Source organism: Enhydra lutris, unplaced genomic scaffold, assembly GCF_002288905.1.
Source record: "Enhydra lutris kenyoni isolate GAN:26980312 unplaced genomic scaffold, ASM228890v2 scaffoldscaffold35, whole genome shotgun sequence".
Lineage (NCBI taxonomy): Eukaryota > Metazoa > Chordata > Mammalia > Carnivora > Mustelidae > Enhydra > Enhydra lutris.
In genome coordinates, this window is record NW_019154119.1 from 2,637,863 (window position 1) to 2,782,041 (window position 144,179).

Genomic DNA, 144,179 nt, shown 5'->3' on the forward strand with positions numbered 1-144,179 from the left:
TGGGTTAAGCCTCTGCCTTCCCCTCAGGTCATGATCTCGGGGTCCTGAAATCCAGCCCCTACTCGGGCTCTCTGCTCAGCGGAGAACCCGCTTCCCCCTCTCTGCCTGCTGCTCCGCCTACTTGTGATCTTTCTCTGTCAAATAAATAAAAATCTTAATTAAAAAAAAATCCTACAGGATGGGATCTTCAGACTGACGGGCTCTAGGAAGTTTCTTGTGACCCAATGAAGGCATGCAGTTCTCAGAAATGGTCACAAGGTGGCCCAGTGACTCTATATTTAATTTATAGATTTCCCCCAGCTACCGGGCCAACCCGGAAGAGTTAAAAGTGTTCGATCTTGGTTAATCCAGTAGAGGGGAACAAGCAACGTAGGTATTTATGCTGAACTGAGGCTCGGAGTGCTTTCTAGCCCCGCTTCTAGAGAAAAGGGAATTGAGAGTCACAGGAGTCAACCCATCTGTCCTGTATCCGGAACAGGCCCTAGGCTTGAATTTTAAAATTCTTATTCTTTTAAAAATCATATTCATATTCAAAGTTGCCTTCAAATTGTAATGCACATGCGCGTGCATGAAGGCGGCAGGGGCACCAGGAGGCCAGTGCAGCTCCGGCTCAGGGAGTGGAGTGAAAGAAACAGAAGGGAAGTCGCCGCGGCACTTACCGCGTGTCCCGGACGCTTTCCGCTTGGGCAGCAGCGCACTTAGCGCCGTGGAGACACAAAGGGCACGAGACGGGGTCCCTGCCCTCCAGAGTGTACACCCTGGGAAGGACACGAGCCTGCAGAAGACAACTAATGGCAACCAAGGAAGTCGGCAGTTACGCCCGGTGGAGACGTCGGTCAAAAGTGCTCTCGGCGGTGGGGAGAAGCGGGAATCCTTCCCTGCAGGGGAGCGGAATGCCCTTGCTGGGGTGCCTGGGGCTGGCCTTGGAGTGACAGTCGGACTCAGCCCTCCTCAAACTGGGACATGCGCACTAAGCATCGCCTGGGGCTTGGGTTTAAAGGCAGGTTCTGATTCAGGAGGGCGGTGCGTGGGTGCCGAGACTCTGCATTTCCTACAAGCTCCCAGGTGACCCCGCTGTGGCTTATCGGAACCAGCGCAAGGGTGTAGGCACTGGTTCATCAACAAAAAACCGCTCACACTCCAGTCTCACCCCACACTGCGTTAATCGGGCTGGGAGCAACCTTGGCGTTGGTATTTTTAAAGCGCTTCCCAGGTGATTCTGAGGCACGGTAAGGTTCGAACATCACCGACGTGGGGAACATGTGTCACCCCACCGAGAGTCAGAGCCCACCCCGCGCTATGGAAGCTGCACGCAAGACTCTTTCCCCCACCTCTGGGGCACGGGCATGCGCTCTGGGCGTCACCAACCAACTGAACCATCTTAGACGTCGCAGCAAAAGCTACTGAAAGAAGCTGGGGCTGCGCGGTTCCGACCTTGGCGAGGAATTTGGCATTGGTGGCGGCCATACTGTTCTCAGAGGCGGCAGTGACCATTGCTGGGTCACTTTGTCCAGCCGCAGAGGCCGTCCGGCCTCAGTGGACCAATTCTGCTAAGCCTGATTTTGAATAGTGGTCTTGGCCGCACAGCCTCTGAAACTCGTCCTTTGGCCCTAGAGGTCGTGAGCTACCCAATGTAATATGAAACCCACACAGAGTCCTTTATGATTAAAGATAATACACCCTGCAAAACCCCTAACACCAATGTGCAGATGAATGGTTAATAAGGTAAACCCCCTTGTAAACGTCCATGCCAGATTTTGCTATCCCTGAATATCCCTCCATGTGCCCTTTACCAATTTTTAAAAGATTTATTTATTTATTTATTTATTTATTTATTTATTTATTTATTTATTTATTTAGGGGGAGGAAGGGCAGAGAGAGCAAGAGACATAATTTTTTTTTTTTTTTAAGATTTTATTTATTTGTCAGAGCATGAGCAGAGCAAAGCGGTAGGCAGAGGGAGAAGCAGGTTCCCGGCTGAGCAAGAAGCCCCATGCCGGACTAGATCCCAGAACCCTGAGATCATAACCAGAGCCAAAGGCAGGATCCCGAGAGACAAAATCTTGAAGCAGACTCCATGCTGAGCCTGGAGCCAGACGCAGGGCTTGATCCCATGACCTCAGCAGAAAGGAAGAGCGGGACACTTACCCAACTGAGCCACCCAGGAGCCCAATCCCCTACCATTTATAACTCCTCCCTCCCTAAGAATATCCCTTTTATGACTTTTAATCATTTCCTTAATTTTCTTTATATTCTCTGTAGTTCCCTAAATAGTTTAGCCTTTTGTCAGTCTTTGATTCATTTATAATCTCTCACTCTCCCTCCACTGAAATTTAATTGGAGACTGGCTCAGTTGTCCTGTCACATTTACCAGGCTGGAGTTTGCTGACTGATGTAGTTCATGATGTTCCTCTGTCCTCAGATTTCCTATAAATTGGTAGTTGGATCTAGACCAAAACTTTGATCTGACTGATGTTTGAGATTTTTTTTTTGGCATGGCCTCGTTGTGGGGAGTATTGTGTCAGCGGTCAGAGGTCCGTAGATGTTTGGCTGTCTCCATTTTGTTGGATCTCCCTTTGTGATGTTAGTCATTGACCACTCCTAAACCCATTACTTCATTAGCAACTACAAAACAGCAATATTCTATCATTTCTTCTTTCTTTGGTGGGATACTTCTACAGACACACTGCACCTTGTTTACTATTTACTGGGAAGAAAAACTTTCTCTATCCTCCTAGGTGCCGTGTGTTCGGAAGCTTGCAAATTAGATTGACAAAAGACAGATTAGTGAGAGAAAAGCAGATTTTTATCCACTATGTACTACGCGGTCACAGAAGATTGCGTGTCTTCTAATTTAGGGCTTATATGCCTTCTTAGGGAAGAGCAGAGAAGCACTTCTTACACGAGGAAAGGAAGAAAGGGCACTTACATGACTTTTTGGCAGGATAAATGGACCTTTAGGAGGACGGGAGGTAAAAGAGGCCTGTGACGCTGTGTTTGGGTGCGGTACAAATCTCTCCAAGAGCTCAGAGTTGCTCCTCAGGGACAAGTGAGTTCATTCAGGAAGCTAAGTTTTTTTTGTTTTTTTTGTTTTAATTTTATTTATTTATCTGACAGAGATCACAAGCAGGCAGAGAGGCAGGCAGAGAGAGAGGAGGAAGCAGGCTCCCCGCTAAGCAGAGAGCCCGATGCGGGGCTCGATCCCAGGACCCCGAGATCATGACCTGAGCTGAAGGCAGAGGCTCAACCCACTGAGCCACCCAGGCGCCCCCAGGAAGCTAAGCTCTTAAGCAGATAGGAGATTTCAGAAATTCAGAAACCTTCAGTTCCAAATCATTTTTATGCCCCAGTGGCTTCTTCTGGTCCCCTCTACTCTTCAGTCAACCAGTGACCAGGAAGCTGAGGTAAGTTCTGGATTCTTTTACTTACCAGGGAGGGTGTGGTGGGGAAGAGAGCTGTTGCCCAAGCTACTTCCAACAGTGACCAACGAGGAGCGTGTGCGCCTGCACGTGCACATTCCATCATTACGGAACCATAGGTTTATAAACGTCTGACGTGTTCCAGGTGTCCGCTCTCTGGCTGGAGTGGGTCTCTTCAAGTTGGCTCCCAAGCCCTACTGACACATCCTTAGATTTCCAGAACTTCTCTGTCTGATGTGACATACATGGACTCTGACATTTCTTCACGAAGCTCTGGTTTCTTTTAGTGGGAAAGGGGAACTTCTTAGGGCTCGGATTGTTGCAGTCTTCTGAGTTCCTAGTAAACCCCTGCACTCACTTGCTGTTGGATTGTGCAAACCCCTGTATCAGCCACTGCTCTAATATTGGCTTGCAGCGTTTTCGAGGACTTGCTGGTTATTTTGGTGTTCTTCCAACCAGCAGATGCCCCGTTTCTTCCCTAGGCTTTCTTCTTCACAGACATTATGAGGCAGCTCCTGTTTCTGTCAGAAGTTTGCCCCAACCTGCTTGTGTTTGTGGAGTTTGTGGGGTACCTTATCAAGTGCTTTTGCTGTATACTGTTCATGGGTTTTCCCATCCTACTTGCTGTGTTTTTATGGAGGGATTTGTGGAAAATAAAGAATCAGGTCACTGCCACCACCTTCGTATAAAAATGCAACTTTAGGGGCGCCTGGGTGGCTCAGTGGGTTAGGGCCTCTGCCTTCGGCTCAGGTCGTGATCCCAGGGTCCTGGGATCGGGTCCCGCATCGGGCTCTCTGCTCAGCAGGGAGCCTGCTTCCCCTTCTCTCTCTACCTGCCTCTCTGCCTACTTGCGATCTCTGTCTGCCAAATAAATAAATAAATAAAATCTTTAAAAAATTAAAAAAATAAAATAAAAATGCAACTTTAACCTCCTTCTAAGAAATGTCCTTTACTGTTTAAATAAGGCCACGTTGGTTTTTACCATTTGCAGCTAAGAACTGCACAGAGGGGTATTAAGACAAGGGATGGTAGAGGCAATTTGTTGCCTGAACTGTTTTGAGGCCTACAAATAGCTAAGTCAATCTGTGTGGCACTTTGGGTGACAGTTAAGGCTATACCACGGATTGGGGCCTGGAGAAGGTCCCCAACTGTTGCACCAGGTCAACTCACTGTTTTATTTCCCTAGAAGCTTGGATGGTGACAAACCATGATCAAAGCATGACACATCCTTGCTGTAGGCAACGGGGCCACTGGACATTCTCAAGCAGGACAGTGGAGTGTTCAGAAGATGAACCTTCTGTTGTGTCCAAGAGGGACAAGGGGTATGAGGGGGACAGCAACACTAGGTGGTGAGTTAGGAAAGTAATGCTGTGGTCTACAAGAGAGGACCAAGTATCAAAATGAGAGCGGTGGGGGGGCGCCTGGGTGGCTCAGTGGGTTGAGCCGCTGCCTTCGGCTCGGGTCCTGATCCCAGGGTCCTGGGATCGAGTCCCGCGTCGGGCTCTCTGCTCGGCGGGGAGCCTGCTTCCCTTCCTCTCTCTCTGCCTGCCTCTCTGCCTACTTGTGATCTCAGTCTGTCAAATAAATAAATAAAATCTTAAAAAAAAAAAAAAAAAAAATGAGAGCGGTGGGAACATCAAGGGCAAGGCAGGCGATAATGGAGGAAAACTGAACAGTACTAGGTGACCACGAAGGAAACAGTCATCATCGGTTGAGGTCTCAAAGTTGGGTGATTAGAAACAAGAATAGTAATTATCACCTCCCACATGAGTGACCTGGAGTTGAAACTAGAAAAGTGATCCCTGGGGCGCCTGGGTGGCTCAGTGGGTTAAAGCCTCTGCCTTCAGCTCAGGTCATGATCCCAGGGTCCTGGGATCAAGCCCCACATCGGGCTCTCTGCTCAGCAGGGAGCCTGCTTCCTCCTCTCTCTCTGCCTGCCTCTCTGCCTACTTATAATCTCTGTCTAATACATAAATGAAATCTTTAAAAAAAAAAAAAAAAGTGATCCCTATCCTAGGAATTTATTTTTCACATCATTCTCTTCAAACATTTATTTCCAAGGTAACACATAAGGGGCCTGTGTTGATGAAGACGAATGGGATGTGTGGGAGGCACCAAAGAGAAGAGCATAGCCTGGAGGCCTTCAGACTGAACTGGGTTATCCCTGAGCGCGGGGCTGGGGCAAGTCAGTCCCTTGCTCTCCCCGCAGTCCACTGTGGCATCCGCCTTCAAAACTTACCAGACCCGTGGCTTCTGTAATTGCCGACATGACACTTAGGAGGCTTTGATGGAATATTCCAAGCACTTCAGAAGGGGCCCAGGTGCACAGCCTCTCCGCTGAGTCCGATCATTTTCAAAGCGATATCCATTCTGCCCGGGCACATCTGAACTCAAGTAAATGGACCTTTTCCACTTACCTCTAAAACCCTGCGCTTCAAGCACTCACAGGAGAGCTCAATCCTGGACTGACTACGCTCTAGCGCCAGTCAAATGATGAGCTGTGATCATTTCAGAATCAAATGATAATGGTAATTACCCTTTCTTGAAGAAGCAAATAAACTCTATACCAAGTCATCTCACCAGAAAGCTACAAGTCTACACTTCACTACTTCAGCTCCCTGCAGAAATGCCACCATGGACTTTTAATGTACTTTTGTTTTACGGAAATTCACAAAAATGATAGAGCAAAAGGACAAGCAAATTTATGCATTTTATGAACTTGCATTGGAGACATCTTCACTTTGGAGGCCAATAAACCTTAATGGTAGAAATTTCTGAATTTCATGCTAGAGATTTTTTCTTAGCAACCACTCTCTTGAAGATGCAACAGGACTATACTATACCTCTCTTTATTTCAGTGCTGGAAACCCCAGACCCAAATTCAGTGTCCCGGAAAAGCCTGAAGCCCTTGATCCCCCTAGAGGACTCTTAATCTTGTTCCAAGTTATACTCTGCTAGTCATTTATTACAAACGATCTCAAATCCACCTAAGAATTTGGCATAAAATCTATCTGCCTTCTTTCCCCTCCCCTGTATTTTGAGTTCTTCTACCATTACTCATGGTAGCGATTAATTAACAACACAGGTGCCCCTTAAAGTCTAGTCTTAGAAAGCCAATTAAGAGAAATGTAAAAAGCAACTGTTTACTTTCAGCCCAAAGATGGTTTGGAGTAGGAGGAAACATAAAATTGGCAGGGTGGTAGGGGTGGAATATGGACTTAAACTAAAAACAGTAGTTAACTGGTGTAAGTACTTTCAAGGGCATGACTCTGTTAGAAGGGGCCAAGGTCAGGCTCAATGGTTACATTAACTAGGTAAGACTACACTCTAGAATTCTGTTAGCGCTGGCACAGAGCCCATATTACCTTCATTAAAATATTTTTAACCAAACCTTAAGACCCTATTCTGAGAAGCTGTGATAAGGTGAAGGTAAAAACAATGAGCACTGGCTTCAGGCTTGGTTTCAAAATCTAACTCCAGCACCAATGGGATGTGCAACCTTAGCCAAAGTACTTAATCTGAACCTGTTTATTTTGTAAATAAATGGTATTTTATACACCGTCTCACCAGGTCAAAGGGTACATAACCCAAAGAACATAGAAAAGTGTCACAAGTAACTGGTGGGCTCCCTAGTAAGCAAAAAGTATTCTTTCCCTTCCACATACTTGAACTTAAACCCTGCATTGCCCTCTGCCATCATTTTAGCCTGGTCCTATTAAAATCTCAATTAACCTACTAACTTCCTATGTGATCTCCAGAACCTTCCAGTCCTTCCTTTTCCAACACATCTAGAACTGGTTTCCTCACACACACTGCTCTCACCACTCTGGAGGGCTCAACAGGATTCCCCCATTGCCCAGCATCGTTCAGCTGGACTTCTGGTTTCTCACATAAGCAAAGCCGGTTTCACATTTACGAGTGGTCCCTTCTTACCTTACCCATTAGCATTAGCCAACCTATTTACCTAAGAACCAGTTCATGTCCCCTATTCCCTCAAAAAGCCAACCCAACTACTCCCATCAACTGAACTTGCTCTTAACTATTAATACAGTACTTAAAATCCGAATCACATCTAGTTGATTGTTTTTAAAAGAGTAAGCTCTCCGCCCAATGCAGGGCTTACACTCAGGATCCTGGATCAAGAGCTGCATGTTCTACTGGCCCAGCCAGCCAGGCGCCCCTCGTTGGCTCTTACATAGCCTTAGCTGATGACTGGTTTTGCTTTCTAAACTAGATCGCAGATTTAAGGGCAGAGACCATGTTCTATTTTCCTATACTAGCCTCAGAATGAGAATCATGGGCCTCACCCTAGACACACAAAACAGTAAAAGTTGGGAGAGTGAATGGGGAAGCAGTAAAAGCACTCCAGGGGATTCCTATCAACACTGCAGGATGAGAAAACTTCCACACATTCTCCTTCCCGCAGAGATAATCTTGTCAACAAATATTTATCTCTAGGGGCACCTGGGTGGCTCAGTCATTAAGCATCTGCCTTCAGCTCAGGTCATGATCCCAGAGTCCAGGACTGAGCCCCACAGCAAGCTCCCTGCTCAGCAGGAAGCCTGCTTCTCCCTCGCTCACTCCCCCTGCTTGTGTTCCCTCTCAAATAAATAAAGCTTTAAAAAATTTTTTATCTCTATTGACCAATAATGCCCTAATATGGGATTAAGCTTTTCTTTATATAAAACAAAGCTGTTTTATTATAAAACTTTATATACGAAGTTTCTTTATATAAAACAAAGCTGTCGGGGCAAATGGGTGGCTCAGTAGGTTAAGCCTCTGCCTTAGGCTCAGGTCATGATCCAGGGGGGTCCTGGGATCGAGCCCCAAATCGGGCTCCCTGCTCGGGGGGGGGGGGGGGGGGGGGGGGTTCCCCCTCTGCCCCCCTTTCCCCCCCCTTTTCCCCCTCCCGCAAAAAAAAAAGATCTTAAAAAAAAAAAAGGACAAAAAACCAAACAAACCTGGAAATACTTTTTTCAGGTAAGCAGATGGTCACTGCTAAAACAAGCATTCACCTCCGGGCTGGGAGCCTTCCATGGTGCCCCAGGGTCATCAGCTGTGTTCAGAGCAGCTGGCCTTTGGCACATTCTAGCGTTGTTGGCTGGGGAATGACTGACTGGTGTCTCTTTTGACACCAGGATGACTCTGCTTAGATTTCCATTTTTTATATAGTTTCTTACCAAAGATAGTTCTTGACACTGCTTTCTGTTTCCCCTAGGCTGAGAAAGTTATTTCCCTTCTATTTCTGCTCCTCTAATATCCAGCTTGCTATTTTGCATTGTCTTCAGAGGTGATCCTCCATCTTCAACCTCATAAATAAATGAAAACCAAGCCACACAGTTGGAAATCAAGTTTTGTTTTTATATGAACAGAAGTAGACCATCTAGAAATATTTCAGTTTATTTAAATTGTTAAGTAGAATATGAAACCGAATTTGTAGCTAGTACCAGAGAATGGACTTAACTGTTTGGTGTTTAATGAGAACAGCTTCTACACAGGATCCCAAGAGACTTACAGAAAAAGGGGCAAAGCCCTAATATTAAGCAAATAAAACTCATGTTTCAAACAGGTTATACAAAAATTGATTTATACTCCATTTCCCTTTTTTTTTTTGATATTTAGAAAGTGCAGATTTAACAAAAGGTAGCCATATCCTTTCTATGTACAATGCCGATTATAATTATGCAAACAAAACTGTCAGTCTTTTTTTTTTTACCCAAAAATCCCAGTGTTTAGCTCTCAAACCTTAAGTCACTGAATTGAATAAGGATTAAAGAGGGTTAAAAATAAAAAAGCTATTGCCACATTCCAGACAGAGGAAAGCAACACGTACATTAAAATTAATCTAACAATAGTAGGTTTAACCTATAACTTTTCAAGAAGCTTAACATCATTTCATTATTATTTTTAGTGGAAAATTAGGGATTATTTGGCAATGCTGCTTTTACTAGTAAACAATGATAAAGTCAAGTGAAGGAAAAACCTAAGAACAACAACCAGTGAGGCATATAAAATTGTTTTCAGGGCACTATCTGAAAAATTCATGGATGTTTACAGCAGATACGTCCCTATGCTGTTGACGTGAGCCAAGAGGGCATTAAAATGCTATCCACGACACACAGAGACTTTTCAATGGAAGCTGCTGTCCTAAACTCAGCCTCTGCTAGAAATGAATCATGCTATTCACAATTATTTCAACAAAGGTATCATCTTAGGACGCTAGCGGCGTAGCAAACTGAACTTGCCCTATCCCGATGACAAGCCATGAAGCAAAACTAGGAAAATGAAGTGAACAAAGGACAGGGTGAGAGACAGCTGGAGATCTTATCTGTACATGAAAAGCCTTTTGTCGTCCTTTTCCCAAATCCATGGTAATACACATTTTCCAAAGGGATGTGAAGACAGGACTTAAAATTAATAATATTCTCAAGTATTTCTAATCTTAAGGTAAAGACAACTTAACACTGAAAAAGTGTTCTTCAAAGGCCAAATCTCAGTCTATTTGGCAAACATGTTAATAAATTTCACTCCTCCTTCCCACCATTTAAAACAAAACCAAAACCAAAACCAACCAAACCTTTACTGGGCTACCAAACTGCTAGAGGAGTTGCCAGAATGGAGACTACTCAAATTTCGGTTACGAGATTTATTCTAGGAAAGTGAACAGGCTATACACCTAATTAGAAAGACAAACCACAACACCCTCCAAACACTAGTGCATGCAATTAACTCTTCCATTTCATAAACTCAGTGGATAGAAAGGGAACAAAGAGGGAAGGAGAAGAGCATGAAGTAAAAGAGCGAATGGAGGAATCTGGGGCCGAAGTTTTAGGGGAGAGAGAAAATGAGGGGAAGACATTTGATAGTAGTAGGCAGTTAGAATTTATCTTTCAGTTTACTTAGCGAGTTAAGTCAGTACTTTATGTTAAACTTGAAAAACCTACTAGTTTGCCCCTTTCATTTTTAAATAACTCATACCATTGGGTGATGGGGGAGGGAGAAGCAAAGAAAGCAGCATGCAGGCAGACAGACACAAGGAAAAAGTGGCCCAAGAGAAGAACCGGTGGCAGGAATAGTTTTAAATATCAAGGCCACTTAAAATTAAGACTCAGCAAACCAAAGCTATCATTTCTGCATTACCCTTTGTCCTCAAGTAACTACTTTGAAAATTACAGCCAAGCAAACCACAAACATTTTAATGGTTTATGTCTGGATGATATGTATGTCTCCTGCACATGCTTCCACCAAAACAAACAAACTAACAAACAAACAAAGGAAAAACCAAAGAAATTCCTTTCCACATAAGGCACAGGACAAAATTAATCCCATTTACATATTCAAGGCGAAAATGAGTGTTTTCCTGGCTTTTGTTTCTTTTGCTATCACATGTCTATAGATTATAGGGACTCAAGCACATTATCCAGGACAGAAAATTCCACTGTTGTACAAAATAAAATTGTTAATTCTAACTTTTATTCTTATACAATTTGCAGAATAGAGTTGAAATGATTGCTATAGGTTTTAATGTTGATAAGAAGAACTGGACTATAATACAACTGAAATGCAGTGGTGAGCTGAGCAAGTACATTTAAAAATGAAGTCACAGACATGATTTTTCTATACATTTTCTTGTTTGAAGAAAATTATAAAGTCAGCAAGCAGTCACGGATGAAAGAACAAATGAAACAGGGGGACTGGAGAGTTAAGATGAGGAACAAAAATATCTGTTTAGAGTTAAAAATGGACAGAGTGGTTTATTTTGCAGCAAGAGGAGAAAACAGGGTGGTGGATGGCAACTGACGGGAGGACGCTCAGCAACATTTGCTCTTCCAGCCTGTCACGCCGCCTCCACTGCTGATATCTACATTTTCACTGTTGGGCTCTTTTACAGGGGTCTGGAACAAACAAACAAGGAAAGCAACCCATGAAAAACACTGCTATGGAGAAATCAAGATTCAGCAGAAATATTCTCATAAAGGTAACAAAAAGTAACTCCAGTCACACAGGTAGGTTCTCTCTCCCATGCAAAGTAAAGATCTGGAAGCTTTGTTTTCCATCTACATTTTGCCTGCTGACTCCAAGCTGTGAAATGTCTAGAGGCCTCTAGGCATCCCTTGAATAAAGCTTCCAGTATCTTTTCTGCTCTCCCTCGCACAGAGATTTGCTGTCTCTTAGCCCTGACCCCCAGGGGTCTAGTATCTAGTACTTAAAAAGCTTTATCAAAAGGTATCTGTATAAAACCCATGTTGGGTCAAGTCTAACCCCAGAGAAGTGAAACAGCCCTTTCTGTCTAGTTACTTGCCTTCTGAGACTGAAGTTTGTAATGCTCTGCCACAGATTTAAAAAGGCAAGCTCAACAGTGATATGCCAACGGTAAGTGGAAGAAAAAGGGTAGGGCGGAATGCAAATTGTATAATTCATGGTAAAAATGGATATAGAAAAAAAATCAAAAGGAAAGACACCAAATGTTAACAGCAGAAAACCCTTAGATGGTGGGTTTACGAGTGATTTTATTTTTTTCTATGAACAATCCTGTATTTCCCCAGTAACCTAAATATTACTTTTAAAATCAAAAGAATATACTACTTTCAATGGATAGCCCATACGGTATATAGGAAGGGAACTTTTTTTTAAGAAACCGCTTACATTCAGTGAAGTATACAAATCTTAATTGTGCTTGATGGATTTTGAGTATATAAAGTGAAACTATCAGATCAAAATATAGAACATAATACCCCCAGAGGCTCCCCTGTGTCCCTTTCCAGCCAGTACTACCCTCCTAAAGGTAAACAGTACTCTCGTTTTGGTCACCAGGGATTAGTTTTTTTTTTCTGTTCTTGACCTTCAAATACATGGAACCATGTTTTATGTATTCTTTTATGTTTTATTCCCTTTACTCAGTATCAATATGTGAAATTTATCCAGGCTGTTCTGTTAACAGTGGGTCACCAAAAATGAAATTTTAAAAGCTAAGATGTAACTGGGAATGTATTTTCTCAATGAAACAAGATAAAGTTAAGGTAAACCAGGGGGAACAACTTAAAATATTTTAGAAAGTCATGTAGCTCAAGGGAAGTCCTACTTAACTCATATGGAAGTGAAATTTCAACTTGCACTTTGAGCTCACCTACCTACCCGCACTGCCTTATGGGATTCTTTTCCTTACTGCATGTTAAAGCTACAAGTTTTGCATTAAAAAAACTTTGGGTTTTCCTGAGCAACCAACTTTATTCCTACTGCAGATCTTGAGAAAAATGATAGAAGAGAAAGAGCCCTTCAGCATCTATCCCACAGCAAAAGAATATGGTTACACAGGAAACAGTCCTCCTCTGGTAACTTCCAGGTGTGGGTCAGTTAAAAGTACATGGATGCTGGGGGGAAAAAAATGGGTACTAGTACTCAGGGAGGTCACTATATTCCTTCACTTAACACCTCACTCACTGTCTATCCTTTTACAATTTAACTTAGATCCTTGAAAGAGACTCTCTGAAAAAAGGAATTCTCCCATGCAAAGTAAAACATTTTAAAGCCAAAGTATTAATCAAGTTTATTTCAATAGAAATATAAGCCATTCCTAGCTAAGAATAAGAAAAGGGCCAATAACTTAAAAAGTAAGCAAAGGAATAAAACAAGTTTATAGAAAAGAAAATATAAAAGTGGTTCTTAAAACTATCTTTAAAAATGCTCACCATACTCCCAAAAGAGCTGTAAATTAAATCTACTTTTTTTTTTTTTAACCTGTCAGGTTGGGAAAGATCTGAAAGTCTTAGAATCAATTACGTGGCCAGAGTGTGAGGAAACAGACATTCTCATCCACTGCTAGTAGGAATGTAAATGGGTAAAACCCTCATACCAGCATGTGGCAAGATGTATCAGAATAAAAATGTACATACATGCTCTTTGGCCACTTCTAGGAATCTGTCCTTCATATATTTGCACATAATCCTATGCTTGTAAAATGATTTAAATGTAAGATTATTCACTGCAGTGCAATTTATGAGATCATAAGGCTAAAAATCACCTGCATGTTCCTCACTGAGAAAAACTGTTTAATTATGACACATCTACTTGTAGGAGTAGCATTCAATTATTTAAAAAGTGGAATTATTTTACTTTACAGAGTACAGCAAGTTGCCTTATCTGTTTTTAAAGAAGTTGGTGGGGGGAAAAAGTTGGTGGGAATAAAAATATATATTAATACTTACTCATATATTAAAAATTAAGAGGTTAGTTAATTACACTGGTTACCTGTGGGGGATGAATGAGGAGCTGGGGGAATGTGGTGGGAAACTTCTCTGCACTGGTACTCTCTTTATTTTAAAGGTTTGAACCATGAGAATGAATTACCTATTCAAATAATTAAGTTAAAAATGTTCTGAATTGCTTTCATTCTAATGTTTAATTTTCTTTTACTAAGTCAGGAGAGAAATCATGGCACAGGAAGCTGCTGGTCAGGAAGCACTCCTGTATTTCCCATTGTTTGAGGTTTAACTTCTAATTTTACCACATCAAAAAGTATATGTATGTGTATTGAGAAAAAAATGGGACCCCACATTGGGGCATGCCTACACGGGGAAGACACAGACCAGACTGAGATCTTTATCAGTGAATGCATACTTTTTAACCTTTAATATGGTAACAAGGAAGATCTGTCATATTTGGAAGCAGATTTTAAGACTATATAAGCATCTTTTTTTTTAAATGCCAAGATTAGTGAGAAAAATCAAGGGATACAGTGTGGACAGAAAAAAAATCAAGAACAATGGAGAAAACAAAAAACTCCAGAAAGAGAAAGAACACAAGAGACAAGGGGATTTCAACAAGTGTTGTGGTAAATTCTGTGAGTACTGGAATAATGTTTCACTGTAACCTACCAAACTCTGAAATACAAAGTATCCCATTAATTAAAAGAGCATTTTTCTATTCCTGTTACTCCCTTCATTTAATTAAAAATATGAACGTTTTTCCTTGTCCATCTAGTACTTACTTTTCTATGCTTCTATTTTTATTTTTCACAGGAATATTTTCAAATATAAAAATGTATATAAAAATATAAAAATTCCTCAAGAAATTCCAAGGGGTTTTACCTTTACATACTGTGAAGAATATTTTAAAATTTTTAAGTTTTTTTCTTTTTTAACTAAAAAGATACGTTAAGTTTTCTAAACAAAACTATATAAATGTCAGAGTCATTGAGTAATTCTATTCTATGTCTCCTTCTCCTTACCTCCGTCACCCACTTGGAATACTCACTATTTACATTTGATATAGATCCTTCCAGATCTTTATCTGCTGAACATAACCAAACGTGTGTGCGCGTGTTAATACATGTGTGTTTGTATCATACATAACTAAAGAAAACAAGATCAGATACACGTATTACATCCTAACTTGCTTTTTATTACTCAATATATTATAGATACCAGGATGCTGGCAGATGTGGAAGGGCACAACTTTTGTAGTCACTGTGAATAGCAGTATAAATGATGACTTTTTTCTGGTTTGAACACACACTTATAGTTAACGGATAACCACATTTCACTATAAAAAATGAAGTTGTTTGATTTCTCTGAAATGTCACTAGATTTATATTTGAGATACCATCTCTATTACAGCATATATTTTACAGATATATGTATTTTTTAATTTGGGGACTGGTTTTTGAAAAAATACTGTTATTTCAATTATAAAAATAGAAAGGTTGCCAGAAGCAAATAATTTTCTCCTATACAATAACTGCTTCTCCATTAGGAGTTGTGTCAGATTTTTTCTGTTTTTATGTGTATTTAAAGATACCACAGACTGGACAACTCAGGATTTAGAACCAAATCTGGATATTATATCTACTCATTTGAAGAAAACTACAAAAATCAATTCCCAATTTTGCTACAAGCGACTCATATTGGTAGGTATGGGGATTCCCAAGTTAAATTCAGAAAACTAACCCTGAAGTAAAATGAATTTCCTGGGACCATATTTCAGCAATTTTTAAAATATCAAAAATTGAAATGGTTGGCTAAATGAAAAATAGGGATGGATTTATTGCATTTATTCACTATATAATATAGACAGGTTCTTTACTGGCATATCTGAGAAATGACTGTATAGATAGAAGAAAGTGATTCTGTAGCAGTAACTATTATCTTAAATTTTAAGAAATCATCTATGGAAATACAAAGAATGTATGAGAGAAGTGAGTCCAAAAGTAAACAGAAGAGCCACAAGAGCACAGACCCGACAAAAAGCTGAAAAAAAGGAGAATGAAACTGGGGACCTGACAGTCAGTGTGGGAGCTCAGGACAGTGTTACCACTGACCAGATGTTACAGATTTCTAATGGCTCACTGCTTCCCCAAGTCCCTACTCCACTTTAGGAGGGTTAGATACTGGTGATAAGTAAACATTTAGGAACAATACCACCCAAATCTAATTTTTATATGTTAATCCAGTACTTCAAAAAAGAATTGTGACACTGGGCACCTTGGATCTTACCTTTCGAAGGATATCTTCAGCTAATGTGAGGAAAGCCTTTTCGATGTTTATATTTGCTTTTGCACTAGTCTCAAAAAATCTAATACCATGCTCCCTTGCAATCTAAAACAGAAGCAAAATGTCATCATAAAATTATCAAGCACAGGGTGCCAACTGTTGACTTTAGCATCCTGGAGGAAATAATATTATTCTAAAGGCAGCAGTCCCTACTAGGTTATATAAAGCAAAGTACTTCAATGGGCCACAATTCAAATGGTCAAGTTCTTTCAAAAATAAATAAGCAAACAAAAATAATAATAAAAGAATCCTCTCCTCACTTCAGGAGTTTACATCAAATACTCTAAGTGAGGTACTTAAAGTCTTAAGTTACAAAATTGGGGATCACTGATTTGTTATTTTTCCTCTTTGTAGTTTAAATACAGCTAAAGATACTACTACCGAAGGCTTGATTCTCCCACACCTGTCAGATAGGCACTGAAAAAATTCACTCACATGATAACTTGTTTCCCGCAGCACTTATAAAACAATGTGAAGAGCTCAGCACATTCATTACCACCACTAACAATCAAATGTCATGCCATCTTCACAAAGAAAGGACAGTGTATTAGTTTCATTCATAGCTTTTACCTGTTCTCCTTTTCCTTTAGGTACAACTCTTTTATCATCCATATCACATTTGTTTCCTAGTAACATTCTTTCCACATCTTCATTGGCATGCTACAATGGAAGGAAGATTTAATTGACATTTTATCACGACTTATAGCTTAATATTCTCTAAAAATGACTTTATTATTCTCAATTTTCAGTGTTATTTTTATAATCTGGAAGTTTTATACCATCACCCTGAAATCACCCCATGCAAAAAGCCTATACAAACTTGCAAATTACTTAGAAAAAGAAACACGATTCCTAATACATAACACTGTCAAATATTATCTTACCCCAACAAGAGGCTGTCTAGTTTCTAGATATTCTCATCAAAACTGAAGATACGGGCAAAAGACCTGAAGTGGCAATCTCTTAGGCATAATCTAAATCCAAGCTGGATCATGATTTCAGATCATGAGTATCACCCTGCAGAAGCCGGAATCAAAAATTCTACAGAGCTCAAAACAAAACAAAACAAAAACCTCTACAGAGCTCTTAAAATCTCAAGAGGCTATACTGCTAGGGCACAGGAAGATCCCATGCAGAAAAATCAATTAAAAATAAATGTTTGCCCCACTGAAATCCTAACATCATCATTTGTGCAAATAGAAAAATCCATCCCTAAAATTCATTTATAGCCTTGAGGGACCCTGAACAGCAAAAATGATCTTGAAAAAGAAGTACAAAGTTAGAAGATTCATACTTATTTCCTGATTTCAAAATTTACTACAAAGCTGCAATAATCAAAACAGTGTGCTACTGGCATAAAGATATATACGTGAATACATCGGATACAGAGCCAAGAAATTATCCCTCGCATGTATGATCAAATGATTTTCAACAAGAGGGCCAAGTCCATTCAATGGAGGAAAGAATAGTCTTTTCAAAAAATGGGTGCTGGGGGGGGGGGGTGGCTGGGTGGCTCAGTGGGTTAAGCGGCTGCCTTTGGCTCAGGTCATGATCCCAGGGTCCTGGGATCCAGCCTCGCATCGGGCTCCCAGCGCAGTGGAGAGCCTGCTTCTCCCTCTCCCTTTGCTTACTGCTCTACTTGCACTCTCTCTATATCAAACTGTCAAATAAATAAGTAAAAATCTTTAAAAAGATAAATAAATAAAAGTTGTGTTGGGCATACCAGATTTTAACATGGGAAAGAATGAAGTTGGACTCTTAACTTACTACCATATACAAAAATGAACTCAAAATGGATCAAAGGCCTACATATAAGACTTAAAACTAAAAAAACTCAGAAAATATAGGAGAAAAATTTTATGACATCGGATTTGGCAACGGTATCTTGGATATGATACCAAAAGTACAGGCAACAAAAGAAAAAAAGGCAAATTATACTTCATCAAAATTAAAAAACTTTTATGTGTCAAAGGTCACTATCAGAGTGAAAAGACAACCAATCCCTGGAATAAGAAAAATACCCGCAAATCATCCATCTTTGGCCAAACACTCCCTTCCCTGAATGTCTCTAAGCCAAGGTAGTTAAGTTCTCTAGAGAACAAAGTATTTTGAGATTTGTCTTAAATTTGAATCGATTACATTCTTTCCACTAGCCCTATCCTTTTCTGAGTATCTTTTACTCACTCATTTCTTCAGATCTCAGCTTAAAAGTCATTCCTCATATCAAAGCCTGTTTGACTATTCTGGGTCCCATGCCTGCACCTCCATATGAATTTTAAGATCAGCCTGTCAATTTCTCCCAGCCACCAACCTCCCATGCCCCAAGCCAGCAGCTGGGATTTTAATAGGATTACACTGAAACTGCAGATCACTTTGGCTAATGCTGCCATTTTAAGAATATGAAAACTTCAATTAATAAACATGGGGTGTCTTTTCAATTACATGGATCTTTAATTTCTTTTGACATTTTGTGGTTATCAGTATGTAAGTTTTGAATGTCTCTGGCTAAATTTTTCATAACTAGTTTTTCTTCTTTTTGATGCTACTATAAATGGAACTATATATATACATAAAATTTTTTTTTAAAGATTTTGTTTATCTGACAGAGAGACAGCAAGAGAGGGAACACAAGCAGGGGGAGTGGGAGAGGGAGAAGCAGGCTTCCCGCTGAGCAAGGAGCCTGATGCAGGGTTCGATCCCAGGATACTGGGATCATGACTTGAGCTGAAGGCAGCTGCTTAACGACCGAGCCGCCAAGGCGCCCCTGGAACTTTTTCTTAATTTCATTTATTGATTATTTGCTGCTAGTGTATAGAAATACAAGTGATTTCTGTGTATTTATCTTGTATCCTCCAAGTTTACTAAACTTGTTCATCAGTTCTAACAGTTTTATTTTTTCGTGTATGTTCCCTAGGATTTTATCTCTCTCTCTTTTTTTTCTTAAGATTTTATTTCTTTGACGGGGTGCCTGGGTGGCTTAGTCAGTTTAGCATCTGTCTTCAGCTCAGGTCACGAACCCAGAGTCCTGGGATCAAGCCCGGGATTGGGGTCCCTACTCAGTGGGGAATGTGCTTCTCCTTCTCTCTCTATATGCTACTCCCCCTACTTGTGCTAATAAATAAGATCTTAAAAGAAAGATTTTATTGAGGGGTGGGGCAAAGAGCACAAGCAGGGGGTGGGGCAGGGGAAAGCAGGCTCCCTCCAAGCTGGAAGCCGCCCAATGTGGGGCCTGATCCCAGGACCCTATGATCATGACCTAAACCATAGGCAGGTGTTTAATCGACCGAGCCACCCAGGAACCACTCCTTAGGATTTTCTTTATACAAAATCTCACTACTTACAAATATAGTTTTCCCTCCCAATCTGGGTTTCCCCCTTTTCTTTGCCTAAATGCCCTGGCTAGAACTTCCACTACAATTCTGAACAGTAATGGCATACTTCTCATTTTCTTGATCACAGAGACAGGTATGCTGTTAGCTGTAGAATTTTCACAGATGTCCTTTGCTAGGCTAAGGATGTTCTATTTCTAGTTTGCTGAGTGTTTTTACCATGAAAGGGTGTTGGGTTTGTCAAAATTTTTTCTGTGTCTGATGGCAAGATCATATAGTTTCTGTCTTTTATCAAGATGGTGTATTACACAGGGTGCCTGGGCGGCTCAGTTGGTTAAGTGTCTGCCTTCAGCTCAGGTCACGATCCCAGCGTCCTGGGATGGAGCCCCAAGTCGGGCTCCCTGCTCAGCAGGGAGTCTGCTTCTCCCTCTTCCTCTGCCTGCTTGTGCTTATGTACACACTCTCTGTCAAATTAATAAATAAAATCTTCAATTAAAAAAAAACCATGTAGGGCGCCTGGGTGGCTCAGTGGGTTAAAGCCTCTGCCTTCGGCTCAGGTCATGATCCCAGGGTTCTGGGATCGAGCCCCACATCTGGCTCTCTGCTCAGCAGGGAGCCTGCTTCCTCCTCTCTCTCTGCCTGCCTCTCTGCCTACTTGTGATCTCTATCTGTCAAATAAATAAATAAAACCTTTTAAAAAAAAAATGTATTACAGGGATGCCTGGGTGCCTCAGTTGGTTAAGTGTCTGCCTTTCACTCTGGTTGTGATCTCGGCAGCCTGGGATCCAGCCCCGACTCAAGCTCCCCGCCCAGCAAGGAGTCTGCTTCTCCCTTTCCCCCTGCCCCTCCCCACTTGGGTCATTCTCCCTCTCTCAAATAAATAAATAAAATCTTAAAAAAAAAAAAAAAATTAAAAGATGGTGTATTACATCGATTAATTTCTTATATTGAACTACCCGTGCATTCTTAGGTAAATTCCTCTTGATCAACAATATACAATCCTTTTAAAATGTTGCTGGATTAATTTGGCTTTTTTTTCAGTTTTGTTCAAGCTTTAACTTCTAAAACAAAGTGAAAATTAGGCAACACCAATCTCTTGTATGTCAGAAAAACATATTTTCTTTTTTTTTTTTTTTTAAGATTTTATTTATTTATTTGACAGATCACAAGTAGGCAGAGAGGCAGGCAGAGAGGCGTGGGGGAAGCAGGCTCCCCGCTGAGAAAAGAGCCAGACTCGGGGCTTGATCCCAGGACCGAGATCATGACCTGAGCCGAAGGCAGATGCTTAACCCACTGAGCCACCCAGGCACCCCACATATTTTCTTTTTAGTGGCTGAGTTTTATGTATCTTAATTCTCATGTTGGGAAACTAAAGCCACCCACCTATGATGTGTATAAGGCTGTAACAGAAATAAAGAATGAATTTGGCCTTGGTGCCCTGGCACAGTACTCCTAATTTCCTGAGTGAAAGACTGTCTTTTGTTGTTCATAACAGAGCCCTTTCTACCTAACTAAGTTTATGCTAATGAAGAACTTGGGCAGAGTGGTGGCCTACAGAGTTTCACAATGGAAATCGGTCACTAGAAGAGCCAAACATGTGATTAAAGAATTGAACTTTCAAGGGGCACCTGGGTAGCTCAGATTGTTAAGGGGTCTGCCTTTGGCTCAAGTCATGATCTCCAGGTCCTGGGATCAAGCCCAACATCAGGCTTCCTGCTCAGCCAGAGGCCTGTTTCTCTTGCTCGCTCGCTCTCTCTACCCCACCTCAAATAAAAAATAAAAAAAGATTTGGAACTTTCAGCCACTCCCCTACCTCCCATGAGGTGAAGAGGGCTAGAGATGAAGTTAAATCACCAGAGGCCAATGATTTAACTAACCATACCTATGCAGTAAAACCTGAAATCAAAACTCTGAAACAATGAAGTTAGGGGACCTCTTCCAGGTTGGTGAACATATCAAAATGCCCAGAGGGTGATATGTCTAGAGATGGCATGGAAGCTCTGTGCTCCCCAACCCCCATACCTTCCCTGTACATATCTCTTCCATTTAGCTGTTCCTGCATCCTTTATAATAAAATTATAAATGTAAATAAAACACTTTCCTGAGTTCTAGGAGTCATTATAGCCAACTACTGAACCTGAAAGTCCTGGGGGCCCTGGGACCCCCTCAAATTTGTAGCCAAGTCAGAGAGAAATGAAGGTAACTGAGGGGACCCAGGACTTAACATCTGAAGGAAGGGCAGTCATTAAACTTGGAGAGTCTGACACTAAGGTTGGGCAGTTAGCATCAGAATAGGACTGAACTGCAGGACATCCAGTTCATGTGATAGAATTTGGAAAACTGCTGTTGTTGAAACAATGCACAGTCTATCAGTTGCTCCTACTATATGTGCTACTTAGCTGAATCATAAAATAAAGGCTAAGAAAATCCAAAATGGCGCCTTGTTTAAAAAAAATCTGTGTATTATTAACTGATTATTAAATATTAACAGGCTTCTCTTTCAAGATTTACTGCAGTGATGGAAAAGTCAGTAATAAGCTGTCAAGACTGCTACCACTGAGATATCATTATCTTGCATCTAATACTTGGTCTTCCAGCCAAAAGTACTTTAAGGAGTTAGTCTTAAGGAAATCAAAGCCCAGAAGGCTGCAATAAGACATGAAAAATAATTTCAACAAGAAGCCACCTACACTGCAGAACAGAAAAAGACCGGCTTTGACACATATTTACCTTATAAAAACGGATATCTTCTCAGGCAATGATACGGCACTATTTTCGTTAGGTTTTTACCACATTACTACTCTGTATCTTTCAAAATGTCTAGAAGTGATGTAACGTTTCTGTTGTTTTAAATTACTACTGAAAAATTTAGTAACTTATTCATTCAATAAAAATTCATTGAGAAAGAATTCGTTTAGAGAGAGGTGTGTAAAACCACTGGTAGCTTCTACATGGGGCCATCTTTAAAAGATGGATGTATAAAGTTTTTGGGTAAGTTAGTAATTGCCTTGGATGGGGATCTAGATAGACTTACCCAAATATTTAAGAGAAAGGCAGATTAACATTAACCTTTAAGAAGTAGAAATAACACAGTAATAATGATAGTACATTATATCCTAAACATCATTTAGAATTATTAACTCAAAAATGTGTCTTTATAAAGAGTTTATACAATTTCTAGTCTTACCTCATCTATGTTTCTAAGCCATTTGCTGATGTTTTCAAAACTTTTACCATTGGTGATGTCATATACTAGCATGATACCCATTGCTCCTCTGTAGTAGGAGGTTGTGATGGTATGAAATCGTTCCTGGCCTGCCGTATCCCTGAAATAAACAGCAATAATTTATATTGAGCATTTTGATGTTATGACATTCTAGATAAAGGAAGGGCAAAACAGTCGAATGGTTTGTAAGATTAACATTAAATCCACTATACGCTACAAAGCAAAACAGTACCATCATCCATTTAGTTCTTAAATGGTAAATAATTATGGTTTATTCGTAAGAATATATATATGTGTGTAACTTTTTTTAGTCAAAGGAAATTCATGACTACCTATAGTGGGTGAAAATCTGGAAGGGAAAACCACAGAAAAATGACACAGAAAAGTCTTGGAAGTTATTTTAGAATGAACACCAGCAAGTGTGATAAAAACTCTTAAAATTCATTTTATTCAGTGATCTAGTTCCATAACATAACACAAAAGCCTGCGGAATGTTTAGAACATTAAAGGATTAAGCCATAGTACAGCTACATTTACCTTTAGATCACTTACAAAATGTTGTAAAGATAACCTCATTTTTAGGTAACAAGATGGAAATATGTAAATAGTATTTTTTAATTCCTTCATGCCAAAGATCTAAGATATAGATTTTGCTCCTGTAATTTCCCCCTTGTTTGCATCACTAATTTCTTCCTTTTATGAATCATTCTCATCAGGATACATACATGTTTTAGTATCCCCTATTCTAAAAGAGCAAAATTAAAACAAAACAAAACAAAAAACCCATTCTCAACACTATACCCCTCCAACTAACAAACCATTTCTCTGTTCCCCTCCCCAGCAAACTTTCTTTTTTAAAAACTTTATTTTAAAATAATTATAGCCTCACAGGAAGCTACAAAAATAGTACAAAGTCTTTCTATCCTTCACCCAGTTCTCCCCAATGGTAACATCTTACACCATCTTACAAAAGCAAAACCAGGAAATTTACATTGGTACAATCGAAGACCTTACTTAAAGTCTACTTTTTTTTTTTAAACATACATTCATATGTATGTGTGGGTGCACACGCACACATGTATGTAGTTCTCTGCAATCTTATCAGATGTACAGGCCTGTGTAATCACCACCACAAACACGATAGAAAACTCCATCTCCTTTAGTCCCTATACCCTGGCCAATAATCTGTTCTCACATCTATGATTTTGTCATTTTCAGAATGCTATATAATGGAATCATGTTATATACAACCTTTTGAAATGGTCATCTTTCACTTTTTTTCACCATGATTTCCTGAGATCCATCCAAGTTGTTGAACCTAATACTAGTCTGTTCCATTTTATTGCTGAATAGTATTCCATTGTATGGACATACCACAATCTGTTTATTCACTCACCTGTGGAAGGAAACTGGATTGTTTCCAGTTTTTGGCCATCACAAATAAAGTTGCTATGAATATTTATGTACAAGTTCCTGTGTGTACATAAGTTTTCATTTCTTCTGGATGAATATCCAGGAATCTTACCACTGACCCATATGGTATGTTTATATTTATAAGAAACAAGGAAACTTTTCTAGAGCTGCTGTACCACTTTACATTCCAACTAGCAATGTAACAGATTTGTTTTCTCTGCATTCATTAGCATTTGGTATTGTCACTATTTTTTATTTTAATCTAATAAATAAGGCATGTAGTGATACTTCATCATCATTTAAATTTGTATTTCTCTAAGGCTAATGATGATGAACATTTTTTCATATAATTATCTGCCATTCATATATCCTCTCTGGTGAAATGGCAGCTCTTGTCTTCTGTCCATTTTCTAACTGGATTGTTTGCCCTCTTTTTTTTTTTTTTAAACACTGTATGTTGAGAGTTTTGTACCTAGTTTTTTAATTCTCTTGACAGGGTCTTCTGTAGAGTAAGAGTTTTAAATACTGAAATCCAATTTACTCATTTTTTTCAAGAATCTTTTATGGATCACAGTTCTAGTGTTGTATCTAAGAACTCTTCACCTAGTCTGAGGTCCTATTTTCTATATTTTCTTCTGAAAGTCTATGATTTTACATTTTATATTTAAACTGATGATACAGGCACCTGGGTGGCTCAGTTGGTCAACCATCTGCCTTTGGCTCAGGTCATGATCCCACGGTTCTGGGATCGACCCCACACCAGGCTCCCTGCTCAGCTAGAAGCCTGCTTCTCCCTCTCCCTCTCCCTCTGCCTGCCACTCCCCCAGCTTGTGCTTTCTCTCTGTCAAATAAATAAATAAAATCTTTAAAAAATAAGGGATGAATGAACGAACGAATAAACAAACGAACTGATGATATATTTTGAGTTAATTTTTGTACAGGGTGTGAATTTTAAGGAGAGGTTCCTGTTTTTACTTATGGAAGCCCAACTACTCTAGCACCATCTGTTGAAATGTTGAGGAAATACCCTTTCTTCGTTGAGTTGCTTTTGCACCTTTGACAAAAATTAATCAACCATAACCCAATCTAATTCTGGGTTTTTCTTTCTGTTCCAATGATCTATGTGTCTATGTCTCCCCCAAAACCATACTGTGTTGATTACTATAGCTAAATAAAGTCTTAAAACCAGAGAGATTCCTCCCACTTATTTTTGTCAGGTTTTTTTTTTTGTTTTGTTTTGTTTTTGTTTTTGTTTTTTTTAGCTATGTAGCCTTTGCATATAAGTTGTTATTACTGTTTTTATGTAGGCTCCATGCCCGCTGTGGAGCCCAATGTGGCGCTTGAACTCCTCAGATCAAGACCCGAGCTGAGATCAAGAGTCAGATGTCTAACCAGCTGAGCTACTCAGGCAACCCTCCATATAAAGTTTAAAACCAGCTTGTCTGTATCTACAATAAAATCTCCCCAGCAAACTTCTTTAAAGAGTTCTCTAATTTCTGTCTTCCCAAATTCATTTCTCAACCAATTCTAATCTGACTACTGCTACTACTATTCTACCAAGACTGCTCTTCTTCAAAGGGTCTCCAATAACCTCTGATACCTAACTCCAGGATTTAGTTCCTTTTTATATATTTTAATCATTCATCAGGATGACATAAAATTGACCACTTTCTCTTCTTGAAACATTTTATTCTCATGGATTTTCTGAAACCTCATGTTTCTGCTCTTAGTTCTATGGCACTGACTGGTCATTTTCAGTAACTTTGGCTGGCATTCTAACATTCGGATATATAGGAGATGACATTCTCTACACAGTAGCCAGTGTTCTTCTTTAAATATGTGTCTGATCATAACATCTTCTGCCTAAACCTTCCAATAGCTTCAATGGGGAAAGAGTAGGTTTTTTCTAACAAATAGTGCTAAAACAACTGGTTATCTCCATGCAAATGATGAAGCTGGACCCCTACCCTCATACCATAGAAATAAATAAAAATTAATTCAAAACAGATCTAAGGCTGGAATATAAGAGTCAAAACTATGAAACTCTTAGAAGAAAATATGAGAAGGATGCTCAACATCATTAGTCATTAGGGAACTGTAAGTCAAAATCACTTCATACACCGTAGGATGTAGAGAAACTGGAACCTTCACACACAGTTGGTATAAATGTAAACTGATGCTGCCACTGTGGAAATAGTCTGGCAGTTCCTCAAAATGTTAAACATACAGCTACCATATGATCCTGCAATTCTACTTCTTGGTGTATAACTAAGAGAAATGAAAACATATGCCCAGTACAAAGATTCATACATGAATGCTCATAACAACATTATTCACGATAGCCAAAAAAGTAGAAACCACCTAAATGCCCATCAACTGATGGATGGATAAATAAAATGTGGTATAGTCATATAGAATAATAGAATAATAATAGAACATTAGGGCACCTGGGTGGCTCAGTGGGTTAAGCCGCTGCCTTTGGCTCAGGTCATGATCTCAGGGTCCTGGGATGGAGTCCCGCATCGGGCTCTCTGCTCAGCAGGGAGCCTGCTTCCCTTCCTCTCTCTCTGCCTGCCTCTCTGCCTACTTGTGATCTCTGTCTGTCAAATAAATAAATAAAATCTTTAAAAAAAAAAATAGAATATTATTCAGTGATAAAACAGAATCAAGTACTGATATCTGCGACAACCTGGGTGAGCCCTGATAACATTGAGAGAAATCAGACACAAAAGATCAAATAATGTATGATTCCATTTATATGAAATGTCCAGAATAGGAAAATCTACATAGGCACAAAGTATATTAGCGGCTGCCCTGGCTACGGTGTTTCGTCAGGACGGGGAGGGGCTGCTAGAGTACTGTCTCAAAAAAAAAAGAGTATGCAGTTTCTTTTTGGGAATATAAACATGTTCAAAAATTATGATGATGGTAAATATATATACCCTGTAAATACACTAAAAAACTAGCTTTATACTTTAAATGGCTGAATTACAGTATATGAATTAGATCTCATCACAAAACAGAGATTACTAGGCTTAAAAAAAAACAAGAAACAAAATTTCCAATTCATTATAACCAGAACCAATTCCAAAATCCTTACCTTGAGGTTTACAAATGTTACAGGACTTGTTCTTTACTCCAGCCCCCCAAACTTTGAGGCATTCCTTTCCCTGACAACTAGAGTCACGTTTTGGTTTTTTTTTAAATGTCCCCAAATTTGCAAATTTGTTTTCACTTGACAGCCTCTGCACTAGCTGTTGCCACAGCCTGCCTGTACATGACTGGCTCCTCATGTTCACGTTTTAACCATCACCTTAACAATGAAGACTTCTCTGACCACCCAATTTAAATAGTCATCCAGTCTCTCTCCGTTCCATATCCCTACTTAACTTCTCTGTATAATACTTACTATAGATTTATTTACTGTTTATCTCCCATGTCCTCCAAAATTAAAGTTCCATCAGAGATCTGTCTTGTTTGTATCAGAATCCATTTTATCTACAAGTCTAATAAGCATTCAAATGCTAATAAGTCAGTATTTCAGAATATTACCTTGCAGATTCTATATTATTTTATGTAGCAAGGAGCCTCAATTCAGTTAAATGACCCTTAAAAACACATTTTAAAAACAATGCTTCTGGGACGCCTGGGTGGCTCAGTTGGTTAAGCCGCTGCCTTCGGCTCAGGTCATGATCCCAGGGTCCTAGGATCGAGTCCTGCATCAGGCTCCTTGCTCAGCAGGGAGCCTGCTTCTCTCTCAGCCTCTGCCTGCCACTCTGCCTGCTTATGCGTGCTCACTCGCTCTATCTCTCTAAAAAATAAATAAATAAAATCTTAAAAAAAAAAAAAAGGCTTCTATGCCTAAATATATATGTAGCCAGAAATAACAGAACTACCAATACATCAATATTCCCTACATTCAATCCTGCTGTACAATCACCATGTTCATACATCTGCCCTCTATCCATCTGTCCATCAATTCAAATACTGTGCTAGGCATTATACAAGAAAAAATACAGAACATGGGTTTGGAGTCAGATCCAAGTTTATCCTCAGATTCCAATCCTTCCGGGTGGGTGACCTTAAAGGTATATAACCTCTCTGAATCTTCTTCATTCACAGCTAGAAGAAATAACTAAAGTAAAATTCCGTAATTTATTTGCAAGTGTTATAAATAAGCTCAAAGCAATCTGTAGTATAAAAATATGCAAAGATGCAATAACGTCATTTTGAGATTCAAAATTTGTGTTTTCAAGATGTCCTAAGTCAAAACCATCTCTGCAGATGCTCTTTCAAGTTAGTACCTGCTGGTGTTTAAGCTGTACTCAAAGCTGTTTCACAAGGAAATCCCTGGCTTTGCCTGAAGCCTATATCCAAATAAATGTAAAATAAAATGATTTTTTTATTTAGCCAAGTTAAAAGGTGATCTGGTTGGATTTTTCAACTTTTGTAAGAGAACTTCAGCCTTGTCACTTGCCCGTCTCATCTCAAAGTACACGGATCTGCCCTTTACAATAATGTAGAATCCTATTTATTCATTCTGTAAGTATTTACTGAACCAAGAGTACATGCTAGACACTATTCTAGGCACCAGAGAGAAAGCTGTAAACAGAAAAAAAAAAACCCAAAACAAAAAACCTCCTGCCTTAACGAAGTTTTATATCCTACTAGGGATAAGACAACAACAAAAAAAATCGTAATTTCTAGAACTATGTATCTTCAGAGGGTGAAAAGTACCAAGAACACAAAAAGTAAAGAGACTAGGGGCTGATGTAGGGGATTGTGCAAACAAGTAAAATTTTAAACAGAGTGGTGAGGGAAGGCCTCAGTGAGAAGGTGAAGGCAATAAGGAAGTACTTGGGAGTAACAATGTTCCAAGAAGAGGGAAGAACTAGTGTAAAGGTCCTGACTCATGGTTGAGGAATAATAAGGAGGTCAACAGGACTTCAGCTTTCCTTCTGAGTAAGATGAGAAGTCTACTAAAGGGTTTTACAAAAAGAAGTAACTTAACCTGGGCTTAAAAAGAATCATTCTATTGACTGTGTTGAAAATGGGTGTGGAGAAAAAGAGTTAGGAGGTAATACAATACCAAAAAACTGCCACCAGAACTGTCATTTTTTTTTCTTTTTTCTTTTCTCTCTCTCTTTTTTTTTAAAGATTTTCTTATTTATTTATTTGACAGAGAGATCACAAGTAGGCAGAGAGGCAGGTGGGGGGCTGGGGAGAAGCAGGCTCCCTGCTGAGCAGAGAGCCTGATGCAGGGCTCGATCCCAGGACCCTGAGACCATGACCTGAGCTGAAGGCAGAGGCTTAACCCACTGAGCCACCCAGGAGCCCCCAGAACTGTCATTTAGGAAAAACCATCTATGGGACCCTTGCCTGGCTCAGTGGTTAAGCATCTGCCTTCCGCTCAGGTCACGATCCCACGGTCCTGGGATCAAGCCCTATTCCGGGCTCCCTGCTCAGCAGGAAGCCTGCTTCTCCCTCTCCCACTCTTCCTGCTTGTGTTTCCTCTCTCGAAGTCTTTCTCTCTGTCAAATAAAGAAATAAAATCTTTAAGAAAAAGAAAAGAAAAGAAAAACTATCTAAGAGACATGCTATCAGTTCTTCCAGGTTGTATCCTTAAGATAAGTTAGATCACTAAAGGCTACACACACATATTTCTATCTGTATACTTATTTACATTCTTAGACCAGAATTTTTATCATCATTACCTTTAATAAGTTAATTTATTGAAAATCACAAGAAGAGGGGCACCTGGGTGGCTCAGTCATTAAGCCTCTGCCTTCGGCTCAGGTCATGATTCCAGGGTCCTGGGATCAAGCCCCACATCTGGCTCCCTGCTCAGCGGGAAGCCTGATTCTTCCTCTCCTGCTCCCCCTACTTGTATTCCCTCTCTCACTCAAATAATTTTTTTTTAAATCAAAAGAATGAGCCTTATGAAAATGTATTCTATATTTGTTATGATATATTTTCTCCCCCATTCTTTACATTATTTCTGAAAAGAATAATGTAATCTATTTAGGTAGACCTCCTTCTTGGTTCTTTTTGTACCTTGGCCCCCAAAGAAATTTCTAGGTAAGTTTTACAAATTAAGCATAGAACATTGTCCTTCAGAGATAGTATATTTATATCCTCCATTCTCAATTCCAAATTCTTGTTTTATCTTTTATTAGTCTTTATTTAGTCACAAGATACTTGTAAGCACATGTAATTTATGAATTCATGAAAGAACAACAAAAATTTTGCCTCATCACAGTAGAAATACTTTAGTTCTTTTCTGAATTGGTAAAAAGTATAAATCAACTAATAATTCTATACTCTTAGAGAGGGGTTAAAGTTTCCTAGCTAAAATCCAGGATGGAAATGTATTTACTCAAGACAGAAATGCCTACTGGTTATAGTGTAGGAGGCACACAAAACTTCTACTTCATTTTTTGTCATTTGCAATAACAATTTAAAGAGATCTTCCACAGCACTTCACTATGTGCAACCACCCCCAACACTGTCTAGCTATGATATGTTTTCTTTCGGGCGGCTGGGTGGCTTAGACGGTTAAGCCTCTGCATTTGGCTCAGGTCATGATCCCAGGGTTCTGGGATCGAGAGTACAGCATCCTGCTTTGTGGAGAGCCTGCTTCTCCCTCTCCCTGCCGCTCCCCCTGCTTGTGCTTTCTCTCTCTCTGTCAAACAAGTAAAAATCTTAAAAAGAATTTTTTTTTTTTAATAAAAAGATATGCTTCCTTTCTCCCCATTCATTCACATTACAAAATTAGCAAATTACGTCCCCATTTCAGTGTCAAATCCATGACTAAATTCTCTACCAACAAAGAGTAACACTGCAGAAGAAAACTACTCAGTTAAAACCAAATCAACAGCACTTAGGTTTTATAATACTGGTTAGATATGAAATGTCAAAATAAAAGATACTGAAAGATTAATGGCCCCTCTGAAAGGAAGGTAATCACTACTCAGATTCAGAGTTAAGTTCCTGTTTTGATCCATGACGTTCTACTCCATCTGTTCTTTCGGTCTCCTCCATCTTCCAAAATCTCTTACACCCAACTACCTTCCTTCTTTTTATATGCTTTCCCTGCTAAGTTTTTAAAAGGCTTTCTACATCCTATTTTCATTTACACATGTCATACATTTACACCTTCCAACAGGACTGTCTCCACCCCACAAGGTGACCTGGCTCCCTCGACTCGACTCCTTGATCTCAAATTACCCTTTTCCTGAGTCCTGCATAGATACTTGTATCAGCCCCTACCAATTGTTAAGACCATCAACCATTTATTTGGATCCAGAAACAGAAGTTGTTGCTCAATACCTCTAAGCTAATTGATGATCCTTTGCCCAGGGCTAAAAATAGCCACAGCTGCTTATTCACTGCCCAAATTATTTTTAGGTTTGCATGCACACATACACCCAAGATTAAAGACAGAGGGTTAACCCCAATGAGCAAAACCAGGTATTAAGTATCTGAAGAGCAATTAAACACTGTACGTACTCACAATGTATTTCTATGTACCATAATACTGGTTTTAAGCCAGTAATAAAGCCGGTATAAATCACTCAACTCGGTTTTCCTTTCTTGTATTTTTTTTCCTTCTCAGACTACATTAAAGGTTTCTGAAATTACAACCCAGTGGCAAAAGAACTTTCCTTACATAAAATAATAGACACACAGCAAAGAGAATTTTGTGAAATCCTCTTTTTTTTCCCACTGACATATTATAAAAGGAGCGATATGTTCCTAGGAACGAAAATATCTTATTTCCTTACTTGTTAGTCCCACATGCAGGGTCAAGGAAGCTGTGTGCTCTGGCTGCTATTATGATGTTATTTTTAGTCTGGGCACTGATAGTACTAGAACAGTCCAGAGACAGCATCAATCTGCTCTGCAAACTAGAGATCCCAAATTTTGCACCTTTGTGTTTTTGTAACATAATGAAGTTTCTTACTCCTTTATAAATTAGGATGTCAAATTTCACACTGAGGTGGTTTTTTGTCTTGTTTTAAAGATTTTATTTTAGGGACGCCTGGGTGGCTCAGTTGGTTAAGCGGCTGCCTTTGGCTCGGGTCGTGATCCCAGCGTCCTGGGATCCAGTCCCACGTCGGGCTCCTTGCTCAGCAGGAAGCCTGCTTCTCTCTCTGCCTCTGCCTGCCATTGGGTCTGCCTGTGCTTGCTCGCTCGCGCACTCTCTCTCTCTCTCTCTCTCTCTCTGACAAATAAATAAATAAATAATCTTAAAAAAAAAAAAAGATTTTATTTTAAAGTAATCTCTACATCCAACATGGGGCTCGAACTTACAACCTGGAGATCAACAGTCACACTCCACCAACTGAGCCAGCCAGGCGCCCCACACTGAATTTTATTTTAACAAGACCTTGATTTCCTTGTAGATATGCAACTTCTCTAGTTCAAAATGTCATTTAGCTATGTTTATCTTCATTTAAAAAAAAAAAAAAAAGAGCCTGAAACCCACTCTTGCAGAGCTTATATTCCAGTGGGGAAAGCAACAAACAAATAAGTAAATACATAATCCCAAACTGTGATCAAGGCTAACAAGGGAAACAGTATGGAGTGATGAAGAATGGAATAAGGGGAAGGGAAGACAATCTAGATAGGATGTTCAGGGAGGTTGCTGATACTTATGGTAAGAAATATGAACAGAAATCAACCAAACAAGGTCATTTACCCAACAAATACTTACTGAGCGTCTGTACATGCCAGGCTCTTTCTAGATGGTCATTATAATAACCATATATCAGACAGATAGGATCCCCAGCCTAAGAAGGGGAGGAATAATGGGCACTTTTTTTTTTTTTAAAGATTTTATTTATTTATTTGAGAGAGAGAGAGAGAATGAGAGAGAGAGCATGAGAGGAGAGAGGTTGGCGGGAGAAGCAGACTCCCTGCTGAGCAGGGAGCCTGATGTGGGACTCGATCCTGGGACTCCAGGATCATGACCTGAGCCGAAGGCAGTTGCTTAACCAACTGAGCCACCCAGGCACCCCTAATGGGCACTTTTTAAAAAAATATATGGTTAACTTTATTTTTTTTAAATGTATTTATTTAAAAGAGATAAAACGAGCATGTGTGTGAGCAAGAGGAGGGGCACTGGGAGAGAAGCAGACCCCCCTGAGCAGGGAGCCTGATGTGGAGCTCAATCCCACAACCCTGAGATCACAAACTGAGCAGAAATCAAGAGTTGGACGCTCAACCGAATCACCCAGGCACCCCCAAAATATGGTAACTTTAGATACTAAAAAATATTATGATAAAGATCAACCAGGATAAATGTGACAGTGCCTGAAGGACTGGGCTGCTTTAACTTGAAATCGTGCAAGGCCTCCCTCAGATGATAATGTGGAATTAAGATCTGAATGAGAAGGCAGCAGGACAAAGACCTGATGAAAAGCATCCCAAGCAGAGTAACAGCTGCAGTACAAAGGCCCTGAGATGGGAACATTCTTGGCATGCTCCAGAGAGAGAAAATGGCCACAATCATTGGAGCAAAACTGGCGAGAGAGGAGGTCAGAAGCCACAACCTGACATTTTCAAATTTTATTTCTGGTGAAACAGGAAGTTTCTGGAATGAAGTGGTACTTCAGAATGTTCAGGCTAGTCACTGCTGGGGGTGAGGGTGGTGGGTAGGGGTGTTTGAGGGAGGTCTATGGAGCATGTACAGAGGTCCCAAATTGGAAAAGAGCAGACCACGTTCATGGAATTGAAAGATCAGCTGCACAAAAGCCCACAAGATGAGGCTGAGGCCACTCTGTTAACTCGGGTAAGGAATCTGGATTTGGAATTTGGACTTTAATTTAAAATGCAAAGAAATTCAAATGGCTATAAATGGGGACGGAATGACAACCACGATCTATACTTGATTTATATTTGAAAAAAGATTACTCTGGCTATTATGTGGGAAAAGGCAAAAAGGAAGAAGGCAAAAGGGGAAATAAGGACCTGTTAGGATATTAAGAGCCTACCTACTGCAGGGCTCAAAGAAGCAGTACTGGTGGCTTGGACTGGGGGGCAGGAGGCGGGCAACAAAGGAGACAGCAAATTATATATGGATTCTAGACAGGTAAGATTCAATCAACAGGGATTACCAAAGAGGACGTTGGGATCAAGGGAACAGGAAGAATCAAAGATGACTTCCCAAGAATTTCACACCTTACGTAGGTAAATGGTTAATTCCTCCACAATGTGACATTATTGATTTCTGGTTGACTGTGCTGATGTTAAAGTTGCTGCTGGTTGGGGTGCCTGGGTAGCACAGGTGGTTAAGCGGCTACCTTTGGTTCAGGTTATGATCCCAGGGTCCTGGGATCCAGCCCCACGTCAGGTTCCCTGCTCAGTGGGGAGTCTGATTCACCCCCGCTTATGCTCTCTTGCTCATGCTCTCTCAAATAAATAAAATCTCTTTAAAAAAAAAAAAGTGCTCTGGTACAAGATACAGATGCCAACAGTAAGAAACATTTCTGACCCCCTCCCTTAAAAACAAAACAAAACACAAAAAAAGGCAAACTTGAAGTAATTCACTATGGCTTTTTTCCTGGCAGGACCCACAACACTATGGAAAATGTAGACAGATACTGTGATGGAAACTTCTAGAGATCTGGGATTTAAAAAGCCATAGCTGCTTCTCTATCAGCCCAACGAGTTAATTTTCGGCCTACACACATGTGCACTGGCCAGAGTGAGACCTGTCTCCACCCTTCTGCAACAAATAAGCCTACAAGACCCTTGGAAAAAAGACAAGAAATGAAGATCATTCAAGTAAAGAAAAGTAACACAGATCTTTAGCAGACACTTTTCAATATCCAATCGCAGAATGGAATTTTTCATGCTGAAACAAAAATCTGAATATATTCAAACTAGAGACAGATTTTTTTTTTTTTTAAATCACTGCTTTAGTAACAATTGGAAGCAAAACATCTAATGTTGAGTAAGGATAGCATTTTGATTATGAGTAACGGGTTTTTTAATGCTAAAAGCCTTTTTCAATTATTGTGGCATGTTTTATATGTCTTAACTTGGAGCTACATGGTTTCCTTCTCCCTGGATTTTAAGCATGCGAACTTTGAAAAGCAAAGAAAGAAAATCAGCTGGCACAATGCTAACCTCATAAAAACTATCAATCACTAATTTTCACGTCTCATTCCTAATCTTTATAGGAAAATGGATATTTCAAATTAAAAGCAGTTTTATATATGAAAACCTAGACTAAATGAAATTTTCCTTCTAAAGTGTTTTTACCCAAAAGAGGTTATATTAATGTTTAAAAATCAAACAATTCTAAATTGGAAATTTTACCATTCCTGTGCTATACTTGAGATTTATAGGTACAGCAGAAATCTTTTCTAGATTAATCTTGGAGGCCATGCTGGAGGACTTACTGTTGCAAAAGAACATCTTCTAGGAAGGCTCCCTTTTTCAAAAACAAGTGTTAGTTATTACTGTTTACTTCCAGAAGCTACAGAAACTAAAATGAGAGGGAGAAAAAATACTTAAAGCCACAGGACAAGAAATAAAAGGGAAAGTCTGTGGGGCACCTGGGTGGCTCAGTGGGTTAAGTGTCCATGACTCTTGATTTTGGCTCAGGTCACGATCTCAGCGTTGTGAGATCAAGCCCCTGGTCCTGCTCACGCACTGGGCATGGAGCCTGCTTAAGATTTTCTCTCTCCCCCTCCCTCTGTCCCTCTATTCCTCTCTAAAAAGGGAGGAGGGGGAGTTTGTGGAAGAACAGGACAAATTTAGTAGGGCAAATGTTTTACGTGCTACTATAAAGAAAAATGTATCTTAAAAAAGTTTTTTGCGCTTTTATTTCTGTTGTATACACTCACATATAAATGTACATGTATACTGAGTCACGGAGTCACAATGTAAAATGTTGTCTCTTACCATCAAAAAGCTTGAACATTATTAGTTTAAAGTGTGCACAGAGGGGATGCAGTTGAGAGAAAAGCCAATCAGTATGGCAGAGCCTAAGAGGGGCTTGGAACATAGACTAACTTGTAGGGCCAACCCTGGATTAAGGCATGGAGCTAAAAAAGGGCAGGGGGGAGTGCTGGTTGAAATTCAGAATAAATAATTGACATCCATTCCCTTGAGATCAGCTTTAATTATAATGAAGCAGAATATGAGGTACAGTTCATTTGCTCAGTTATTTCCCAGTTAAAGTAAGGAAAAACCAAAGATCATCAAGTGGACTGTGTTTCAAAGGGAATCATTAAATGTAGGAAATAGTTTAAAATGTCTGCATTTTATTTAAATTTGTATTAAATTTTAAAGATGTTATAAAGATCATACCTCAATGACATTCTGGTTAAACATATCCTACTCATCTAATTCTTAGCTCCCTTTGGCACCTGGGTGGCTCAGTCAGTCAAGCACCCAACTCCTGGTTTCAGCTCATGTCATAATTCCAGGGTTGTGAGATTACAGCCCATGTTGGGCTTTGCACTGGGCATGGAGCCTGCTTAAGATTCTCTCTCAAAGTTCCTGGGTGGTTCCACGGGTTAAGTGTCAGGTCATGATCCCAGGATCCTGGAGATCAAGCCCTGTGTTGGGCTCCCTGCTCAGTGGGCAGGTCTGCTTCTCCCTCTCCCTCTGACCCTCCTCCCAGGCCCTGCTTGCGCTCTCCCTCTCTCAAGTAAATAATATATATATATAATATTATAATATATATAATATAATAATATATAATATATATAATATTAACAAAGAAAAAAAGATTCTCTCTCCCTCTGCCCCTCCCCAACCCTCTGTTCACATGCACTCTCTAAAATAACAATATATTAATAATATAAATTATTATTATTATTAGCAGCTCCCTTTCAATGAGAATACCTAACTTTTTGAAACTATCTTTGGATTCTGGGACATTGTTCTCTCCACTTTTTTTTCTTTTTAAGATTTTATTTATTTATTTGACAGAGGAAAAGAGAGCACAGCAGGGGAAGCAGCAGGCAGAGGGAGAGGGAGGAGCAGGCTCACAGAGCAGGGAGCGTGATGTGGGGCCCCAGAACCCTGGGATCCTGATCTGAGCTGAAGGCAGACACCTAACTACTGAGCCACCCAGGTGTCCCCATTGTTCTCTCTTAATTCTCAAACTGTCCTCTGCAATCCCCTTTGCTAACTTCCACCTCTGCTCATAACCTAAAATAAAAGGTTATTACTCTTAGGGTTCTAGTCTCTTACTGAGAGATAGCCAAATAGTAACAGTTGTGATTTATTATTAAACATTAATCACGTATCAGACACTGCTCTTAGTGCTTTACACGTACCACTCATTCTCATAACCATTCTATGGCAAGTCCTTTTACAGTGAAACCCAAGATAACAATGAATTCAAACTTAGCACAATTATTGACTGGTATTAAAGAAAGGACAGGACTGGAAAGAGCAGCAAAATCAACAATCAAACTGTACTATTTATAGGAAGCAGTATAATAATTAACAGTGTTACTCTCAACTCTACAGTCTGAGCATTTAATGCATCCCTGCTCTACCATCTACATGTTGAAGGTCTTAGTTATTTCAAAATGAATCCATTTCGGAAAATACACACCTACACAAAGATTTATAGCAAGGATTTACGGTGAATAACCGAGGTGTGAGATATCTTTTTTTTAAGATTTTATTTATTTATTTGACAGATAGAGATCACAAGTAGGCAGAGAGGGAGGCAGAGACAGAGGGGAAAGCAGGCTCCCTGCCGAGCAGAGAGCCCGATTCGGGGCTCGATCCCAAGACCCCGGAATCATGACCGAAGCAGAAGGCAGAAGCTTAACCCACTGAGCCACCCAGGCGCCCCTGGGTGTGATGTATATTAACAATGGAATACTACCCAGCAATAAAAAGCAATGAACTTACTGATAAACACAGAAATCAGTGATCATTTTAAAAAATAATTACACTGAAAGAAGCCAGACCCCCCTCCCCTGAAAACAAGACAAAAGAAGACACTACATGATTGTATTTATATACAGTACTAGAAAATGGAAACTAGTCTCCAGTGACAGAAAGCAGAATGGATGCTTGGGGCCCAGAAACAGGAAATAAGGAAGGAGAGATTACAAAGAGACTTCAAGGATGGATATGCTCATTATCTTGACTGTGGTGATGGTTTCACAAACTCATCAAACTGTATACCTGAAATATGTACAGTTATTATGTGTCAGTTATACCTCAACAAGGCTGTTAAAAAACAGGAATAACATATCTCACAGGGTCATTCTGAGTATTTTATAGGTTAATATACATATATGTAAAACACTTAATATTTACTACCAAATACTACTATTCTAATTTAAAGTCTATGATTCATACTTGAATATGAATGGAAAGAATTTCATTTTATTTCTATGGGACAAATCCTATACAAACTAATAAAAATAATGCCCATAAAAAGTTATAAACATATTAAAGGAAACAAGTATTTTAGCTTAAGACTCTCAAAGAAATGACTTTTTGATATTGAGTGTGAGCAAAGTATGGTACTAAAGGCTCTACAGAGATTATTTCATGTAATCCTTAGAACAATCTTTTGAGATAAGTGGTATTATCTTTATTTTACATATGAAGATACAACAGCCTCACAGTGTTATATAACTTGCTCAAGTTCTTGGAATAAGCAGAAAAGGTAAAACACTCAGATCTCATGAACTATTATTTATTTATTTTTAAAGTAATCTCCCCACCCAACATGGGGCTCGAAATCACAACCCCAAGACCAAGAGTCACATGTTCCACCAACCGAGCCATCAGGTGCTCCTGATGCCATCAGAAGCTCCATGTCCATAATTTTTTCTCTTCACTGAAAGAAGGTGACCTGACTGCTGGCTTTACAAAAGAGTCTCACAGAATCTAAACAGGTGACAAGCAAAGAGTTCACTGCCAAACCTTCAGGAACTTGACAATCTATTATATAAAGTTGGTAAATCAGCATCACTTACCATATCTGTAGCTTGATCTTCTTCCCTTGCAATTCAACTGTTTTGATCTTAAAGTCTATTCCTACAACACAGAAAAAAAAAAGGTAAATTGTATCTATGGCTTTGAACTTAGCTCTCCTAAAATTAAATGGAGTGAACATAAAAACACACTTTTAAAATCTGGATATTTGTGTTTTTTTTGGCTCTTGTTAGTCACTAACTAAGCACATTCTGAGCAAATTATCCAATTTCAAACTTGAGTAATAGAAGATCCAACATGGCAGAAGAAACAGCTATATAGGAAGAGTTTTTACAATTAGGAAATGAAAAGGTAAACTTTAAAATATCTAAATCTTTTTTTAACTAGGCTCCACACGCAATGAGCTTGAACTCATGACCCCATGATCAAGAGTCACATGCTCCACCAACTGAGCCAGCCCAACACCCCCAGAGTAGCTAACATTTTAATGCAAAAGAATAAAAATATGTTTCCTAGTAGGAAAAATATATAGCCTTTACTAGCTTGCAAAGTAAAAGACTACTACCAGGGATAAAGAGGGTTATTTCTTTTTCTTTTCTTTCTTTTTTTTTTTAAAGATTTTATTTGAGAGCGAGAATAAGTGAGAAAGAGAGAGAGCCCGCGCTCCCACGTACTCGAAAGGGGGAGGAGGAGAAGGAGCACGACGCAGAACTTGATTTCTGGACCCTGGAATCATGACCCAAACCAAAGGCAGACACTTAACTGAGCCACCCAGGCACCCAAGAGAGTCATTTTGTGATGATAAAAGGGTGAATTCATTCAGAAGGCATAAAAAGACTAAATGTTTATTCATCTAATAACACAGAGCTTCCAAAGACATGAAGTGGAAGTATTGTGGATTGCCCAGCTCTGTCTGCTCCCTAACCAACCAAAATCTTCAGCTTGGGTTGAGTTCCCCATACCCAAATTAAAAGGAGAAAAGGGTCTTGTGCCTGGCATTTATAAACCTCAGACTTTATCTACAGCCCAGTTTTGTTTCTCTAGGAATTACTAAAAAAACTGTCCTACAGTGACCTAGTTGTCAAGACCAATTCTGAACAAAACTAACCATTCCAATTAAGCGTACAATTTGTTAATTCATCTTAATGACAAACCTGACAACCAATACTATTCCAGAAAACTTCCCTGACAAGAGGTGAAATTAGGACACGCTCTGAAAGCTCCCACCTTTTGAGACAAAACTAGGTACAACTGGAAAATTTACATTTTAGGCTGTTTTAAGCCACCTACATCCATCCTAGACTCCTTGAGTTTCTCCCTCAATCAATGTTGTCTATCCTCAAACTAATTAGCAGTGATTAAAGCAGTTCTTCATTCTTTTCTGCACAAAAACTCCCACTGTCTACCTCAGCCACTTATTCTTCTATCTTCATTATTGGCTTCTCCTTATCTCTCTGATCTTTCCTAAAAACTGGAGTGAACTTTTCTATCTCTACTCATTCCCTTGGTGATTTTCCCTAATTTCATGGTTTCAAATTCCCCATATACACTGATAACTCTCAAATTTTATACCAAAGACCAGACCTCTCTCTTGAACCCCAAACTTGAGATAACCATTGTCTATCTGCAAATCCCATGTTTCATAAAGATTAAAACAAAAGTTCTTAAAATGGTTCATAAGGGGGCGCCTGGGTGGCTCAGTGGGTTAAAGCCTCTGCCTTCGGCTCAGGTCATGATCCCAGGGTCCTGGGATCGAGCCCCACATCGGGCTCTCTGCTCCGCGGGGAGCCTGCTTCCTCCTCTCTCTCTGCCTGCCTCTCTGCCTACTTGTGATCTCCGTCTGTCAAATAAATAAATAAATAAAATCTTTAAAAAAAAAAATCGTTCATAAGGCCCTACACATTCGGCCCACCTCCCTATTTTCCACCCTGTCCACATAATTCTCTGTATCTTTCTTTGATCTAGCTAAGAGTATCAACCTCTTTATTGTTCCACACACACATGTGCAAGATTCCCACCTCAAGGCCTTTGCATACGACTGTTCTCCCAACTTGGAATACCTCCTATGGCTCCCTCCCCTCACTATCCTTTCCTAAGTGGCAACATTTCCCTGTGTCCCACATCCCATGTCCACTGTCTATTAATAATCCCTACCCTTCTTCTTTACTTTTATCTTTAACACCCTTCAAATATACTGTACATATTTACTGATCCCTGTTATTTATTGTCTGTCTCCCTATGCCAAAATATAAGATCCACAAGGGTAGGAGTTTTTATGTTTAATTCATTTAAATTCCCAGCACCTAGAGCTATGCCTGACAAAAAAAAAAATAGACTTTCAAAAAGTATTTGAATAAACAAATAAATGATGTTTTCTAGAGAAAGTGAAATGGTACCTGAGAAAAGATACAGAGATATTTCACCCTTAGGGTGAAACTCACTACTTGACAAGTTCCACACTTGTCCACTTAGTATCCAATCATATTTTTAGAACCTCAGGCCAAAATATGAACAACAAAAGTTCCGATGAGATACCAAAACTGAAACGAACCAAAAAAAGAGAACCTGAAGGAAACAAGAGCAATGCAAAGAAAGAGAAAAAACAGCTCCTTTTATCGTCTCAGAACAAGACGGGGGAAAAGAGAGAGAAAGGGAGTAAGGAAAGTTAACCTAAACCAGAAAACTCTTGGAAATTAGAAAAAGGGGGGGGGGGGTCAATATATTCAACAGAAAGACTGTAAGAGAAAATTGAGATCTCCCAGAAAATATAGCAAAATGATGAAGAATGGAATTTATGTGATATATGACACATTAGAAGTTCAAACCGGGGGGTGCCTGAGTGGCTCAGTGGGTTAAGGCCTCTGCCTTCGGCTCAGGTCATGATCCCGGGGTCCTGGGATTGAGCCCCACATCGGGCACTCCGCTCTGCGGGGAGCCTGTTTCCTCCTCTCTCTCTGCCTGCTTGTGATCTCTGTCAAATAAATAAATAAAATCTATTTAAGAAAAAAAAGTTCAAACCGGGAAGTCTGACATCTAACTAACAAGTTCAAGAAAGGACAGAGAAAATGATATCTAGAAAATAATAATTTAAAAACTGTAAAAGAAATCCTCACAGCAAGAGAAATAATAAAACTAAAAGGCAACTACAGAAAAGGAGAAGACATCTGCAAATGACATATCTGATAAAGGGTTAGTATCCTAAATAAAACAAATAAAAATAAAATAAAGAACTTTTAAAGCTCAACACCCCAAAAAACTAATAATCCAATTTAAAAATGGGCGGAAAGGGGCGCCTGGGTGGCTCAGTGGGTTAAGCCTCTGCCTTCGGCTCAGGTCATGATCCCAGGGTCCTGGGATCGAGCCCCACATCGGCCTCTCTGCTCAACGGGGAGCCTGCTTCCTCCTCTCTCTCTGCCTGCCTCTCTGCCTACTTGTGATCTCTGTCTGTCAAATAAATAAATAAAAATCTTTAAAAAAAATAATAAAAAATAAAAATGGGCGGAAGACACGAACAGACATTTTTCCAAAGAAGATACAGAGATGGCCAAGAGACACATGAAAAGATGCTCAACATCACCTACCATCAGGGAAACACAAATTGAAACTACAACGAAATGATCACTTTACACATGTCAGAATGGCTAAAATCAGTAACACGAGAAACAACAGGTGTTGGCTAGGATGTGGAGAAGGGAGAACCCTCTTACACTGTGGGTGGGAATGTAAATTGGTGCAGCCGCTCAGCCTAATTTGGAGTTCCTCAAAAAGTTAAAGAACTGCCCTACAATCCAGCAATTGCACTTCTAGGTATTTACCCAAAAAATACAAAAACACTAATTCAAACGAAAACTGCACCCCAATGTTTACAGCATCATTAACTACAATAGCCAAATTGTGGAAACAGCCCAAGTGCCCACTGATTCATGAATGGATAAAGAAGACAGGGGCACCTAAGTGGCCCAGTCAGTCGTTGAGCATCTGTCTTCAGCTCAGGTCATGATCCCAGGGTCCTGGGATCAAGCCTTGAATCAGGCCTGCTTCTCCCTCTCCCCACCACCACCTGCTTGTGTTCCCTCTCTCACTGTCTCTCTCTCTCTGTCAAATAAATAAGTAAAATCTTTGGGAGGAAAAAAGAAGAAGAAGATAAAGACAGCACCTGGATGGCTCAGTCAGTTAAACATCTCCTTTGGCTCAGATCCTGATCCCAGGTTCCTAGGACTAAGCCCTACTGCTCCCTCAATCTCTGGCCTTCACAACCACTTACTCTTATGCTCTCTTATAAATAAGTATATTCTTTAAAAAAAAAAAAGAAGAAGAAGAAGAAGAAGATAAAGACACCCACACACTGGAATATTTCTTGGCCATAAAAAAGAATGAAATCTTGCAACCACATGGATGGAGCTAGACAGTATTATTATGTTAAGCCAAACAAGTTGGTCAAACAAAGTAAATACCATATGCTTTCACTCATATGTGGAATTTAAGAAACAAAACAAATGAGCAAAGGGAAAAAATAAAAGGACAGACAGAGGCAAACCAAGAAACAAAACTTAACTACAGAGAACTACCCGATGGTTACCAGGAAGGAGGTGGGTGGGGGGATGGGTTAAACAGGTGATGGGGAGTAAGGAGTGCACTTGCGATGAGCACCTGGTGTATGGAAGTGTTAAAGCACTACATTGTACAACTGAAACTAGTATTACACTGCATGCTAACTAACCAGAATTTAAATTAAAACTGTAAAAAAAACTGTGCAAGAAAACTTAACAGAACCAAAGGAATATTATTTTATATCAACTTACCAAATGCCTAGCATAATGAATAAAATAAGGTCTATACCAAGTTGTAGCACCATGACATTTCAAGACGCCAGGAATAAAGATAATATTATAAAAGTTTACAGAAACTAGGTCATATGAAAAATCAAAAGTGACAACTCTGAACTTGTACTCTTCAACAGCAACACTAGAATACAGTAAGATAATGTTTTTGTTTTTAAGATTTTATTTATTTGGGGCATCTGGGTGGCTCAGTGGGTTAAGGCCTCTGCCTTCAGCTCAGGTCGTGATCTCAGGGTCCTGGGATCGAGCCCCACATCGGGCTCTCTGCTCAGCGGGGAGCCTGCTTCCCCATATCTCTCTGCCTGCCTCTCTGCCTACTTGTGATCTCTCTCTGTCAAATAAATAAATAAAATCTTAAAAAAAAATTTTATTTGACAGAGAGAGACCTCAAGAGAGCACAAGCAGGGGAAGGAGAGGGAGACAAAGGACTGACGCAGGGCTCGATCCCACAACTCTGGGATCGTGACCCAAGCTGAAGGCAGACACCTAACTGACTGAGCCACCCAGGTGCCCCAATAAGATAATGTCTTTTAAAATGTCTTTTTCGGGGCGCCTGGGTGGCTCAGTGGGTTGAGCCTCTGCCTTCGGCTCAGGTCATGATCTCAGGGTCCTGGGATCAAGCCCCGCATCGGGCTCTCTGCTCAGCAAGGAGCCTGCTTCCTCCTCTCTCTCTGCCTGCCTCTCTGCCTGCTTGTGATCTCTGTCTGTCAAATAAATAAATAAAATCTTTAAAAAAAAAAAAAAATAAAATGTCTTTTTCAACCTGGGGCACCTGGCTGGCTCAGCCAGTAGAGAGTATGAGACTCAATCTCACGCACATGAGTTTAAGCCCCATACTGAGTGCAGCATTTACTTTAAAGAAGGTGGGGGGGGCACCTGGGTGGCTCAGTCATTAAGCATCTGCGTTTGGCTCAGGTCATGATCCTAGAGTCCTAGGATCAAGCCCCGAATCGGGATCCCTCTTCGGCGGGAAGCCTGTTTCTCCCTCCCCAACTCACCCTGCCTGCATTCCTGATCTTGCTCTCTGTCAAATAAATAAATAAATAAATAAAATAAAATAAAATAAAATAAAATCTTTGCTCCCATGCATCTTTTTAAAAGCAACTACCAGGAGACTGCTTTGCCGAAAACAATAAGAAATTCAGCCAAGAGTGAGGTAAATGGCAGTTCAAACTGGCCTAGAGAGCAACTAATTCAGAAGTGAAAGCGGACAGAAATGGGCAGAACAAAATGAGAAGTAATTTCCAAAAAGTATGCCTACCAAGAGAGGGAGAGGAAGAAATGGTATTAATGTAATTTGTGTGAAAAAAGAAATTCAGGGGCACCTGGGTGGCTCAGTCAGTTAAGCATCTGCCTTCAGTTCAGGTCGTGTTCTGGGGGTCCTGGGATTGAGTCCCGAGTTGGGCTCCCTGCTCTAAGCAGAGCTTGCTTCTCCCTGTGCCTCTGCCTATCTCTGTGTCTCTCATGAATAAATAAACAAAATTAAAAAAAAAAAAAAAGAAAGAAAGAAATTCAGAAGATTCAGCAATTCTGTTGCAGTCTGGGATAAAGTATGGATAGTGTCTTGAACACTAAGTGAATGTATCAATAAAGGAACTGTAAATTACAATAAAAACAGGAAGACATCCAAGAAAGGAAAAGTGATTATAGTACACCACTTGGTTTAACAGCTAATAAAAACATGTTGTAACTATTGAAGAAGTTGAAAAGAAAGGCACAAGGAGTGTCCACTGTTATCCGGGTGAGTGATTCTCATTTCCCATAACAAGAGAGAACTTTTGAAGTTAAGTTTTTGGGGTTTAAGTTAAAAACTATGACTAAAGGAATATGGTGTTGAAGAACAGAGAAAAAGGCCAAAAAGTGTTTGGAAAAGGAAACACGCAAGCAGGCACAGTGCAAAGACTTCTTGTTGCTGCTGTCCTCACAGGCCTTGAAATACTATATGACTTCGAAAATTCTGGTCTATTTCATTAACAGATATAAAAACTGGGCCAACAGGCGCCTGGGTGGCGCAGTCGGTTAAGCACTCCCTTAAACTCAGGTCATGATCCCGGACTCCCGGGATCCACTCCCGAGTTGGGCTCCCAGCTCTGCGGAAAGTCTGCTTCTCCCTCTGATCTTCTCCCCTCTCATGCTCTCTCTCACTCAAATAAATAAATAAAATCTTTACCAAAAAAATGGGTTAACAAAGAGGTGGGTTTACAAATATGTTCTCTCCACTATTTAAACACTTCAATTTGATCATCATATTTTAGCATGGCTCTAAGCCACCCCTGCAGTCTCATTCCCTCCAGTCTTCCTTTGACAGTCACCTTCAAACACAACTTTTGCAGCGGTCTGCTTTTTCCAAGTAAGTACCTTTGCCACACCAGCATGTATTTTCTACAATCCCCAAAACACACACACCTAACTAAGTATGGGAAAAGTTAGGATAGTGGAAAAACTTTTGATAAAATTTTGGAATAAGAGCAAAATCAATAGCTCAACTGCCCAAGAGAAGCTAGGAAAATCTATCACCTTTTAAGATTCTGCCAGGAGAAATAACCAGATTCTCCTGCAACACTATCATTTCCTGAATTACCACAGACTAGAGCAATCATAGCGTTTGATCCAACCAGTGGTTCTCTTTTAGGTTTTGCTTATGTAAAAACACTCTAAAGGAAATCTCTGTTTTTTACAGATTCCTGGGACCCAGCTCACAAGTATTTCAATTTACTGTAATCTAACTTTTACCAATTTTCAGTTGCCCAGGAAAATAAGAAACATCAGCCAAAATACCTGCCGTAATGATGTTGCAGAAGCACCATCCAGTGGCAAGAGGAGTAACTGCAACTTCTAGCCACTACAGAGTTTTAGCTTCTGATAACACACCAACGCGTAGTATTTAATGCAAGCAGAAATAAACTCCAGACAGCCAAAGTTTAACAACTCATAGGTAAATAATATCTGTGATTTTTAAAAGATTTTATTTATTTATTTGACAGAGAGACACAGCGAGAGAGGGAACACAAGCAGCGGGAGTGGGAGAGGGAGAAGCAGGCCTCCTGCTGAGCAGGGAGCCTGATGTGGGGCTCAATCCCAGGACTCTGGGATCATGAACTAAGCAGAAGGCAGATGCTTAATGACTGAGCCACCCAGGTGCCCCAATATCTGAGATTTTTAGTAAGTGAAAATAATGTGTTTTCACCACATGAGGAAAGGGAATAAGAATCCTATACCTACAATCCTTTGAATGCAGTTTTGTCTGGAATTTAAGAAACATGATTCTAATCCTAGCTCTAGCTCTGTCATAACAGCACAAATTTTGAAAAGATCACTTTTCAATGCAGACATTAGTTTCTTCATCTTGATATAGAAGTGAAAATGGAGAATACAAAAGTTTCCTGTAAAGATTCTTTCACATAACAGTAGTAGTTTACTAAACACTTCGAGAATGTACTATGTGCTTGGCACTGTTTTAAGTCCTTTGAGTGAATTAATGTACTAAATCTTCAGAACAATCCTAACCCATACTTTTATTTCCATTCTACAAATGAAAAATAAAAGCCAATAGCAGGAAGAAAAAAAAAAAAAAAGCAGTAACACTAATATTTACTGGATAACTACTAAGTGTTCTAAGCACTTCACATATACTATCTCATTTAATACTCAAAAATATCCTCTTCAAAAGTACTAATATGCCTATCTACAGAAGAGGAAATTTTTTTTAAATTTAAATTTTAGTTAACATACAGTGCAATATTGGTTTCAGGAGTAGAATTCAGTGATTCATCACTTACATGCAACACCCAGTGATCATCACAATTGCTCTCTTTAATACCCATCACCGATCTGGCCAATCCCCTACCTCCCTCCCTCCATCAACCTTCAGTTTGTTCTCTATCATTAAGAGTCTCTTATGGCTTGTTTTCCTCTTTTGCTTTTCCCTTCCCATACGTTCATCTGTTTTTTTTTCTTAAATTTCACATGAGTGAGATCATACTGTGTTTGTCCTTCTCTGAATTACTTCACTTAGCATAATACACTCTAGCTCTATCCACGTCATTGCAAATGGCAAGATTTCATTCTTCTTGATGGATGAGTAACATCTCACTGTGTGTGTGTACTTACACACACACACACACCACATCTTCTTTACCCATTCAGCAGCTGATGGACATTTCGCTCTCTCCTTAGTTTGGCTATTGTTAATAATGCTGCCATAAACACTGGGATGCAGGTACCCCTTCAAATCTGTATTCTTGTATCCTTTGGGTAAATACCTAGCAATGCAAATTGCTGGATCATAGTGTAGTTCTCTTTTTAATGTTTTGAGAAACCTCCATACTGTCCTCCAGAGTGGCTGTTCCCACCAACACTTTTTTGCATTTTTGCATTCCCACCAACAGTGCAAGATGGTTCCCCTTTCCAGAAGAGGAAACTTTAATCTACCCAAGGTCAGAGAACTAACAGGTGGCAGAACCAGAAATTAATTCCATGTGTTTTTTCAGACCATACAGGCCCTTAACCTACATTAAGTTCCAGAACTCCATTTTCAAAATTTTTTTTATTATCTTTGAGAGAGAGAACACACGGGTGTGCAGGGACTGGGGGAGGGGAGGAGAGAGAGAATCTTAATTAAGCAGGCTCCACATCCAGCCTGGTGCCTAATGTGAAGCTCAATCTCACAATCCAGAGATCATGACCTAGGCCAAAATCAAGGGTCGGCACTTAACCAACGGAGCCACCCAAGTGTCCCCTTAACTCCATTTTTTTATTTACCTATTTAATATTGAGGAAAATTCACATAAGATGTACCATTTTAAAATGAACAATTCAGTACACTCAATGTTGTGTTACCAGCACCTCTACCTAGTTCCAAAATGTTTTCATCACCTTAAAAGGAAATTCCATACCCATGAAGCAGTTATTTTCCATTATCCTCTCCCATGACTCCCTGGAAACATGTCTACATTCTGTCTCTACAGATATACCTATTCTGGATATTTTATATAAATAGATGCACACAACATGTGACCTTTTGTCTCTAGCTTCTTTTACTCAGCATGTTTTCAAGGTCTATCCACACTGTAGCATTTATCAGTACTTCATTCTTTTATGAATGAAAATTCCCTTATATGTATATACACAATTTGTTTATCTGCTTATTTTCTTAAGCTTTTATTAAAAGAGAGAGAGGGAGAGAGAACAAGCAGGAGTTGGGGGAAGTCAGAGGGAGACACAGACTCCCCGCTGAACAGGGAGCCTACACGGGACTTGATCTCATGACCCGAGCCAAAGGCAGCCACCCAACCGACTGAGCCACCGAGGTGCCACATCCACTTCTTTTTTTTAATTTATTTGACAGACAGAGATCACAAGTAGGCAGAGAGGCAGGCAGAGAGGGAGGAGGAAGCAGCCTCCCCACTGAGAGCCTGATGTGGGGTTCGATCCCAGGACCCTGGGATCATGACCTGAGCCAAAAGCAGAGGCTTTAACCCACTGAGCCACCCAGGAACCCCTCCACTTCTTTCTTGATGAAAATATGGGATGTTTCCATGTTTTGGCTTTTATGAATAGGACTGCTATGAACACACACATACATGTATTTATGTGAGCATGTGTTTTTTCAGTTCTTTCGGGAAAGCAAAGAATAGGATTGCTAGGTCATATGGTCAAATTAAATATAATGTTTAACTGCTTGAGGAACCACTGTTCTCCACATCAGACATACCATTTTACACTCGCACTAGCAACACGTGACGGTTCAATTTTCTACATCCTTGCCAATGTTTATTTTTTCTTTTTTAAATTTTAAGTCATCATAGTGTTTGGGTATTAAGAAGTACCTCATTGTGGTTTTGATTCGCATTTCCCAAAGTACTAATGATGGTGAGCATCAATTCATCTGCTTGTTGGCCATCTGCATATCTTCTTTGAAGAAATATGTATTCAAGTCCTTTGCCCATTTCTTTTTTTTTTTTTTAAAGATTTTATTTGTTTTATTTGACAGACAGAGATCACAAGTAGGCAGAGAGGCAGGCAGAGAGAGAGAGAAGAGGAAGCAGGCTCTCCACTGAGCAGAGAGCCCGATGTGGAGCTCGATCCCAGAACCCTGAGATCATGACCTGAGCCAAAGGCAGAGGCTTTAACCCACTGAGTCACCCAGGCACCCCCTTTGCCCATTTCTTAATCAAGCTTCTTGTTGTTGAGTTGTAGGATTCCTTTTACATTTTGGGTACCAGACCCTCATCAGATATATGACTTGCAACTATTTCCTACATTCTGTAGGCTATCTTTTCACTTTAAATTCCACTGATGTTACAAAAGCTTTTAATTTTTATGAAGTCCAATTAAATTATCTACTTTTTATTTTGTTGCATGCTGTAAAACTTCATTGATTTTAATTTTTGAAATGCACGAGATAGAAGTTCCTGGAAATTAAAAAATTATTGACAGGAAATTTACACTCCTGAGAGAGCAATGAAATTTTTAAAAATTGCTTTAAGATTTATTTGTGGGGTGCCTAGGTGGCTCAGTTGGTTAACTGTCTGCCTTCAGCTCAGGTCATGATTCCGGGGTCCTGAGATCGAGCCCCATGTCAGGCTCCATACTCACTGAGGAGTCTGTTTCCACCCCCCCCCCCCGCCGCCCCTGCAAATTGTGCTTTCTAACAAAATCTTTTTTAAAAAAATTTTTAAAGATTTCATTTATTTGAGACCACACATGCACACACTCACAAGGCAGGGGGTGGGAGGGGGGGTGGGGGAGAGGATCTTAAGCAGACTCTGCACTGAATACAGAGCCTGACCTGGGACTCGATCTCAAAACCCTGAGAGATCACGATCTGAACTGAAACCAAGGGCCAGCCAGATGCTTAACCAACCACACCACCCAATTACCACAATAAAATTTAAAAAAATTTTTAAAGATTTTATTTATTTATTTGACAGAGAGAGATCACAAGTAGGCAAAGAGGCAGGCAGAGAGAGAAGGGGAAGCAGGCTCCCCACTGAGCAGAAAGCCTGATACGGGACTTGATCCAGGACCTGGGATCATGACCTGAGCCAAAGGCAGAGGCCTTAACCCACTGAGCCACCAAGGTGCCCCTGAAATAAATTTTTTTTTTCTTTAAAGATTTTGCTTATTTACTTGACAGATAGAGATTACAAGTAGGCAGAGAGGCAGGCAGAGAGAGAGGGGGAAGCAGGCTCCCCGCTGAGCAGAGAGCCTGATGTGGGACTCAATCCCAGGACTCTAGGATCATGACCTGAGCTGAAGGCAGAGGTTTTAACCCACTGAGCTACCCAGGCACCCCTAAAATAAATTTTTTTTTTTTTTTTTTAACAGAGAGAGAGATCACAAGTAGGCAGAGAGGCAGGCATAGAGAGAGGAGAAAGCAGGCTCCCCGCTGAGCAGAGAGCCCGATGCGGGCCTCGATCCCAGGACCCTGAGATCATGACCTGATCCGAAGGCAGAGGCTTAACCCACTGAGCCACCCAGGCACCCTAAAATAAAATTTTTTAATGTTAGTAACCACAAATGCTATAAACAGGAATGGGGAGAGAGCTATTATACAAAAAAATCAGGGAATGCTTTACTGAAAGACATTTGAGCAAAGACCTCAATGAGGTCTGGAAACAAAGCTATGTGAGTATCTAAAGAGAGTGGTGCAGGCAGAGGAAACACTTAAGAGCAAAGGATCTGAAGTAATAATATGCTTGGTGTGTTCAAGAAACATAGATGGGGGTTTGAATGTAGTGATATAAGCCTTCTAAACCATGAAGATGATAAAGTTCTCGGGTTTTTTGGCTCCTCTTTAAGTTCTTGCAACAGTATTTTGTGGTCCTCAGTGCCTAGGTCTTACACATTAATTTGTTAAATTTATTCCTATTTCATTTTTAGGATGTTATTATAATAATATTTTAAAAGTTCCATTTTTCCAATTGTTTGTTGCTAAATGTAGAATACAATTTTTTGTTGTTGTTTTCCTTTTTATTAAATTATTTTTATTAACATATAATGTATTATTTGCCCCAGGGGTACAGGTCTGTGAATCATCAGGCTTACACATTTCACAGTGCTCACCATAGCACATACCCTCCCCAGTGTCCATCACCCAACCATCCTCTCCCTACTCTATTTTTGTATATGGACCTGTATCCTGCAATTTTACGACAGTCACTTCCTAATTCCAACTGCTCTTTTCTGGGGGGAGGGAGATGGTGCTTGGAGTTTTCTATGAATGTAATCATAATCAGGTAGTCTATAAATGGCAGGTTTTTTTTTTTCCAACTTCCTTTTGAATCTCTGATTTCTTTCTCTTGCCTTATTGTTACCAGTTAGGACCTCTAATAAAATGTTGTTTTGTACTGGATCCTTAAGAGAAAGCTTAGACTGAAAGTATCATGTTAACTGTACATCATTTAGTAGGTTGAGGAAATGTCCTTCTATTCCTAGTTTGCTGAGCTATCATGATGCAAATAAGGTTGCACTCTGTCAAATGCTTTTTCTATACCTATTAAGATGATTATGACTTTTCTTCTTTATCCCATTTAGTAAGCTCATTAAAATTGATTTTGAATGTGAAATCAACATTGGATTCTGGAAATAAAGTCTACTTGGTCACAATGTATTATTCTTTTATAAGTTCCCAGAACTGCTCTGCAGTTATTTAGATAAGGACTCTTACGTGTATGTTCATGAAATGAAGGACATGTCAATGTCCATTAGAGATATCTTTGTTGTTGTTTTTTTTTTAAGATTTTATTTATTTATTTGATAGAGAGATCACAAGAAGGCAGAGAGGCAGGCAGAGTGTAGGGGGGAAGCAGGCTCCCCACTGAGCAGAGAGCCTGATGTGGGGCCCCATCCCAGGACCCTGAGATTATGACCTGAGTCAAAGGCAGAGGCTTAACCCACTGAGCCACCCAGGCACCCCGATATCTTTGGTTTTAGTATCGAGGATAAGGCTGGCCCAATAAATGACATGAAAGTGTGCCGTCTTCCTCCATTTACTAAAATAGAATTTTCCTCCTTAAACATTTGACAAAACTCAGCAGTGAAGCTATCTGGGCCTTAAAGTTTCTTTCAGAAAAACATAAATTAAGGTTCTATTTCTTTGGGGCGTCTGGGTGGCTCAGTGAGTTAAAACCTCTGCCTTCGGCTCAGGTCCTGGTCCCAGGGTCCTGGTATCGAGCCCCGCATCAGCCTCTCTCCTTTGCAGGGAGCCTGCTTCCTCCTCTCTCTCTGCCTGCCTCTCTGCCTACTTGTGATCTCTGTTTGTCAAATAAATAAATAAAATCTTAAAAAAAAAAAAAAAGATTCTATTTCTTTAATACAGGTCTATTTATTCTATCAATTACTACAGAGGAATGTTGAATATACAACTATATAACTGTAGATTTCTACTTCTTCCACTTCTGTTGATTTCTGCTTCAAGTATTTTGAAAACTTGTCATTAGGCATATAAATATGATAAACTGATACCTTTATCATTACAAAAAAGTTCTCTTTATTCCTGGAACTATATCCTTTGCTCTGAAATCTACTTTGTCTAATGTTAATACAGCCACTTGAGCTTTTGTTATAATTAGTAAATTAGATGGCCCTAATATATTTTTACTGGTCGCACTAGAGTTTATAATATACACTTTTAATTTAGCACAATTAACCTTCAAACAGCATTATACCATTCCTCATACTGCAGTAAACTCCCACTTTTCTTACCTCTACTTGTACTTCTGTATTTTACTTGTCAATTGTCTTTGAAATAAATTTAAATCTGAGAAAAAAAGTCTTTTATATTTTCCCACATGTACCTTTTCTTATCCTCTTCCTTCCTCTATGTATATCTGAGTTTCCACCTAGAATGACTTTCTTCAGCCTACAAAACTTCCATTAATTTTTTTAAGATTTTATTTATTTATTCGACACAGAGAGACACAGTGAGAGAGAGAACACACAAGCAGGGGGAGTGGGAGAGGGAGAAGCAGGCTTCCCGCTGAGCAGGGGGTCCCATGCGGGGCCTGATCCCAGGACCCAGCAATCATGATTGAGCCAAAGGCAAATGCGCAATGACTGAGCCACCCAGGTGCCCTTTAAAAAATTGTTTTTTTGGGGGCACCTGGGTGGCTCAGTGGGTTAAAGCCTCTGCCTTCGGCTCAGGTCATGATCCCAGGGTCCTGGGATCGAGCCCCACATTGGGCTCTCTGCTCAGTGGGGAGCCTGCTTCCTCCTCTCTCTGCCTGCCTCTGTGTCTACTTGTGATTTCGGTCTGTCAAATAAATAAAAAAAAATCTTTAAAAAAAAAAATTGTTTTTTTTTTTTAAGATTTGACAGAGAGAGAGATCACAAGTAGGCAGAGAGGCAGGCAGAGAGAGGGGGGAAGCAGGCTCCCTGCTAAGCAGAGAGCCCGATGCAGGGCTGGATCCCAGGACCCTGAGATCATGACTTGAACGGAGAGCAGAGGCTTAACTCACTGAACCACCCAGGCAGCACCCCCTGCCCTCAACATTTTTTTTTTTTTTGAAGATTTTATTTATTTATTTGACAGAGAGAAATCACAAGTAGGCAGAGAAGCAGGCAGAGAGAGAGGAGGAAGCAGGCTCCCCGCTGAGCAGAAAGCCCGATGTGGGCCTCGAACCCAGGACCTGGGATCATGACCTGAGCCGAAGGCAGCGGCTTAACCCACTGAGCCACCCAGGCGCCCGCCCTCAACATTTTTGATAGTGCAAGACTGTCGGCAAGAAATTCTCTCTGCTTTTGCCTGCAAAATATCTTTATTTTGCCTTCATTTTTGAAAGGTAGTCTTGTTAGGATTAGATTCTAATTTGATAGTTTTCTACCTTTGAACCTTTTGTTTAGTATTTTATTTTTAAATAATCTCTATACCCAACATGAAGCTCGAACTTAACAACCCTGAGATCAATAGTCTTGCATGCCCTACTGACGGAGCCAGGCAGGCACACCCCCTTCAGAATTTTAAATGTATTACTTCATTGTCTTCTGGCTTGGACTGCCCCCCCAACACACACCCCTTTTGGTAGAAATGTAGATTTTTTTTTTTGAAATGTAGATTTAAGAAAATCATTATTATGAAATGATTTTAAAGAAAAGCTGCAAAAACAGAGTCCACATACACCTTTCATTCAGCTTCCCCTAATGCTAACACTTACGTAACCATTTATCAGAAACAAGAAAGTAACACTGGTACGAAGCAATTAACTATAGACCTAATCTACGAGTTTTTCACTAATGTCTTTTTCTATTTCAGGATCCAATCTAATTCCCACACTGCATTTAGTTGACAAGTCTCCTGAAATCTGTAACAGTTACTCAGTATGTTCTTGTCTAGAATGACCTTGATAGTTTTAAAGAATACTAGTCAGGTTATTTTGTAGAATCTCCCTCCATTTGGGTTTGTCTAAGGTCTTCTCATATTTAGAGTAAAGCTTCACAGTTTTTGGTAGGAACACCACAGGCAAAATGTTTTGCCTTTCTTAGCTCATTATCAGGGAGTATACATTGCAAATGTTTTATTGCTGTGACATTAACCTTGATAACTTGGTTATGGTGGTTATCTACGGTTTCTCTCCACTACAATTTCACTGTTTTTCCCTTTGAAACTATAAGGTTTTTGGAGAAAATACTTTAAGACCATGGAAATAAGTTTCTAATCATACCCTCACCCACTGATTTTACCTTCCATTATCAATTTGTTCCTGTGACAACTGTTAACTATAAATTTGCCTGATGGTGATGTTATGTTTCAGTCACTGCTTTACACTTAAAAACTGGAATTCCATTATTTATTATTGCCAATATGGACTCATAGATATTTTATTCTGCTTATAATGTAATACTGTAATTATCTGATTCCAGCTTTGGTCATTAGAAGCTCTTTCAGGTTGCCTCCTAGGTCCTTTTGACATGTCCCACCCTCTTCTAGCACTTCTTTGTTTTCTGGCACCAAAGATGTCCTAAGATCATCTTCTATTGTCGCATCCCAGCTCTTTGTTCAAAGAGCCCTGGTTCCTCTTACTGAAGAATTACAGAGTCCAAGATCTAAGCACAAGGTATGCTCATTGCTACAGGGATGTCACTACTTCTAAGCATTTCCAGAGGAGAGAGCAAGGAAATATATTTATGTAAAATAATCCATGCATACACATACATCTACATTTCTGTAACTATCTGTACGTATAACATATATAAAACCATGAGTTAATACTGATACCTCTGACACCTCCAACTCAACACCAGAAAGTTCATTCTAGTCTTTTTCCTTTCCTTTCTTGTAAACTCTTCATTTAACAATTAGATACCTGGCTATCATTATCTAAAATATGTTTACTTATATTGTATTCAATCCCAGTATATACATAAAGTAGTTTATACACAAAGCAGTTTCATACCAACCCATACCCTTATGAGAAAGGGTAGATTTACTAATTAGAGTATTTGTATATAGTTCTTTTTATCTTTAGTCTTACAGCGTATCTAGTCAAAATACCGTGGTTTTTTGTTTTGTTCTGAGAGCGGGGTAGAGGAGGAGGGGAAGAGGAGAGAGAATCTTAAGCAGGCTTCACACTGAGGGCAGTGCCTGAGGAGGAGCTCGATCTCACCATCCTGAGATTATGACCTGAGCCAATATCAAGAGTTGGACACAACCAACAAAGCCACCCAGGCGCCCCACAAAATACTCTTTTCTAAAAAAAGTTATTTTGATTATCCTGTTCCTCCTCCTCAGTGTAGTTATGTTATTCAATTGTAAAAAAGTGAAGTTCATTTGATGGCTTACATTATTATTCCTGAAAAGTCAACAGCTGATACCCCCCGTTTATATAATGTGGTCTTTCCTCAGCTTCTCGTAAGATTTCTCTTAGTAACTGGTTTTCAGCAACTGGATTAGGATGTGCCTTGGTGTGACTCTTTTTGTTTATCCTATCTAGGTTCATTATGTGTAAGGGATTACAGCTTTCATCATATCCAGAAATTTTTCAGCTATTATTTTTTCAAATACTTTGCCAACTCCAGCCCCTCCCGAATTCCAAATGCAAATGTCTTAGACTATCTAATAATGTCCCACACATCACCGAGACTCTCTTTTTTGTTTTCCCCAGCCTTTTTCCCCTTGTGCTTCATTTTGGACAGTTTCTATTACCCTATCGCTGATCTTATCTTCTGCATATCTAATCTGCTGTTAAGCCCACAGACTGGATTTTTCATTTCAGAAACTGTATTTTTCAATTCTAGAAGTTCCAGTGGGTCTGGGGTTTTTTTGTTGGTTTTTTTTTTTTCCAGTGGGTCTGTTTTACATCTTACTATTTTTTTTCCTGTTCATGCTTTCCTTTAACTGTTTCAATATATCTCTGTCTTTTAAATCTATCATCTCTGTCATTTCTGGGTCCATTTCCATCAACTGATTTTTCTCCTGGTTAAAGATTACATTTTCTCTTTTCTTCATACGCCTAATAATTTCAGATTAGGTGCTGAGCATCTTATTTATTTTGTTAATGTATAAACTTTTTATTTTTTTATTTTTTTAAAGATTTTACTTATTTAAGAGAGCGAGCACAAGCAGGGGCAGAGGCAAGCAGAAGCAGGCTCCCAGCTGAGCAGGGACCCGGATGCGGACTCAATCCCAGGACTCTGGGATCAAGACCTGAGCCAAAGGCACCGAGACATCCCTAATATATAAAATTTTTAAATGCTGAGTTTTGTTCAGATGAGCAACTAATTTAGTAGAGAATCAGCTTAAACCTTTGGAGAGCCACTTTTGAGCACAACTGTTGTTGTTTTGAAGATTTTATTTATTTGAGAGTGAGCGAGACAGTGAGAGAGAACCCTCATCAGGGCGAGGGGCAGAGGGAGAAGCAGCCTCACCACTGAGCAAGGAGTCCAATGAGGGATCGATCCTGGATCTCCAGGATCATGACCTGCGCCAAAGGAAAACCCTTAACTGACTGAGCCACCCAGGCGCCCGTTTCAGTACAGTTTTAAGGTGGGGCGAGAGCAGCCTTTGCTCCAGAATTACTTTAGCCCTACTCCTAATGAGTACCATTTCCAGGGTCTCCCCCAAATGGCCCTCATTGATCTCTCTATTCAGGGTGGTCGGAACTCAAATGTCTCCCAACCCCTTTTAACTCTCAATACTTCTACCAGTTATCTGTTAGCTGCTCTTCTCCTAACAGTTGTTTTTTGCCCATCCCATGGAGTCCCACACATCTTAGTATACAGGCAAAGATTCAAAGGGACTCCTTTCTGGATCTTACGGTCTATATATCCCCATATTCTTTATTTTTTATTTTTACAAGAAAATTTTTTAAGTAGGCACCACACTCAAAGTGTGGCTTGAACTCATGACCCTGAGATCAAGAGTTGCATACTCTACGACTGAGCCTGCCAGGCGCCCCCATAACTCCATCTTCTACGATAAACAATCCTGCAAATTCCAGCCTCTCCAGTCTCTCTCTACTCTGATTTCTATCTCCTTGGCCCAACAAGACCGCCTTGCCCTGCTTAGATCCTGCACTGGAATCTAGTTTCAGACAGAAAGCCAGGGTGATCGCTGGGTTCAATTTGTTTTCCTTTTCTTAAGGATTGCAGTTCTGCCCCAGCTGTTACCAAATATTTAAAAGCAGTTGTCTCTTGTGTTTTGTCCAGCTTTCTAGCAGTTTATAGCCAAAAGGTTAGTTAGTCTGGTATCTTTTACTCCGTAATGTCCAGAAATGGAAGTTCTCAACAGCTGTACTGTCTTTTAAAGATTAAGCAATCCTTCATCTTTTGGGGAATGTTTCAATTCATTCGAGGACGTAAAGAAAACATGGATCCTTTGCCCGTACCCTTATACCAAACTGGATATACACAAACTCTGGAGCACAATTTCAGGGACTTCACAGCCTTGGCCCAAGTGCCCCCACCTTCTATAGTTCCAGAGGGTTGTGGTTTACAGTATTAGTGCACTATCATTCTTTCAAAGCTTTAGAGCCAATTTTTGTTCACTAAAAACTTGCTAAGGCTACAATTAAAAAAAAAAAAAAAAGTAGGTGAACAAAGGAAGATTTTTTTATTAAAAAAGAAGGTTTTTTTTTTTTTTTAAAGATTTTATTTATTTAGGGGCGCCTGGATGGCTCCATGGGTTAAAGCCTCTGCCTACGGCTCACGTCGTGATCCCAGGGTCCTGGGATCGAGCCCCACACTGCGCTCTCTGCTTGGCAAGGAGCCTGCTTCCCTCTCTGCCTGCCTCTCTGCCTAGTTGTGATCTCTCTCTATGTCAAATAAATAAATAAAATCTTTAAAAAATATATTTTATTTATTTATTTGACAGAGAGAGACACACAGCGAGAGAGGGAACACAGGCAGGGCAGGGGTGGTGGGAGAGGAAGAAGCAGACTTCCCGCCAAGCACAAAGCCCGAAGCGGGGCTTGATCCCAGGGGGATCACAACCAGAGCCAAAGGCAGACACTTAACAAATGAGCCACCCAGGCGCCCCAAAAGAAGATACTTTTTAAAAAGTATAATTCAAAGTTCAGAAATAATACAGCTATTATTGTTTCTTCATGTGTGACAGATAATATTTCTCACATATCTTCATGATGATATGCTGGCAGTTTGATATTACAGACTGAAAAAACAAAACTGAAGTAACCTGGATTTTGTACCTAATTAGTTTTCTTTTGTTATATAATTTTTTCTTGAAGATTTTATTCATTTACTTGACAGAGACAGAACACAAGCAGGCAGAGTGGCAGGCAGAGGGAGAGGGAGAAGCAGGCTCTCTGATGAGCAGGAAAGCCAATGTAGGGCCCGATGCCAGGACCCTGAGATCATGAACTGGGCTGAAGGCAGCTGCTTAACCGACTGAGCCCTCCAGGCGTCCCCTGTTATATAATTATTAAAAAGCAAATAATTTTTTTTTACAACGATCTAGCCACCACCACCACCAACACTGATACTGAATTATAAATATATACAGTTCATATACATATTCATTCTTCATTAACTGCTGTTAAAAAATGGCATTCTCTTAGGTTACTAGTCCTACAGTAGCAAGCCAACTCTGTTAGGTCAGATGGATGTGAATAAATACACCTCAGAATTCACCCTAATCCTATATATTCAGCTCTAAGTACCTGCTGATTTAAGTAATGGAAGGAAGTTGAAAAAGACAAAAAGGTAAATAGAATACCATAGTAAGAGTGCTTGGTATTTAATTATCAAAACTCAGCTGATCAGAATGTAAGGGTTTATTTCAGGACTCTCAATGCTATTCCACTGATCTGTAATACTTACCTTTATGCTAGAACCACACTGTCTTCATTACTGCAGCTTTGCTCTAAGGTGAAATCAGGTAGTGTGTCTCCCAACATTGTGCTTCGTTTTCAAGATTATTTTGGCTATTCTGGGTCCTCTGCATTTCTCTCTGAATCTTAGCCACCAGTCAACTTCTGCAACCATCTTGCTAGCATTCTGACAGGAACTGAACTGAATCTGTAGACTAATTTGGGTAGTACTGTCACCTTAATATTATTTTCTGATCCATGAACAATGGGTATCTTTCCATTTATTTAGATCTTCTTTAGTCTCTTTCAAGAGAGTTTTCAGTGTACAAGTCTTATACTTCTATTAAATTTGTTCCTAAATGATTCTTTATGCTAGTATAAATAGAATGCCTTAATTTCCTTTTTAGATGTTTCATTACTAATGTATAGAGATACATTCAATTTCTGTATATTGTTCTTGTATTCTAATTAGACTTTTAAAAAGCAAAATAGCTATTTTAAAGTACCTGTACATTGTATTACATCAAAATTATATTACAAATAACAAAAGTCATTCTAACAAAAAATAACTTCACCTAACAAAAGCAGCTGACATTGCAAAGTAGTATATAATAAGCCCAAGAACTGCCAAATCTATAGGTATAAGTCAGGATGAAGAAAAAGTCTTATTTGTTATGCACTAATTTTAGAGACACTCCCCTAATTCATTAATATTCTCAGAAGTAATATAGTTAAGACAACTGGAAAATCTAATAAATTCCACAATACCAGTTAACAGAGCATAAAATTAAAGAGAAGCAACATTTCAAAAAGAGAAAATTAACATATTTGTCTATGCACAAAAGATATGTCCTCTTAATTCACTCTGCTAGAATAAGTTACATCTTATTTGAAAATTTTAAATTTTCTTTAATAAATATAATGTGTATAAACACAAACATATATATACATATACACACACTTATATGTATGGGGTTTTCTTTATTTAAAGATTTTAAGTACTCTCTACACCCAATGCGGGGCTTGAAATCACAATCTAGAGATCAAGAGTCACATGGTCTACTGACTGGGCCAGCCAGGCACCCCTAATATCTGTATTTATAATATCCATGGAGCATTTTAAGTATTATCTAGCATTTTGCCTTTTACCACCTACCTAATTTGGCAAAAATGAAAAATAACCAATTTACACTTGTGTCTTGTAAGATTTTTGAAAAACCAAAAGCTCTGAAAAAGTAAAACACAACCACACTCTCTTAATTAATTTGAATTCAAAATTAGTACAGCAAAAATTAATGAGTTTTGTTGCCTTTGTTTCACAAAAGCCATAAGATTTATTTCATTGGAGTCATATAGTTCCAAACGTAGGTTTTAAATTTGGCATGTGTAGCTAATTCCTCAAGTCCCTAATGAATTTCCTTCATTCCCTTTATTCCTAAGCTCTTTATATTTATATGCTCCTTTGATACTTTTCTTAAAAAGGAGAGACTTTCTCATGTCAAACCACTGAGCAAGTAAATTCTGTGATGAAACACTATTTTGCTTTTGCTATCACTTCCACTACTGAAAACTTTGGAGGTACCTTCCAGAAGGTGTTCTTCAGAACATGGCAGTATCTTATTTTCTTCAATAGGTACCACAGCATCAAAAGTAACCCTGCCTCAAATATCTATTTTGATCCCTACACAAAGCTACTCCGATCGTATTTTCATGATCTATTATGTTATAACTACACCTCAACAAGCAAATACAAGTATGGTGTTGTCAGGGAATTAAGAAAGGCTGTATGTAGCAATGATTAAGAATATGCAGATAAATATGGTCTTCTGGCTCTACCACATACTAGCTATGTTGCATTGGGTGAAACTTTAAACTCTCTAGACCTCTTCTTGTTGCCTCCCCACCTACAGGAGGAATTACAACTACAAGATGTCGTAAGGATTAAATAAGACCATGTGCAGAAAGCCTAGGAGGGTACAAAGACGCTTTCAGTTAAGCTATTCTGAAGGTGGTCCTGAATGCTATTCTAACTACTTAATTTCAGGGTTATCCCAGTCTAATGCTTTGCCACTACTGAGTCAACCTGTCTATCCTCTTTTTGGCCGGCCCTTATCTTACTCTTCTGACACATGTCCTTGATCCAGCCCAACCTGCATCCCAGGCAGCAGCATGACCCTTAGGGTAGGAACTCTTCTCAACTTTCCCAGAACTTGCTCACTTATCTCCTAACCCTTGCTCAAATTTCCACCTTCAATCCTTTTTCGTATATATTTAAAACTTTGCATACACTGAAAGGTTTTCTGGATTATTATAAAATGAGTTTATATATGATCTCCAAAAGCCACCAAATCTTCAGAATCTAGGTCTTGATTAACAGTTTCAAATTTATTAATGAATAATGCTGATCTCCACATAGTATCATGACAACTTGTCACTTGGCCATTATCCTTCCACATCAGAATAATTCTTTGCAATGGCATTTGTTTAAAACGTTTTAATAGGGATGCCTGGGTGGCTCGGTGGGTTAAAGCCTCTGCCTTCAGCTCAGGTCATGATCCTGGGGTCCTGGGATTGAGCCCAGCATCGGGCTCTCTGCTCGGTGGGGAGCCTGCTTCCCTTCCTCTCTCTCTGCCTGCCTCTCTGCATACTTGTGACCTGTCAAATAAATAAATAAAAATCTTTTAAAAAAATAAAAAGTTTTAATAAAACATTACCCCCTTTAAATTCCTGCTAATTTACTTGACTATCTTCTCTCTTCCCCTCTTACTTTCAAGATGAGGTTTGAATATTTTGGTTTTGTTTTTTTTTTTTTTTTTTTTTGGTCAAAAGAAAGAGAGGGACGGTAATAAATAAATAAATAAATAAATAATAAAAAAAATAAACCTGAGGTGCCTGCGTGGCACAGTAAGTTAGGTGTCCAACTCTGGGTTTTGGCTAGGGTGGAGATCTCAAGGTCAAGAAATCAAGCCCCATGTCAGGCTCTGTGCTCAGTGGGAAGTCTGTTTAAGTTTCTCCCTCTGCCTCTCCCTCTCCCTCTCTCTGTCCCTCTGCCCCTCCCCAGCCCCCTCTCACGCACGCATGTGCACTTTCCCTCTCTCTCAAATCAATCAATCTTAAAAAAAAAAAAAAAAAAAAAAAAGCCTTTAAACAGCCTCTTCCCAAGCTTATTTATAACAGAGACAAAACATCTGCTTAATAAATAAGTTAAATCTGCACTGAACCATTTAGGACACCAGTAAGTCAAAGCACAAACCCATTTCATTCCACAGAGAAGTGGGAGGAGGTGGTGGGGAGGATCTTCAAATACGATCAGGCAATAAATGACTTAATGGAGGAAATGAGAACCATTTTCCCCTGCTGGAAAATGAAGGACAATTCTTTTTTCTTTTGGCACTAAAGAATTTAGGAGACACTTGTTTGTTAAAAAAGGAAAAAAGGAGGAAAAAGGAGGGGGGAAAAAAGGAGATCCTAATAAAATTTGAGTATAATATTCCCTAATTTCTTAACAATATTCCAACCTTCAATTACTTCATCTTGACATTTTCTTCAATTCTCCAGGAAGCCTGTACTCTCATACTGTTGTATCTAGCTACTCTAAAATTTACAACCAGACTGCTCTCCTCAAGAGCTCCAAATTAAGCTCAGTTCCCTACTCTAAACAAATGAGAAAAGAACATCATTTCCTTTTCCCCAGAATTCTTATCCCTCTCTGAGGTCCTCGGCTTTTGTTACTATTTTTTGTTTTGTTTTGTTTTAATAAACATTTATACAGTGCTTACTATGTGCCAGACATGTTCTAAGCATTTTACAAACATTAACTCTGGGTTTTGGGGATGAGAAAATCAAAGGCACATGGAGGCTAAGTAATTTACCTAAAGGTACATGGCTACTAAGGGGCAAGACTGGCATTTCAACTTCATCAGTTTGACTCCAAAGTCCATGGCTCTTAACTATGAAACCTACCTTTTCTAAACTTAAAAAAACAAAAACAAAAACAACAGCAACAAAAAAGCCCTGTAGCTTATAGAATGCTCACGCAAGAAATTAGAGCAAACAAGAGTTCTCCCCTCCTTTATAATCCAAACTTGGTTTTATCCACAGATGCCAGATGAGAAAGAAAAAGGTAAAAAGATTTAAAGGAAGGGGCAAGGGAGTCCTCAGAGCCCAAAGTAATATTTTACCAGTGGTACCACAGCCTTTCCCCTTACTATTCCCTTCTAAAGGGCCCACTATTCCCTACTATGCCCTTCTAAAGTAGTAAATTATTTTGCACATCATTTAAGTCACTATTCTTCCAAATATCTCAATGTAATGCTGCTTCTTTTTCTGCCAAAGGCCTTACTGCTGGTATATTGCTATTTCCCCATACATAGGACTCTATAAACCATCTCTTCAACTGTGCTAATAACTATAAATACAATCCGTATAAACCACCTGGTACAGTTCCTGGCACATAGTTAGCCTAAGTGTTAGATCATATTACTTTTATTATAAACAGAAAACTAAGGTCAAGAGATTAAATCATCTGCCTATTTTAAAAAATTATTGTCAGGGGCACCTGGATGGCTCCGTGGGTTAAGCCTCTGCCTTCGGCTCAAGTCATGATCTCAGAGTCCTGGGACTGAGCCCCGCACTGGGCTCTCTGCTCAGCATGGAGCCTCCTTCCTCTCTCTCCGCCTCTCTGTCTACTTGTGATCTCTCTCTCTGTCAAATAAATAAATAAAATCTTTAAAAAAAAATTATTGTCAAAGCTAGTTTTCAGTCTCCAATACAAGGTTCCATCTACCACCTACACTTCCAAAAGATTACTAGAGAACAGAACAAAGAAACAAAGTATTTCAGTTTATAGTCTCTGGGACTCCTTTAAAAATCCAATGATTCAGGGTATCTGGGTGGCTCACTTGGTTAAGTGTCCAACTTTGGCTTAGGTTATGATCTCAGGGTCAGCAGGGAGTCTGCTTTTCCCTCTCCCTTTGCTCCTCCCCCTGCTCATGCTCACTTGTGCACACTCTCTCCCCCAAATAAAGTAAACTCTTTAAAAAATATAAAATAAAAACTAAAATTACAGTGATTCATTCAATCCTTCAGTGCTCAATCTCCCCATCCATAACCTTCCCCAAGTGCTCTTTCTTCTACTTTTTGTGCTATAAAATGATGATGGAAGGCACAAATCTAGTAAGTTCAAACCCATTTCTAATTCACACTGGTTTACATCAACCTCCCACTAGGGCTGCCTGACTGGCTTAGTCAGTAAAGCATGCAACTCTTGATCTCCAGGTTTTACGTCTGAGCCTGATGTTTGGTGTAGAGATTACTTAAAAACAAATCTTAAAACAAAACCTCCCACTAACTGGTTATCCTCATTTTCTTTCACTGCAAACCTAGAAAAAATAAAGAATTGTTTTTCCACGTGAGGGGTCCTAGACTGCTAAAAACAAAGCATTCTACTCATAAATGTTTAAAATTAATTCTATTCCTAAATCAAAGAGAAATTAACAATTGCTTTAACAATATAGAAAGCATTAATTCCAGATAGCCTGAAAAGAGTACCTTCATCTGCTCTTTATATTTCCTGAAAAACCCCACCTTCAATTTACGCAACCTATCGCACTAAATGCTTCTACTTAGTGATTCCATAGCTCCCCTAAAGTCTTCCTTATCTTTACTCCCAAGTCACAAGTTTGCAAAAAGAAGTAAAAGTTATAACAACATGAAAATACTAGTAAATAGACATTGGTACCAATCCCCCACCTGTCACATGGACATTGTTAGAATGTCTCTTATCAGATGGTCCAATAACACAGTGTAAACTTAACTACAAAGAGACTGTGAATGCAATGAAAAATGTTAGACTAGAACTAACTGTTAAGCCATTGACAAATGAGGAATGGAGTTAACAGATGAACAGAAATAGTTAAGGATGACAGCACAAGTGGACTTAAAATTATATGAAAAGGACTAAAAGAGTCCCTTAAGGAAACAGGTTAAGACTTTAAAAAATATATATATATGTTTTTTTTTTTTCTTAAGATTTTATTTATTTATTTGAGAGAGAGAGACACACAGTGAGAAAGGAAATACAAGCAAGGGGAGAGGGAGAAGCAGGCTTCCCACTGAGCAGGGAGCTTGATGTGGGGGCTTGATCCCAGAACCCTGGGATCATGACCTAAGCTTAACAACTGAGCCACACAGAGACCCCTAAACATATTTTTAATAACTTTTATGTTCATAATATAAAAGGCAAAAGATTAAAGATCTTACTTAACAATTTTGTCCGAAAAGGCATGCCCAACCCTTCCAACAATAAATTCTTTCTCTCGGTGCTAAACAGTAACCAAGAATTAAAATTAATTCCAATTTTGTCAAACACAAGATAAAACAAACTTGCTTTCATAAGTTTTAATTTCATTTCTCAAGTTACCAATATTTTGGTTTTCCATTGTTTGCTAGGAAGATTTGTTTACTGTTCTGCATGGACTCCTTCTAAGTAACTTTTCTCAGTAACCATTGTTTTATAAATTATTTTATCATTTCACTTTTCATTTTATGTCAGTTTCCTGTACTAGATTATAAACACAATTAGGAGGGACTGTAGAAGCAATGAAAGAGGTACACCACCAACTCTCAAACTTTTTGTTCTGAGGACTCCTTTATGCCTCTAAAATTAACTGAGGAACCCAAAAGTCTTTAGTTTACGTAGGTTACATCATTTTATATTTACCATACTAGAAATTAAAACTAAGAAAACCTTTAACTATCAATATATTTTAAAATAATAAACCCAGGGACGGCTGGGTGGCTCAGTTAAGCGTCTGCCTTCAGTTCAGGTCATGATCTCAGACTCCCGGGATCAAGCCCCACGCAGGCCTCCCTGCTCAGCTAGAAGCCCGCTTCTCCCCCTGCTTGTGCGCACGCCCTCTCTCGCTCTCACTCCCTCTCTGGCAAATGAATAAAAATCTTTAAAAAAAAAAAAACCCATAAATAAGTTTTTATGAAAATAACCCTGTTTTCTAAAAACAAAAGTAAACTTGGTGAGACGAGTGGCATGAATTACAGTTTTGTAACTTTAATGTCCAGCTTAATGGGCAGCGAATGGATTTTCAATCTGCTTCTGCATTCAATCTGTTACAATATGCTGTTAGGTTGAAACATATGAAGACTATGAAGTATGTATGAAGCCTAGTTGCATACAGATATACAGCTGAAAAAGGAACCTGTATTTTAAGAGCATATTCAGATAATTCTAAATATTCTTTGACACTAAAAACTCAACAAGTAGTACTTTCTCAAAGATTAGCTGCAATATGGAATCTGAAACCGTATCAACAAATTTTTCATATTCAATTACATCAAATCCATCAGTCACTTTTATATTTAGACTGGATTTTAAAAAATATTTTATTTATTTATTTGAGACAGAGAGAGGGAGCTCACAAGTAGGCAGAGAGGCAGGCAGAGAGAGGGGGAAGCAGGCTCCCCGCTGAGCAGAAAGCCCAATGCAGGGCTCAATCCCAGGACCCTGAGACCATGACTGGAGCCGAAGGCAGAGGCTTAACCCACTGAGCCACCCAGGTGCCCCTTGAGTGGATCTTTTTATACATGCATGATTTTATAACATCTTGTATTGGTCATTTGGAAAATACAGGTTCACTAAGCTATGTAGTTCTTCCAAATGTATGACATATCTCAGTATACAATATGAAAAAAAATCATGTTTGTTAACATCACCTTGGACCTCATCAGAAAAATCTCTAAGTACTAGAAAACTGTCAAGCTCATGAAGGTAGACACAAGTTTTCCAAAATTCTAATTTTCAGGGGCACCTAGGTGGCTCAGTCGGTTAAGCAACTATCTTCGGCTGAGATCAGGATCCCAGGGTTCTGGAATCAAGCCCCATACCATGCTCCTTGCTCAGCAGGGAGCCTGCTTCTCTCTTACTGCTGCTCCCCCTGCTTATACACACTCTCTCTCTCTCTCTGTCAAATAAAATGAAATCTTAAAAAATTAATTAATTAATTAATTAAATAAATAAAACTGCCACTACAGTCCACTCATTTCATCTAGAAAAATTCCAGGTGTAATTATGAAAGAAAAAAAACCCACAAAATCCTAATTTTCATTTAAAAGCATGAATTTCATCATCAGCAACAAATACTATCATTGCATTCGAGAAAGTGTCTGTCAAATACTCAAGGTGGAATAACCATAGCATGGCAGTTATTCTTTCAAGGATAAATGGGGTTCCATGAAAAAGGTGGCCAATTTGAACAATTTCACTGGTGCTTTTCCTTGAGACAACTATCACTGCTTCAGAATAAGGCAGAAGTATTTTACAGTTACTTCTCATTTTGTCACACAGAAAAAAAGATGGGTGCTGAGGGTCAAGTTTAAGTAAAAATAAATAAAAATAAAATAAAATAAAAATTTTTTCTGCTTCCTCAAGGAAATTAAGCTTTTTTTCCCTGTGAGTCCCTGGTGGTGAAGAAAATAATGACTAATTAGTCCAGCTTGAAGCTACCATCTTGGTTAATGATAAGGCCAGCAATTTTACACACCATTGCTTCTGTACAATCAGTTTAAGCATGAACATGGTGAAAAATGGGAAACATCTTAGAATATGAAACAGTTTTGACTTTCTGGTCATAAAATATCCCTGGGTGGGGTCTGTGGAGATCCAAATTTTGAAAACCCCAAAGGTAAAACTACCATTTGTTGAGAATTTCAAATTTCCTGGGGCACCTGGGTGGCTCAGTGGGTTGAGCCTCTGCCTTCAGCTCAGGTCATGATCCCGGGTCCTGGGACTGAGCCCTACATCAGGCTCTCTGCTCAGCAGGGAGCCTGCTTCCCACTCCACCCCCCTACCCCACCCCCTCTCTGCCTACTTGTGATCTCTCTCTCTGTTCAAATAAACAGATAAAATCCTCTTTTTTTTTTTTTTTTTTTTTTAATAAATAAATAATAGGGGCTCCTGGTTGGCACAGGTGGTTGGTTGCGCATCTGACTCTTGGTTCCTATTCGGGTTGCAATCTCAGAATCAAGAGATAGAGACCAATGTGCGGCTCCATGCTCAGCATGGAGTATGCTTGAGATTCTCTCTGCCTCTCCTTCAGCCTCTATCTCCCGTGCTCTAAAAATAAATTTCTTAAAAAATTAAAATATATGGGGTGCCTGGGGGACTCAGTGGGTTAAGCCTCTGCCTTCCGCTCAGGTCATGATCTCAGGGTCCTGGGATTGAGCCCCACATCAGGCTCTCTACTCAGCAGGGAGCCTGCTGCCCCCCACCCCCCGCCTGCCTCTCTGCCTACCTGTGATCGATCTCTCTCTCTCTCTCTCAAATAAATAAATAAATAAAAACAAATAAAACAAATGAAACTACAGAGGCATAACGCAAATTTAAAAATTCTTAAATTGAGGGCAACTATGTGGCTCAGTTGGTTAAGCGGCTGCCTTCAGCTCAGGTCATGATCCTGGAGTCCCAGGATGGAATCCCAGGATGGAATCGGGCATCAGGCACCCTGCTCAGCAGGGAGTCTGCTTCTCCCTCTGACCTTCCCCCCCTCATGCTCATTCTCTCTCAAGTATTTTTTTTTAAATTCTTAAATTCAAACTGCCACTAAAACACAAGAAAGTGTATCAGTCCTGTCCCCTAGCTACTGTGTACTATATTCTCACTCCTAAATGAAGAATCTGTGTGAATACACTAACTGTTCTGCAAAAAACTTTTATTAAAAAAAAAAAAACAACAATAAATAAAACATCCATAAAACAACTTCTTTCCTCTGACTTCTACAGAACAGATATGAAATGTCATGAAGTTGGCTAAGCTGGCTTTAATTAAGCCTTGCCCACATAGTCTAAGAAAATGACTCAGCAAGACTCAGCCCATATGTTAACTATAGTTAAGTGATTAATACAATTAAGTTGAACATCTATTTCTCTAACATGCCCAATTTACAAATAAAAAAAGCTCAGAGGTTAGATGACTTGCTCAAACTCACAAAGCAAATAAATGATTTTTTTTTTAAATTTATTTGACAGACAGAGATCACAAGTAGGCAGAGAGGCAGGCAGAGAGAGAGAGAGAGAGGAGGAAGCAGGCTCCCTGCAGAGCAGAGAGCCCGATTCGGGGCTCGATCCCAGGACTCTGGGATCATGACCTGAGCCGAAGGCAGAGGCTTTAAACCCACTGAGCCACCCAGGTGCCCCCAAATAAATGATTAATAGAACCTTGTCTCCTGGTCCAATATTCTAATACATTTGGCACTAAAAGACAATTTCCAAAAATCAGATCATTCCAAAAGGAATCCTCTTTTTTTACAGATTTTATTTATTTATTTGACAGACAGAAATCACAACTAGGCACAGAGGCAGGCAGAGAGAGGGAGGGAAGCAGGCTCCCCGCTGAGCAGAGAGCCCTATGTGGGGCTCCATCCCAGAACCCTGGGATCATGACCTGAGCCGAAAGCAGAGGCTTTAACCCACTGAGCCACCCAGGCGCCCCCCAAAAGAAATTCTTTGTGTCATATTTATATATCTTTATTAGCTACATCTAATGTCATAGCCCTTGTATTCCTCTCAAGAATGTGGGTTTTATTTAAATATTTTTTTAATAGTTTTCTGTAGTCACCTAAGTTGTATTTAAAGTTCAATACATTGAAAATTGTTGACACTTTCATTTGGCATTTACCTGTGTGCAAGGTTTTATTTTCAATAACTGCAATTTGCCGAAAACTTCAAAACCTAAATCTTTTGGCACTTCAATTCATTGATTAAAAAACTGCAACCAAGGGGAACCTGACTAGCTCAATGGAGCATGTGACTCTTGATCTCAGGGTGGTGAGTTCAAGCCCCACGCTGGGCAAGGAACCTATACTTTACACACACACACACACACACACACACACACACACCCAAAATTTCTAAGACTCATTTATAAAAAATTATTCAATGCTACTGCAGGACACTCAGGTAGATTTATGAAGTAGTTCTTTCAAAGCTCAAACACTTTTGGGATGCCTGGGTGGCTCAGTCAGTTAAGCATCTGCCTTTGGCTCAGGGAGTCCCACATTGGGCTCCTTGCTAAGTGGGGAGACTGCTTCTCCCTCTGCCTGCTCTGCCTGCCATTTCCTCTGCTTGTGCACACACACTCTCTCTCTCTCTCTCTGACAAATAAATAAAATCTTTTAAAAAAAGTTTAAAAAAATAAGAACACAAACATTTCTAAAATATGAATGATGACATGTAACAGAGCAGAATCACATTTTGCCATTAATATCTATGTATACAGAAATCAGAATAGCTTGATCACAAATTGTATACTTCAGTCACTGCGTGTGTTTCTAAGTTTTAATATCTAAATTGGGGTGCCTGGGTGGCTCAGTTGGTTAAGTGTCTGTCTGCCTTTTCAGCTCAGGTCAGGATCTCTGGGTCCTGGAATCCTGGTGTTGAGCCCTACATCAGGATTCCTGCTCAGCAGGGAGTCTGTGTGTGTGTCTCTCTCTCTCTCCCTCTACTCCTCCCACCACTCATTCTCTCTAATTTTAAAAACCTAAAAAAAAAAAAATAATAATATATATATACATACACACACATACATATATATATATATATATATTTATCTTTCAAATAGTATAATATTGCAGCCTTTGCGCTATCCCCCTTTCCTATTTATTTTTTTATCTGAGTACAGCTGACATACAATATGACACCAATTCCAGGTATACAACATAGATTCAACAACTCTACCTTATGCTATGCTCACCACAAGTGGAGCTACCATCTGTCACTCAACAATACCAATGCCTATATTCTCTATCTTGCTCATCTTTTATTCCCATGACTTACTCATTACATAACTGGAAGTCTGTTATCGCCCACTCCCCTTAATCCATTTTCCTCACCTTCCCATCCCCAACAGTAGCCTTTCTGTATACAGTTAGAACACTGTGTATTCCACAGTCATTCCAGGTGTATTTTTTGTTCTATAGTACCTTTTAGTTTAATAGGAACATTTTTTTTTTATTAACACATAATCTATTACTTGCTTCAGGGGTACAGCTCTGTGAATTATCAGTCTTAAACATTTCACAGCATTCACCATAGCACATACCCTCCCCAGTGTCCATAACCCAGCCACCCTCTCCCTCCTCCCCCACCCCCAGCAACCCTCAGTCTCTTATGATTTGTCTCCCTCCCCAGCCCCACTTTGTTTCATTTTTTTCCCTCCTTACCCCTCACAACCCCCCGTCCTGCCTCTCAAATTCCTCATATCAGAGATACCATATAATTTCCTTTTTCTGATTGACTTATTTTGCTTAGCATAATACTAATGGGAACATGTTTGCAATACTTATACTCCACCCAAATTTGTATTCTCATCATCACTAAAAGAAAAACCTTTCCAATGGGGCTTATATAGATTGGCAGAGACCTCACATAAATGAACTCACAAATAAGAGGGGATGAGAATCCCCATTCCTCTCCTGACTCTGTCACCTACTATTAACTATTTCACTTAAAGATAGTATCAGTTAGGGGCCCTGTCTCTGTTACCTACCATTAACTATTTCACTTAGATATCAGTTAGGGGCACCTTGGTGGCACAGTGGTTTGACCACCTGATGATTTCAGCTCCGGTCACAATCTCAGGAGTCATGAGATTTAGCCCTGCATCAGGCTCTGTGCTCAGCAGTGGAGTTCTCTTGAGATCCTCTCTCCCTCTCCCTTTGCACCCCTCCAACTCATTCTCTCAAAAAAAAAACAAAAACAAAAATTTGAGGAGACGTACACGGCAACTAAAAGACACAGCTACATCTCTAAAACAGAACATTCACCTCTTTCTTTTTTTTTTAAGATTTTATTTATTTACTTGACACAAAGAGATCACAAGTAGGCAAGAGGCAGGCAGAGAGAGAGGGGGAAGCAGGCTCCCCGCTGAGCAGAGAGCCCAATGCAGGGCTCGATCCCAGGACCCTGGGACCATGACCTAAGCCGCAGGCAGAGGCTTCAACACACTGGGCCACCCAGGCGCCCCAAAATAATCTCTTCTTATAAGAAAAATCAGCAGCATGGATTCTGGAGCCAGTATGTCTGGGCTGAAACTCACATTCCACAGAAGGAAATCAACAAATAATGTCTAAAATTAATAAACAGCAATATAACATTATTTAGAAATATGATGGTAGGGGCGCCTGGGTGGCTCAGTGGGTTAATGCCTCTGCCTTCGGCTCAGGTCATGATCCCAGGGTCCTGGGATCGAGCCCCACATCGGGCTCTCTGCTCAGCGGGGAGCCTGCTTCCTCCCCTCTCTCTCTGCCTGCCTCTCTGCCTACTTGGGATCTCTGTCAAATAAATAAATATTTAAAAAAAAAAAGAAAAAGAAATATGACGGTAAATACAGAAGAATTAGTGAAGAGTCAAAGAGCTGTCCGAGGGAAACAGGACTCAAAGTGGAACAGTCGTACAGGGGACTCCTGTTTTTCACAGTAAGTCATAAAGCACTGTTTAACTTTTTTTAAATTACAAATCGTTATTGTTTTGATTAAAATTTTTTGAAATTTGTTTAAAGAAAAAAAAAGGCTGGAAAGAATAGCTCAAAGAACCCTATTATGGCTGTGTATAAAGCTGTGTTGTTGTTTTTTTTTTAAAGTCAGGAAAATGCTTATTTATATTATGTCCATATTAACACAATTCTGGCTAATGAAAAGTGAAAGTAAGCTGGCCAAAGGACTCTGGTCAGAGTTTTTATGCTCTTAAAAGAAGATAAAAAGGAATCAGAGAAACATAAAAATTGTTTTTGAAACCCCAAATGTAGGGGTGCCTGAGTGGCTCAGTCGGTTAAGTGGCTGCCTGGGTCATGATCCCAGGGTCCTGGGATTGAGCCCCACATCGGGCTCCCTGCTCAACGGAGAGCCTGCTTCTCCCTCTCCCTCTGCCTGCCGCTCTGCCTACTTGTGCTCTCTGTCAAATAAATAAATAAAATCTTAAAAAAAAAAAAAAAAGAAACCCCAAATGTAATCACTGAGTCATTCATGGATCAAACCCCTGGATAAAATATTATCAGAGAATAGTCATACAGTCTCAAAGTATCACCATACCTATTACTTATTAATTACAAATGGGGAAAAGACCTCAACAATTTTGCAGATTACATCTTACACAAGGGCGCAAATTTATTATTCCAATAACAGACAAAATGACATTATGCACACTTCCTGATGCAGTGAGTTCAGAATGACAGATCACCTAGTTAGTACATTTGCCAAAATGTTAAAATTTGAATCATGAAGAAGCAAATCCAAAATGTGAGGCATTCTATTAACCAAAAGACTTATACTCATTCAAAAATGTCAGTGTCATGATCTGTTTTGTTCTCAATTAAGGAAAGTAAAAAGACAGGACAACTAAATTCAATGCAATACCCTGAACTGGACCGTGGACCCTCCACTGACAACCACCCTCCAAAAAAGCCAAAGCAGTTGAGGAAGTTTAAATAAGGACTACAAAACATGTAACTGACAAATATCAAATTTCTTGAGTATAAATTATAATACTGTTATAGGAATTATATAAGAGAACATTCTTGTTTTGAGCTGATATACACTGGAGTATCTGGGGATGAACTGTCTTATCCGCAGCTTACTTTCAAATTTTCAAATGGCTGGGATTCCTGGGTGGCTTAATTGTTAAGCATCTGCCTTTGGCTCAGGTAATGATCCCAGGGTCCTGGGACTGAGCCCCACATTGAGCACCCTGCTTGGCAGGAAGCCTGCTTCTCTCTCTCCCACTCCCCCGGCTTGTGTTCCCTCTCTCACTGTGTCTCTCTCAAATAAATAAAATCTTAAAAATTTTTCAAATGGCCTAGCAAGTAAAAGAAATACAAACACACAGTGTATGAGTGCACAAATGTAGCAACGTAAGTTATCAGAAAACCCACATGAAGGGTATGTATGTGAACAGTGGTACTATTCCTCCAAATTTTCAGTAGGTTTGAAATTTTTCAAAATAAAAAGCTGGAAGGGAAAAGAGAGACACAAGGAAGTAATGGTCCTTTTTCTTTAGGATGATGTTATGTCTCAGTATGTCTGGAGCCTAAAATTGCCGCAGCTGTCTCCACACGATGAAGAAAGCTAGCTAGGGAAACACCACTGACTGAGTGGCAAGATGGAAAATAACTTGGGCTCTTGCTGAGACTGCCACTTTAGTAAGCCACTTAGTAGAAGGACCCTCAAAATGGCACAGCTTCAACTCACTGTTAAAGCTAGTCTGTGAGATTTCTTGGGAAGTCAGGGGTTGTCATTCCTAATACACAAATGTATTGAAAAGAACTACTGCCACCAAAAAAGACACTGAGGATGTAGAGCCAAGGACAGGCAGCAAGAGAGGTACCACAGTACTTATTATCCTTTCTATTTTATTTTTTAAGATTTTATTTATTTATTTGACAGACAGAGATCACAAGCAGGCAGAGAGACAGGCAGAGAGTGAGGAAGGGAAGCAAGCTCCCTGCTGAGCAGAGAGCCCAACTCGGGGCTCGATCCCAGGACCCCGAGATCATGACCTGAGCTGAAGGCAGAGGCTTTAACCCACTGAGCCACCCAGGCGCCCCAATCCTTTCTATTTTAAAGGATACTAAATTTTTAAAACAATAGGTATTATTTTTTTAAATTAAATTTTCAATGAATGTAATTCAAATAAAAACAAAGACACCTATTACTGGAAATCATTTTCCTGACCCAGGGCTAAGAGCACTGACTACAGTAATTTACCACAAAATAAAAATATTCTAAACTAAAGAAAACATCACATACAGAAACTCCAACTCCACCCCTTTTCTGAAAGCTCCTAGAACTGTAACTGTTGGTGGTTAGAGATTTTGGGGTTTCAGTGGGTTCCATTTAAAGAGGTATGATGTTTGATGTGGAGAAGAAACATGGCTGCTTAAAATTAACAACAGAAGTGATAAATGACAAAAAAAAAATTTTTTTCGCGAAGTATCATTTCTTTCAACCTAAAAATATGAGTAGCAAATGGAATTGTCCTAACTATATCTCGTCTGTTTATAACCGTCCCCAAATTACATATCCAAAGAAATCACTCATGTAAAAGATAGTTTTTTTGTGGGTTTTTTTTTTTTAATTTATTTATTTTATAGATGGCATGCCCGCAAGTGGGAGTAGGAGCTGAGTGAGAGGCAGAGAATCTGAAGCAGCCTCTGGGCTGAGCGCAGAGCCTAAGGCAGGGCTCAATCCCAGGACCTGAGTTAAAACCAAGAGTCAAGGGGGGCGCCTGGGTGGCTCAGTGGGTTAAGCCTCTGCCTTCGGCTCAGGTCATGACCCCGGGGTCCTGGGATCAAGTCCCACATCAGGCTCCTTGCTCTGCGGGGAGCCTGCTTCTCTTGCTGCCTCTGCCTGCCTCTCTGCCTGCTTGTGTGTACTCTCTCTCTCTCTTTCTCTCTGGCAAATAAATAAAATATTTTTAAAAAAAATAAATAAAAGATTCTCTCTCCCTCTCTCTCCCCCTGTCCTCACTCCACTGTATACTCCCAAAAAAAAAAAAAAAAAAAAGTGGCACATGGGCATCTGGCTGGCTCAGCCGGTGGAACACGCAACTCTTGATCTCAGGATTATAGGTCTGAGATCCACGCTGGGTTTAGAGATTACTTAAAAATTTTTTAAAACTGGGGTGCCTGGGTGGCTCAGTGGGTTGAAGCCTCTGCCTTCGGCTCGGGTCATGATCCCGGGGTCCTGGGATCGAGCCCCGCATCGGGCTCTCTGCTCAGCGGGGAGCCTGCTTCTCCCTCTCTCTCTGCCTACTTGTAATCTGTGTCTGTCAAATAAATAAATAAAATCTTTAAAAAAACAAAAAATTTTTTTTAAACTAAAGAAATAAATATGTGACACAGCTTTAGTCCTGTCACTCACTATCCCATCCACAGGCTGAAGTGTAAGTTCACTGCCAGATCAAACAAGGCCCCTTCACAGTTGGCACCACGTTTTTAAACACCTGACAACCCAGACTCAAGATGCCAATAAATACAGGACAGACAGGCTGACTAACTGGGATACATTTAATGGAACACTATTCAGCAGTTTAAAAAATGAAACTAACAATGATGACAAATGATCTTCAAGATACATTACAGGAGAAAGGGGGAAATACAACTATCTCTAAGATGTATTTATTTAATAGTACAGTTGACCCCTGAACAACAATGGGTTTGAACTGCACTGGTCCACTACATGCAGATTTTTTTTTTTTAATAAATATATGCTGCAAGTGTACTTTCTCTTCCATAGGATTTTCTCAATAAATCTTTTAAAATATGTATTAATTAACTATTTATACTGTTGTTAACACTTCTAGTCAACAGTAGGCTATTAGCAGTTGAGTTTTGGCAGAGTCAAGAATTATACACATTTTCTTTTTTTTTTTTTTTTTAAAGATTTTATTTATTTATTTGACAGAGAGAGAGATCACAAGTAGTCAGAGAGTCCGACAGAGAGAGAGAGAGAGAGAAGCAGGCTCCCTGCTGAGCAAAGGGCCCGATGCGGGGCTCGATCCCAGGACACTGAGATTATGACCTGAGCCGAAGGCAGCGGCTTAATCCACTGAGCCACCCAGGCGCCCCGAATTATACACATTTTCAACAGCACAGGGAGGCTGGTGTCCCTAACCCTCACATTGTTGAAGGGTCAACTATACAGCCTTGGTTCCCAAACTAGCTTGTACACTATCACCTGAGGTGGAACATGAGAACTCCCATTTCCAGCAAGTTTCCTGGTGATGCTGGTGCTGCTGTTAAGGGAGCCACACTCTAGAACCACTGTCTTCACAGACACTGCACATTTCACAAAAAATAATTTGATGATTTTTATCATCTTTAAAGGATCAAGCCACCACGGACTGTCCAAATTTTACAATGGTAAAGGAAGGCCAAATGCTGCCTAAAAGCAAATCATCCACTGAAGTAGATTCATGGCAACTGTATGTTAAAAGTTAACTGACAAATAGCAAGAAAGATGAGTCAAGCTACGATACTATTCCATGGTGCATGTCAACATCTACAAAACAACATAAAATCATCCAATACCAAGCACACAGCACTGCTTTCGGGAAGATGAATTTTACAGTAAAAGAGTCAAGGACAAATTAACAAAAAGCGTATTTACTCTTGAAATTGTTAGCTATAATGTGTTCTTTAAAATTAATGTTTAAGACTTCCAATTCTTTCCTTGTAGCCACTCATTCCCATCAATCAACAAATTCACTTAACAGATGAAAAAAAAACTATATTTGAGAATATGGTTCCCTAAAAAATTCTCACTCAACTGAGCAGTTTCAAACTCAGTAATTTACTAAAATTCATTAAAAGATCAGGAAAAAAGTGTTAAAAGAATCCCTTCAGCAAGAATGTTTTTATGGAACTCAAGTATTCCAAGGGTAGACAGAATGTCAAGCATGGAGATGGTCCCCAAGACTGAAGAAAATGTTGGAAGAGCAAACTGTGCCTATCTAGATCACTACCAGAGTTGGAAATTGTCATTAAATAGGAAGTTCACAACCTACGGCAAAGGGTAAGAGAATTCATATAAATATACTGCCTTGTGACCAAGAACTTAATAAATAATACCTGTTACAAAGCATAACCTAAAAAGAAAGTTGCAATCAGATCAAGAAAATATGTGTTGGGAGAGCTAAAGAAAGTTTAAAATGTCTTGCATTAAAAAAAGAAAAAAGGAAAACAATCCTGTAAGTTGTGGTACCTAAATATAAAAACACCTTAATACGGAAAAGTTTTCAGAAGATAAAGAAAAAGTGAGGGGAAGTCATACTATAGTATAAAACTTAGTTATACTGGAGTTTATCAGGTTAATGTTGAATTTATTTTTATTCCCTTAAGTATACATTAACCAACAGTATCAAACCCCTCAGAAGTACAGTCCACATACTGCTTAACTTACAGTTCCCTGTGTTATATTAGGTATTACTATTTATTATTTTTATAAGAATATTTTAGGGGCGCCTGGGTGGCTCAGTGGGTTAAGGTCTCTGCCTTCAGCTCAGGTCATGATCTCAGGGTCCTGGGATCCAGCCCGGTATCAGGCTCTCTGCTCAGCAAGGAGCCTGCTTCCCTCCCTCTCTCTCTGCCTGCCTCTCTGCCTACTTGTGATCTCTGTCTGTCAAATAAATAAATAAAATCTTTTTTAAAAGAGTATCTTATTCAACAGAGAAATACAAACTATCAAATCCTCTCTGATTTATGATCCAAGAGTCCACTATTCTTGAGGGAGGCATATCAAGAGCATAGCTGACCTCCTGGAAATGCATCTTAAAGGTTACATATATGCTAGTTTCACTAAGTTGCTATTTATAGCTCTGACATTCATTCACACATCTATGCAGACCATCTCTGAGAAATTATTTCTCTTAAAACAGAGAAATTATTTCTCTTAATATATCATTCAATATGTAAAAAATCCTTACATTTACCCCTCAAACTGTTTCACTCACATGTCAAAGGATAACCCTCCAACAAATCTTAGAACTTGAGAAGTAGTAAATAAATCTTAAGTGTGCCTTAGCCAGGCTCATAATTTTCTCTTTGGATCATGTGCATCCTCAGGACTCACTTTTCCATCGATCATCCCAATATTTTTAATCTTTTTGAATATAAGAAATCTTTTATTATTTTATGATAAATCATTTATTCAGCATCTTGTAGAAAAAAAGCCCACAAAAGTTAAACTCTGATTATATGTAAAGTACCAAAACTTAATCACTTTTTTTTTGAAGATTTTATTTATTTGACACACAGAGATCACAAGTAGGCAGAGAAGCAGGCAGAGAGAGGGGGGGAAGCAGGCTCCCCGCTGAGCAGAAAGCCAAATGCTGGGCTCGATCCCAGGACCCCGGAATCATGACCTGAGCCAAAGGCAGAGGCTTTAATCCACTGAGTCACTCAGGGGCCCCTTAATCACTTTTTATGTCTCCAAAATACAAAAAACTTTCTACCTTGACAGAAACTACTAAAGATAAAGAATTTCTTCTCACTGATATCATCAGTTCACAAATCTGTAACTGTATGGTATAGTAATACAATCTTAAAACTTCATTTTAGTTTTCAGGTTCCTCCCTAATTGTCTACTTGGTCTCATTTTTTTCTGGCTAGACATGTTACCTACATAACAGCAAATGTCTGCTGCTTCTTCACTGCTTTGGGCTTAATAAAATGAGGTTAAAAATCAAAGTCAAACGTGGATGGAACTAGAGGGTATCATGCTTAGTGAAATAAGTCAATCAGAGAAAGACAACTATCATATGATCTCCCTGATATGAGGAAGTGGAGATGCAACATGGCGGGGGGTTAAGCGGGTAGGAGAAGAATAAATGAAACAAGATGGGATTGGGAGGGAGACAAACCCTAAGTGACTCTTAATCTCACAAAACAAACTGAGGGTTGCTGGGGGGAGGGGGGTTGGGAGAGGGGGGTGGCGTTATGGACATTGGGAAGGGTATGTGCTATGGTGAGTGCTGTGAAGTGTGTAAATCTGGCGATTCACAGACCTGTACCCCTGGGGATAAAAATACATTATATGTTTATGGAAAAAAAAAAAAAAAAAAAAGAATACCCAAAATCGAAGTCAATTAAGACACTGAGGAAACATCAAATACTGCAGTGTTGGAAGACTAACTCCCTAGATAAATGTAGTGTTAACTAGTTGGTTGTTAAAATTCTCCATTTAGGGGTACCTGGGTGGCTCAGTCGTTAAGTGTCTGCCTTCAGCTCAGGTCATGATCCTAGGGTCCTGGGATAGAGTCCCATATCAGGCTCCCTACTTGGCGGGGAGCCTGCTTCTTGCTCTTCTACTCCCCCTGCTGTGTTCCCTCTCTCACTGTGTCTCTCTATGTCAAATAAATAAATAAAAATCTTACAAAAATAAACAAATAAATAATAGATAAAATTCTCCATCTTAAACTCTACATCTTTCTTAAGGTAGAGCAACTATAATAATGTAAAAAAATAAAATAGAAAAATAAGGTATCTTAAAAGGTATAAAGCTTGTATTTCTCACAACACAAAACATCTTAGAAGAAGAGCAAAGCTTCGAAGGAAGGAAAAAAAAAAAAGAACAGCAAAGGTACTGTGAATTAGATTCTAACTTCAGGTACTGAGAAAGTAGTGGTATTTTGGTACTTTTCAACCACTCCCTCCCCCATAGAGCTAAACTCCACACGAGCTGTTACCAAGTCTTTACTCACCACCATATCCCTGGTACTCAATACAAGATACCTAATACATTTTATAAAATCTCATTTTTTTTTAAATAAACAGTAACTGTAAAGGCATAATTTCCTAGTTTATTTTTTTTTTTTAAAGATTTTATTTATTTATTTGACAGAGAGAGATCAAAAGTAGATGGAGAGGCAGGCAGAGAGAGAGAGAGAGAGGGAAGCAGGCACCCTGCCGAGCAGAGAGCCCGATATGGGACTCGATCCCAGGACCCTGAGATCATGACCTGAGCCGAAGGCAGCGGCTTAATCCACTGAGCCACCCAGGTGCCCCTCCTAGTTTATTTTTTAAAAAATGACTATGGGGGCGTCTGGGTGGATCAGTTGGTTAAATGCCTGTCTTCAGCTGGGGTCATGATCCCAGGGTTCTGGGACTGAGCCCCACATTGGGCTCCTTGCTCAGTGGGGAGTCTGCTTCTCTCTCTCCCTTTGCCTGCTGCTCCCCTGCTTGTGTCCTCGCTCTGTCAAATAAATAAAATATTTTTTTTTAATTTTTAAATAAAGACTATGTTCCCCTTGAAATATGTATCTTTAAACTATTTTGAATCAGACATATCATCATACACAAAATAAACTCTCTTAAGAGACATAAAAGGAAATGTAGCAAAATATGGGCTACTGGCAAATCTAGAATATATAAGGGGATTCATTTTAATAAGTAACTTAACTTTTCTGTAGGTTTTAAATTTTTCAAAAAAAGTTTTTAAAACTCTTACTCACTTAGGCAAAGAGCTAATGTTTGAACAGTTCTTTTGATATTATATTTACCTTCTATAACTCTTTCCCCTTTACTATGATGAGACTATATCCCCACACATAAATATATACAAAAATTTACTGAATTTTTAAAAATTCATATTTATCTGATAACTTCTGATTTAAGGAAAGTAAAGGCATTTTTTATAAGAATATATAAAGAGGTAGAATAACTTAATACTTAAACTTTGTAAGAACAAATGTTTACTAGGAAGTCTCAAACCAGCAAAATCATGAGTGAAGATACTTTATCATTCAATGCCAAGTGCTGTAATATATGGGACACACTGCAATCTTCTAACAGACTATGAATTTGCTGAATCATCTGTTGTTCAGTATTTTATAAAATAGTATACACCAAAAGCAGAAGACTGAATGAAAGACTCAGTCATACTTTGTTTCAAAAAGCAAAAACACTCCTTTTTCTCCCAAGTAAATCAGCCAAGAATTATACATCTAAACTAAAACCTTTTCCTTTAAATAACACTGTTTCTGAACTGAACTAGTCTGATTCTCTACCACATTCATCTGATTATCCTAAGAAACAAAAACTTCAATATTTTGAGGATGGGCTGGATATTTAAAAAACAATAGCAAAATATTATTCATCCTAACTCTACTGGACGCTCTGAGTTTAAAAGTGGAGTCAATCATTTTGAGTCAAAAATTACTTCAAATTCCAGGGGTGCCTAACTGGCTCAGTTAGAAGAGCATGCAACTCTGGATCTCAGAGTCATGAGTTTAGCCCCACACTGGGCAGTAGAGGTTACTTAAATAAGTTAATATTTTTTTGGAAAAATTACTTCAAATTCCATTAAGATAGTATAAAAAGATCTTTTGACCCATTCTCTCCAGAATCACACCAAAACAGTAAGGAAAACAAGAAATAATTAAATAGACAGATATTGTAACTCTAATCACAATACACGAAGACAAAAAAATCTTACGACCTCAGGGTCCACTGAAGACACTGAGGAGCCAGCCAATTCATGTCTCAGAACCCTGGAAAGGTTCTGCAATAGAAGGTATCAGGCACCAGGCAGAAAGGGAAGGCCTGATTTAGGTTTACATAAGGACACCCCTAAGACCTAGTCTCCATCTCACCTAGCCAGATTTTACCACTCCTAAAGGCTAAAGCAGGAATCCAAACGTTTATTCTCCAAATTCAAGAATGAGAGGCTCAATGTAGTGTGGAGAGGAGACTAAAAACAGAGAGATTAAAAAGCCCCCATGCATGCTTACAGAGCTTGCAAACATCTTTTTAATGACCCATTCTTCATTCTTAATTATGAACATGCACCCTGAAATTACCAATCATTTGAGAAGGGTCTCTAAATACAGAATAAACCTTGTGACCACCTTATTTGCTGCAAATAAAAAATAAATAAAAAATTTAAAAAGTAGGGGCGTCTCAGTGGCTCAGTGGGTTAAATATCTGCTTTTGGCTCAGATCATCACAGGGTCCTGGAATCAAGCCCCACACAGGCTCCCTGCTCAGTGGGGAGCCTGCTTCTCCCTCTCCCTCTGCCAACCCCGCCCTCCTTGTGCTCTCTTTCTCAAATAAATAATTTTTTTAAATTAAATTAAAAAAATAAAATGCAGAATAAAACAAATGTAGGGGGAGCATGGAAAACTTGAAGGAAAAAAAAATCAGTGAATAAAGGAAAATGTCAAACAAGCTATCTTCCAAGAAAAAAATACTGTATTCATGAAAAGAGAACACTTTAAGAGACAATTTCAAGGAATAAACAAGAAAAAACTACTAGAAATTTTAAAATAGGACAGCTGAAATAAAACCTTCAATAGAAAAGTCAGAAGATGGGGCGCCTGGGTGGCTCGGTGGGTTAAAGCCTCTGCCTTCGGCTCAGGTCATGATCTCAGGGTCCTGGGATCGAACCCCGTGTCGGGCTCTCTGCTCAGCAGGGAGCCTGCTTCCTCCTCTCTCTGTCTCTGCCTGCCTCTCTGCCTACTTGTCTGTCAAATAAATAAATAAAATCTTTAAAAAAAAAAAAAAAGAAAAGTCAGAAGATAAAATTGAGGAAATCTTCTGGAAAGTGAAACAAATGAAAAACGCTGAAAAGAAACTACCCAATCAACACAGGAAGTCCAAAAGCCAATTAAAAACAGAAAAAAGGGAAGAAAATTACAGGGGGTAAAAATGCAAGAAAAACCCGGAAGGACCCACCAAATATTTGGAAAAATGGGTTAAGAAAGATCCCACCCACTAAGATACATCATTGTGCAATTTGTCACCAGGAATTTAAAAAAAAATTTTTTTTTTTACTCATTTATTTGTCAGAGAGAGAGAGAGAGCACAAGCAGGGGAAATGGCAGGCAGAGGGAGAAGCAGGCCCCCAGCTGAGCAGAGAACCCAATGTGGGACTCAATATCAGCACCCAGGGATCATGACCTAAGCAGAAGGCAGATGCCCAACCAACTAAGCCACCCAGGAGTCCCTCAAAATTTTTTTAAACCTAAAAATTTCCAGAGACAATCTAAGCCACAAATAATGGGTAAAGTATCAGAGTGGTACTGGACTTGCTAGTAATATCAGAAGCTACATAGCCATAGACTAATACTTTCAAAATCAAGAAAAATGGGACACCTGTGTGGCTCAGTTGGTTAAGCAGCTGCCTTTGGCTCGGGTCATGATCCCAGCGTCCTGGGATCGAGTCCCACATCGGGCTCCTTGCTTGGCGGGGAGCCTGCTTCTCCCTCTGCCTCTGCCCGCCATTCTGTCTGCCTGTGCTTGCTCTCTCTCCCTCTCTCTCTGACAAATTAAAAAAAAAAAAAATCTTTAAAAAAAAAAATCAAGAAAAATTATTTTCAACCTAGAATCCTAATTCCTGCCAAAACTTCATTGAGTGAAAAAGAATTAAGATATTGTCAAATGTGGAAAGTCTCAAAATATTTCCTTCGCCATGCACCCCTTTTTCAAGAACCTACTAAACCATAAACAATCCAAGGCCATAAACCCCCCAAAACAAACAAACAAACAAACAAACAAAAACAGTATTACACAGAAGAGGCAACTAAGGAAATTCCCAAGGCAAAAGGGGCACAATAGGCCTAGTTAATGACCAATCCACTATTGAAGCAGGAAAAGAAAAGATGTAGAAGAGGTGTGCCCAGGAAGAAAAAAAACAAAAGGATTATCTGTCTGATGATTTGACTGTATACATAATCATTCTGAGAGGTTGTGGGAGAATGTAAGAAGACAATGGGTAAAAAGAAATTAATCAAATAAAGAGAACTTTTAACTTCAGAGGAAAGGAGAGTCAAACTATTTGGCTTGACAAGGAATATTTACATGGCCATATTAATGGAACCACTAGAAACCAATTTAACAAAAAGGAGAAAGCGTGGGATAAGATTATAAAACGTTAAAATTCTCATTTAATATTAAATTAATGACTCAAGAAACAGCTATATATGCATATCATTTGAAAAGACGTATGTAGGGGCACCTGGCTGGCTCAGTCAGTAGAGTATGAGACTCTTGATCCTGGGGTCATGAGTCTGAGCGCCACACTGGGAGTGGACCTTACTTAAAAAATAATAATACATAAATATGAAAAAAAGAAAACAGAGGTAGGTAATAGAAGAGCCAGAGGATGCCTCTCAATAATAGGACAGGGGATGGAGAGGGATAGGACAAGAGATTCCTTTTTTTGTTACTATAAATCTTTTATTTTTTAATCTTTTTAAAAAGATTTTGAGAGAGAGAGAAAGAGCACACACACACATGCACGCACCTGTGCACAAGCAAGGTGGGGGAAGGGCACAGAGAGAGGGAGAAGCAGGCCCTGCTGACAGGCACCTCAGTTACTGTAAATCTCTCGGCAGTATTTTATTTCAAATATTATATACCACTAATAAAAATTAATTTCAGAAACCTTTCAGAAAGCACAACATAAACTGCTGTTATAAAGTCAATTAGGCGCCTGGGTGGCTCAGATGGCTAAGCATCTGACTTTGGCTCAGGTAATGATCCTGGGATTGAGCCCCGCATCGGGCTCCCCCTGCTTGCTCAGCTGGGAGCCTGCTTCTCCCTCTGCCCCTCCCCCTCTCTCTCAAATAAATAAAATCTTTTTAAAAAATGGAAGAAAATCTTCAGGATCTAAGACTAAACAAAGTTCTTAGACACCACAAGCATGATCCATAAAAAGAAAAATTAGACTTCATCAAAATTATAATTGTTTGCTCTATAAATGTCCACATGAAGAAGAAACAAGCTGTAGACTAGGAGAAAATACTTGTAAAGCACATATCCAACAAAGGACTAGTATCTCTCAAAACTCAACAATAAAAACAATCCAAGAAAATGGGCAACTTCTGCCTTCGGCTCGGGTCATGATCCCAGGGTCCTGGGATCAAGCCCCGCATCAGGCTCTCTGCTCAGCGGGGAGCCTGCTTCCCCCTCTCTCTCTGCCTGCCTCTCTGCCTACTTGTGATCTCTCTCTCTCTCTCTCTCTGTCAAATAAATAAATAAAATCTTGAAAAAAAAAAAATTAAAAAAAAAAAGAAAAAAAGAAAATGGGCAACTGACATGAACAGACATTTCATCGAAGATATATAGATGGTAAATAAGGACATAAAAATTTTTTCAACACCTCTGGCCCGCAGGGAAATGCAAATTAAAACCACAATGAGAGTATCACTACACACATACCACAATAGCAAAATACAAAATAGTAACACCACCAAATGCTGGTAAGGATGCAGAGAAACTAGATCACTGACACACTGCTGGTGGGAATGTAAAATAGTACAGCCACTCTGGAAACAGTTCGGTAGTTTCTTATAAAACTAAACATGCAATTACCATATGATCCACTAATTATACTATTGGGCATTTATCCCAGAGAAATGAAAACTTATGATCATATAAAAAACCTATACACAAGGGACGCCTGGGTGGCTCAGTTGGTTAAGCAGCTGCCTTCGGCTCAGGTCATGATCCCGGCGTCCTGGGATCGAGTCCCACATCAGGCTCCTTGCTTGGCAGAGAGCCTGCTTCTCCCTCTGCCTCTGCTGCCACTCGGCCTGCCTGTGCTCACTCTCTCTCTCTCTCTGGCAAATAAATAAATAAAATCTAAAAAAAAAAAAAAAAACCTATACACAAATATTCATAGCAGCTTTATTTATAACAGCCAAAAGCTGGAGTCAGCTGTGATGTTCCTCAACAGGTGAACGGTTAAACAAACTGTGGTGAATGCATACCATGGAATACTATGCAAGAAAAAAGAACTACTGATAGTACAAAACTTGGATGAATCTCCAGAGAATTATCCTAAGTGAATAAAGGCCAATCCCAAAGGTTACATCCTATATGATTCCATTTATATAACATTTATGAAATGTCAAACTTTATAAATGAAGAACAACCTTCTGGAGGAGATAAATGGGGGTAGGGGTCTAAAAAGAACACTAGAGATCCCTGAACCTTGGAACAGTTCAGTATCTTGACAGCGGTGGTGACAACATTAACCTACACGTGATAAAACTGCAGAGAATTTAATACATACAAACACAAATGAAAACCAAACTAGGATATGTAAAAAAGACTGGTGTACCACGCCAGATGTCAATATCCTGGTTGTGATATTATACTAGAGTTTCAAAAAACGTTTTTGTTAGGAGAAACTGGGTAAAGTGTACAAGGGATCCCCCTGTATTGTAACTGCATGTGAATCTACAATTGCCTTAATAAAAATTTCAATTAAAAAAAGTCTGCATGGGGTGCCTGGGTGGCTCAGTCATTGGGTGTCTGCCTTCCGCTCACGTCATGATCCCAGGGTCCTGGGATGAGCCTCATCAGGCTCGCTGCTCCGTGGGAAGCCTGTTCTCCCTCTCCCACTCCCCCTGCTTGTGTTCCCTCTCTCACTGTCTCTCTTTCTCTGTCAAAAAAAGAAATAAAATCTTTTAAAAAGTTTCTGCACAAGCACTGCTATTGATATGAAAGAAACAAATCAACACTGTCCCTTCTGTTCTGATTTTGATACGTTGTACTTTTTGGAACTCCAGAATACCGGTTTTTCCATTTTCTAATGATTTACAACCTTGGATGCTCTGTTTCTGGGTCATACTGGAAACTCGGTGTTCCATCACCAGTTGCTGTTTTCCTCAAAAAACAAATTATTTTTCATCTCAAGAAAGAAGGATAAACATCAAGTAATCAGGGGCGCCTGGGTGGCTCAGTGGGTTAAAGCCTCTGCCTTCAGCTCAGGTCATGATCTCAGGGTCCTGGGATCGAGCCCCGCATCAGGCTCTCTGCTCAGTGAGGAGCCTGCTTTCTCTTCTCTCTCTGCCTGCCTCGCTGCCTACTTATGATCTCTGTCAAATAAAATTAAAAAAAAAAAAAATCAAGTAATCACTTTTGCTTATAATCCAAAATACTGTTTTCAAAGAAAGTCTTTCCTCATTTCAGATTTCCTTCAGGTGAGTTTTCTTTACCAAAATTTTATTCTAATCATTTTTTCAAATTCTTATCTTTAAGAAATCAAAATCTTATCTTTATCTTATAATCCAAATTTTAAAAACTATTCCGGGGCACCTGGGTGGCTCAGTGGGTTGAGCTTCTGCCTTCGGATAGGGTCATGATCTCAGGGTCCTGGGATCAACTTGGCAGGGAGCCTACTTCCCCCGTCTCTCTGCCTGCCTCTCTGCCTGTGATCTCTCTGTCAAATAAATAAATAAATAAAATCTTAAAAAAAAAAAAAAAAACCTAGTCTTGGGGTACCTGGTTGGCTCAGTAGACAGAACATGGAACTCTTGACCTCAGGATTATAAATTCAAGCAACTGGATGTAGAGATTACCTAAAAATAATACCTTAAAAAAAAGTATTCTATTAACCCCCAATATTCATCTACTTGAAGGAAGTAAATCTATGACCTTTCAAGACTTTTATCAGTCTTTCGGTTTCAGAAAATCTTCTATTAACATGCTCTGTAGCTTTAAACTGCTCATTTATGACTGAACCATCTCCATAAGCAATTTTCCCATGTAGATCTCTTTAATCACACAATTTTTATTTTATGCTAAATAGCAGTTTCTAATTTGTAAATCAACACAAGCAGCCCTTACATTTCTCTACTAATCACAGCTCCTACCACAGCATTGACTGGGGAAACTGGTACTGTTCAAAGTTGACACAGATTACCAGTATTTCTCCTATCATTCTTTCTCTTTTACAAACCAAACAGGAGTACTGGTATTTCCTTCACCACATTTTATACTCCATGATTCTGGAAATAAAGTAATTACTCCTGGCATTATCTGCTTAGCTCTGCTCTGTTATGCTCTTAAGTCTGCAAAGGACAAGTAACCTGAACAAACTTTTGGTATTTGGTGCTCTTCCTCACTCCTGTCAAAATAGAAACAAAACAGAAAAACCACTGTAACTCCATTTTTCAAATAGAAATTGATGAGTAGAAAGAATTATCCATCATTAATTTTTTTTTTTCAAACAAAACAATGAAATTCTCTGAATGAGAAACATGGCCACAGACAGAAATGGATCTAGAGTCTAGTGAAAACTCTATGGCTCAGGCCATGATCTTGTGGTGGTGGAACAGAGCCCTGCCTTGGGCGTCATGCTCAGCAGGTAAATCTGCTTGTTCCTCTCTCCTTGCTCCTCCCCGCAACCCTTGTGCATGAATCTTACCAAAAAACAAAAACAAAAACAAACTCTCTCACAAATTAGCCATACAATCTCTTGGAACTTCCTTCTCACCAGTTTGTTTCCTGACTCTTTAAATGAATTGCAGAGCTCTTTCCTGCATTAATATTTCATGATTCTAACATTCTAGGTAGACACACACAACAAAAAAACAAACCTGTTTTCAGTATCTAAAAGTACAGACCAATGACACTAAAGTGTGGTAAATACCATAAAGGATCCTCTCAACTGAGTGACCAATGGTTAACAGTAGCTATCACATGGAACAGTGAGGGGCTTTCTGTGATCAAATGCTTTTAACAGGGAACTGGGTCAAGTGTTGGGCAGTTTTGTTTGTTTTCTGATTCTCGGGAAAATATACATAACATAAAATTTGCCTTTTTAAACTGTGGTAAAAATACACATAAGACTTACCACGTTAACAAGTTTTAAGTGCATAACACAGTAGCGTTAAATATATTCACACTGTTGTGCAACAGATCTCCAGTACTTTTTCATCTTACAAAACTGAAACTCTACACGCATTAGACTACTCCCTATTCCCCCCTTCCCCCACCCCCTGGGGGACTATCATGCTACCTTTCACTATTCTACTTTCTGTTTCTATGAATCTGAATTTAGATACCTTGTAAGTGCAATCATACAGTGAAACCATTTTTAAGCATACAATTCAGTGGCATTATATTCTTATTGTCATACAACCACCACCCCTGCCCATCTCCCCAAACTGAAACTCTGTACCCGTTAAACATTAAATAATTAAATAATTCCCCCATTAACTGAAAATCTATACACATTAAGCAATAACTCTCCATTACCCCGTCCCCAGTAACCACTATTCTACCTTCCCTACGAATTTGCCTATTCTAGGTACCTCATATAAATAATTTCACCTAGCATTTGTCTTTTGGGGGGGGTGCTGGCTTGTTTCACTTAGCACAGTGTTTTTAAGGTCCAGCCATGTTGTAGCATATACCAGAATTTCATTCCTTTTTAAGGCTGAGTGATATTCCACTCTACATATACAACACTACATATTTTGTGTGGCCATTCATGTGGACATTTGGGTTGTTTCCACCATTTCGCTATTACGAATAATGCGGCTAAACAGGTAAGTGTTGGTGAGGATGTGGAGAAACTGGAACGCTGCTGTAGTGATAGTGGAAATGTAAAACAGTGCAGCCACTGTGGAAAATATGGTAGTTTCTCAAAAACTTAAAAATAGAATTACCTTATAATCCAGCAATTTCACTTCTGGGTCTATACCCAAAAGAACGAAAAGAACTCGAACAGGTAATTGTATAACAAAGTCCATTTGTAATAAGTGAGTCATCCAAATGGGTGAGGTAACATCTCAAGAGTGGTTTTGATTGGCATTTCCCTAATGATTAGTAATGTTGAACATCTTTTCATGTGCTTAGTGGCTGTTTGTATATCCTCCTTGGGAAAAACGTCTAGATAGTTTTTAATCAGTCCTAAAAATATGTGTTCAAATGAATGATTCGTTAGGCATTCTGGAATTCCTGTAGCATAAACTGCTGACTGAATCACAGCAAAGTCCAGACATGTTTAATGTGGTAGAGGTTTTTTTCATTTCTCTAAAAAGCAACCTCCCCATATAAATGACCTCAGTTCAATTTAATCAACCAACTCTTAAATGCAGGCTAGTGGAAGCATCCTACTCTTCCAAAGCTTAGCAAGAATACTCAAAGAAAACAAAAGGGTGCATTCACTATACCTCTCCCAGGGTCAAGACTCTACCAATTTAGCTTCTTGCAAGAAGCCCAGATGCTCCATTTCCCAATGAAAGAAATTCCCTATGGGAAAGGTAATAATTAAGTCTAGGCATAGAGGGAGGGATTAAAACACCAAAAAGTAGCACATTCAGTAAGAAAGTCCACTAAAAATTTCTGCCTTGGGACAAGTCCATGTAACTTTTATCACTAAAGGGTAATGCTTTCCTGACCTCATACAGCCAAAGGTCAAATCAAATCAACCACTAAATCAAATCAACCACTAAAATTTGCTCATCCAAAACCAATTAACTCTCTTTTAGCAAATATTTCTCTAACAATCTTTGAATTTCCAAGGCCAGTTTTACCCTAAAATTATTCTATTAGACAAACAGCTAGTATTCTTTTTTTTTTTTTTTTTTTAAGATTTTATTTCTTTGAGAGAGAGAGAGCCTGACAGGGGAGAGGGCCAGAGGAAGAAGCAGACTTCCCACTAAGCAGGGAGCCGGATGCAGGACTCCAGGATCATGACATGAGCTGAAGACAGTCGCTTGAGCCAGGCAGGCGCCCAAACAGCTAATATTCTTAAGGAGAGATCTCAATCTACTTCACATATATAATGCTCAGAAAGGAGGTGGAAAGGGAAATATTAAAATAAAACTGAGCCCTCTTCTATGTTAGAGGCTCCTGACTCTGTACTACTTGTCTGCCTCTCTTCCTTCATTCATTATTTATCATGCACCCATTAAAGGAAGATACTCTTCTAGGTACTTAGCATCTATTAGCAAAACAAACAAACAAAAAAACAGCCCACCTCTGCCCTTGTGTAGCTTATAGACTAGTGCCCCTGGATTCTCTTTGAGAATGTTGAGTGTGAAACATACCAGTAATTTATTTTTGCACCTCTATCTGCAATAAATCTGACTATAAATATCATACATAATTTCTGGTATAAATGTGTGGGAATTAAAAGTACACAGAAAAATGTAAATACAGCAGTCTTTGAGGGTACTGTAAGCACAATAAGCCTATAAAAATTCTTCAAAGAATCAATGACCAATGAGCAACTAAAATGATTCTGCCTGAAATAATGAGGGCCTACCTAGTACTGAGAGTTCGGCCCTTCTGGATACCACTTCTATTTATTTCTGAATACTCACCTAGAAGGTAACTATCTATTCAAACCTCAGGAGGTTTTAACAATCAAGTAACAACTCAAATTTCACTATCATTCATAATTAGAGAATGAGCCAGATTTTTTAAAACACCAAAGGAAAAAAAATATTTTGAAATTTTTTTAAAAAGTAAATAGTACACATCCAAAGTCATTTCTAGTCATCTGTACGTTAGACAACTAGCTAGTTCAGACTGTTTAGACATGCACTGTCCAATATGGTAACCAACATGTGACTATCGAGCACTTTAAATGTGCCCAATACAAACTGACATTAGCTGTTAAGTATAACATACACACCAAAAAAATACGTAAAATGTCATTTTAATTTTGATTACATATTAAAATGATAACATTTGGGATAAAAATGAGTTAAAATTTATCATTAAATTCTTCTTTGGAGGGTGCCTGGGTGGCTCGGTTGTTAAGCATCTGCCTTCGGTACAGGTCATGATCCCAGGGTCCTGGGACTGAGCCCCACATGGGGCTCCCAGCTCAGCGGCAAGCCTGCTTCTCCCTCTCCCACTCCCCCTGCTGTGTTCCCTCTCTTGCTAGGTCTCTGTCAAATAAATAATAAAAAATCTTTAAAATCAATCAATCAATCAATCAATCAATCTTTGGGGTGCCTAGGTGGCTCAGTCGGTTAAGTGTCTGACTCCTGATTTCAGCTCAGGGCATGATCTCAGGTCTGTTGAGATTGATCCCCACCCTCGGCAAGGAGTCTGTTTCAGATTCCCTCTCACCCTCTGCCCCTCCCTCTCCCCCTCCCCACATACACATGCTCTAAAATATAAATCTTTAATCTTTTTTTTTTTTTAATTTATTTATTTGACAGACAGAGATCACAAGTAGACAGAGAGGCAGGCAGAGAGAGAGAGGGAAGCAGGCTCCCCGCTGAGCAGAGAGCCCGATGTGGGACGCGATCCCAGGACCCTGAGATCATGACCCGAGCCGAAGGCAGCAGCTTAACCTACTGAGCCACCCAGGCGCCCTAAAATATAAATCTTTAAAAAAAAAATTAAAAACATGGGGCGCCTGGATGGCTCAGTGGTTTAAGCCTCTGCCTTTGGTTCAGGTCATGATCTCAGGGTCCTGGGTCTGAGCCCCACATCAGGCTCTCTGCTCAGCGGGAAGCCTGGTTCCTGCCCTCCATCTCTGCCCGCCTCTCTGCCTACTTGTGATTTCTCTCTCTGTCAAATAAATAAATAGAATCTTAAAAAAAAAAAAAATTCTTTTTTTTTTTTTTTTTTAATTTATTTTGTCTGGGGCACCTGGGTGGCTCAGTCAGTCGGGTGTCTACCTTTTTCTCAGGCTATGATCTCAGGGTCCTGGGATCAAGCCCTGCATCAGGCTTCATGCTCAGTGAGGAATCTGCTTCTTCCTCTCCCTCTGCCCTCCCCCTGCCTCCTTCCCTCAAATAAAGAAATAAAATCTTAAAAATATATATATTTATTCTTCTTAAAGATTTTATTTATTTTGGGCACCTGGGTTAAGCACCTGTCTTCAGCTCAGGTCATAATCCGAGTCCTGGGATCAAGCCCTTCATCAGGCTCCCTGCTCAGCATGGAGTCTGCTTCTCCCTCTGCTCCTCCCTCGCCCCCTCCGCCTTATTCTCTGCCCCTCTACAAAAATAGAATCTTTTAAGAAAAAGATTTTATTATTTTGAGAGAGAACGTGCACAAACGCTGAGACCACAGGGAGAGGGGCAGAAGGAGAGAGAGAACCTCAAGTAGATTCCATGTTGGGGGGTGGCATTCAGAGCCCAACATCACCCAATCTCACAACCAACCTGAGCCAAAACCAAGAGTCAAATGCTTAAACGACTGAGCCACCCAGGCACCCCAAGACCTACCTACCTATCTATCTATCTATTTATTTATTTAAGAGAAAACACAGACACACACACACTGGGGGGGGGGGGGGGTTGGGGGGGCAGCAGAGGGAGAGGATCTCAAGCTGACTTCCCGCTAAGCACAGAGTCCAAAGCAGGGTTCAATCCCACAACCCCAAGATCATGACCTGAGCTAAAATCAAGACTCAGGCTCAACCAACTGAGCCACCCAGGTGCCCCATTCTTTTACTTTTGTTAATGTAAAACATATTTTTTACTTCCTATTTTAAAAGATTTTATTTATTTAACAGAGAGAAATCACAAGTAGACAGAGAGGCAAGCAGAGAGGGGGAAGCAGGCTCCCTGCTCAGCAGCGAACCCAATGATTCGGGGTTTGATCCCAACACCCTGAGATCATGACCTGAGCCAAAGGCAGAGGCTTAACCCACTGAGCCACCCAGGCGCCCCATTTTTTTTTTTTAAAGATTTTATTTATTTATTTGTCAGAGAGAGAGAGAGAGCGAGCACAGGCAGACAGAGTGGCAGGCAGAGGCAGAGGGAGAAGCAGGCTCCCCACAGAACAAGGAGCCCGATGGGGGACTCGATCCCAGGACGCTGGGATCATGACCTGAGCCAAAGGCAGCTGCTTAACCAACTGAGCCACCCAGGCGTCCCAACGCCCCATTTTTTAATACCAAAAAATATCACCCATTTGGCTCACATTGTATTTGTTTTAAACAGCACTGGTTAAGAGAACAGACTTCTAAAGCTGCATACAGAATAATACATGCTATATATATTGAAACTATGCTCAGAATTTTACACTTAGATATTTATGCATTTCTCAGTTCACATTCTTCAACCTGTCTTCTATATCAAAATGGCAAACATCAAATATTTTTATATCAAAATATGAAAGTTTCGGAGTCTAACGTGAAATTGTTTAGCAGAGCACTGACAAGTGACCACTGTGCACAGGGCATTCAATCCACACAGTAACTTGTTCTGCTGCAAGTGGTTCTTCTGTATCTAGCTAACATGCACTCTGCTTCTAGAGTGTGCCTAGTACCATGCTTGACGCTTTACTTTCACTGACCCATAAAATTCTCACAACTACCCTATGTAGTAGGTCCTATTTAAAGAGGAAACTGAAGCATACAGAGATTAAGTAACTTGCCAAAGTCCACAGCCTGTGGAAGTAGGATTCTAACCCGCAGGCTCAAACCAAAACCACCACACTCTTTTCCCTAATAAAAGGACTACACAAGGGGTGTCTGGCTGGCTCAGCTGGAAGAGCATGAGACTCCTGATCTCAGGATTTTTGAGTTCAAGCCCCATGATGGGTGTAAAGATTAGTAAAAAAAAATAAAACTTAAAAAAAAAAAAAGGACTACACAAGACTGTCATTGTCTTATAGGACTGAGTTCTAGTTGTGCGTTATGTACCCATTTAAAAAAAAACTGTAACAGATGGGGCTTAACGCATTGCGTCCCACTCTCTACCCCACCCTTCTCAATGGCAGGTTAAAGCTGCCCAGATGAATTAAATCCTTGATCTTACTACAAGAATATACTGTGCTCCCTTTTCCAGAATTTCTAGATCCTATCCCACCTCTCTGGTCCAATTCCTATGTCCTTCGGACTTCATTTCAGACATCCTCTCCATGCAAGCCTACTCAAGATTCCCCATGATTTAGGCTAGTCACTCCTCCTCCCTCTGCTCATCCCTATTATAGTGTCTCCCACACTCTGTCCTCACTAAATGGCTCAAGGGATCTATTGTGTTCACCACTTACCTAAAACCGTGCCTAACATTAGGTGCTCAATAAATATTTGCTGAACTATCTAACCACCTGACCCACCCAGCTACAGCTAAAAGTGGAATATTAAAAGCAAACTTAGGAATAGGAGAGGCTAATCCACGAGCAGAGAACAAGTCCTAAATTTCATAAAATTTATGACAAGTCAAAAGAATAGTATCATACACACGAAATAATGATTGCGATGACTCTTACCCACCCCTAAAACAAGGAAGAGTAAAATTAAAATCTATTTGAAATGATTATTTGCCCAATTTAGTTTCTGCATAATTTGTAAGAATAAATTAAGTAGCTGACAAAAATTCTGTCATAAGAAATCCAACTCAACCATTCCAGTAATGATATAAATTGAAATCAGCTTAATTTTGACAATTCTCAAGAGTTCCGAAAAGACTGCAGTTGCTTTTTAAAATCGTCTCAAACACAAAACTAGTTACACTTAGGGGCGCCTGGGTGGCTCTGTGGTTTAAAGCCTCTGCCTTCAGCTCAGGTCATGATCCCAGGGTCCTGGGATCGAGCCCCACATCGGGCTCTCTATTCAGCCAGGAGCCTGCTTCCTCCTCTCTCTCTCTCTGCCTGCCTCTTAAAAAAAAAAAAAAGAAAGAAAAAGGAAAAAAAAAAAAAAAAAAAAAAAAACTAGTTACACTTACAATTGGGTTTCACTGCACTCCTCCAATGCTCAGTGCCGGGCTCCAAATGACAGGAGCAACCATGTGTCCTCGAGATGTGTACGGGGGGGGGGGGGGGGGGGGGGGGGGGGGGGGGGAATTCACATACAATTCATTTAACCAAGTCGCGTTAATTCCACTAAATTTTCTAACCAGAGTCCAAAGGGACTTTCCTAGAGCCTTCCCTTTTCTTTTCCAAAATGGGAAACCGACTAAAAAGGTCAATCTTCAGTTCTTAACTTCCACACTAAGTAATTCTGAAACATGAGGTGAAAGTACATGAGAAGTTCTAGGGCTAGGGCTGGCCAAATGTTTTCCTGTAAATTGTAGCGCAAAGTCAAACAGAAGAGAGAACTTCATTCTTTCGGGTTTGAGGACAGAAACTGATCATCTCTTTTAGATTACTGCTTCTGTTGATGTCTGGAAAAGCACTGTGAGGCAAACATGCCATTGAGTCCCACCCCAAGCACGAAGAGCCTCCGATTGTTTGACACATCAATGGATTAGTCAACGCGGGGGAACTCACTTTTCCCCTCTAATTTGCTTTAATTATTCCTCACACAAACCCTCAAGTTTACTCTAAGTTATGACCATATGGAATCTTCTCCTTGCCCTGAAGTATAAATTCAGGCCTTTACCAAAGGACTACTACGGCTTCAATCCCAACCACTAAAATAAATCCCTTACAAGTATCGTACATCTAGTAACGCCACACAGATATGGAAAAACCCAGTCCAGTCGCAGAAAGAAACAGAATTCTGGGACGCGGTTAATGCTGCATATTTTGCAACAGAGGCAATGAACAGAGTAGGAGACTTGAAAGCAAAAGACCGGATGGAAGGCATGGGAAGACCCCGCCCCAGTAAGCTCGATGTCGATTCAAACACTAACTTGGGTCTGTCGCTTGGAATCGGGAATCACTGAAACAAAGGCGTTTATTACGGGAAGCAAAATGTCTGGAGTAAAAAAAAACGGTTTGCAGCTACCCACACCGTACACCATCTTCCCACAGGTCTTACCTATGGTGGAAATAAAGGTGGTATTAAAGGCATCATCCGAAAAACGAAAAAGGACGCAGGTCTTCCCTACTCCCGAGTCTCCGATCAGGAGCAGCTTGAAAAGCAGGTCGTACGTCTTCTTCGCCATTGGGAGGAGCGGCTCAGGCTCTCGCCGCCGGCGGCCCCAAGGGATCGGTCCCTCTCACTACGGCCAACTCCTCACTTGGGCGTTCTCAGGCCGGAGTACCGGGGAAGCGTGGGAAAAACGAGGGCTCGAGAGGGCGGGGGAGACCTACGAACGGCCTCGTCGAGGAAGCCCCGACGGTGGCGGCGTCCGGTGCCTCCGAGGGTGGCGACGGCGGCTCCGCAGCCTCTCCCAGCCGCTCCGCCGGGTTCCGGGGAGTCAGTCGGGACAAAATGGCCTCCCCTCCCCCTTCAGGGCTGCTCGGCCGGGACGCTCCCACGGGCGACCGAGCAAGCTCTGCCGTCGAGGGAGCGCGACGGACGTGAGGACAGTCTCTCTCCCGAGCAGAAACTCCGCGCCAGGACGCGGCGGTGGCAGCGAAGGAGGACCCGGAGCCGACGAGCTCAGCTACATAGCCACAGGAAGCCGAGCCGCCCCGGCCAGAGCCACCTTTTCCCCGTGCCCTCTCACGCCGGCGTGCGCGCTGCCTGAGACGCACGCAAGGACGTACGCCCGCCCTTCCCTCGCGCCCTCGCCCTGCGGATCGCCTCTGCGCACGCGCATCGGAGGGTGTGGGGGGCAAGCCGGGGTGGAGAGTGGAGTGCCTGGTCTCGGAGCCCCAGTCTAAGGCCGGGTGGAGACGAGAGAGGGGAGGGGCGGGAGAGGGCGAGGCCGCGGGCGCGCTCCCTGCGGCCGTCTGATAGGGTGCGCAGCTTTACGAGCACGCCCCGCGGGGAGGCGCAGCCTGGTGACTACGCAGGCGCCGCACGCTAGTGTAGGCTCTTGGCACCCCTCCTTTCGTTCCGGGGTCGCCTTCCGAGCTGCGCTGAGGCTGTTCTCGATCGCGTTTGTCGCGTGCGTCGAGCTGAAGGTCTTGGCGCAGTGACAGGCTTGGATGGCCGTGTGTTCCTGTATAGCTGTAGCTCGTAAACGCGAGAAAAAGTGGCGCCCTGGGGTCATTAATAGGCTCTTTGCTAAAATGACACGCATCCTGGAGTGCCCTGGCTAATCGTGTCAGGAGAAACATTAGAGCTCCATCCCGGTTTACTTAAAGATTGAGAGTTGACGTTCCGGAGAGCAGGAGTTTGACATGGAAAAACTGGCGGTGCTGCTTAGGTTGAGATGATGTAATCCGCCTTTCAGGGCGAGGAGAGGATTGAGGAACACCTGGGCGCAAGGAGAATCTCCCCGCAAAGTGGAAGCTTCGGGGCTGTGCTCTACAGCGAGAACCCACTGCAGGCCTTGCAATCCTTTTGGAATACGGGAGAGCCCAGAGCGCGATTCAGAAGAAGCAGGGCCCCTCCTGCCGCCAAAATCAAACCACCAATGTCCAAAATTGAAGGACAGTGAAGCCAACCCCAGCCCTACACTGCCTGTTCCTTGCACTTTCTTTTCGTATGCCTTACACCCTTCCTTCTGTGACTCCCCATCAGTCTTTATACTTCCCTCTCACTCTCCTTTTCTGTAGGGAAGTAGTCCTCCTCCTGCCTTGCCATTCTCAGTGTGTTTCACCGCGGCAAAGCACACCTAGGATGTCATGGCTGAATAGTTGGTAGACTGGTTCAACCTAATACAGGAGAAAACTCTGAGACATCTGGAAACAGGGATGGAGAGAGAAGTAAAAAATCACATTTTTACACCCTGCCACCACCCCCCAAAATGTTTGGGTATGTGATATGTGATTAAAATAGGCCTTTGAGATAGTTAGGGTAATCATATTTCAGTCTCCTTTTTTTTTTTTTCTTTTAAGATTTCATTTATTTATCTGACAGACAGAGATCACAAGTAGGCAGAGAGGCAGGCAGAGAGAGGAGGAAGCAGGCTCCCTGCTAAGCAGAGAGCCCGATGCCGGCTCGATCCCAGGAGTCCAGGATCATGACCTGAGCCAAAGGCAGGGGCTTTAACAACCCACTGAGCCACCCAGGCGCCTTCAGTCTTCCATTTTTTTAAAGGCTTGGCTTATATTCTTCCTCCCCAACCACCCCCAAAGCTTCCCTACTGAAAATGCTTGTCTTCCCAAATACACTTCTCCCTTCAGTTTGTTTCTATGATTGCTCTGGTCTCTTAAACCTTATCCTCTGTGGATCATTCTTCCTCCAGTTGGGAGTGTCTTAATACCAACAACTTTAATACAAGCTAGCTGTGCAAATCAAAATGAGCTATGGTCAGTGCTACACAGGTTTGTCATCAATTGAGGCATTACACTGAGTACCTCAGGGAATCCTCAGTGTTAGCGTGATTTTCCCTTTCAAAATAAGTTTGATTGTGGGGTACCTGGGTAGCTCAATGTTTAAGTGTCTGCCTTCAGCTCAGGTCATGATCCCCCAGTCCTGGGATGGAGCCCCAGGTCTGCTTCTCCCTCGCCCTCTGCCCCTGCTCCTGCTCTCTTGCTCACTCTCTCTCAAATTAAAATTTTTTTCTAAAGATTTTATTTATTTATTTGACAGAGAGAGAGATCACAAGTAGGCAGAGAGGCAAGCAGAGGGAGCAGAGAGCCCGATGTGGGGCTCGATCCCAGGTCCCTGGGATCATGACCTGAGCCAAAGGCAGAGGCCTTAACCCACTGCCACTCAGGCGCCCTCAAATTAAAAAAAAAAAAAAAAAAAAATTTTTAAAGAAAAAAAAAAAAAGGTTTGTTAACTCAAGCCCCAATATGGTAAAGCATTTTCAGATGTCATGATTTTTAAATGTAGAAAGCCTGATTAATTCTACTACATAAATTTTGGGAATTAGGGCAGCTAAATATGGAAAATAAATTTTAAAAAACTATGCTTTATCCCAATTGTTTCCAGCAGTTCTATCAATTAGAGCCTTTCCTTCATGGGCTCCATATTCTGAAAACTTAGGGGTTAATTACACTTATTAACAAATTTTATTTATTATTGGGTCAGAATCATAGAATTTTAGAGCTTTCATCTTTTTTTTTTTTTTTTGGATGATTTATTTGAGAGAGAAAACGAGAGCATGTTGGGGGTTGGGGGGTGCGTGGAGAAAATCCCAGACAGACCCTGCGCTGAGCTCAGAGCATAGCCCAACAGGGGGCTCGATCCCACAACCCTGAGATCATGACCTGACCTCAAACCAAGAGTGAAATGCCCAACCAGCTGTGCCATCCAGGTGCCCCAAGCTTTCATATCTTTAAATCACAATTCAACTCCTGAATGTAATTTACAGATAAGTCTAAGGCTTAGAGAGGTTAGGGACTTGGCCAGAAGTCACACCGTTAATAGAGCTAGCACTATGTGCAAGGGAAAAGGGAAGGAAACCTCTACAGGACATCACAATGCATGGAGGTGGGAACTGAGAGGCTCAGCCAGTACTTAATGTTTGGCTTCCCTAAAGTTAATTAAAAGTTTTGCTGGAGTAAGACATAAGCATCAAGCTGTATCTACCACTGAAGGTGGCTGGAATGACCAAGGCATGAAAGATCTCTGAGTCTAGAAAAAAAGAAAGAATAAAATGGGGGTCTATGTAGGCCTAAAAGGTAACAATATTTGTTATTATTGATATCATGAAATAATATTTGATAAATGCTAAAACCTAGTGAAAGAAAATGCCAATTTAGCACCAGCTTAGAATTTATGCCTTTTAAAGCATTGCTCTATAAAGACTCTAGTCCAAATATTTGCAAAGCCAAGAAAGAAAATAGGTATATTTATATAGAGAACACACAGCTGACCGAAATCATGTTTCCAGACTTCAGCTTCAACTTTCAGGACCGGTCTCGGGGCACCGGGCTGGTTCAGTCTAAGGAACGTGAGACTCTTTGTCTTGGGAGTCATGAGTTTGAGCCCCATGTTGAAGGTAGAAATTACTTGAATACCTAAATTACATAAACTTAAAAAAAAAAAAAATCTCTGCTTCAAAAAGTATTGACTCCGGGGTCGCCTGGGTGGCTCAGTGGGTTAGGCCGCTGCCTTCAGCTCAGGTCATGATCTCAGGGTCCTGGGATTGAGTCCCGCATCGGGCTCTCTGCTCAGCAGGGAGCCTGCTTCCCTCTCTCTCTCTCTCTCTGCCTGCCTCTCTGTCTACTTGTGATCTCTCTCTGTCAAATAAATAAATAAAATCTTTAAAAAAAAAAAAAAAGATATTGACTCCGGATCATCTTTACTCCTCTTCCTGCATATATTTTCCATTCTCTATACCTGATTAGTTCCTCTAATTTCTCTGCCCCTGGCTCTCTCTGTTCTCCTGAAAAGTGGGAGTTCTTTCCTTGAATGGCAGTCCTATCATCACCTTGCTGTCAAACCTACCACTCCAATCTCAGGGATTTTGTCCATTTGCTACTGCCTGTTTCCTTTGTTCACACTCCCAATCTTCAGCAGGGACATCCATGAGGAAGGTCTTTGTTAGACATCCTCGATGCTGAGCACGGGTTGCCCAGAGGCTGCAGCTGTCTTATCATCACCTGCCAATATCCTGCCCTGCCTACATATCTTGACTTAGCCCTACTTCATGTTAGAGAATGACTGCCCCATGAGCCTTCCTCAGCCCACTAGGTGTGTTTGTTCTAATCTTCTCTGGGGATACCTCAGCCCTAGCCAGTGAACTTTATTTTCTATCCCAGCTTCCAAAGACTGGTCTCCAGACAAACTGAACAAGTCATCTTTTCTGCAGTTTCTACGCATCTTCTTGATTTCATGCTTGGTTTAATGTGGTTCTCTCCATGTGAAATGCACCCCCACCTCACCAGCGGCCCACCGGTATCCCTTCAGGATTCAGCTTAAATGTCCTCACCATAGCCTGTCTTCCCCAACAGTCTTGCTGGGAGGAATTTGTTTCTCTTTTGAACTCCCATAGCACTTTTATTCTTCTTTCTATTTTATTTATTTGCCAGAGAGAGAGAGAGGGAGAGAGAAAGTACAAGCAGGGGAAGCAGCAGGCAGAGGGAGAAGCAAGCTCCCTGCTGAGCAAGGAGCAGTCCCAGGACCCTGGGATCCTGACCCGAGCTTAAGGCAGATGCTTAACCCACAGAGCCATCCAGGCATCCCTCCCATAGCACTTTTAAAAATCAGTTGTTTCCCCTTTCTTATTTCACAAGTAGTACATATTTATTTTTAGAAACTTAGAACCTGCAGGTAAGCAAAACAAAAAATATTAATCATTTAAAATTCTGCCTCCAGGGGTGCCTGGATGGCTCCATTCATAGAACATGCGACTCTCGATCTCAGGATTGTGAGCTTGAGTCCCATATAGAGCATAAAGCTTACTTAAAAAGAAAAAAAATCTGGGGTGTTTGTCTGGCTCAGTCGGTAGAGCATGTGACCCTTGATTTCAGGATTGTAAGTTCAAGTCCCACATTGTGTATGGAGATTACCTAAAAATAAACATCTTTAAAATTAAAAAAAAAATCTACCCCCAGAGATAACCACTATTAGTATTTTGGTGAATAACCATATCTTCTTCCCATAGCTCTTAATTTAAACATTTATGATACATTTTCCACATTTCATAGGGGTATTTATGTACATATCTTATTTTCCTCAATTAAACTCTCCTTGAGAGCTGTGACTATTATATACATCATTTTGCCTAGAGTCTTAAATATATCAGAAAGTCAAAACATGTTTATTGAAGGAAAAAGAAAACGAAATTCAGAGGTTCACTTTTTTCCCCCCTAGAAAACAATACTATTTTTGAGAAACTTTCAGTGTTGGGAAAAAATTGAAAACTCAAAAGAAGCAAATGAAAAGATAATACCTTTGTGGCCGATTTTATCAATTTTAGGAATTACACGAAAAACTCATCTAACTCCATTACAGAACTTATTTCAGTAAACAAATGCTATTAAGGCTAATAGAGCAACTGTAATGTGAACAGTGGAATGAACACTAACCTTGGAGTTAGATAATGTAGACTCAGGGCAGCTCAGCTACCGACTAGCTAGCTCTGTGACAATGGATTCATTTAACCTCATGCCTATTTTCCCCATATGTCAAAAGGGTGTGGTACTTCATAAGATTGTTTCAAAAATTAAATAAGAGAATGCAAGTAAATGCACTTTGTATGGTGTAAAATACTCTGTAAATATAATTATTACTATTATTCATAAGAGCTAAGGGTAATGAATTGCACAATAAGGAAAAAGAAAGAAAAATTACAGGTGAAGTTCAAATACTTAGAAATGAGCAAAGCAAATAAGCCATCATGGGAGAAACATGGTGCTAAAAGAAACTGAACTAAGAACAGAAGTTGACCAGAAGAGAGGAAAATGAAGGATTAAAATTGGGAGAAGCAAGAATCAGAACTGACTAGACTCGCGAAGTTTTAATGATATCATCAAAAGGAATAATGGGATCAAAAGGAAGGGCAGGGAAGGGAAGGGGAGAGAAAGGAAGGAAGAAAGAAAGAAAATCTAATGGCTGCAGGCAGCAGATTCCTCTCTCTCTCCACCCCAGCTAAAAAAAAAAAACCACACCATTGATTCCAGGAGATGAACCCAAACCCATCTGTGTTGGAACAATTGGTCCTGCATGGTGATTTTTAAAAATAGACCTTGGGGTGCTTGGGTGGCTCAGTGGGTTAAGCCTCTACCTTCAGCTTAGGTCATGATCTCAGGGTCCTGGGATGGAGCCCCACATCGGGAACTCTGCTCAGCAGGGAGCCTGCTTCCCCCTCTCTCTGGCTGCCTCTCTGTCTACTTGTGATCTCTCTCTCTCTCTCTCTGTCAAATAAATAAATAAAATCTTTTAAAAAAATAAAATAAAATAAAAATTTTTAAATGGACCTTGAAGGGTGCCTGGATGGCTCAGTCATTAGGTGTCTCCCTTAGGCTCAGGTCATGATCCCAGGGTGATCGGATCCAGCCCCGCATCAGGCTCCCTGCTCAGCCGGAAGCCTGCTTCTCCCTCTCCTATTCCCCCTGCTTGTGTTCCCTCTCTCACTGCCTCTCTCTGTCAAATAAATAAAAATCTTTAAAAAAATAAGTAAATAAAAATTAAAAATGGACCTTGAGTTGGTAAATCAAAGGTTCTCTATCTGTCCCTTTGTTAAAAAGAGACCTTGCGGAGCACCTGAGTGGCTAAGTCCTTAAGCTGCCTTTAGCTCAGGTCATGATCCCAGGGTCCTGGGATGGAGCCCCGCATCAGGTTCCTTGCTCAGCAGGAAGCCTGCTTCTCCCTCTCCCACTCCCCCTGCTTCTGTTCCCTCTCTCACTGTGCCTGTCTCTATCAAATAAATAAATTAAATTAAATCTTTTTAAAAATTTTTAAAAGACCTTGGGTAAGTTATTTACCATCTCTAAACCTGTTGTCTCATGTGTAAAGTGAAAATAAGACAGAAACTACCATAAGGTTGTGTGAGGATTAAATGATGCAGTGTTCCGCCCTCAGTTAAGCCTCAGCAATGTTATTACCACCATAAGAACTGAGAAAACTTCTTCCATTTAAGGATCATTGCCTTGAAGAAAAAAGCAAACCTAGAGAAAAATAAATCTTAACAAATCACATATTTCGAGACATAAAATGAGTTCTGTTAATCCATGGGGACATCCTAGATGAGAAGGAACTTCCCCTAAATCTATCTTTGCAACTTTATGCCACTCTAATGTGATTATGGATCGAGTGGGAACCCTAACCAGCCTAGGGGTTGTATATTTACATGTAAAAATGTGAATATGTAAGTTAACCTTTTTTAAATATTTAAAGAAAAACAAAAAAAAATCCAAGGCAAATGATGATTTTCAAATAATTGGCTATTCAACTAGGTATTAAAGTAGTAACTGCTCAATTAACACTACTTAGAAAATGAGAGCAGCAAGAAATAAACAAACATAATGGTTCTCTTTTAACATGAAGATGTGCAGCATAACCCCCTGGGGGTATGAGTGCAAAACAGGGCTATAAGGCACACTTGGTCCATCACAGGAACTAGAATTTTTACAGCACCAAAAGTCAGAGCTCTGAAGAGCAAAGAAGGCTTTAGATAAACCCAGAGACAGGAAGGGAGAGCACTGGTTATGGCAACTTGGCCTGCATGAGATGGTTGGAAAACTCACAGAAGCACGAAAAATCAGAAGAGAACAGTTAGAGAGAAAAGGCACTTTTGAGTGGCAGAGCCAGGGTGCAGGAATGCTTTAACCCTTTTCCAAGCCAAGACATTTGAAGCTACACTTATGACTTACAAATTCATAGACTTGTGGCATGATACAACGGGGATACAGAAATCTGATATTGAATTCCTGTTCCATCTCATTTAGCTGGGTCATCTTAGACAATTACTAGTCATCCTAAACTTTAATTTCTTCACCTGGAAAATGGGGTTATCAGCTGCCAAACCAAGCTATTGTGAAGATTAAAATAATCCATGTAAAGAACCTGCGGTGGGACTAGCAGTCCCTTAAACATTGACACTCTCCCCCTGAAAGATGTAAACCATCTAAGGAACAACTGTTGTATCTCCTAGAATATCTAGACCAGCGTCTTGCATGCAGTACAAGCTCAATACATATAAATGAAACTGAATCACATCTGCATTAGAGGAAATCTTGGAAGGCATCTAAACTAATTTCCTGCTCCACACAGCAATGCCCTAAGCAACCAATGACCTGTCCAGTCTCTGAGTACTTCCAGTAAGTTCGCTGATGCCAAGAGGACTGACTCCAGCGCTGGGTATTTCTGACAGAAAAGGGTTCCACATACTGAATCTAAGTGTGCTTCCCTGGAACACCATCCATTTGTTTAGTTCTGTGCCCTGGAGCAACACAGAATGAACTTTTCCTCACATTCATGGGACGGCTCTTCAGCTCTTTGAAGATATAGCATTGGTACTTTCCTTGAAGCTGTTCCAAACTAACTCTCTTCAGTAAGATGACTCTCAGATAACTATCAGTGCTACCATTTTGGTTTGCATACATCCCTCCAATGGAATGTGGCACCCGTAACAGAACATTATTTGAGTCAAGGATCTAACCCTATGGAAATGCCCAGATCAGGCTACCACTGGCAGGTTATAGAAATCAGGACCATTTAGGGGCACCTGGGTGGCTCAGTGGGTTAAAGCCTCTGCCTTCAGCTCAGGTCATGATCCCAGAGTCCTGGGACCGAGCCCCATATGGGGGTCTCTGCTTAGCGGGGAGCCTGCTTCCCCTCTCTCTCTGCCTGCCTCTCTGCCTACCTGTGATCTCTATCAAATAAATAAATAAAATCTTTTAAAAAAAAAAATCAGGACCATCTGAGATGCTCCCTAAGACTGAGGTGATTTGGTACTTGATTGAGAAGAAACCCCCTTCCAGATGAACCTTGCCTTATAACCATTCTTTAAGTTACTAAACCTATTCAGTAAATTACATAAAAATTACCTCTTATGTATGCAAATTTAAAATAAATGAAGGAAAGAAATGGTAAGTCACAGGAGTATTAGAAGAATGCATGAATGGGGCACCTGGGTGGCTCAGTGGGTTAAAGCCTCTGCCTTCGGCTCAGGTCATGATCTCAGGGTCCTGGGATTGAGCCCTGCATTGGGCTCCCTGCTCAGCAGGGAGTCGGCTTCCCTTCCTCTCTCTCTGCCTGCCTCTCTGCCTACTTGTGATCTCTGTCAAATAAATAAATAAAATCTTTAAAAAAAAAAAGAAGAAGAATGCATGAAGAAATGTTCAAATTCACTTTTAATCAGAGAAATTCAAACAAAATAGTATTTTCTGCCCATCAGGATGACAAAAATTAAAAAGATGGATAATACCAAGTGTTGGTGAGGATATGGAGGGACATGAATTCTCATCCATACCTGGTGGGAGTGCAGTCCGGTCCAGCCATTCTGGAAAGCAATGAGGCAACATATAATAAATGATGTACATGCCTATGACACAATAGTACCATGCAGGGTATGTCCATGAGAAATCCTCACAAAGGTTCCTTATTTGTGGCAGCTAGATGGAATCAATCTAAGCATCTGTTACTAGTGGAATTAGTAAATAAAATGTGAAGGATGCATATTGAGTTAGTTCAGACCATAGAGGGTTGGCTTGGGGTTGAAAACTGGCTAATACTGGGCACCTGGGTAGCTCAGTTGGTTAAGTGTCCACCTTCAGCTCAGGTCATGATCCCAGGGTTCTGGGATCGAGTCCCACTATTGGGCTCCCTGATCAGCGGAGAATCTGCTCCTCTCTCTCGCTCTCTGCCCCTCCCCCAGCTTATGCGCGCTCTCTCTCTCTCTCTCTCTCTCTCTCTCTCTCTCTCATGCTCTCTCTCAAATAAATACATAATTTTTTTTAATTGGCTAATATTAGGGTGCTGAGTGGCTCAATCAGTTAAGCATCTGACTCTTGATTTTGACTCAGGTCATGATCTGTGTCATGGAATCGAGCCCCTCATTGGGCTCTGTGCTCAGCACGGATCTGCTTATACCTTCCCTCTGCTCCTGCCCGTGCTCACACGCTCTCTCAAATAAATAAATAAATAAAATCTTAAAAATAAGAAAGAAAGAAAATTGACTAACATGACAACTCAGACCCAAGGCTACCTTGTTACCACTTTATCACTAGCAACCAAGTAAAGCAAAGAACATAGGCCTTCCAAGTTCCTCGCATACACATGCCCAAATTCTGATGATCAATGCAGACCATTTAGGAGAAAGAGGGTTCTCATGAGTTCGGAGTGTGGACTAAGTTTTTACAGGATTAGGCTTGGTGAGAGGCTAGGCCAGCATTCAAAGGCCTATCATCTACCATGTAAGAAAATTCTTCATTGTACTATTGGGCCAATAGCAGGTCTGTCCATGGCCTACCCCACACACTATAGAATACTGTGTAGCAATCTTAAGCTAGTAACAAGCTGCATGTTCAGCAACTGGAACAAAGGAAACAAAATGATTTCTAGTACAAAGCCATTCCTATAAATTAAAAACATACAAAATTATATTGCATGAGGTTTCGCACATATTTAACAATGTACATCATTACCACATTACAGTGGGAACCTGCGGAAAGAATGAGCAATAAGGGGGAAGAAGGGAAAAATAGGAAATAAAATAAAATGAGAAGGACCTTGCACATATTAAAAATGTCAGTAGTCAGTGGGCAAATAAGTGGGGAAGATGGTTAACTCAGTACTCTGCCTCCAGATCTAAATTTTTATTTTTATTTACCTATTTTTAGAGAGGGGGAAACTGAAGAACAGGGAAGTAGAGAACCAGATCTAAATTTTTAAACAAAACAAGTGAGGAGGGGATTCATTTGTACCTGGAGATAGGATTGCCTGGGTGGCTCAGTTGGTTAAGCATCTGCCTTTGGCTCAGGTCATGATCCTGGGGTCCTGAGATGTAGCCCCCATCCAGCTCACTGCTCGGCGGGGAATGTGCTCTGCCCTCTGCCCCTCCCCCTGCTTGTGCTCACATGCTTGCTCTCTCTCTCTCTCTCTCTCTCTCTAAAAAATAAATAAAATCTCAAAAAAAAAAACTGTACCTGACAATAGAGGAAATCGGTACTGATACTCCTCGTAGATATGAGTGATAGCAAAGGGAGGGAAAAAAACCTAAGTATTTTGTTTGGTTGAAAAAAGAATAGATTCTGGGTGTTTTTTTATGCCTAATTACTACATAACATAACAATAGTTGTGCAAATTTTAAAATTTGGGACAGATTTATTTGATCACATTGATTGATTACAGAAACTCAGACGTCATAGAAATGTCTGTTCATGAAGCTGGGAGCTCAGCTCTCAGCTGTCACCTGTCAGCCCTCACCCAGTCCTGCTTCCAGCACTTTGGACTAAGCGCCCAGTTACTTTCAGGCTGTCCCACCTCTTTCCTGGAACCCGAAAGAGGGCGGAAGCATGGGGTACCAGAAGCCTCCACGCTACAAACCAGTTGAGTCAGACACTGCTGAGATGTTATCTGAGGACAGCCATGCCGACTGTCCAAACTACTCAGAGAGGACACCAGCCTTTGCCATGTAGCTTGTACATCCAGCATTCCACTACCTTTTGCCCCACTCCAGCCATGGTGTCCATGCCAGCCCCGTGGAAATCCTGCATGGATTCGTACCACTGCCGTCCCCCAGCCCTCACCCATATCACACTCCCTTCCTTGTGGAGCAGACGGTTGCCAGGTTGAATCCCCTTCCTTTGACAAGCAAATGCTCCGCTGCAAGCTGCCCGGATGCACAGCCCTCCTCCCACTGTATTTCCCTTCCCCTGCACCCGCCCTCCCCCTCCAAACACACATCCAGGCTGTGGCCACATGAGCCGGGCTCTACCAGCCGGAAGCACCAGCCTAAAGCTTCAGTACAGGCGCTGACCACACAGAGCAGCAAGCGCCGTGGGGGCACGTCCCAAGAAGGCAGTGGGGCACAGCAGCAGTACATGGTTCCCAGGGCACCTGTGAGCCCCAGAGCTGGATGGCATCCCAGGCCCAGTGCTGCCCCCCTGGCGGGGCAGGCTGCAAGTCTGTGGTGTGCGTGGGGTGGCGAGGGCCTCACGCACCCTCTGCACGTGCGACCTGCTTGTGCCGAAATTCCTCATCTGCTTCTCCAGCCTCAGTAATTCTGAGAGCGTCCCAATAACCTTTCAATAAACGTATTTTCTGCTTCTTTTTGCCAAAATCAGTTTGTGTTGCAACCGAGATCCCTGACTATCACACTTATTTCTGGTGGAACTCCTACAGTGACTCCCATACCCCTGACGTTCCCACCACGTTCACTTTACCATTCTCATTTTCTGCTGACCTTGCTGCGTGGACCTGCTGTACGCACCTCTGCTCACACTTGGCCCCCGTGTGCCAGTCTCCCTCATACGGCTGTTGTAACTGTATCTTTCCCGGGACCCCATGGACTCCCTCTAAACCCTCTCCCCAGGACTCAGGCCTCCAGCGCTCCCAGCCCATCCTAAGGCCTGGACAGCTGGGCGGTCATCCTAACCCTGTTGCAGTGTCAGCACTGGACCTAGTGCTGACAGGGGAGAGAGTCCTTGGATGCTACAAGGAGGGGCCTCTAGGAGGAAAGAGGGGCACAGGCAGAGAGATGGGAGGGTAGCAAGAGTTTTCCTGTTTTTATTATTTGGTTTAAAAATACAAGTTGTCATTTACTCAGTTCCTGCACCATGCTGGCCCTTTATAGGCATGTTCTCACATTGATACATTAAGATAGGGACTATTATAATACCCATTTTCAGATGAGAAAACAAGAATTTGAAGAAGTTGGGGCACCTGGCTGACTCATTGGGTGAAGTTTGAGACTCTCGATCTTGGGGTCTTAAGTTCGAGACCCACGTTGGGTGTAGAGCTTACTTAGGAAAAAAAAAAAAAGTTTGAAGAAGAGGGATGTAATAGATGATGCCTGGGATCTCCTTCAAAATAATTGGAGGGAGGGGAGATGAAGCAAGGAGTGATGAAACAAGGTTGGCCACAGGTTGGTAATTGTTGAAGCTGGATAACAGATATACAGGAATTCATCATAGTATTATGTCTAATTTCTCTATATTGGAAATTTTAATATATGTTGTTTTAAGTTAAGAAACTTGATCGAAGTTATAAAATAATAAGTGAGAAAGTTGGGTCTTGATTCCAGACCCTCCAGACTTCAACACCTGCTCTCTTAACCTCTGCACTGGATTCTTGACAAGTACCTAAAAAGATCTAAGATGAAAAGCTTAGTGATTTTCAGAGGATTCAAAGGGGATTCAGAGGCCTCTTGGCTAACATCTGCCCTGTCTTCCAGGCAAATTTTGGCAAGGATCAACAGAGTGTGCCCAGATATTAATTCCCCATGCCTAGAGTTTATTATAAAGAAGATGTCCTCATTTCCACTGCCTGTTTCTGAGGAGATGCAGAAGCAGCCCAGGAGTCTTTGGCAGCCAAAGTTTTCTAAAAACACCCAGGCAACAGCTGTCCTTGGACTGTCACCTGACTTGCCAGGCCCTGAGTCAGCGCCACTCCCCCAGCCCAGCCCGCCACTGCTGAGCCAGATCTGACTTGCCCTTTCCTGGCTAGGCTGAACCGGTTGAGCCAGCCAGCCCTGCCCTGTCCCAGGATCCTGCTCACTGGGTGGCTTCTTCCTCCCTTCCTCTCTCCTGGGGTTCCCACCATCGCACCTCTCTTGTCATCCAGAGCAGCAAACTCATGCCTGAAACTTGAACTCCAAAGGGAGCCAAAAGACCACCTCCCAGATGTTGGAGACAAGGACAGGGCCCTGGAATTTGTCCTTGGACAGAAAAAACGAACCCGGAGCCAGCATCTGCAAAGGAAGTCTTCCTTCTCGGAGTGATTCTAGGATTAGCTTCAGGAGAAAGGCAGAAAAAAAAAATAAATAAAGACACTGGTTCTCTCCCGTAGAGGAGGATTCTACCCCTAGGCTCAAGCCCAGAAGAAACTGGGTCTGGGGAAATACGGAGACCGTAGTTTTGGTCTGTGTTTCTGTGCAGAAACTTCAGTGGGTCCTCTCATCACTCCCTTTTCTTGGTCTAGATATAAAGCCATAGTAAGTGCTCATATGACACACTCCACTGGAGTGTTGCTCATTACGCCTGGCACTGGGCGACTGGACATTGCGGACACCGACCCCACTAAATCACCAGAGTTAGCTTTCTCCCTGATGTCAGCTCCGTACCTCAGGCCTCCAGGCCAGCCTGTTCTGAATCCTGGCCCTGCACTTAGGCATGTGTGACCCTAGGATAATGGCTCACCTCTCTGAGCCTCAGTTTTTGTCAGCAGTAAAATAGGAATACAATACCTACCTTGCAGTTTCGTTGTGAAAGTCAAACAAAGTAGTGTGTGTAAAGCACTTAGTAGGTACACAGCACACACTGGTTTCCTTCACCCAGCCGTGAGATTGCCTTCACCTTGCCTTTCCTGCTCAAGTTGGACCAATAGCAAAGGTTTCAGGCCCAAGACCAAGCACTGCTCTCCTGTCTTCCTTCTGGACATTTACACCTACCTTCCCATAGATTCCCACACAGGCCAGCTGTTTCTGATCACCAAAATGCAAAATTCCAAGCATTATTTTCTTAAATTAAGAGTTTTGATCCACTTGTCCATGTCAATTAATGTTGGTTCCAAGGAATCATCTTTTTTTTTTCTCCAAATACCCAAAGGTCATTTAATTTAAATAATCCAACTTAAAAATGTATAGCATCAGCAATAACTCACTATAGTTTGTCCCCTACCAGAAAGCTGGGCCAATCACACTCCGTGGCCACACACATGACCCAGGCCATGACAGTCAAAATCTAATTCTGAACTTTAGTTGGAAAGGCAAAACTTGCTAACTTGGAAGGTTGTAATTCTGTAGAAATTGGTGGCCATTTGACACCACTTGGGGAGAGTCTGCCTGAGAATGAAACCAACACAGAGATGGAAAGAAAGGGGTTCTTGGATGACATCATTTGAGCCTCTAGACTTAGCTTTGCCTAAAGCCAACCAACCCCTGTAATTTTTAGCTATGTGAGCCAGTACACTGTATTCCTTTTATAAACTGGTTTAAGCTGGATTTCTGTTGCTTGCAAAAGAAGTCCTGACTAATACAGTATGAGTGTCATTGGTTGAGCAATAGAATATATCATCTAAAATGTTGTGTTTTAAAGTTTTTAATTTTTTTTTAATAGGCTCCACACCTGGCATGGAGCCCAACACAAGGCTTGAACTCATAACCCTGAGATCAAGACCTGAGCTGAGGGGTGCCTGGGTGGCTCAGTGGGTTAAGCCTCTGCCTTTGGCTCAGATCATGATCTCAGGGTCCTGGGATCAAGCCCTGCATGGGTCTCTCTGCTCTGCGGGAAGCCCGCTTCCCCCTTTCTCTCTCTGCCTGCCTCTCTGCCTTCTTGTGATCCCTCTCTCTCTGTCAAATAAATAAATAAAACCTTAAAAAAAAAAAAAAAAAAAGACCTGAGCTGAGATCTAGAGTCAGATGCTCAACTGACTGAACCACTCAGGTGCCCCTAAAAGGTTGTGTTTTATGTAGAATTTTTGTACGATCATATTGTGTATGCAACATTATTTTTATAACAACTTTGCTGAGAAATAATTCACATACCATAAAACCCACCTATTAAAGTATACAATCCAATTATTTCTAGTATAGTCACAGAGTTGTGCAACTTCTAAAATTATATTTTAGAATATTTTCATCACTCCCAAAAGAAACTGTATCCATTAGCAATGAGTCTCTAAAACCTACCTCTCAACATTCCTTCAACCCCTACTGATCACTAACCTATTTTCTGTCTCTACAAACGTGCCTACTCTAGACATTTAACATAAATGAAATCATACAGTATGTGACCTTTTGTGACTGACCTCTTTCACTTAGCATAATGTTTTCAAGCTTCATGCATGTCATAGCATGAACCAGTGCTTTATTCCTTTTATGGATAAATAATATTTCATGCTATGGATACATCATGTTTTGCTTATACATTCACCATTGATAATACATTAGTGTTGTTTCTACTTTGGGGTTATTATGAATTATGCTGCTATGAACATTTATGTACAAGTTTTTGCATGGATGTATGTTTCAGTTCTCTTGGGTACACAGCCAGGAATGGAATTGCTGAACCATATAGTAACTTCATGTTTAACTTTTTGAGGAATTGCCAAAGTATTTTTTCAAAGTAGCTGAATGAAACATATTAAATTCCTACTAGCAATGTCTAAGGCTCCTAGTTACTCTACATCCTCAACAATACATACTATTATCTTTTTTTTTTTTTTTTTTAGCTATCCCAGTAGGGGGTGAAATGGTATCTCATTGTAGTTTTGATTTGCATTTCCCTAATGACTAAAAATGTTGAGCATCTTTTCAATACTTATTGGCCATTCCTAGAGCTTCTCTGGAAAAATACATATTCAAATCGTTTGCCCAGTTTAGAATTGGGTTGTCTGTTTCATTTCATTTCATTTCACTTCATTTTATATAAGCTATACACCTAACATGGGGCTTGAACTCAGGACTTGGAGATCAAGAGTCACATGCTGAGCCCACTGGACCCTCCAGGAACACTTGGGTTATTTTTGGTTTTGTTTTTTTTAAGAATTTTATTTATTTATTTGACAGAGTGAGAGAGAGAGCACATGCAGGGGAGCAGAGGGGAAGAGCAAGAGAGAGAAGCAGTCTCCCCACTGAGCAAGGAGCCCAATATGGGGCTCGATCCCAGGCCCCTGGGATTGTGACCTGAGCTGAAGGCAGACACTTAACCGACTGAGCTACCCAGGTACTCCACCCTTGGGTTGTCTTTATTTTTTTAATTTTTTGTAATTAATTAATTTATTTATACAGAGAGATAGAGACCACAAGTAGGCAGAGAGGCAGGCAGAGAGAGAGAGGGGAAAGCAGGCTCCCCACCAAGCAGAGAGCCTGATGAGGAGCTTGATCCCAGGACCCTGAGATCATGATCTGAGCCAAAGGCAGAGGCTTAAGCCACTGAGCCACCCAGGTGCCCCAGGTTGTCTTTTTAATTTGCAGAGTTTACTTATAGGTTCTGGATACAAGTCTCTTATCAGATATATGATCTGCAAATATTTTCTCCCCTCTCTCACTTTCCTGATGGTGTCTCCTAAAGCCCAAAAGCTTTAAATTTTGACAGTCTAATTTATCTTTTGTTTTTTCTCTCACTCCTACTTTTCTTATGTCCTCCCCTTCACCTCCTTCTCCCTTCCCCATCCCCATCCCCCTTCTTCTTCTTCTTTTAAAGTAATCTCTACACCTTATGTGGGGCTTAAACTTAACAACCCCAAGATCAGAGTCACATACTCTACCGACTAAGACTTCCAGGCACCCCGATGTCTTAAAAACCATTGCCTAATACAAAGTCAAGAAGATTTACTTGTGAGGCCCCTGGGTGTCTCAGTGGGTTAAGCATCTGCCTTCGGCTTGGGTTATGGTCCCTGGGTCCTGGGATTGAGCCCTGGGATCAAGCTCCATGTCCATGTCTGGCTCCCTGCTTGACAAGGATCCTGCTTCTCCTTCTCCCTCTGCTGGCGCGCTGTCTCTCTCTCGCCCTCACTCTCTCTCATTCTCCTTCTCTCAAATAAATAAATATAATCTTTAAAAAAGATAGAAAAGATTTACTCATATATTGCCTTTTAAGAATTTTATCATTTTAGGGGCGCCCGGGTGGCTTAGTTGGTGGAGCGGCTGCCTTCAGCTCGGGTCATGATCCTGGGGTCCTGGGATTGAGCCCCGCATTAGGCTCCTTGCTCCATGGAGAGCCTGCTTGTCCCTCTCTCTCTGCCTGCTGCTCTGACTGCTTGTATTCTCTCTCTCTGTCAAATAAATAAATAAAATCTTTTTTTAAAGATTTTATTTATTTATTTGACAGACAGAGATCACAAGTAGGCAGAGAAGCAGGCAGAGAAATAGGAGGAAGCAGGCTCCCTGCTGAACAGAGAGCCCGATGCGGGGCTTGATCCCAAGACCCTGGGATCATGACCTGAGCTGAAGGCAGAGGCTTTAACCCACTGAGCCACCCAGGCGCCCCAAATAAATAAAATCTTTAAAAAAAGAATTTTATAGTGTTAGCTCCTATATTTAGGTCTAAGATTCACTTTTGAGTTTTTTTTTTTTTTTTTTAAATGGAGTGAGAGGGGGTCCAAATTCTTTTCTTTTCTTTTTTTTTTTTTTTTGCATGTGGATATCCTGTTTTCCTGTTGTCCCAGAACCATTTGTTGTATTTTCCCCCACCAATACAACATTACTTTTGTAAGCATGTTTTACTCAAAAAATATTAATGTGAATTAACATTTTTGGAATACACCTTAGTTGCTTCTGTCAGCAATGTTGCATGGTAGGGACTGGGAGAAGGGTGATTCTCCCTGGACAATTAAACATTTGGCCACAGAATACAATAAGTATGTGTACAATGATGCCCAAAGTTTGGTGCACATCACTATCATCTGGGGAAATATTTGTTAATGGGAATTGCCAAGCCCCATCCTAACCTACTGCATCAGAATTTCCCAGAGGCTGGGTGGGGAGATAGGCAAAATAGGTGAAGGGGATTAAGAGGTACATACTTCCTAGGGTACCTGGCTCACTCAGAGAGCATGAAATTCTTGATCTTGGGGTCATGAGTTCAAGCCCCCCATTGGATGTAAAGGTTATATTAAAAAAAGGGGGGAAAGAGAAAGAAAAGAGAGAGAGAGAGATACATACTTCCAGTTATAAATAAGTCATGGGGATAAAAAGCATAGGATAGGGAATATAGTCAGTAATATTGTAATAATTGCGGTGACAGGTGCTAAGTACACTTATCATGGTGAGTACATCATAATGTATATAATTGTCAAGTCACTATGTTGCACACCTGAAACTATACATTATATGTAAACTCTACTGTAATTAATTTTTTTAATTTTTAAAAAGAAGTTTAGGGGCGCCTGGGTGGCTCAGTGGGTTAACCCTCTGCCTTCAGCTCAGGTCATGATCTCAGGGTCCTGGGATCGAGCCCTGCATCGGGCTCTCTGCTCAGTGGGGAGCCTGCTTCCTCCTCTCTCTCTCTGCCTGCCTCTCTGCTTACTTGTGATCTCTGTCAAATAAATAAATAAAAATCTTTAAAAAAAAAAAAAAAGAAGTTTAAAAAGTCAGTTACTAAAACCTGAAAAGATTATAAGAGAGATTCAAAGAGAAAAAGGAATTTCCTGGCAATAGTCTATTCCATATATCAAATTATAAAATACCAGGACTGGAAGACCCCATTGGACTACATAATTCACCTCTTCGGTTTTAAATTGGTTATATAACTGGAAGGTGACTGGCTTTCGCCCTCACTCCCTCTACACATCATCTACATCACAGCCAAACTGAGCACTCTGTCTGCACGCCTCCAATACATTCCAATTCCAAAGTATTTAGGACTAATGAGACTTTACTGAAGACTTCATGGGAAGATGGGAGAAGAGGATTACATCGTATACCACAAAGCAAAACTTAATTAGACTCTCCCATTTGACCAGCTAGACCTGTTCTTCCTTCAGAAGTTTTCTCCAGGGGCACCTGGATGCCTCAGTTGGTTAAGCGTCTGCCTTCAGCTTGGTTCATGATCCCGGGGTCCTAGGATTGAGCCCTGTGATGTCAATGTCAATGCCAGGTTCCCTTTTCAGCAGGGTGCCCGTTTCTCCCTCTCCCTTTGTCTGCCACTCCCCTGCTCGTGTTCTCTCTCTCTCTGTCAGATAAATAAATAAAATCTTAGAAGAAAAAGTTTTCTCCATTGTGAGGTCTTTTCTCTCCATCCCTCCTACTACATGACTTCTGAAATTCCCTTTTTCCCCTAAACTATTTAGCTATGGTATCAAGTTTTTTTTTTTTTTTAGGTTGGTTTGTTTATTTACAGTAATCTCTACACCCAACGTAGGGCTCAAACTCACAACTCTGAGGTTAAGAGTCACATGTTCTTGCAAAGGAGCCAGGCAGACACCCCAGCCTCAAGTTTATATATGACACTCAACAAAGTAAAAGCACACTAGTTCCCCAAAAAGCAACTACCTTTCCTCAAGCACACTCCTTTGGGAAAGTAGGGAGTTGTCTCAGGTCATTCTATGGTCATAGGGCCATATCAAGACTTCCTGCTTATTAAGAATAAGACGCTGGCCTAAGTATCAGACAAAATGACTTAATGTCCTTGTAGCTCATTAGTGGCAAACTGGGTATGGAACTTCATTATAAGGGTTGAAGCACAACCTCTGAACCACTCATACGCATCATCTTCAGTTTCTTTTGCTTAATATCCTGTGGGACACATGAAAAGGTGTCATTACTTCATTTTCTAAAGATAGAGAAATTGAGGTAGAGCGACCATGAGTGACTTTGTGACTCAGATCATAGGTCTCAAACTGAGGTCTAGGATTGTTCGTCTTTAGCAGGATATGGGAATGACCTCTGAAATCTTCTTTTGAAGCCACAGTGGGAAATGTAACCAGTAAGGGACACTGTAATCCTAGGCACAGTAATGTGAGGGAAAGCCTAAAATCTCCAGAGCATTAGGGCTGATAGAGCGCACTGAGAAAGAGGAATGGGGACAGACGGTCAGTGTTTCTCCCACAGTGACAGGAAAGAGAAGGCAACATTGGGCAAGGCAGGATCCTGTTTGGCAAGGAACATCTGTCCTCATGTAGGAAAGCATGACTCATCAGGGTGCCCCAGCTCAGTGACACGGTCTCTTAAGATCTTCCAAGTCCCCTTAGTCCAGCTCTGTATTTACCAAGCAACTCTCAGATCTGCTTTTGGCTTCCGCAGCACGCCTTCCCACAGAGCGAAGAATGTGCTGACTGGGGTTTCTTCAGGCCTATTGTCAATTATGTTTTACAGGATGAATGAATAATGCTGCTTCGGGGCTCTCTCTCATGGGCCTGGTGGAGACAGAGTTATTCATTCAACATTAATTCAACAAATATTTATTGAGTGCCATCTACGTGACGGGCATTGGCCTGTGCCCTTGTGATCAAGGTAAGGACCTCTCCTCATGGAGTGCACCCGCTACTGAGCGGTGACAAGTAACAAAACAAACAAATCAATAAATAATTTCAAACTAGGATACTTCCACACCTATGATTATTGGATTCCTTCCAACAGGCTGGGCTGTATCCCAGGTTCTGCAACCCTCCCCCTCTTATCTTCCCCAGGATGACTTAAGAAGTTTTAGCCCAATCTCAGAGGACTCAGCATGAAATTTCCCCTCTGGTCTGGTCTGGACCCTGAGAATTTGTTTCAGGAACAACAACACCTAAGACCCACGGCGTTCCTCACCACCATAGCTCTAGGCCCTGGGCCTCCATCTTGTTTCCTACCCATGACTTGATAACCTCATCTATTTGTTCATTCAACAGACACTTCCTGAGCTCTTGACGAACACCAAGCATTGTGCTTGGGGCTGGAGATTCAGAAATGAGTAAGATATGGTCCCTGCCTTCTAGTTCACAGTGCAAGTAAAGAGATACACTGTAATGGTTCCCCTACTTCTCCTCTGGGCTAGGAGGGACGGAAATGCAGGGTGACTGCGTGGACAGAAGAGGGATCACAGAGTCACACTGGAGAATGGTGTGGCCAGGGAAAGTTTCCCTGAAGAAAGGAGCTTTACACTGAGATTTTGGAGGATTTTTCCTAAGTAACTTTTGTTTTCTTTATAAAAAACAGATGTTGAAACTTCAGAAAATACAGAAAACAAAGAGCATTTAAAGCCACCATTGATAATACTCTGGTGGCATGGACCTAAGAGTCTCTTCACTATTTGAGACTTGTTTTCTGTTTTGTTTTGTTTTATTTTTTTTTAAGATTTTATTTATTTGACAGAGAGAGCTTATACGTACGGGGAGCAGGAGAGGGAGAAGAAGGCTCCCCACTGAGCAGAGAGCCCGATGCGGGGCTCAATCCCAGGTCCCTGGGATGATGACCTGAGCCAAAGGCAGAGGCTTTAACCCACTGAGCCACCCAGGCGCCCCTGTTTTGTTTCATTTTTAAAGATGTATTTATTTGGGCGCCTGGGTGGCTCAAAGGGTTAAAGCCTCTGCCTTCGGCTCAGGTCATGATCCCGGGGTCCTGGGATCGAGCCCCACATCGGGCTCTTTCCTTGGTGGGGAGCCTGCTTCCTCCTCTCTCTCTCTCTGCCTGCCTCTCTGCCTACTTGTGATCTCTCTCTGTCCAATAAATAAATAAAATCTTTAAAAAAAAAAAAAAAAGATGGGGACGCCTGGGTGGCTCAGTTGGTTAAGCAGCTGCCTTCGGCTCAGGTCATGATCCCAGTGTCCTGGGATCGAGTCCCACATCGGGCTCCTTGCTCATCAGGGAGCCTGCTTCTCCCTCTGCCTCTGCCTGCCATTCTGTCTGCCTGTGCTTGCTCTCTGTCCCTCTCTCTCTCTCTGACAAATAAATAAATAAAATCTTTAAAAAAAAAAAAAAGATGTATTTATTTATTTTGAGAGAGAGTGCATGCATGAAGAGGAGGGACAGAGGGAGAGAGAGAGAATCTCGAACAGACTCCCTACTGAGCAAATTCTCTACTGAGCGTGGAGCCTGATGCTGGGCTCAATCTCACGATCCTGAGATCACAACCTAAGCCAAAATCAAGAGTCAGACGCTCAACGAACTGAGCCACCCAGTTGGCCTGTATTTGAGCTTGGTTTGGAAGTACAAAACTTTGAAGGCAGGGAGGAGAAAGTATATGGTAAAGGCAATTGTCTTTAGGTTGCCTCTAAGAACCAGATGTAATAGATAAAGGAAAGAAATATATATATTTGCTTTGTTCACTTAAATATTGTTGGCACCTAGCCAGCACAGGGCAGAGAGCAGTTGCTCAACATATATTGTTCAGTTTAAAAAAAAAAAAAAGGAACAAGATGTAATGGAAAGACGAGCCTTTGAATATTAAAGCATAGGAATATAATTCCTTTGGGTTGCCTGGGTGGCTCAATCATTAAGTGTCTGCCTTTGGCTCAGGTCACAATCCCAGAGTCCTGGGATTGAGCCCCACATCAAGCTCCTTGTTCACCGGGGAGCCTACTTCTCTGTCTGCCTGTTGCTCCCCCTGCTTGGATTTGTGCTTGCTCTCTCTCTCTAACAAATAAATAAATTCTTAAAAAAATACAAAAAAGAATGTATTTCCTTCTCTGAGGCCCAGCATCTGCAAAATTGAAAAAGAGGGTCCTGGGGCACCTGGCTGGTTCACTCAATAGAGCGTATGACTCTTGATCTCAGGGTTGTAAGTTCCAGCCCCACATCGGGCATAGAGATTACTTAAAAATTAAAAAAAAAAAAAATTAGGGGCACCTGGATGGCTCGGCCTGTTAAGCATCTGACTCTTGATTTTGACTCAGGTCATGATCTCGGGGTTGTGAGATCAAGCCCCACATTAGGCTCCATGCTGGGTGGGAAGCCTGCTTAAGATTCTTTTTCTGTCTCTCCTCCCCCTTTCAAAATAAATAAATAAATAAATAATAAAAATACATTAAAATTTTTTTGATAAAAAAAAGGAAAAGAGACAGTCCTGGGAAAAGGCCATGCTCGGTCGTGGTCTCTTGTCACTTGTTACCAAATTTTTTTTTTTTCAAATTTTTATTTTATAATTTATGATTTTGTTATCACATTCTTTGCCTAATCAAATGTCACAAAATGTTCTCCCTATGTGTTCTTCTAGAAGGTTAACAGTTTTAGGTCTATGATCCATTTTGAGTTCAGTCTTATACCTGGTATGAGGTATGTGTCAAGTTCGTTTTTTTTTCCATACAGATATCCTGTCACTACAGCATCATATGTTTGAAAGAGTATTCTCTCAATGTAATTGAATTATGCTGACACTCTTGTGTAAAAAAAAAAACAAAACACTTGATTTGATGAATTAGTGTTTATTTCTGGACTCTGTGCTGTTCCTTTGATCTATATCCCGCCGACCCCTATTTTTTTAAATAAAGTTTTTTTTAAAGATTTATTTATTTATTTATTTGACACAGAGATTGAGAGAGAGAGAGAGAGAGAGATCACGAGTAGCCAGAAAGGCAGACAGAGAGAGAGGAGAAAGCAGGCTCCCTGCGGAGCAGAAAGCCCGATGCGAGGCTCGATTCCAAGACCCTGAGATCACGACCTGAGCCAAAGGCAGAGGCTTAACCCACTGAGCCACCCAGGTGCCCCTAAATAAAGTTTTATTATAACAGAGCCACACTATTCATTTCTATGTTGTGCATGGCTGCTTTCATGCTATAACGGTAGTTGAGTTGTTGTGACAAGACCATATGACCTGCAAACCTGAAATATTTACTATCTGGCCTTTTAAAGTAAAAGTTTGATGACCCCCTGGTTTGTAGGTTTATCTTTAGGGAGATACCACACTCTCTCAATTATCGAAGCTTTACAGTAAGTCTTTTTTTTTAATTTAAATTCAATTTAGTTAACATATACTGTATTACTAGTTTCAGGGGTAGAGTTTAGTGATACATTTAGTGATCATCAGATATAATGAGCACTGGGTGTTATATGCAACTGATACATCAACTGCATATAACACCCAGTGCTCATTATATCAAGTACCCTCCATAATGCCTATCGTACAGTTACCCCACCCCTCCAACCTCCTCACCTCCAGCAACCCTCAGTTTGTTCCCTATAGGTAAGAGTCTCTTATGGTTTCACTTCCTCTGTTTTCCTCTTATTTTATACAGTAAGTCTTGATCAGTGTCAGTCCTCCAGCTTTGTTTGTCTTCTAGCTAAAATATTTTAGCTATTCTAAGTTCTTTGCCTTTCCATATAAATTTGAAACAGCTTACTGGGGCGCCTGGGTGGCTCAGTGGGTTAAAGCCTCTGCCTTTGGCTCGGGTCATGATCCCAGGGTCCTGGGATCGAGTCCCACATCGGGCTCTCTGCTCCGCAGGGAGCCTGCTTCCTCCTCTCTCTCTCTGCCTGCCTCTCTGCCTACTTGTGATCTCTGTCTGCCGGATAAATAAATAAAATCTTTAAAAATAAATAAATAAATAAAACAGCTTATCAATTCCTCAAAAAAAGACTTCAGATTTTGATTGGGACTACATTAAATTAAAGAACAAGCTGGGAAGGACTGCCATCTTAACAATACCAAGTTGTCGTCTTTTTTTTTTTTTTTTTTATTGAAAAACACTTTTTTTTTTTTTTTTTTTTTTTTTAATGGTAAACCACTTTTTTTTTTAAGTTTATTTATTTACCATTTCTACACCTGATGTGGGGCTTGAACTCATGACCCTGAGATCAGAGTCACATGCTCCACTGACTGAGCCAGCCAGGTGCCCAACAATATCCAGTCTTCCAAATTGTAACATTATATTCTGTTGATCTAGTTTTTCTTTAATTTCCCTTTGCAATGTTTTGTTGTTTTCAGTGTACAGATCTTTTGTAAAACTTATTCCTAAGTCAGCTTTTTTTAATGCTATTATGAAGAGTTGATTTTTAAATTTTTATTTTCTAGTTATTTGTTACTGGTGTATAGAAATACCATTAATTTTTACATATTGACTATGTGCCCTGTCTAGCTGGAAAGTTTTATTTATTGTAGTAAGTTCTTTCCAGTAGACTTTTTTTTTTTAAAGATTTTATTTATTTATTTGACAGACAGAGATCACAAGTAGGCAGAGAGGCAGGCAGAGAGAGAGAGGAGGAAGCAGGCTCCCTGCTGAGCAGAGAGCCCGATGCGGGGCTCGATCCCAAGACCCTGGGATCATGACCTGAGCTGAAGGCAGAGGCTTTAACCCACTGGGCCACCCAGGTGCCCCTTTCCAGTAGATTCTTAAGGGTATTTTTTTTTTCCATACACAACAAGGTCATCTACAAATAAAGACAGTTTTACCAAAAACAGGACTATTTGAGCTTTCTGTGTCTTTAGTCATTTTATCAATTACCAAAAGGGAGAGTTTAAACTTCCACTATGGTTATGGGCTTGTATGTTTCTCCCTTTAATTCTATCAATTTCGCTTCAATTTTTATTTTTCTCTTGAGAATATGTTTTATTTTCTTGGTCTTTTATTCAGAAGTAATTTTGGATTGCTATTTTTATCAGCGTTAAGAATATGAATTTGTGGAGATGCTGGAGACAGTTATTGTGATGGTCACTTTTATGTGTCAGCCTGGCTGGGTCACTGTGTTTAGATACTTGTTCAAACATTGTTCTGGATGTTTCTGTGGAGATTGTTATTGTTTTTTGTTTTTTATAAGATTGACACTGAGGGGGGCCTGGGTGGCTGGGTCATTTGGGCCTCTGCTTTCAGCTCAGGTCATGATCCTGGGGTCCTGGGACTAAGCCCTGCACTTGGCTCCCTGTTTATTTTTTTTTAAGATTTTTTTTATTTATTTGACAGAGAGAGATCACAAGTAGGCAGAGAGGCAGGTAGAGAGAGAAGAGGAAGCAGGCTCCCTGCTGAGTGGAGAGCCCGATGCGAGGCTCAATCCCAGGACCCTAAGATCATGACCTGAGCTGAAGGCAGAGGCTTTAATGCACTGAGACACAGGCGCCCCAGGCTCCCTGTTTAGTGGGGAACCTGGTCCTCCCTTTCCCTCTGCCCGCCACTCCCCCTCCTTGTGCCCACTCTCTGTCAAATAAATAAATAAAATCTTAAAAAAAAAAAGATTAACATTCAAATCAGTGGACTTTGAGTAAAGTAGGTTATCCTCTACAATGTGGGTGGGCCTTATGTAATCAGTTGAAGGAGCAAAAACGAATTTTGCCAGCAAAGTTACTTCCTTAAAATCAATTTCTTTCTCCCTCTCTCCCTGTGTCCACACACAGACACACAAATTTGGCTCTGTTTCCCTGGAGAACCCTAATACAGCTATTTTTCACCAATGAGTATTATTTCCTTTGTTTTAGCAATAAATTTTCTTGGCTAGGCTGGAATGGCAAATCCCACTTCTTTCGCAGCCTCTTCATTCTGTCTGTTCCATGCATGTGTGATTCATGCATCAGTCAGAAATATGTGTAGAGGCTGCTTTTAGGCAACAGGCTCAAGCATTGGAAACTTGATCAAGGCAAAAGATCCCACAGAGACCACCCAGCTGAAGGCAAGTAGGCTCATTAAGCGACCCACCTTAAGACAGCCATAGGCCCTAACTGACCCATCACAACCAGGTACTGTTCCTAAGATTACCAAAAAAGGGAAAATTCCATATGTCCCCGTATTCCCTCACTCCGCCCTAGAGCCCTATAACTGTGGCCCCTCACCACCACCTCGTGACAATCTCTCCTGTGCTGTCCTGCCTACCACCCCCTTCTGGTATATTCAATAGACTCCCATCTCCTTTGTTCTCCCTTGTGTGAATTCTTTCACCACTCATGCTTCCACATGCTTCCGGCCACCACCCTATTGGGAACCTCACAATATGGGTAGACAATCTGGAGATCTCCTTCTCTAGTGCTTTCTTTTCTTTTTTAAGTTTATTTGTTTGTGTGAGTGATCTCTACACCGAAGGTGGGGCTGGAAGAGATCAAGAGTCATGCTCCTCCCACTGAACCAGCCAGGTGCCCCTACTTCTTTCCTCTCCAAGGTTCCACTCTTCTTGGTCTTCACTGTTTCCCTGGCTCCTTTTTTTTCTAGTTTCCCACATCAGAAGGACTGTGTGGTTTTTCCCTGTGAAGCCGAGCACCCTTTGTGTGCAACAGGGATGCACTCCACCCTGGGTTAAGAGAACGAGGACTTCTCGGACTGACTCTGCCCGTCTGCTTCTGTTCCCTCCTTCTGTTCTCTCGTCGCCACCTGCGGGCTCCAGCCCCAGCTCTGTCTGCCTTTGGCTGAGCTGCATTGTGTGTGCCCCGGGCATGCTTCAGCGAGGTGGGTCAGAGAGGCAGGGAGAGAGTGGATCAGATTCCATTCTCTCCAGCATCTTCACGCAGTTCCTTTTTATTGTAAGCCCGGGAGTGGTCACTGCTTTCTGCAGTGGTCACTGTTTTCTGTTTTTTTCACATGGTAAAAATCTTTTTTTTTTTTTTTAAGATTTATTTATTGGACAGAGAGAGAGATCACAAGTGGCAGAGAGAGAGTGGGGAAGCAGGCTCCCTGCCGAGGAGAGAGACCAATGCGGGGCTCGATCCCAGGACCCTGAGACCATGACCCGAGCCAAAGGCAGAGGCCTCAACCCACTGAGCCACCCAGGAGCCCCTCACATGGTAAAAATTTTTATGAGACTCAGAAGCAGAGTCTCAGCTTTTGTATTTCTGAAAAAGTTTATTTCACCTTTCTTATTGAAAGATATTTCTGTTTTTGGTGAGAGGTTTTTTTCTTTCAGTGCCTTAGAGATGTCTCTCCATTATCTTCTGGCCTGCATGTGGCCAGCAAGAGGTCTGCTACCATCCTTATCTTTGTTCCTCTGCACATGATGGGTTTATCCCTCTGGCTGCCTTTTTTTTTTTTTTTTTAATAGATTTTATTTATTTATTTGACACAGAGAGAGAGAGAGAGAGAGAGAGATCACAGGCAGGCAGAGAGAGGTGGAAGCAGGCTCCCCGCCAAGCAGAGGAGCCTGATGCGGGGCTCGAGCCCAGGACCCTGAGATCATGACCTGAGCCGAAGGCAGAGGCTTAACCCACTGAGCCACCCAGGCACCCCTCCCTCTGGCTGCTTTTAACATTTTTTTCTTTATCATTGTGTTTTAGCAATTTGACTATGATGTGCCTTGATGCAGTTTTTCTTCACATTTTCTATGTGTGGGGTTTATTGAGTTTCTCTGATTTGTGGGTTTATAGTTTTTACCAAATTTAAGCAACTTTCAGCCATTATTTCTTCCAATATGTTTTCTTTCCTCTCCTGACCTCATTGCCTCTTTCTGAGACTCTGGCTACATGCATGTAAGGCTGCTGAATGCTGCCTCCACTCACTGATGTTCTGCGTATTTTATTTTATCATATTTTATTTTTAAACATGGGGCTTGAACTCATGACCTTGAGATCAAGACCTGAGCTGATGTTAAGAGTCAGAAGCTTAACAAACTGACCCTTTCAAGGCTTGCTTTTCAGCTTTGTTAGGTGGGATCCAGAACAACTCCTAGAATGGGACTAATCGGGCATGACTATGGAGGTAATTTTTTTCTGAGGGCTCTATGCCCGCTGTGCGGGAGGTCTTTCTGCTCCTGCTGGTGGGAACGCCAACTCTTCCCAGCCTTGCATAAGCTCTGCTGGCTTATCTCCTAGTCCTCTACCCAGCCTCTTTCCCCGTGGTGGCCATTTCTATACACACATATACTGATCGGTACCCAAGCAACAATTCAAGGAGACTCCTCTGCAGGTCTCCAAGAGTTCCCTCTCTCTGCCTCTCTCTGTCTCTGCAGTGGCCGGGAAGCTCTCTCTAGGCGGTAAGCTGAGACAGTTGTAGGACTCATCCCATCTGTTTCTCTTCTCTCAGGGATCACTGTCCTGAGGTGCCTGTTATCCAAAGTCTTCAAACCATCATTTCATATATTTTGTGAATTGACTAAGGAAGAGGATTAATCTAGATTCTGAGACTTCATTACTGCCAAAAATAGACATTACTTTTATTCTTTTAAGTCACCTTTTTTTAGGGGCACCTGGGTGACTCAGTCAGTTAAGCATCTACCTTCTGTGCAGGTCATGATCCCAGGGTCCTGGGATTGAGTCCTGAGTTGGGCTCCCTGCTCAGCAGGGAGCCTGCTTCTCCCTCTGCCTGCTGCTCTCCATGCTTGTGCTCTCTCTCCTCTCTCTGGCAAATAAATACATAGAATCTTAAAAAAAAAAAGTAATCTTTTCTTTTGAAGCATAGCATACACACACAGAAGTGTCCAAATCCTAAATGTACAGCTCAACAAACTCACAAAATAAACACATCTAAGGGACAATCCTGTGTTCATGAATAGAACGTGGCTAACACCACTGAAACTTCATATTCTTTTCCAGTCATTACCTGTCCTCCCAGAGCAAACATTATTCTCATTTCTAGCACCACAGTACTTGTTTTATATAAATGGAATTTTGCAGCATGTATATTCTTTAATGTCTGGCTTCCTTTGCTCAACATTGTGTTTGCCAGATTCATCCATGTTGTTATGTGAAGCAATAATTAATTCATTTTAATTGCTGTGTAATATTCTATTTTATGAATGTATCACATTAGTCCTCTATTCTTCCATTAGTGGGCATTTGAGCTATTTCTAGCTTGGACCTATTATGAATAGTGCTGCTGTGATCATGTTTGCACATTTGTGTGTGTGTATGTGTGTATGCATTTCTACCAGAACTGCTGAGTCATAGGCTAGGCATCTCTTCCACGTTAGTAGACACCACTAAATAGTCTTCCCAAATTTACACTCCTACTAGCATTGTATGCGTGTTCAAGTTGCTTCATATCCTCACCAACACTTGTCATTATGTTTTTTTCATTTTAATCATTCCGGTGGATTTTACATTACATTGCCTTTCAGAACACCCGAAGGGCATAACAAAACTACCAGGTGGAATGAGTGAACAGTGTGCCAGTTTGAGACGCCTGGGAGCCTTTCCCAAAGCATTCAGTGGTTACATTTGTGTTCATCAACATTATTTGAGCAGAATTTGAAAACTAAGTGTTAGATGATTCACCCGGTGAGAGGAAAAGCCAACAGGGGCATTCTTGGTAGCAAAAGTAATATATGGGAAAGAAGTCATAAAAGGACCTGGCTCAGGACGCCTGGGTGGCTCAGTGGGTTAAGCCGCTGCCTTCGGCTCAGGTCATGATCCCATCGTCCTGGGATCGAGTCCCACCGTCCTGGGATCGAGTCCCACATCCGGCTCCTTGCTCAGCAGGGAGCCTGCTTCTCCCTCTGCCTCTGCCTGCCACTCTATCTGCTTGTGCTCACTCTCGCGCGCTCGCTCTCTCTCTCTGACAAATAAATAAATAAAAAAAATCTTTAAAAAAAAAAAAAGGACCTGGCTCAAGACTACCTGGTAAAATTGTACATGATTCTTTCCTTTGTCTATAGAAATGGCACCTCTAAGAATTATGCAGTGCACAACCCGTGAATCTCTACACAGCAGCCATGTCTGTCATGGTTAGAAATGATAAGAAATTTGTCACAGCTGGAGGGAGAACGGGTAGGGTAGAGAGCAAGAGAAGATATATCCAGAGGTGGGGCAACATAACCGACGTGGATTTTGCCAGTGGCTTGCTTTAAAAGTCACCCCATGTCCACCCCCCCCCCCGATGAAGGATTGTGCAGGCTTCTTCCTCTTGGATCCGTCAGCGCCCTGAACTACCAGGGCCACCACTGAACTGCGGCTAAGTGAAACCCAAGTCAGGAAGAAGAAATGCTGAGCACACTCCAGTTTGTCTTGCTACACAACTCTGGTCTCAACAAGCCAAGGAACCAACACCCTCTCCTTCCTCTATTTTGGGTGTCCTCTCTTGCAGCCTCAGCGCGCTCCTCTGCCTGGTAAAACTGGGTAAACCTGGACGGGAAGTTGTGCCCCACCTACTTGACCTTTAGGTTCATGTTACTGAGTCACCAGGTGTGGTTTCTGGGAGCCCAAAAAAGTGAAAGGAAAACCCCAGGATCCCCACATATCTTCCCCATGGCCCGCCAGAATGAAAGGTATCCCTCCAAGAGAAAGAGATCCTTTGCGTTGACATTCTTTGTCCCTAAGTCCTCATTACACTTTGTACGTATGTGTGTCTTGTACACTTGTTCAGGGCATTAGATGATTGAAATAGACCCCTGTCAGGCTAGAAGGAAGGGACTATCCACTGTGGACCAGAGAAGGGCAGGGTCTCTTCTGGAAGTTGAGGTTCATGGTCGAGCTCTGCCTTCCTTCCAGTTACCCAAACAAAGTGTATTCCATAAAGCAGAAACCTGGACTGTTGGAAGGGTTCCAAGGAATGGGAGAAGAAGACTTTCTTGGCTCTGGTTACAAAGGGAGTAGCTCTGGAGAAATAAGTGGGAAGATGGCACATCCCCAAGGAGGAGACAAAAGCCAGGACATGAAACCCAGGAAAAGTGCCCAGAGTGACACCAGCGTTCTGAGACTAGCATAAATATCATGAGACCAGAGGTCAGTGGGAGATTTGCAGGCTCTGAGACTAAGTGAACTATGATATAGTAGAAACCTTTCCAATCTAGGTTTTTTGGGCCTATTTTAATGCTGCTTCACAAGATCAATTTTTTTTAAAGATTTTATTTATTTATTTGACATACAGAGATCACAAGTAGGCAGGGAGGCAGGCAAAGAGAGAGGGGGAAGCAGGCTCCCCACTGAGCAGAGAGCCCGATGCAGAGCTCGATTCCAGGACCCTGGGATCATGACCTGAGCCGAAGGCAGAGGCTTTAACCCACTGAGCCACCCAGGCACCCCCACAAGATCAACTTTTTAAAAAAATTTTTTTATTTAATGTTCTAAAGATTTTTTTTTTTTTTTTTTAATTTTTAGGTAATCTCTACACCCAGCATGGGACTTGAATTCACAACCTGGAGAACAAAAGTTCCATGCTCCACTGAATGAGCCAGCCAGGTGTCCACAAGATCAGATTTTTTTTTTTTAAGATTTTACTCATTTATTTGGAAGAGAGAGAGAGTACAGGAGAAAGAATAGGAGCAGGAGGGAGAGGGAGAAGCCAGCTCCCCACTGCACAGGGATCCTGACTTGGAAGGATGTCGATCCCAGAACCCTGGGATCATGACCTGAGCCAAAGGCAAATGCTTAACCAATTAAGCCACCCAGGCACCCCAAGATCAACTTTTGAATCAACTAACAGATACACAGCACACTTAAAATGTGCTCACTGTGGCATGGTCTTAGGAGGAGAAGTAGAGAACAAAGACACAGTTTCTCCCCTCACAGAGGCTATGAAGTAACTGGAGAGAGGAGAAGAAGGCCTGAGAAACCCCTAAGGAACTGTGCAACTGATAGGATTTTTTTTTGTTTCTCTTTTAAGCCAAAATTAAAATTATCATAACTCCCTGAGCAGACACCAGCTGGGCAACAGTAAAGGAGTTAAGCATCCCAGGCGGAGAGGAGGAGCTATCCTGGGACCCAAAATTGTTTCCTGCTCATCCGTAAATGTGGATGATCCTTGTGTGAACTATCAAATAAACTGTAATATTCCTAAAAAAATAAATAAACAAGACAATGAAGACCATATCTAGTTAAATATTGAACTATGCGGGTTGAGGGGTCCACAGGCTCCCAAGAGGTTCTAGGTGCTGAGAAAGTTCCACTTGTCACTGGACTGAGGGCAGAAGGGAGGGCAGGCTTTGGATAGCCAAGCAAAGGGCATTCTGGACAGGGGAACAGTGTGGGGAACAGGCAAAGAAATCATCACCTTCAAAATCACTCCCATTTCTCTTGAATTTTAACGTTTTCAGAGAATCTTCCTAGCCCTGGTGTATTTTTTATTTTCCCAGTATCTTTAAGCATTTGGCAGAACAGAGATTCCCACTCACAAGGAAAGTGAGAACTGGAGAGTACCTGTTGCTCTTGTTTGCTGTCTCCCATCTTCTGCAACAGGGACCCCATTTTTCCCTGGGAAAGCTTTTTCTCCACTCTCAGACTCCCAACCAGAACTGGCCCACCACTTACCACAGTACTTCAGGGAGGGGAACGTGATCCAAGCCTGCCAATGAGAAACATCCAGAACCTTTGCTGGAACACCTGAAGAAGGAAAAAAAGCCAACACAGAGAAGTGAGCCATTACATTTCCTTGACGTAAGCCAGTTTGAATTTAGTTTTTGTTACTTGCTATTGAAAGAGTCCTGATTCGAGGGCACCTGGGTGGCTCAGCTGATTAAGCATCCAACTCTTTGTTTCTGCTCAGGTTATTATCTCAGGGCTGTGAGACCAAGCCCCACACTGGGGCTCTGCAATGGGCAGAGTCTGCTTGGAATTCTCTTCCTCTGCTCCTCCCGCACTCGAGAGTGCTCTCTCTCAAATAAATAAACAATAAAATTTTCAAAAAAAGAGAGAGAGAGAAAGCGTCCTGATTCAGAAAGCTTAGAAGTATATTTAAATTCAGACAGTCAATTAACAACAGGGAACTAGAATATAGGTTTTTTTGTTTCTGATCCCGTGCTCTTAGACAAAGTGTAATGCTTAGAGTCAATTAGTGTGGCAGATAATTATTAAGTCTGGTGGGGCCAGGCCAAAAGACATGCTAGGGAAGTTGGACAAAGAGTGGGAAGCCTGGGGCACCTGGGTGGCTCAGTGGGTTGGGCTCCTGCCTTCGGCTCGGGTCATGGTCTCAGGGTCCTGGGATCAAGTCCCGCATCGGGCTCTCTGCTCAGCAGGGAGCCTGCTTCCCTCTCTCTCTCTCTCTGCCTGCCTCTCTGCCTACTTGTGATCTCTCTGTGTCAAATGGATGGATAAAATCTTAGGAAAAAAAAGAGAAGGAAGCCCAACAATGCTCTGGAACAACTTAAAAGAGATATTTAAAAAAAAATAATGGCACAGACCGAGTTCTGTTTCCTAACATAGGGGATGGTTATAGCCCATATACATTCATGCTAAATTAGGCATATATGTTTTGTAAGTTTTTCTGAATACACAGTATACTAAATAATTTTTTTAAAGATTTATTTACTCATTTATTTGAGAAAGAGAGAGCATACACATGCACATGAGTTGGGAAAGGGGCAGACAGAGAGGGGGAAGCAGACTCTACACTGAGCAAGGAGCCCAAAGCAGGGCCGGATCCCAGGACTCCAAAATCATGACCTGAGCTGAAGTCAGACACTGAACAGACTGAGCCACCCAGGCACATCTCCCCCCAATAATTTTTTTAAAGATTTTGTTTATTTATTTGACAGAGATCACAAGTAGGCAGAGAGGCAGGCAGAGAGAGTGGGGGAAGCAGGCACCCTGCTGAGCAGAGAGCCCAATGCGGGGCTTGATCCCAGGACCCTGAGATCATGACCTGAGCCGAAGGCAGAGGCTTTAACCCACTGAGTCACCCAGGCGCTCCCCCCCAATAATTTTTTTAAATGAAAAAGAAAATAAATAATGTGGCAGGACTGGTCTATAGAATGGGGTGGAAGAGAGAGACCCTGGCATCAGAGACGCAGGAAGGAAGCTTGGTTCTGAGGCAGAGGCTTGGGATAAGGAAGGTATGGAGTAGAAGGTGGGGAGGAATAGAGATGGAGGGGGATGGGAAAAGTAAGAGGTACTTCCTGAGTGAACGAGAGCGTGAGAAAAACGAACTCCAAATACTGGCAATGATGGCGGAGACAGGGCAGCTGAGAGTGAAAGACCTGGCTGGGGATGGTAAGTTGGGGGGTGGGGGGAAGGTTGGTTTCATTTGGAATCCACCCAGGTGGGAATGCCCAAGCTGTCATGGTATCATTTGGTTGGAAGGAATGGAAGCCTCCTCCGGCCAGCTCAACTGGGGAACTGGAAAGTCAAAGAAGCTCTTCCCTCTGTATCTCTGGGTCAGTGGGATCTTCCCCCTGCTATTCTCTGCCTCTGCAGGCCACTTTCTTCTGTTTTCCAGGAGGGAAGGCACACCTGGCAGAAGAAGCTGGAGCGCCCTGAGAACCCCACCGGGAGGCAAGGTTACTCTCAAAGCAGCCGACAGGAGCACCAGCAGGAAAGGCTATTAAAAGTGCCTAGAGGTAGGGGCGCCTGGGTGGCTCGGTGGGTTAAGCCTCTGCCTTCGGCTCCGGTCATGATCTCAGGGTCCTGGGATCGAGCCCGCATCGGGCTCTCTGCTCAGCGGTAAGCCTGCTTCCTCCTCTCTCTGCCTGCCTCTCTGCCTACTTGTGATCTCTCTCTCTTTCTGTCAAATAAATAAAATTTAAAAAAAAAAAAGTTTCTAGAGGTGACCAACTGGGTGACAAACAGGTCCTGATGTGGACAAGCTCTAAGGTCTGTGTTCGAAGAAAGCAGGAGAAAAGAGAGGCTGGTTTTAGTCTGGGAAGGAGAGGCAGGGGAAGACCCGAGCCCAGCAGCGCTGCTGTGCATGAGGGCGCGAGAGGGCCTGTGGCCAGTGACATTCTCCCCAGGATTCTTGCTTTCCCATCCCCACGCCATCCCCACCCCCTCCCACTGCCCTACAGCCTCCCCTCCTTCACTCCAGGCTCCTTAAAAGCTGCCCCAGTGCCTCGCAGCTTGCTCTGCTGGGACGCCTTAAAGTGCTAGCGAGGTCCCCAACTTTCTGGTTGGCGCTAGCCAGGCCCTACATATCCTCCAGTTCATTCATCCTTCATTCATTCATTCCTGCAGAGAATATTCGTTCGGTGCCAACTACTTGCCTGGTGGTGGGGATATGATGTTGAGAGAGATGAACGAGGCAGAGGTCTCTGTAGAGACGGGGGAACCTCTCCCTCCCAAGACGCCACGCGCTCATCGCGCACGCACATGCGCACCTGGGCACGTGCGCACATGCGCAGACGTCCGCGCTTGATTTCCGGGGCAGAGCCTCCCCAAAGCGTGCGACCGGGACCCCAGCTGCCCGGCGTGTGATCTCTGGGACGCAGACAGATGGAGAGGAAGGTCAACCTGTAACTTATAAGAAGCAGCTGGGGAGGAAGAAGGGTCAGGCATCCCGCAGGGGGCACCCCAGGTGTACACATCAGCCACCTGGCCATTTGCTAGTGGCCTTGGAAGTATGTAACTCTGAAGGGCAGGCACCCCGTGGAGAAGAGCATCCTGCCAGGATCTCAGGTTCTGGACCACTTCAGGCAGTTCTGGGGGCAAGCCTCTTTCCAGAAAGCCAGGGAGGGACCCAGGGACCTGGTTCCAGCTTGTACATGCCTGCTAAGTCGTATTCCTTCACTGAATCCTGGCGTTCTCCTGGAGCATGAAGCTCCCCGCCTGGAGAGGGGAGTCTCTGGGCGGGACCCTGACGTCCTATAAATGCAAGGTGCCAGAGACTTAGGGCTCCAGCTGGTTGAACACGCAAGGGTTTTGGTGAAGGAAGATCCCAGAATTTTCCTTTCCTTCTCTTACTGGATAATTATACAAAGTAGGGGCACCTGGGTGGCTCAGTGGGTTAAGCCTCTGTCTTCAGGTCTCAGGGTCTTGGGATCGAGCCCTGAATGAGGCTTTCTGCTTAGCAGGGAGCCTGCATCCCCCTCTCCCTCTGCCTGTCTCTCTGCCTACTTGTCTTTGTCAAATAAATAAAGGAAATCTTTAAAAAAAAATTATACAAAGTAAATGAAGAATAAAGAAGAGAAAGAAGGGAGAAGGAGAAAAGAAGGAGCAGATAAGGAAGGAAGAGGTAGAGAAGAAAAGCATTTCTTAAAAAAACACAGCTCTGATCACAGTATTTCCCCCACTTTTAGTAACTTCCCATTGCTCATGAGGTAACTACAGCCTTCTTTACTCTCTCCCTGACCTCCCCTCCACTTCCAGTCATATGGGGGTTCTGGGGCCTGCTCGGGTGTGTTCACATGTCTTGTGGGAAATTGCCCCATGGGGTTGCAGCAACTGAAACAGGGAGCGCCATAATGGGCCCATCCTAAGGAGCACAGCGCTACAGAAAGGGGGTTTTAGTCCTGCCTCTGTGACTCTAGGACCATGGGAAAATTGTGGTCTCTAAGACTCCTTTTCTTCACCTGCTCAGTGGTCAGGACGAATGATCCCTGCCCTGCTTCGCTAGGTATTGTGGGGTTCAGGTGAGATAAAAAGCCTAGAAACCCTTTGTGAATTCTCAAGTACTGAACAAATAAAGGATTGTTCCTACTACCAAGTGAAGTACCTCGAGAAGTGTCAGCGGCCTACCCCTTTCCCATATCAGCGCTTTTCTAATAACCCTCATGTCATGAGGGTTATTAAGCTTTATTTAAGCTTTTCCAAGTACTTCTATATACATGTGTCCCTTGTTCTGACTCTGTCACGGTGCAGGAGCTGGGCAGGGCTGCCCCTTGCTGGGCCTATCCAGGCACAGGCTCAGAGGGGCGAAGTCACCAGGAGGCCCAGTGTCACGGGGCACACGGTGGCCGAGCCAGGCCAGAGCTCAGGTTTCCTGATTCCAACTCAGAGCCTGCTCCCAGCTCCTGGGGCCACGCCGCTCCCCGCTCATAACAGCTGTTGTTCTCTTTCAATTCTAAACCTTCAGAGGGTACAGACAGGATCTTCTTAGGGGATTAACTTCCCCTTGGCAGTTAGCATGGCCTTTGGGTGGAACTATTGCAGAGAACCCCAGAACTTTTACCGGAGACACAGGCTTGGGTTTTGAAAACCTTCTTGCCCTGGCCTGTGGGCATTTGTTCCAGCTCCTCTGTCACTCCTCTGGGACAGCAGTCAGCCACCACTCAGGCCAGAGGTGCGCATTTGGACCACTGTGCAATCCTTCCTCCCAACACCATTTGATGTCTCCCTCTCACAGCTAGAGAGTGTATTCTGTGTCCAGCCGCTGGGCTGGGCAGAGGCAGAGAATCACACACATGCTCCCTGACTCACAGTGGGAGAAACAGCATCGCATGAGAAGCAGCAAAGAGTATGGTGTAGTGCCCTGGGGTGCGGGGGAGGGTGACAGGATGACCCTCCAGGATGAGAGACACTATGAGGAGCTCAGAAAGGTGGAGATCCCTGGAGACATGGGGAGACATTGAGGAAGCTTCCTGGCTGAGGACACCCGCATCCCCCTCCCCCATGGCAGTCTCTGTGTCAGACTGAAACATTCGTGCACTTTGTGAATCACACCAGGAAACCGCCCCTGCAGCATTCCAGGATGCAGAAGCCAAGTCCTTGGTCTGACTGCCGATTGGAGGCGGTGGACCCGGGCAAAGGTCACCAGACTGGGCAGTCTGCAGATGCAGGAGTCTGTGCCTTGATCAGCACGGGTCAGATGAGGCAGAGAGAGTCGGGTGCTTTTCCTGTCAAGGTCAAATGCCAGAGTAGCCAGAGTTTCGCCTCAGCTCAGGTCTCCTGACTTTCTCCTGTAGGCCCCTCCCAACTTAGGTGATGATGGCAAGCTTGGCTGACAGGCATGGGAAGAACCACATGGAATTCAGGAGCAGAGCAAAGCTAGAATGTTAGGGGGCAATACCTCCCACCCCACCTCACCCTCACTTCCTTTTCCTGAGTCCCAGAGGGCTTGGATGAGGTTGTTCCCACATTTGAAATAGTGTTTGAAAAGAGAAAAACAAAAGGGTCACCTTAAATGCGCAACAATAGAGAGAATGTTCTGAAATAAATTATAAAGTGGCTGCCATCTAAAACAATAACTGAGCAGAGAGCCTGATGCGGGGCTAGATCCCAGGACCCTGGGATCATAACCTGAGCCGAAGGCAGACATTTAACCAACTAAGCCACCCAGGCGCCCCAACAATGGTGCTTTTAGAGTCTAGGTGATGGTTGAGACTTCACTGGCAAGCTGAGAATGGGACAGATAGCCAAGACTGACCCCAGCACCTGCCGGATCTCACCGTGGTCATGCAGACACTCCCGCAACAGATGCAAGATAAACGTCGGACTATGTCCAACCAGATCATGGGAAGGATTGATGGCATGGCAGTCCCATTGACGACCTGGAGGAAAACAGTGAGAACCTCGTGACACAGGCTGGGGTGGAAGAAACGGCAGATGAAGACAAGATACCTGGCACACCAAAGAGTTGAAGGTTGCTAATTTACACTGAAATCCTGAACACCATTTTTACAATCCAAGAGAAAACTGAAAGGCTTTTTGAAGCAACTGCTGTGGGTAAACAGGTTTCCTATAATAAAGTGCGCATTCTTCTATCATACACTGTCTAGTGAGTTTATACAGTGATTCCCCCCAGTTTCTTGAACATGGTAACTTCACATCTTGGACCTTGGTCAGTTATGCTGCTTAATATTAAACACCCAAATTTGGCAGGTTCTGTATAAAATTGTCAAATTTTTTGGTGTAAAAAAAATAAAACAACAGTTTTAGAAAATAATATAGGAAAATATCTTTGTGACCTTGGGTAGAGGAAGAGTTTTAAAGATTTTTTTTAATTTGACAGATAGAGATCACAAGTAGGCAGAGAGGCAGGTAGAGAGAGAGGGGGAAGCAGGCTCCCCGCTGAGCAGAGAGCCCAATGTGGGGCTCAATCCCAGGACCCTGAGATCATGACCTGAGCCGAAGATAGAGGCTTTAACCCACTGAGCCACTCTGGCGCCCCAGAGGAAGAGTTTCAAAACAAAACATGAAAAGCGCTAATCAAAGAAAAAGATTGAGAAATATGTCTGCATTCAATTTAAGGAATCCTGGATAGAAAAGGGCATCATGAAAAGAAGAAAACAGCCACAGAGAAGATGGTTGCAACATATATAAACTACAGAAAGTTCAAAGCCAAACTATAAAAGAACTCCTATAAAACAGTAAGAACAAGACAGGTGGAGTGCCTGGGTGGCTCAGTGGGTTAAGCCTCTGCCTTCGGCTCAGGTCATGATTTCAGGGTCCTGGGATCAAGCCCCGAAAGGGGCTTTCTGCTCAGCAGGGAGCCTGCTTTCCCCCTCTCTCTCTGCCTGCCTCTCTGCCTACTTGTGATCTCTCTGGCAAGTAAATAAATAAATAAATCTTAAAAAAAGAAAAAAAAAAAGAACAAGACACGTGATTCAGCAGAAAAATGAGCGTGAGGAGTGCCTGGCTGGCTCAGTCAGAAGAACATGAGACTCTTGATCTTAGGGGTGTGAGCTTGAGCCCCATGTTGGGCACAGTGATTACTTAAAAATAAAATCTTAAAAAAAATGAGCAAGAGGGGTGCCTGGGTGGTTCAGTTGCTCCTCATCTGCCTTTGGCTCAGGTCATGATCCCAGGGTCCTAGGATCAAGTCCTGCATGGGGCTCCCTGCTCCACGGGAAGCCTGCTTCTCCCTCTCCCACTCCCCCTGCTTGTATTCCTTGTCTCGCTGTCTTTCTCTCTGTCAAATAATAAAACCTTTAAATGAATAATAAAGAAAACCCATCCATAATTTCAAAAAAGAAGCAAGATGTATGAAGGGGGCAATTCACTAAAGAAGATACAAAACGTCAGCAGGCATATGGAAAGATGTTTAACTTTGTTTGCCATCAGGGAAATCCAGATTAAAGCCACAATGAGATACCAAGTATCTAAAATGAAGAATGCCAGTATTAAGTGTTGGTTCTGATGTGAAGCACCTGGAATGCTCATATACTACTGTCAGTGCAGCCTGTTAACACCCACTTTGGCAAACAGTTTGACATCACCAACTGAAGTCGAAAGTTACTTTCTCTATGACCCAGCAATTCCAGGATACATGCAACAAAAATGGGTTCAAAGCACACAGGAGACATAAACCAGAATGCTCACAGCAGCATAACCTGTAATAACCCCACATTGGAAACAACGCAAATGTCCACCAAGAGTAGATGATAATTTGGGGGTGCTGGGTGGCTCACCCAGTTAGGCGTCTGGCTCTTGACTTCGGCTCAGGCCATGATCTCAGGATCCTCGGACCGTCCCTGCGCATTGGGCTCCACGCTCGGTGGGGAGTCTGCTTGAGGATTCTCTCTCCTTCTCCCCTTACCCCTCCCTCCTCTCATGCTCTCTTGTTCTCTTGCTCTAAAATAAATAAATAAATCTTTAAAGAAAAGAAAAAGAGTAGGCAATAGGTGATAGAGTCACACAATGAAATATCATACAGTAATAACACTATACACAACAGACGCAACATGGATGAATCTATCAAATAAAAGAAATAAGAAAAAAACTAGATACAAAAGAATACATACTGTATGAATTATATAAACCTCAAAAATGGGCAAAATGGAGGCACCTGGCTGGCTCAGTTGGTAGAGGACATGATTCTATATCTCAGGTTGTGAGTTCAAGTTCCACACTGGGCGTAGAGTTTACTTTAAAAAACAGGCAGAGGGTGCCTGGGTGGCTCAGTTGGTTAAGCTACTGCCTTAGGCTCAGGTCATGATCCTTGAGTCCCGGGATGGAGTCCCCCATCGGGCCGTCTGCTCAGTGGGGGTCTGCTTCTCCCTCTGGCCCTCTCCCTTCTCATGCTCTCTCTCAAATAAATAAATAGAATCTTTAAAAAAATAATTAAAAGTAAATAAATAAATAAATAAGTAATAAAATTAAAAAAAAATAAGCAGAACAAAACCATACTCTTTAGATGGTAAAAGAGCAAAGAAAAGTGAGCAAGTGAATAATATGAAATCAGGGGTGGTTACCTTAGAGAGGAAGGAGAGAAATGGGATGCCAGAGGGTCCTTCAGGGAGCTCCTGGGATGCTGGGAATGTCCTGTGTTTAGCCTGGGTGGCTGGCACAGGGATGCTGGGTTTTTTGGAGGTTTTTTTGTATTTTTTAGGTGGGGAGAGGATATTGTTTTATAATAATTCTTTAAACAATATACTCAGGCAATGCAACATTCTGAATGTGTTTTTTTAACTGAACTATATAAAATTGCCAGTGTCAACCATTTTTAACAAACAAAATGGTAATTTCAGATGGTTCAATCTAATATTTCACAGTAAAACCCAGTTTACATGAAGATAACCAGCCATTCAAAATGATGATTATAAAGGCCATTAATAACTACATTTGCTAAGATTTATTTATTTATTTGAGAGAGAGAGAAAGAGAGAGTGCACGTGAGTGAGTGGGAGAGAATCCTCACGCTAGCAAGTGGGAGAGGATTCTCACTCCTGGCTGAGTGCGGAGCTGGATGCAGGGACTTGATCCCACGACCCTGAGATCACGATCTGAGCCCAAGCCAAGAGTCACACGCCCAACTGACTGAGCCACCCAGGCACCCATGATTTATTTATTCAACAAATGTTTCCTGAAGGCTTATTATGAAGCCAGCACACTTCTAGGCACTGGACTAGAGAATTGAATTCTGTCATGGTGCTCACATTCTAATGGATTTGGAAACACAAGTGAACAGAGTGGAGGAGAGAGGCCACAAGAGGCCACGGGAGGAAACGGCCGCGGGCAGAAAGAGCAAGTGCACAGGCCACATGACTGGAATGTGCTCGTGGAACTGAAGAACAAGGAGGCCAGTGTTCCTGAATCAGAGCGCAGCCAGGGCAGAGTCTGTGCACATGAAACGGGAGAAGGAACCCGGGACCCATCACAGACAGCCCCCGTGCCCAGGCAAGGGACTCTGGCTTTTATTCTGAGAGTGATGAGAGGCCACTGGAAGGTTGAGAGCAGGAAGTAGTATGATTTGATTTATAGAGAAGAAGGAAATCTGGCTGTTCTATAGAGGAGAAGGAAGCAGGGATGCCTGTTAAAATGCTACTGCAGTGTCCAGGTGAGAGAGAAGGTGGCATGGACCACGGTGGCAGTGGTGGGAATCAGGACTGGTAGATTTTATAGGTAGAACCCAGGTAGGATCTGTTGATGGACTGCATGGAGAATAAGCAGAAAAAGAGTTGATTATATATATATAAATTTAAATATAAACATATTTATATTTATACTTATATTTATATTTCAGTGAATGAGAGAGAGAGAGACAGAGAATGAGGGGGGAGGAGCAGAGGAAGAGGGAGAGAGAATCTCAAGCAGACCCCCTGCTGCATGCGGACCCTGACGCGGGGCTTGATCTCACGACCCTAAGGTCACAACGTGAGTTGAAACCAAGAGTTGGACACTTAACTGACTGCACCACCCAGACACCCTGGTAATGTATATATTTTTTTTTAAATTAATATACACCATTCGGTATGGTCAAAACTCTTCCAAACCCGTTCTTGCAACACCTGGCTGGCTCAGTTGGAGGAGCATGCAACTCTTGATCTTGGGGTTGCAAGTTCGGACCCCACGTTGGGTATAGAGGTAACTCAAAAATAAAATCTTTAGGAGCGCCTGGGTGGCTCAGTCAGTTAAGCGACTGAATCTTGATTTGGGCTCAGGTCATGATCTCAACGTTGTGAGATGGAGCCCCAAAGCCGGCTCCACACTCTACGCAGAGTCTACCTGAGAATCTCTCTCTCTCTCTCTCCCTCAGCCCCTCCCCCTGTTTGCGCACATGCCCTCTCTCCCTCTCTAAATAAATAAATAAAATCTTCAAATAAAATAAAATAACAAAAATAAAAAATAAAATCTTAATGGGGCGCCTGGGTGGCTCAGTGGATTAAAGCCTCTGCCTTTGGCTCAGGTCATGATCCCAGGGTCCTGGCATCGAGCCCTGCATCAGGCTCTCTATTCGGTGGGGAGCCTGCTTCCCCCCTCTCTCTCTCTGCCTGCCTCTCTGCCTATTTGTGATCTCTGTCTGTCAACTAAACAAAATCTTTAAAAATAAATAAATAAAATAAAATCTTTAAAAAAAAAGTTCTTTAAGTATTTTCATGAGAAGCTCAAGTATGGAGAAGTAGAAAAAATCCAGTTGGGGATTGATATTTTCATCAATGAAAATTGATATTTCATCAATGGGTGGTTAACACCATTTAAAAAGCCAATGTTGATTACACATAGTACAAATGACCACAGGAGATAAGGAAAGAAAGAGACACCCCCCTGCCCCCACTGCGCCACTCTGCCCCAGGCCTGGAGAAGGCAGAAGAGTGTTCACTGGGGACACAGGAGTTGATACATGTGTTGAAAGAGGGAGGGGGATCTGGTCCAGGTAGGGGTCAGATGGAAAGCAGAGCCTCGGGCCCAGTACAGAGTGACAGAGAGAGTACCCACTTTGGACTCAAAGACAATCAGCTCAAGTCTCAGGACTGCCAGGTACCACTGGATTAATGTGAAAGTTAAGAGAAAACCTCTAGGGGCCCCTGGGCGGCTCAGTGGGTTAAGCCTCTGCCTTCAGCTCAGGTCATGATCTCAGGATCTTGGGATCGAGCCCTGCATTAGGCTCTCTGCTCAACAGTGAGAGAAAACCTCTGTGATCCACCTATTAGGTGCCCAATAAAGGGTAGTTGCTAAGGACAGTGTTTTTTTAATATTCAGATTTTTTAAAATTTTCAGATTTTTCTATATTTTGAGTGGAGGGGATGGGAAGTTGACTCCACTCCCATTTACCAGAAAATACAGCAGGTAAAGGAGAAAATAAACTGTTGGGGAAAGGAGAGCTGCTAGTAATCTAAACTTGGACACAGCTGGGGTCTCTAGTTAGATAAATCTCAGAGTGAGGACTAGTCCAGAGACTTAGAGCTCCTTCAGTGATTCTGTCACATAGTCATGTCTCCCTCTGCTGGCAGGACTTGGTTTTGCAGGGTAACCCCAAATCTCAATGACTTGGGTCTGAAAAATTTGCAGGCCCCAGGATTACTAAAGAGCTAACACTGCCTTCTCGGTACAATCTCACCCTGACTGGTTCCTGGGACCACAGTGGAAGAAGATGATTTTATGGGAATCCCCTGGGAAAGAACCGTCATTGTCACAGAAGACACAGGGAAGGGAGTTTCTTCCTCCCACCGAGACAACCATAGGTCTCAACTCCTACGAAACCGTTACTCAAACCAGGACTGAGAAGCAACCATCCTGCCACATCCACAGGAAGCTCGCCTTGTGGCACAGGAGACAGACGACCAGAGTTAAAGGTTTGGAGTCTCAAGACTGTGCCACTTGACAGCAGGGTGTCCTTCCCTAGTCCCTTAGCCTGAAGCTTGGAGTCCTCCTTTTAACGGGTACTAAAATTTGCCCCTCTCCTCGGCCTGACTTGGGTATTAAGTGAAAAAATACGTGTGATAATACTTTATTAACTGTAAATCATTCTATAGATATAAGATTTTTTGTTTGTTTGTTTTGTTTTTTTTGCCATTGCTTCTTTGTCTTCCCTCCCCATTTTCTTGCCCTGAAGGTCTTGGAACATTCATTCATTCATTTGCGTAACAATTGATTCT

At 41.3% G+C, this 144,179-nt stretch overlaps 1 protein-coding gene across 2 annotated transcripts; it reads right to left on the reverse strand.

Moving 5' to 3' along the window:
• Positions 1 to 8,803: 8,803 nt before the first annotated feature.
• LOC111154141 (RAB10, member RAS oncogene family) lies at positions 8,804 to 98,684 on the reverse strand. 2 transcript variants are annotated; one of them, XM_022513556.1, is made up of 7 exons: positions 98,293 to 98,555; positions 97,943 to 98,262; positions 38,905 to 38,965; positions 22,484 to 22,622; positions 16,538 to 16,627; positions 15,911 to 16,012; positions 8,804 to 11,314 (listed from the first exon to the last, which is right to left on the reverse strand). In XM_022513556.1, the coding sequence occupies exons 2-7, from the start codon at positions 98,067 to 98,069 to the stop codon at positions 11,231 to 11,233; spliced, it is 603 nt and encodes a 200-aa protein (XP_022369264.1). In that variant the 5' UTR covers positions 98,070 to 98,262; positions 98,293 to 98,555; the 3' UTR covers positions 8,804 to 11,230. The 2 variants fall into 2 exon arrangements, with proteins under 2 accessions (XP_022369264.1, XP_022369263.1); XM_022513555.1 differs by having other exon boundaries at positions 97,943 to 98,684.
• Positions 98,685 to 144,179: the final 45,495 nt, after the last annotated feature.

What these genes read in the sequence shown, in the direction of transcription:
- LOC111154141 (XM_022513555.1), bottom strand. Translation starts at nt 98,069, where the DNA reads ATGGCGAAGAAGACGTACGACCTGCTTTTCAAGCTGCTCCTGATCGGA. An exon ending in CTAAAGGAAAAGGAGAACAG is followed by an intron (nt 16,013 to 16,537) that starts GTAAAAGCTATG and finishes CTTCTGTTTTAG; the next exon opens with ATTGCAAGGGAGCATGGTAT. An exon ending in CTGAAGATATCCTTCGAAAG is followed by an intron (nt 11,315 to 15,910) that starts GTAAGATCCAAG and finishes TGTTTGTTCCAG; the next exon opens with ACCCCTGTAAAAGAGCCCAA.